The sequence below is a fragment of the Melanotaenia boesemani genome, chromosome 11, assembly GCF_017639745.1.
Source record: "Melanotaenia boesemani isolate fMelBoe1 chromosome 11, fMelBoe1.pri, whole genome shotgun sequence".
NCBI lineage: Eukaryota > Metazoa > Chordata > Actinopteri > Atheriniformes > Melanotaeniidae > Melanotaenia > Melanotaenia boesemani.
Genome location: NC_055692.1, coordinates 5,547,350 through 5,670,118, shown reverse-complemented (window position 1 = coordinate 5,670,118; position 122,769 = coordinate 5,547,350). Strand labels below are relative to the sequence as shown.

General features: G+C 38.3%; 1 protein-coding gene across 2 annotated transcripts; it reads right to left on the bottom strand.

The window, feature by feature from the left end:
- Positions 1-34,620: 34,620 nt before the first annotated feature.
- slc4a4a (solute carrier family 4 member 4a) lies at positions 34,621-104,596 on the bottom strand. Of its 2 annotated transcripts, XM_041999869.1 has the most exons (27): positions 104,491-104,596; positions 103,798-103,889; positions 100,229-100,302; positions 91,696-91,869; positions 73,613-73,748; positions 72,059-72,219; positions 69,612-69,764; positions 66,286-66,362; positions 59,919-60,076; positions 59,183-59,270; positions 57,183-57,337; positions 56,406-56,516; positions 55,223-55,397; positions 55,004-55,137; positions 53,794-54,068; positions 53,439-53,509; positions 52,526-52,711; positions 50,598-50,711; positions 50,297-50,458; positions 49,555-49,733; positions 48,164-48,236; positions 45,303-45,371; positions 44,896-45,069; positions 44,178-44,339; positions 41,970-42,063; positions 41,314-41,393; positions 34,621-36,521 (listed from the first exon to the last, which is right to left on the bottom strand). In XM_041999869.1, the coding sequence occupies exons 2-26, from the start codon at positions 103,812-103,814 to the stop codon at positions 41,350-41,352; spliced, it is 3,216 nt and encodes a 1,071-aa protein (XP_041855803.1). In that variant the 5' UTR covers positions 103,815-103,889; positions 104,491-104,596; the 3' UTR covers positions 34,621-36,521; positions 41,314-41,349. The 2 variants fall into 2 exon arrangements, with proteins under 2 accessions (XP_041855803.1, XP_041855804.1); XM_041999870.1 differs by lacking the exon at positions 41,970-42,063.
- Between the last annotated feature and the right edge of the window lie 18,173 nt (positions 104,597-122,769).

The window sequence follows — 122,769 nt, the reverse complement described above, 5'->3', positions numbered from 1 at the left end:
CCTCAGGTGCAGCGATGACAATCACACAAAGCAAAGCAAGTTTATTTATATGGCACAATTCAACGACAGGGTGATTCAAAGTGCTTTACAGAAACATTAAAAACATTAAAAACAGAAAAAAGAATCATAATTTAACATAAAAAACAAAGGAGAAAGGAAAAAGAAAGAACATTTGGAAGCTTTAGATTTCAAAATAAAAACTAGTGAAATGCAGCAGAGAACAGGTTTAAACTGGATCTAAATAAACTGAGTGTTTCAGCTGATCTGAGGCTTTCTGGGAGTTTGTTCCAGACATATGGAGCATAAAAGCTGAATGCAACTTCTCCATGTCTGGTTCTGACTCTGGGAACTGATAAGAAATTGGAACCAGATGACCTGAGGGTTCTGGTAGGTTCATACTGGGTCAAGAGGTCTCTGTTGTATTTTGGTCCTGAACCATTCAGAGCTTTATAGACCAGCAGCAGAACTTTAAAGTCTATTCTCTGGCAAACAGGCAGCCAGTGTAAAGACCTCAGAGCTGGACTGATGTGATCCACTTTCTTGGTCTTAGTGAGGACTCGAGCAGCAGAGTTCTGAATCAGCTGCAGGTGTTTAATTGATTTTTTTAGGTAGACCTGTAAAAATACTGTTACAATAATCAACCCGACTAAAGATGAAAGCATTGACTAGTTTTTCCAGGTCCTGCTGAGACATCAGATCTTTTACCCTTGATATATTATTAAGGTGATAGTAGGCTGATTTTGAGCTTCCCTTAATGTGTTTCTCAAAGTTAAGGTCTGAGTCCATCAATACACCCAGATTTCTGGCCTGGTTGGTGGTTTTTAGCTATATAGACTGAAGCTCTGTGGCGACCTTTAATCGTTTCTCTTTGGCTCCAAAGACAATCACCTCAGTTTTGTTTTTGTTTAACTGAAGAAAGTTCAGACACATCCAGTCATTTTTCTCAATGCATTTACCAAGAGCCTGTAAAAGGGAACTACTTCAACATGTGTACTGTCTTCCTCTATGTGCTTTTTAGGGTGTTACTTATTCCAAACTTGGTGGTGAACTGGTGACCTGTCCAGGGTGCACTCCACCTCTCAAACAGCAGCTGTTGGGACAGGCTCCAGCACCCATTTAACCCTGAATTAGAATAGGGGGTATTGAAAATTAATGGTTAGATGCATTTTTTCCAAATGTTGCTCTAGCACCTTTCAAACAAAGCTGGTATTGTAGTTTTAAAGTTCAGAGGGTTCTCACTTCACAAACAGAGTTGTTCGTCCATTCAGAGACGCCATAGTAAAAATGGCAGCACAAATACGGCAGCTGTCATGTATGTAGACCTACAACAAATAGATATAAACTGCTCATTCTGAGAGAATAAAAACACAACAGCTACTTTAGTGAAGTGATGGGATACTAATAGGAAGATCAATGTTTCTGTCATTCACCTTTGATTTTGTTACACTGCACCTTTAAGATTTTTAAAAGAGAATCAAGTGTGCAAATCTTTATTTTCATAAATCTGACTAATTTAATTTATGTAGATTTTGTTATAAAATTGTGGCCCATAATCTGCTTAGCTAAAAGAAATACCATGGCCACCATCAATTCTCAACTGTCCTTGGCATTTGGAGTAATTGCTATGCACAACCTCATCGTATATTGAATTGAAATAAAATTGTATGCATGTGCATCAGTCTGATTTCCACTCTCATCTTTAGCTGTGAATGGGTGCAGACATTCATCTAATTAATCGTTTGTTTAAAATAGTGTTGCTAGGATATTGTCATAATCCAACTAGATGTCAGTCATTCTTCCACACACACCTTTAATAAATCAACCTTATTCAGTTACTTCTTGGAAATGAGAAAAGATCATTAATTTGGTTCTACAATGCTTTTTATTTCAAATAATTGAATCAACAGAAGTAAGTTTAGTTTAAATACAGCCCAAATTATCTTTTTAGAGTAAACTGAATGAGTAATGAGTCTGTTTGAGTCAGTAATGAGTATATCATGGGGTGAATTTATAGCTAAACCTTTATTGTTCTGTTCCTATAGAGTAAGGTCCATTTTAATAACACACTTGTTTTCCTACCCAGACTTGCAATTCATTTATTTTTTATAGAATATTTCTCTCTTCTGGGCCCAAAGTTTGTATAACTAAATGTTAGGTGAAGTTACTGTTGGGGGTGGACGTGTAACAAAAGGCTGCAAAAGAGTAAGAAACTTATACCAAAAAGTAAACAGAAGGTTTGAGTAAACAGAAAAGAAAAAAGTCCAGTCGGCACAGTCATCAGGGTCGAGTTTAGCAGATATAAAGTGACACAGCTTCCTCTAAACACCTGAGAGGCTTTTCACTCGGAGAGACATGGTCATTAGCATCACAGATTTTGGATCTATCTATAACCTGCTTGTGGAACATGCACGCAGCCCTTCCCAAACTTCAGGTTAACAGTGGTCAATAGTTTTGTTTTTGTTTCTGTTTTTGTTTTGTTTTTTGTTTTGTTTTTTGTTTCTTTAATTAAACAGGACTATCATTGAGATTTTGATAAACTCCCCTTTGATTATCTACTCTGTTTATAAATCTATCTATGCTTTAAAAACACATCTAGCTTCTTCTTGACACAACTTTGGAATCTTATTGGGATTTCTTTTTACAAAGCTTTTATGTGCAGTCAAGTGTGAAAAGAAAACATATACAGTCACCAGAGAGTCAATTTTTGGAGTCATGTTGCCATCTGCCAGAACAATTTTGTCCTGAGAGATCAGACTGTTCTAATTAAATGCAAACTCCCACAACAAAAGAGAATGCACTGTTTTCATGCTAGATTTATCAAATAAGCACATTTTATAAAGCCAAATAAAAAACTTTTACCTCAGTGCATTGAGGTATTTTGATGATGATGTGGTAATGAAAAATCGAAATTTTAACTCAGATTGCTGATATATTTAGGATATGTCCACATGGGACCGAAGCCGGTTCAGGTGTGAAAACGGTGGCGAAAACTAGGAGAAAGGCTTCAACATCCCCACGAAACTGCTGTAGTACATACTACAAGGCTGTGGGGGCGCTAAAGTGTAACAGAGGACCCAAACCTATCCACCTTGGTACCTGGTTTCAGACATGATCAGTTTCATTGGGGTTAATCCCTGGTTTCTCTGGGATGAAAGGGTGGATTGCTAAGATTCTTTTGCGGTTTTGCTGCAACTCAGCATTGTGGGGACGGCCCCTTATACTTAAAACTGAGGTAAGGTGCTAAGATGTTTCCAGTTGTTGATCACACACAGAATCATAATACATTTAGAGCCAAATAATAAACTAAATAAAAATAAACACAAATTCTTGGGACTTAACAATTTTTTTCATGTTTCTCAGTCTGAATTTTGACAACACCAAAACACTGAAACTGCCCTCATGGAAGTCTTGAAGAGCTTTCATGTAAATGCCAATAACAGCAAAAGTTCAATTTTGGTCTTGTTGGATCTCAGTGGTGCTTTTTGACACAGTTGACTAAAACATCCTATTAGACCGACTGGAAAATTGGGTGGGAATCGCTGGTCCAGTTCTGAACTGGTTTGTACTTTACTTGAAAGACATGGACCACTTTGTATCAACTGGTAACTGTAAAAATGACTTGCAGAGTTCCCCAATGGTCCATTTTGGGTCCACTATTGTTAAGCATCTACATGCTCCAGCTAGCTTAAATTATGGAATAAACAAAATATCTGATCACAGTTATGCTGACGACACTCAGCTCTATATTACTGCCCCACCAGAGGAACTCTGTTTCCAAACAAAGCTTTAATGCCTTGCTCAAATCAATACGCGGATATGTCAGAATTTTCTTTAGATAAATAAAAATAAAACTGATATTTTTGTGTTTAGAAACAAAGATGAACATCTGAAGATTTGGTTAAGACATAAATCTTGGTGTCATTTTGGACTCTGAGCTCAATTTAATGACCATATCAAAGCAGTAACCAAATAAGCCTTTTACCACTTAAATGATATATCTATAGGGAATTGATGGCTCAGCATGGTTCAGAAAAATGTCTTCATTCAGTTGTTTTCAGTTGTCTTCACTACTGTAATAAAGTCTTTCCCTGTCTCCCAAAAAACACCTGCAGCAAATCCAGAATGCTGCTGCTGGTATCACTCCAGTTCTCACAGAATTTATTCTAAAATGAGCCTGCTGGTGTGTTAGGCTCTGAATGGTTCTGGTCCAAAATATATATCTGATCTGCAGATGCCATATGAGCCACCGAGGCCTCTGAGAACATCTGGGTCAAGTTTGCTTTCCATCCTGAGAGTTAAAACTAAACAAGGAGAATCAGCATTTAGTTTTTCTGCTCATTATATCTGGAACAAACTAGCAGAAAACTTGATGTCTGCTCTCAACATTAGTTCTTTTCGTCTCTGTGGACCGGTCGGGATCTGTAGCCTACGGGGGGGCTGGTGGCCTGGGTCTCGGGACCGCTGGCCTGACTCTGGCCTCTGTTCAAGTGAGGTGGCATCTGCATGATCACTCTGCATGGTCACTCCTTCCTGAACGTCTCCACACAGTCTTTGCGTCGCCGTGTGGCCGAGTTCTCCAGCATATCCACACAGGTTTCTCTGCGCGTGTTCTTGAATACAGCAGTTTCACTTATATCTATTATCATATTTTTTTTCTTTTTTTTTATTATTTCTGTTCTTATTATTATTATTATTACTCCTACTCTTATTATTATTACTACTACTATTATTATTATTACTATTATTGTGATTATTATTATTGTTACTATTATCAACTAGTTGTGTAATGACCTACTGGCCAGGATGATCTTAGCTATATATGTTGCAAGTAGTATGGATTACATGGTTTTCTGTATAATGTTTTAAGTCCCCACCTGCACTCCCCACACCCTTTCTGTCCCTCTCTCTCCCCTCCCTCTTCTCTCTACTTTCTTTTCTATCTCTCTCTCTCTCTGTCCCCTCCGGTCGAGTCCAGCATTAAGAGTCTGATTTAATAAAGTTTTTCATGTCATCAAGAGGGACTTTATACATGTAGTATAAATCCCTGCTTGATAGAGTAAAATTGCCCAGCACCAGACAGCAGCCAGACAATCATTCTGTTTGCAACGATGCTGGACAAGACAGGTTAAAAAAAGAAAAAAAAAAAAAAAAAAAAAAAACATTAGTTCTTTTAAACCAAATCTTAAACTTAAAGGGAGTTTTTCCTTTATACTGTTGCCTCATGCAGGCTCAGGATGGGGTATTGAATTGAACTCAAGATTTGACGCAATCCGCAGTCTTTTGGTTTTCTTTAACTAGGCTATTATTATTACAAATTGGCTCATATTGATTTGTCTGTTGCATGCCCTGACATGACGTTGTGAATTGGCGCTAAACAAATAAATCTGAATTTAATTGGATTTTATTCTCTAACGGTAGTGGGATTTTTTCTTTTGAATATTTTCAAAAATCTGTACGATTTATTTAATGATAATAATGATGATTATGGCAATGATAATTATGGTGATGATGAAATTTATGATGGCATATATCTCATTGATGTCTGTTTGTATCATATACCTCACTGTATGTATTCCGTTGTCTGTTTCTCACTATTGCAGCTTGTTTTGTTTCTATTTAATTTTTTAATTCTTTTTATTTTGTTTGAATTCTCCTATTTGATGTATCTTGTGCACCTTGCTGTAATTATTTTGTTTTATGTAAAGTGCTTTGAGATGTCTTGGACATAATACATGCTATACAAATAAAATTGCCTTTCCTAGTTAACCTAGTTAACCAAGTTCAAAATTAGTAATTAAAAAGCTGTAAACTGTAAATGTCCAAGTTAATTTTCTGTTATTCAGACTGAAAATTTGATAAAAAGGATTGAAGTTGTCCAGTGATCTGAATTTGTTTTAAAAACCTTTTCTAAAATAAATGTAGTCATGAAAATGAATATATAGACATCATTTGGTCCAGTTTTGTGAGTTTGATATGCTGCACATTCATAGCTAGAAAAACATGGCAGGAAATAAAAGTATGCATGAAAAACTTTAGAGGAATGAATCTCTGCTTTAGGATACAGAAGCCTTCCCTACTGATGGCACATCTCTCAGATTATCAGCGAAAGTCAAACAGCAACAGCACAGATGACCTTTGACTTTAATGCAGAACTACTAAACTTTTGCAAATTTTTATACTTTGGCACCCCTAACTAAAGATAATTCAGCATCCGTTTCGTATCATGTCTCTTCTCTGAGCGCTGTCCAGACAGTAGAAGTCAGTTCAGTGTTTACTCTTGTCTTATCTCTTGCTGTTACTTTTTCTTTCTTTTCCTCACTTCCTTGTTGTAGCAGACATGGTGTACATTTAAAAGAGCCAGTGTGCTGATATCCACTTTCTGGCATATGAAGTTGTGATGCAAAGCAAAAATCAGCTGTAAGCAGATGCTCCAGGCTGAAAAGTTGAGAAGTGTGGTTTCTCAGCCTCTCTACAACATCAACATCAGCTCCATCAAAACGACTCAGAAGCACAGCGTTTAAAGGCTGGAAATTTATGTAGAGCTGCGTCAAGAGAACAAGAGAATCATGCACCCATGTCTATACATTTCATGTAATTTCTTATCATTCAGTTTTAGGACCTCCTATGAGACATTGCAGTCAACAAATATGCGTTTCTGTGAAGAAAAAGTAAGCTTTGAGAAAGTCCCCAAGCTTTAGAAGGAGTCAAATGTAGTTCTCCCAAACAACTGAATACTGTCCGACCAGTAGCCCAGACCTTTCGAGTGTTGAAGTCATTCACACATTATAATAAAACCTCTCGTACACTACAGCAGTGTGAGTCATATCCTGAAAAACCCTCCAAATGAAGGTAAAGCGTATGTTGTCCAGTGCTGTCCAGTTTGACAGCACTGCATTTCCTAATGGCTGAGTGATGCTAGCTGGCTAGTTAGCATGTCCTTATTCAGACTTACTACTGTCAGTTATCCAGTTGCTCTCACGCTAGACCTAATCCTTCTAACAGTTTCTGCTGAGGCCAGTATTGAGGAAGCAAGATGCTTCACTTAGTGATCATAAACTCATGACTACATCAGCAGGACTAAAACAATCCAACTACCATTGAACAGGTGCAACACCTGATAGAAGTTGAAAATGTCCGTGTCCTAGCCACAAATTTAATATTTCTTTAACTTTTTTAATATGGCAACACAATTGCTATCCCAGTTTCATAAGAACTTTTTTCTCTCTTACCTTTCCTAAATAAAAAAGAAGTTGGATGATTCAACACTGACTTAAATACTGGCAAATGAAAACAGTAACACAGGGCTGAGAACTTCCTTTATTAAACACTGATTCATGGATGAGACAGGAGCTGTATGACATAAAGGAGTGATGAAGCCTTACACTCCCCTTAAAACGCATCACACAGAGACAACCAGCAGATGAAGCTCTTTCTGAATGCATTAATGTTTCGATGAGGTGAATCCATCTCACTGCCATCGTATTTCTAGCTTCAATGAGATAATTTCCAGGCAACTGAGCAGATATTAATACAGCACAAGTCTTTGTGAAACATTTGTCACGGTGTTCTCCAACTTCAGTTTGGTTTGAAAATGTGCTCCTTTTTTTCTACTACGTGACCTCCGTTTCAACTGAAATGACTTTCTTTTCAAGTGAAACTCCTTCTCACACACACTAGTAGAATTCCTTTCTACTATAATGTGTGAATGATTTCAGCATGATATATGAGAAGTCTTAGTATAATGTTTGAATGACATAAAATTCATGTGTTTGTGAGAGGGTAATTTTGAATAATGTCTCAAATGGCCCCCCATAATTTGTGCCATCATTTCACTACGGTGTCTAAATGGACAAACAACTCTGTGTATGAAGTGAAAACCCACTGCGCTTATTTTGATAGAAGCTAGAGCACTATTTGGGATAAGTTACATCTTAAAAGGCACATAGAAGAAGAAAGTACACATGTACACAATGTTGTAGTAGTTACCTGTAGAGCAGCCATCGCTGCAGCTGAGGCCACTGAATCCACTCAGAGAAGAAAACAATTTTGTCTGGAAGAATTTTGGCCACTGACGGCCACCATCCATTAACAGCCGTGCTTGGCATTTAAAGTTATTTCTATGCCCATCTTTACCACTAGATGTCAGTAATTTTTACACACTGTACCTTTAATGGCACAAAAAAGTGATGATGGAACAATATCAGTATGGCCTTAAACAATTAAATGAAATACAATTGATGTATCTTGGGTCAGGTGATGTGAGAAAAATGGCTTTCAGGAAAAAAATGTCTTCGGACACCAGCTTCATGTATATAAATAAATATTTCAATGATTTATTACAGAAAGTCAAACATCAAAATCAGATCTGCAGAATCTGTGAGGTCTGTAGCCAATTTTGAGAATCCCGCTGAAAATATGTGTGAGGCACTTAATAAAGCTTCCCAGACAAAGACATTCCTCAAGTCCCAGAATGAAACAATCATGTGTAGACACATATGTTTACATATGATGTTCGTGTGCTGAAGTCCAGTCTCTAAGACACCTAAGACACAAAAACTTTATATGGTAAAAACCTGAGTGTGCCTTATAGAATGCTTATGCTCACATGCACAATGCCAATGTGGAGGCAGTTCAAATTCCTCATGTAGAATCATGTTTTGTGTATATGATTGGAGATTTTACTGCTTGCTACTGTAATGTTTTCTTCTGAGGATCTATCAGTGAACCAAGTTGCCCATTAGGAACAATAGATATATAACTTGATTTGACTTGTTTGTATATTTTTGCTGCACCGATAAGGGAAACAATTTATTGTATTTTGTTTTTATTAGATATTGTGTTCTCACTGATACCAATATTAAGACCTGCATCTACAGAGTCTATTGATGCAAGATTAATGCCGATCAAACATTTTCTCATGCACTAAATAGTTTAGGTTTTAACGATGATTCAGCCTTGGTTGAGGTTTAAATTCTCTGACTGCTTGGTGGTCACAGATTGGCCAGATAATTCCAGAGTAGGCTTTTAAGCATGTATGACAAGCTACACACAGTCAATGAACTGTAACCTGTTATTTAATAAAAATAATGTACTCCGGTCATCTCACGGATTAAAGGGTCAGTTGCTTTTACATGAAATAATGATCTCATCCGCATGATGGAGGGACTTGTTTGCTATCGTCAACAACCGGCCAGCTGCTACAAACAGCTGTTTTGCAGGAACAGATGTCCTCACACACTGTCACACCAACTCTATCCGTCCAGGAAATCTTCCAACATGTGACACCAAATGTGTTTTTTACCTTGTGGGTCCACTTCATTACTTCAGTTCAGCAATAAAGTGAATCAGGCTTCTGATGGGTGTCTTTTCTCACCAAACTCTGTTATTTACAACAATTAATCAATTAATTATTAGCATCCGAACTGATTTATCAGTGCCTAGCCTCTCCAGACAGAAGGCAGAGGTCGCCTTCAAAATGGAAATACCAAATAATAAATACATAGATGATAATAATAAAAGTGGTCTATTATCATATGAAGTACCTCAGTCCAGCATGATGGCCCTCTCCCCCACCTCCTCCCACTGATTTATGCTCTCACTCCTGAACCCCACAGAGGGTTATTCATCATGGCCTCTTTACAGTGTTGCTCTGATTAGACGCGCTGGAGCACTCAAAAATAATGATTAAGGAAGGGTTTTTTAGTGTCAGTGTTCAACCCACTGCTGCACACAGTGTAGCTGCCGATCAGGATTAAATCCGTTCCACAAGAACAAGGGAAGTCAATTTCAGAAAATAAATATAATGCATGAAATTCATTTTCAGTCATACAGTTAAAAGATGCCAAAACTCACAAATTGCAACAAACTGAGAGGCGGGAGAATAAAATGCCATTTTGATTTTCAGTCTAGGCTTGTCGGACAACAGTCTTTGCTTGAGAACATAAGTGCCAAGAGACAGTGCAGTCTTTCTGGATGTGTAAACATGTTCTCAGGGAGTGTTTAAATTTAGCTGAGAGAAGGCGGGCTGTAATGTGCAGTGCAAAAGGCAAAGGTCTGGAAGAGGATGGAAAAGCAGAAGATGTAGGTCAAAATCTGCACATGCTGTTTTTTATTTTCTTTTTTTTATATATATTGTTGTAGCACATTTACACCTTTAGATTTTACCTTCTGAAAATGCGAGCTGACAACATAATGTGTACAACATTACAGGCTATGTTCCTGATCCTACTGTGTGCAGACCCTTTTAGACCTACTGTGATGTATTTTTCTCTGCCAATTTGACATGATGCTGATACATAATATTACTCACACAGTGAAATTTTATTTGTGACTTCTGCAACAAACATTATATAAGGGGTAAGATTAAAGGGGAGGGGTTTGGCATTCTGCACTAATCAGACTTTCAAGATAAGATCAACTCTTCCACTTCTGATCTGCATGTTTTCCACAGTCCTTTTCTACTAAGTTAAGGATTATGTTTTTAGAATGTTTTTTAGAACACACCAAATCTGGCAACACCAGCCACCACAGAATCGCACCTCAAACTGCAAAGCATGGAGGCAAAATCCAAAGAAGGCAGCGCTAACTCTTCTTATGATCACTTAAAAGAATATTTTGAAAAGGTCAGTGAGGATCCAGGTAGTTTTGTAAACTATGCCTGCCGGGTCTCAAGACGCAACTCCATACATCAACATCTTCAACAACAAACTTAAAACCGCATATTAAAATAAAGCACCTGGCTAGTCTTTCAAGGTATGTGCAAGTCATTAAAAAGTCAAAAGACATGGCAACAGCATGTTTTTCTGCTATCCAAAACCAAATAACGGCGTACAGCAGCAGCAGCAGCTCTGTCATCTCCCAGTTGCAGCTGGATAAACTGGTTCTGCAGTACATTATCGGAGACCTGCAGCCATGGAGGAAAGTGGAAACCCCTGCTTTCATAAACTTAATTAAAGGGTTGCAGCCATCTAAAAAGGTGCCATCAAGAAAAAAGTGCAAACACTGCTAAACAAGAAATTTGAAGAAAACATGTGACCTTAAGGCTGAACTCTCTGAGGTTGATGCTGCAGATTCCTGGTCAGCAGTGAACAACATTTATGGACATCACTGTCCACTGGCTGAACAAAACTGATGTTTGTAAGAGACACTGCAGTATTGGCATGCAGGCGTATTAAAGGAGCACATACACATGATGTGTTGGTAAAATTATTGTCAGACTTTAAGAATTCAAAATCCACAACAAGGTTGTGTGTGCAGTAACAGACAGTGCTGCAAACTTTGTGCAAGGTGTTTAACTGTTTTGGGATGGACGTTGCTGAAGAGCCAGAGACCGTGGACCACTTTGATTGATCTAAAAGTGAAGATGATAATGAACCAGAGTCAGCCTTTGCAGTTGCCAGTGAGAGCTCAGATGAAGATGACCAGATGGACCCTCAGTCTCTCTCAGGTCTGGATCATCCCTCTCTCCCCCCTCATAGAAGGTGCATGGCCCACACTTTGAATCTAGTGGCCAAAGATACAGAAAAGGCAACTGAACAAAGCCACAAAACAATGTTGAGGGCTGTTTCTGCAAAAGCTTTTGCTCTGTGGAACCAGGTTAAGAGAAGTCCAAAGGCTTCTGATACTGTAGAGGAAAAGTTTGGGATTGGCTTTGTTGTGCCAAATGACACAAGATGGAACTCTGTATTTCATTCCATGGGGCCACGCTCTCGCATAGCAACACAAACTAACAAGGCAGAAATAAATGTGGTTGAGGTTACCCCTGCAAATGATGCCCCTCCCCTACATGACAAGCTAATTCTACACACTGTGAGTGATTCGTTTGCGTTTGGCTTTCGACCATTCTCTCAACATGAAATCTACTTCATACACAAGTTTGTGGATGTGATGAGGCCTTTAGCACTTGCACTAAACATCCTCCAAGCAGAACATTTTTCTTGGTTATCTTTGTTTCAGTTATGCAACTGTAATGTAATGAATGACCTGGTGAATGGGAGTGTGAAGCCCACTGCCGCAGAGGGTCTCATACATGCTGTCACCTCATAGAGAGCATCTTGCAGTCACCGAGCACAAGACTGGCAGGTCTTCTGGAGAAGAGGGAGCACAAATTCTCCGCTCTATGCTCTATGCTGATGCCAAGATTCAAGCTAGACTGGGTCCAAGGTGAGGAGAAACGTGTGCAGTACAGGTTGATGCTGAAAAGAGAATTTCAAACCCTCAGCTCTGATGACCCAGCTGCCAGAGACTCAGGTCGAGCCCAGTCCAGTGGTGAAATGGACAAGAAAGATCCTGTAGCTTCATTTTTCAGATTTAACAGAAAACCTCAGGTTTCGCAAAAAACTGAAGTAGACACCTGTTTGGATGCCCCAACCACAGATGGGTTTGATGAATACATGGAGTTTTCACAGCTCTAAAAGCTGCGCTGCCCTCGAGCGCTCCAGTAGAGAGGCTCTTCAGCATCGGTGGTTTAATATTTATAATTAATATATAATTAATTGTTAATATAATAATAATTAATAATTCCATAATTAATATGAACTGGTAAAAAGTAAAGTAAATACTCAACCTCAATCGTAGTTCTGTCTTGGTGATATTATATTATTATTTATTATTATATTATTCTAATGCTTATGCAGCTAAAAGTAATTCTGGTGTTCAATATAAAAATTTGGTGAAATTATTTAAATGATTGCCTCAGTTCACAATTCCTTTAATACAGATTGCTGTTACCATTTTTGCCACAATAATCATGATGTTAAAATTTCTTGTTTTGCCTCATCTTGGCCCAGGAGAAACCGGTTGGGAGATACCAGCTTAGAGAAGCAGCTGATCTTGAATGCCAACACAAAGATTTGAAGGTATATTAATTATTGTTGTTTATTGGCTATAGAAGTACAGTGTGTTGCCAGTGGAGATGAGTGTGTTGGTGTGTAAAAGTGAGCTGCATAAAAATAGCAGAGCGCATCTTGGTTTTACAGGAAGCAAGAAACAGCAGATCCAGCAGGCAGAGATCACTGTGACCAGAGGATCTTCATCTTTTTAAGCGGTTTTCAGGCTGAATGAATCAGTGTGGACTGAATGGATGGCATCAACAGGAAAATGCCAGTTTTCTGAGGGTAACAGCTTGCGGCAACATATTGGTCTTTTAACAGGACTTCCTAAAAAGAGCATTAAACATCTGCAGCTCATCCAGAACGCTGCTGCTAGAGTTTTAACCAGGACTAAGAGATCTGAACACATCACACCAGTTTTGAAATCTTTACACTGGCTTCCAGTCAGTCACAGAATAGATTTTAAAACCCTTCTGCTTGTTTACAAATCCCAGAATGGTTTAGGCCCAGAATACATCTGTGATATGTTCAGAGAATATAAACCTAGCAGAGCTCTTAGGTCCAAAGACTCTGGTCAACTAGTCCAGACCAGAGTCCAGACTAAACATGGAGAAGCAGCATTTAGCTGTTATGCTGCAAACAAATGGAACAAACTGCCAGTGGAGATTAAACTTTCCCCAAATGTAGACATTTTTAAATCCAGGTTAAAAACATTTCTTTTCTCATGTGCCTATGCATGAAATCTGCACGGTAACTTTTTTTTTTTTTTTTTTTTAACTTATCTTGCTTTTAATCATTTTAATGTAATTTATTATTTTATTGTGATTATGTGTTGATTATGTGTTGATGCCTTTTACTATTCTAAATATCTGTAATGTCTTTGTTTTATGTAAAGCACTTTGAATTGTCCTGTACATAAAATGTGCTATACAAATAAACTGCCTTGCCTTGCCTTGCCTTACTAGTTCATTTTTAGAACTGTGAACGTAGTTAGAAAATTTGATTTATGAACTATGAACTGAACTAGTTCATTTAAAAATGTGTGAACTGAATTTTGAACAAGTTCATGTAGAAACTGAACTTTCCCAACACTGGCTCAATCATCTACTGGACATGCAGAACTTCACAGATGAGCTTTCTCCTCCGCTCAGTCTCACCAAGTAGATAAACATTTTTTTCCTCAAATGAAGTTTCACTCCACACCCAGTGAGTTCATTTTTATGCAGACCAGTGTAGGTATTTTACATTTTACCATAACATTGACATCTGCCCTATTCAAAGCGCCAGTCTGTAAATATGCTAACATTTTACAATTTTTCCCCTTGAATTGTGACAGGACCAAATTTCCCACATGTGAACGTGTTACATGTTTTCCTCTGGGACTTCATTAAAGAAATATGACATGGTATCACACACAAAGACACACAAGAGAAGCTTGTTTTCTCCCCAGGTGAATTCACCGTATAGAGTTGCAGATACAACTGAACATGTAGCAGAAAAGAGGTCACTGGTAGAACTACGCACAAGTGAGAATTAATATGCTGCCTGTGCTCCACCTGTAAGCCGTTGTAGTTTTCTGAGTCCAGCTGTGTCTCACGTTAACACTTGATCATCTTCTTCTATTACTGACTGAAAAGCAAATTCAACATATATTAATGATAAAGCTTCACACACCTTTTTAACATTGACAAATGTTTGATTGTTAGACTTGAAAAAAATGTGTCTTTTCATGGCAGAAAAAGTTTTCACATTTAATTTGTTTGTATATTTTGTGTGTTTGCATGTTTTTATTTTTGAAGGTTCGATCCTAACATGTAGCAGAAGATTTTTCATCAAATCAGAACAAAAAGTTTGGGTTTTTTTTGTTTGTGAAAGACATCAAGTCTTTTTTCTTTACATCTTATTTATCCGAGATGTGGCTGGTTATGGATTCACGTTGTAGGGAGGCTTACATGAAATCTTAAATATAGTCCTTAATGATCATTCTCAAACAAGAGAGGAGCAAGGTGTCCTGAAACAGATGGTATAGCCTTCACAGAATCTGATCTGATCTGATCCTCATGAAGCTGGTCTGGGATTACCTAAAGAGCTAAAAACACTGAGACTCATTATGTTCACATGAGCAGCTATTAAGCTTCTTGTAAATAAGATTTTGTCATTGTTGTGTTTACATGAGCTGCAGATAAGTCTTTCACTGATGTTTCCATGTAAGTATTGCACACCTATCAATAACTCATACCCATATTGCATACCCCTGTGAACCCCTTTCATGCAAATACTAAAAAGCCGTAGACCCCCTGCCTCAGCCCATGCTGAAGCCAAGCTTGGTTTTATGATTTTATGAGCCAGATTCTCACTATAAATACTGAATTCTAGCTGAGTCCTTACCTTCGATGAAGTCAATTCACAAAATATAGCCTTACTTTTTATTAAAGACGGGCAAACCATCGTTCTCAGACATGTTTTATTAATTAAATGTTGCAGGAAAAATCAAGGTTACCAGAAGTGCTCCACTACTGTAGTTCCACCTGCTCACTCACCTCACTAAACCTCATTACATGGATTAAAATGGATTTATGCACAAGTTGCAGCCTTATAGGTAAAGTGTTGTTTGTTAGTAACATAAATCAAAAAGTTGTGGATGGATTTTGAAATCTCAGATATAGAATAAGAAACAAGTGATTAGATTTTGGGGGTGATCTGGATCACTGCCTGGATCCAGGAATAATTTTAAAGATTCTTTACTATAGGGAGATAGGGATAAGTTTGCCATTAGACCTTCTAACTCAAAGGTAACTCCCACAATCATTAGCAAAGCTTGGCAGCAGGCTGTGCTCTCCCAGTCCTTCTAGTTTCTTTATTTCAGACTAAGGATACATGTGCTATTTAACACATATACAATATATAAATTTTTAAAATACTGTAGCCATATCAGATTTTGATGACCCAAACTTATTCTCTTTGGGATCTGGTTTAAATAGTTCAGTTTTTCAGGCTCCCAAAACAAAATGTCCAGTCGATTAAAACTTGAGGACACATCTCAGCTTGTCTCTGTGTGAATATTAACCTGAATGGTTCTGAACTGTCAAAGCCTCTGGGAACCCATGTGCTCTTTGGGGGACCCCAGAATGGGAAACACTGCCCTAAGTCATTTAATCCAAGACCTTAAATATGCCCGTTTCAGTAAAAACATAGAGCCTATCTGGTCTTTCCTTATCTCCAGAAATCTTGCCCTTTTTCACCTGCAGATTTTAATCTCTGCACTGATGATGCTGGAGCATAGAGGATGTGTTATACAGCACAAGTGTGTGTTGCAAGACACCATGAAAACTCCAGTAAAGGCTCAGTTATATTCTCTGTGTCAGGTCGGTGGAGGCTCAACGTGTCCTTCTTCCAACCAGACATGCAGTCTGGCTACGCGAACGCTGTGACGTGGAAATAATTCATTGTGATTGGTCAGTTTGTGATTATATGTTTCCGGATTTTGTATCTTCTCGCTGAACAACTATGGAACGACGTCTCCTTCTTCTTCTCATTTGTTTGCGTTGTATAATTTTCAACAGTTGGATCATTTCTTTGTCTGCTTTTTATGATCTCTTACAGACACTGCACCATGTCGGCCACCATTGTTGTTCTAAAACAGGAAATACTTGCCAGAACTGAAGCAAACCATTGAAGAAACTCCACCCTGTGAATTTCCTACACAATACCACACCTACTGCCACCTGTAGATCTAGAAACGAGTATAACTCCAGCTTTAGACTTAAGGCCCGTTTATGCTCCCTTACATACATCAGTAGCGATGTCCATTTCAGAGGTTTCATACGTTGCTGTCCTCATACTTCCATGCATCTTTTACGTTGCCATGGTTGTTAAGTCAATTTTTAATCGGGAAATTCAGCTCTGCATCTAACCCATATCTAGATGTAGGTTACCACTCCCCCTGGAAAAGGAACTCAAGACATGCTGAATATGTGCAGGGAAAGCAGAAAAAAGAAAAAGGAAAAAAAGAAAGTATAAAGAGTGCAGAAAAGCTGAAGACACATAAAGATGCATACTGTACATGTAGCTGAGTGACAGTGACTGACATGGAGTCGGATTTCAAAGCTGAAAGAAATGCACAATGCTTTGGACAGATGAAACTTAAATAGACAATTTGGTAAATAACAGCGATATAATATGTTTCTGTGCATGTAGGAGAAAAGTAGAAGCTCTTTGAAAGAAAGGATCACCTTCCTTTCAATGAAACACAGATAAGACTGCAGGGAACATACTACAGTACAACCTGTCACATAGGTTACTATAGGTTGCAACAAGATGTGTCCCCAAACATACATCAAAAGGCACCTACACTTATCAACCACTTCATTAGGGTTATTTTGCTAGTACTGGGCTGGACCCCTTTTTCCTTCAGAACCACTTTTTGGTGGCACAGATACAACAAGACATTGCAAGATTCTTAGCCTTGCAGTGTTGTTATACTGGGGTCCGTGTTGTATCGTTCACGATAATACTGGTAGATTTTTTATTTTACGCTGGTAGGAAATGTAATATCATGATATCATGCATTTCATTGTGATAACATCATTTATCTGCGCCTCAGCCCATGTTAGAGGTGAGCTCAGCTGAGTGATTGAACAAAGAAACATGGCGGAGCAAAGCAATGAGAGGTGTACTGTAGAGAATTTTAATTTTAGTTTAAAAAAATAACAAGTGATATTAACTAAAAACAGTTAATAAAATAATTTTGCCTTATAACACTCTGCTATTTTGTCACATGTTCTGAATGATTTCTGCTGCTTTCGAAGGTGAATCCGGGCGAATACCGGAATAAACCTTCCACCATTGCTGCTCACTGCTACCAGCTTACTGTCACTATATTTAGCAAGTATTCAGACCACTCTAGTGACAGTTCCAAAAAAGCAACTGCCAACAAATCTGACAACTTTTTTGTGTGTTATTGGAAACTTATGGAGACTGATGTGAAAGCATGTACTATTTTTATTCTTTTTAATGAGCAGCAGTGCTGCAAAAGGCCCCACCCCCATCCCAAAGCACTTAACAGAGGCCCGATGTTGTGACGAAACAAGCACTCCATATTTGAAAAGTACTGTGCTTCTCATAGCAGGGGTGCTTAACACCTATCCCTGCACTGCAGTCCCTTCCAGCTACATTTAGAGCAGGACGTGTTCACCTTTGCTCCACAACCAAACTGAAAATGAATTGCACGAAGCTGCTGTTGAAGCTGTTGCATTTAACTTTTATAAATGCAAGTTTCTTCAGAAGAACTATGAGCAAAACTAAAACAGCAAGGAATTGCACAGACTTTATTTTGCTGTACACCTACGAATATATTATTCTGTGGCCAAAGACATCAGTATTGCCTGTTATGTCGAGATATTTTAGAAAAACGCTGTGATGTCATTTTTTGGTGATATTGCCCACTCCTTCTGTGTATATGTTCAGAATTAGGCTTGCACTTAGTTAAAAGCTTCAGTAACAACATTACACAGCGTCAAAGTAAAAGTACAGTCATTCAGGTAAAGTGATGATTTAATAACATTTTTAAAGAATAATGGAAAGAGAAATTAAATAAATATTCTTGAAATTGTGACTGATTTTAGAGTGCTTGTTTTTCTTCCAGTCCTTCAGATAAATTTCTGTCAGGTCTGGTTGTTTTTATGAGTAATACTCTTTACTTGTTTTTATAGCAATTCACATCAAAGCTACAAGTTCTGCTTTTTCTTTTTGTTAAAAGCAACATGTACTGAAAAACCCCAGATTTTTTTTTTTCATAAGTCATTTGTACTGTGCTTTTATATGAATCACCAATAAAAGTAGCATTTGTGAAGCTTTCACGGAAGACCTACAAGTCCAACCGTGTCATATCAGCTGAAAGGAGAGCCCAGGCAGAGGACAGATACAGTAAGTGTACATTTGTTTCTTCTTGTCACATTCTGTTTTGTTCCTGTCCATCTGCTCTAATGTTGCAGAGGTACTTTCAAACTGTCAAAACATCTAGAAACGGAGAAAAAAGGAAATGCATGCCGTTTTCCTGCCCCTTGAAAACACTTACCGCAGTGTACAAGTCCAGCTGCAAAGCAGTCGAGCCATCCCCAGCTTTTAAAATAAAATATGAAAAAAAAATTACATATTTTAAATCTGAAGTCTTTATTTGGCCCTTTAAAAATGTATTTAAAAAATTACATAAAACTTTTTTGTATCTTTTTCATGTATTACTGTGTGAAGTAAAAGAAATATTGTAGTACAAAAGGTGTCCACCAGAGGGCAGAAGTCAAGCATCAGGTTGTGAACGACAAGGTTTTGAGCAGTTTTTTTGCCATAAAGTGATGCAAAACAGAAAAAGAGAAACTTTATGTATCAAATATAATACATATGGCATTAAAGCATTAAAATGTTGTTTCAGGTCATTAAAGCACAACTTTGGTTCGTTTTTTTACCACTTTCAACCAGTTCCCATCATTGAGTTTTCAGATTAAAGCTTTCTCTTAATAGTGTTTCCATTTGATGTGACAGATTCTAGTGATGTCTTACGTTAACGTGTCCGTTGAACTTTTAGGTTTTTTTTTGTCAAAATGTGCATGCTTAAATAAAATGACAGGAGCGTCAACTTATAGTTCATTTCTTGCTTTATAACAGTTATATAAAGTGTAATCAATTCTATTTTCAATTCAAGACATTTTATTTATTCGAGGGCATTTAGGGGAAAAAAAGTGTTGAAGCAATTATGCAACTTCAATGCAGCTCAGCACAAACTGGCACAGAAATGTTATCTTTGATTGTTTCTGTGACATTATCACTTCTTTTACTTAACCTGATTCTCTTTCTGGTTTCATCTTTTGTCATAAAAGAGCACCTTTCTTCCCCATTCTTCATGCAAAACTCCTCCAGATCTGTCCACGTAGGATCCAGAGGCTGGTTGGGGTACAGAGGGGCACTATGCAAGTTTCTCCCCATTAGCTGCTAAGCTGGTGAGAGCTGGTGCTTCTCCAACTTCTTGAGCTACGATCCCCAAGTTAACATACGTTGGTGTTCATGAACCCCCAACCAATGACTTAGTAATTAAATATGTGATGTATCAAATGGTCATCTTGCAGCCATCCTGTAAATGTAAGGCTGGAAAACTGTTAGAATCTTATAAATAGGGAGGATAAAGTGTTTTTTGGTGGTTCACCGCTGTGACAAGGCACCTAAATGCCCAAAATCAGCTTCTCTGACAGAGTTATTGTCAAATTTCAGATTTTTTTTTAAATGGCATGTGTACTAACTTTGTTATTTATGCATTGATGTGTTAAAAAATTAAGGTACTAATTTCAAAGATTTATCTTTTCATTAATGGTTTGACAGCCCTGGTAAAAATCCCTAATTTATTGGACAAATATAAGCTATCTGTGTTTTACAATTATCTGGTGACCCTCTGAAATTATGTCACAACCCCTAATAGGGTCCCGACCCCCAGTTTGAGCCAGCATTGCTCTGCTGTGGTTATTGTCCTTTTTCTACAAGTCTTTGATGATTTGAGCCGTGCATGTTGGCTTGTGGGTAGCATGGGCTGCCTGTGACATGTGTGAACTGGTACAACTTTGCAAACTGTTGGGCCAGCTGAAATCTGCCGGCCGTTATCTGATACAACACTCTGCAGATCCACATCTGGCAGAGCTCCAACATCCTCAGCCGAAGTGTGCTTGAGCTCTGCTACCTTAATATAGCTTGAGAATGATCTATACTCAAAAGGTACTGTTTTCTTGACCACTCAAACAGATTCATACTGACCTTCAGCCACGGACGGTCTAGGAATGGAGTTAGCAACAGTGGTTCATAATTCTGTAGCCTGTATTTTTGCCATAGTTAACATCTGTCCACCCATCTGTTATACCAGGCCACCATATTGACTCTTTAGCCCTGACCCTGCATTTTTAAATCCCCTGACGACCTTCATGCATACGCTTTAAGATATCTGATCTTAGGGGTGGTGTTATCAGTCTTTCTTCTTTCATGAGAAGGGGGTGAGCAAGGTGAAAGTCTGCTCTGTACTGCCAGTATGGGGTAATATCTGGATCTATTATTTCTCTGGCCAGCCTGTGAGTGTTCTGTCACTTTTTTGTCCACTTCATCATGTTTTTGTCCTGTCTTCATCCCCCCCAGCCTGTTGTCAGCTAGGAGGCAGGTAACAACACAGTCTATGAAAACCCCTCTCTCTATAACTGAAGATCACTGGTAGGGGCCCTTTACTGGGGCTCTGGAGAAATCATCAGCTGTTTGAGGCTATTTCCTGGAAAATGGAGCAGCCTCAGGTGAAATCTCAGTTTCACAGTGGAAGATTATCCAAGCCTCTCGTGCTTAGCAGAGGAACAAGGGGCTTATGGTCTCTCATCAGCGTTCCCCAGTGTTGACTTGAGCATCTTGCAGTCACTGAGTGGACCATCAACTTGTCTCTATAGAAAAGTGTTTCAGAGCCAAATGTGAGGCCATCTGTCTGACAGCTACAGCTTTGCTGAAACTGGGTCATGAAACAGAACAATGATCCTAAACACAGGAGCAAATCTACAACAGAACGGCATGCTGTAATCTTTCATTTTTATTCTAAGACTTGGTAAGAACCAGATTGTTTAATGGCCTGATACATACAACTTTCTTTTTTTAATGACTGAAGGAGTCATAAAGGATTGAACACTGATTGTGAATTGATGCAAAACTCAGAGAGAAAACTTTATCCCACTGACATTTGAGGCCAGAATCATTTGCCTTCTTCAGAACAGTGAGGCGTGTCTGAGCAGATAGAATTTTAGTTTATCCACATGAAATAGATTTGGAGCACAGTGTGGATTGATGCTTGGCTTTACCGATGGCCAAACTCTAAATTTGAGAAGATTGGTGGTAATAGTAGTCATACACGTTAGAATGTATCAGAGAAAAAGGCATTTTGAGGTAAACTTAAGACGAAATAGATTTTTTTTCTTGGAAATGGCACATAAACGAGGCTTAATTCCAGTGATATTGAAAAAGCAAGCAGTTTGCAGCAGGTTTCATTTCTTATATGAAAGCCTGGAGATTGCCTATAGCTAGTATGTCTTTATTCTCTGAGCTTTGTCTAATGCCACATCTTGATTTTAAGACTTTGTTCCAAAGTTCTTTTCCTTTTGTTGTCTTTTTGCTTTTTTGGACAGCATACATCTTTACACACAAACAGACTATGCCATGCACTGAAATGAAATAAAAAGCTGCTAACTTCTCATGTGTAAACAAGGTTTCCCAGGAGATGACTGAGGTTCAGATCTCCTCTGTTGCATGTGAAGGGTCATCACGCTAGACTGAAGCACATCTGCAGCACTCACTGAGCTGCCGTTGGATGCCGGAGCTTCCTTTGATGTAGATTAAACAGGTTACTGAGGTTTGGTTTAAGACACTTATGATTAATGCAGCTTATTCTTCCAATACGTTCCCAGTCAGATAAACTTGTGTTGCTTTAGTGAGATAAAAGAGGCCAACTGTGGCTGTGAAGAAAAGCCACTGATAGTGTTACTGCTACAGCAGTGATGACAGATGAGTTGCAGTAATGCCGCTGTCTCTTTATTTGTATCTCTTAGATTCTGCAAATCATAGACTAAACCTTTTAAATGTTAAATCTTTTACCCACTGGGGAACTGAAGACAGTAATTGATGCAGTCCTCTTTTTTTTTGGAAGAATCTGTGTCTATTCTCACTATAAATTTAAGCTGTAAAAAAGTCAGTGGTTGTTCTCCTCTTCATGATGCTCATTTCAATAAATCTCCTTCAGTAGGCGACAGATGTGGACCGTAGGCAGGCCAGTCAAACATACACACTAATAAATGTGATGGACAAAGACACAAGGGGCTGCGCTAGAAATGTAACATTATTTACTCTTATCAGCATAACTTCCCGGATTGACTACTGCAACTCTCTTCTCTTTGGTCTCCCCAATAAATCCCTCCAGAAACTGCAGCTCCTCCAAAACTCTGCAGCACGCATCATCACACGGACCCCTTCTACTCACCACATCACCCCCATCTTACAACAACTTCACTGGCTCCCCGTAAAACAAAGGATTAACTTTAAAATTCTCCTCATTACATTCAAAGCACTCCACAATCTGGCTCCTCCATATATATCTGATCTCCTGCACATTTCCACTCCGATCCGTTCACTTCGCTCCTCCTCTTCTCTCCAGCTTCTTGTCCCCCCTGCCCGTCTCGCCACCATGGGGAGCCGAGCATTCAGCCGCTCTGCTCCCCATCTCTGGAACTCTCTTCCCCCTGACATCCATACCATAGACTCTCTTCCTCTCTTCAAATCACAACTCAAAACACATTTGTTCAGACAGTCCTATGCCATCTAGTCACTCTCCATCTTTCTGTTGTCCTCCATTCTGCTTAGTTTTGCACTTATTGTTTTAACTGTTTTAATGTTTGTTCTGTACATAGAGGTTTTTAAACTATTTTAATGTTCCTTTGTGCACGTTTTTATAAATCTGAAAGTTTTTGTGCACCACATTTCCTTTCCTGCGGATGCCACCTGTAGTCTGCTTTATGCATGAGGCCACAGTTCATTAACAATTCTTGGAAATTTAGTGGACAACCCCCTTTTATTAGGAAGAATTATGTAAATATAAGAGACATAGAAATACTGGGCCTGCCTAAACTTTGCTGGACAAACAACTAATATTTTATTAATTAATTAATAATAATAAAATGTATGGCAGAGAGACTTGTCTGGTTCAGTCCTGCTAACATCTGTGATATTCTGACTTTTGTTCTTCCAGCACCAGCTCTATGACAATGAAGTGTCTCCATAGTAGGATAGATGGCCATGACATTCACAACCCCTCTCAGAGTATAATATAATTTAGTCCAAAGTAAGAGAGGCAAGCATGACTCTCACAGCCCTCCCACACAGATGGTGACTCAGCTGCAGTTTTCAAGCTTCTGTCGCACAGGTGTCCGAACAGATATCAACTTTCTGCTGTCCAGAAAGGCGGCGTAATTGCTCACATTTCACTCATGCTTTCCTGCTTCTATCTCCAATATAAGTCTGCAATTGGTGTACAGTTCATTGAAGCTGGTGTTATTTCTACCAAGGTGCTGCCTACTCTAAACTTTCTAGATTTGCCAGTAAAAGATGCTCATGCGTCGCAACCTTTTTACACTTCAGTTGTGCAGTGCAGCAAAGGCAAAATACCAGATCCATCAAGTTCTCAGTGGACATGGAAAAAAAGATGAATAAAGCTGCAGAACTGAAGTGGTAAATTCTAGGAACTGATGAAAGAAGAAATTGTTGCTTTTCATCAGCTGGCGACAGCCTGAAACTATCTCTTTTAAAATATATACTCATGTTGAAAAAACCTCTTTTGTATCGAACCATTAACCTTTTAGGTAATTTTATTTTGCTCTTTGCTTTTCAGCCCATTAAAAAAAACCTTCAGCTTGTTGGGTTTTGTTTCAGCTGTAACCTGAATGTGCTGCATCAGCCAGAAAGAGAATGAACATTGCACTTAAGGAGCTGAAAGATGACAATGAGTGTTTAGAAGCTGAAAAAGGAGTGGGATTAAGTTTAGTTTAGTCTTTTTCACAATGCCAACCAGCTGTGAAGTGTAACAGAGGACCAGGGTTGTACAGAAACCATTGAATTGCTCCTCATTTCCCCATTACAGGATCCCATGTGTGTTCAGGCAGTAAGCTGAACATCTGTGCACCCATCCAGGCTTGAACTCTGTCACAGTGTGCCCCCACACCATCACAGGAACAGCTTGGAAGACAAAACTGAACAAAGGTTTGAGTCTTACTGAAGAGATGAAATGCAGACACAGTGGGTAGTTTGACAAAGAGAACAGAAACAGTGATTTCTTCACAGGTGAGCTGGCAAACTACAATGTCATCTCAGTCCCACAGCATGCATTTTATCAAGTTAAATATGTCACAATTCCGAGCTGTTTTGATCACGTTAGTAAGGTTTAAAGACTTTTTAGCTGAACCCAAGCATTTTGGATGTCCCTGATCCAAACCAAACCTGGTTAAAATTTTCTTTGTTAGTCTTTATAAGCACTGAACACCATCCTGAACTTTGTATAGATTTCCGCACAGCTACTGAAGTACTTTCCCAAAGTCTTCCAGCAGTCCTGAATGAAAGTCAAAGAGATCCAAGAAAACCTTGGATTTTCTTTCATTGTCAGGAGTACTGAAACTGTCAGGTTGCACATTAGGCAGTTCAACGTGGAGGGACTTCTTCTCCTTTCAGCTAGACTCTCTGACCAGAGACATTCTTAGAAACCAATCCACCACATAACCAAGAGAATGAATTGCCTGACTGTTTGAATTAGGAGCCTCTGGTCGGATTTCCATTGCTTTTTTTTTTATTTGCATTTAGAATTGAACAAGAAAAATTGGTTGGCAGCAGAACTGAATAAACAAATACTAATGTGCATAAAAATGCACATGATCAATTGAGAAGATGTTTTCATGTTTTAGGGAAGACTCAGTGCACATTCAGGGAAATGAAAAGAACTGAAAAGCTTAAATGGGCATGACTTACCAGCTGTTTCTGGTTGGAGCCAGCATCTTCCTAGTTATTAAATTTATTCCTGAAGAAGAGCTCCCTTTACTTCCATATAGTGGATTTCCACCACAGTTGTTGTGTTGCTCCTCCCTGAAGTTTGTGTAAAGTTCTTTTATTTGTCTCTTATTGAACAGCCACTAGCAATGCAGCCTACACTGCCGTCCTCTGGAGACGCAGTGCAATGCCTAGTTTATTAACTTTTTTACAATACACCTGAATCAAATAAATGGCTCGTTACCAGGCCTTTGCAGAGCTGAATGACGTGCTGATGAGGGAATTCAGCCATTTGACTCTGCAAAGAGACAGACGGGAGAAGGTTCTTCGAGCAAAATGGTTTTTATTCTTCCAAACTTGCAACAGGATTTGATGTTCAAACTAGAAAACACAGAAGCTTAAACAAAATGATCATTGAATCATAAATTCAATCAATAAGTGATTCATCACAATAACTGTTTGCTGATTTCACACCGTAAACAGGCCTTTTTACAAAGAATTAATGAATAAAATCATAATCCAACAACAACTCATTTATTCATTTATGAGACCTGTAATTGGGGCTTTAATGGTTAGGAAGCATATTTCATCTGTGGAGTTACAGGAGAGGAGTTATCTGCAGAAAATGAGCCACTAAACACATTTTATGTAAAAGGAGAATACTAAACAGTGGAAGGAGGAAGTCCTACGCATGAAATAAATATAAACTCCATAAATATGGACCGTATCATTAAGCTGTTGTCTCTGCTCATGGAGAAATGGAAATGTGATTAATTGCAGTGGAGCAGTGAAGGGTACCTTTTTAAACATATGTTCCTTCACTGACTTCAGAACACAGTCTAACACTCAGGAAGTAGAAGTTTTATTTGATGGATTCAACAAGAAGGTCACATACTTTATATTCTTCCAAGGCCATTTGGGAAGTTTTAAAAGATGTATTATTGTTATAAAACTGAAGAGATTGCACCAAACGCTAACTCGAAGTTTGAGGCTCCAGAGCAGTTTGTTCAGTCATTATTGAGTATATGCTCACTCTGAGTTAAGTGTGGGCAAAAGAAAAAGGACACAATCACAAGAGCATTAAAGCTCATGGCAATTGTTCAATAAAGAGTCTTTTCATGTAGACCATGACATTTAACAAATTGTTCACATGATTTTATTTAACTGAGTATGGTTCATTCATTTCAGCTTTTACTTGACATGAATTTTAAATGGTTAATAAAGTTAAATCCCTGCTGGAATTTTACAATATATCCAATTTAATATTTAAATCTATTTATTTGGCTATAAGTTGAAAGGATATAAGTTAATTCAGGTGACAACAACTCTATATGAAAACAAAAATTATATAAAAAATCATTAGGTTTTGTTATGTTCAAGCTTTCTCAGCTTAACCATAGTCAAGATAAAAGTTAAAGCTGAGATTAAATGGGCCTCCAACAAGGTTAGGACATTTATCTTTCTCTTTCACTTTTTGCCAGCAGTATAGATTTTAGCACAGGTTTATTAGCATGTTAAGCTATTATTTTCAGGTTTTCTGCTTGTAAACACAAGGCCCCAGCGCAGCCTCTCCTTCCCAAATTTGTCAGCAGCTGTTGGATATTAAGTCTTCAGGAATCTGTGAAGCTGTGCATCCGAAGTCAGAGAACAGAGAACAGAGGAGAATAAGATGTTTTCTGACTGATTAACATTCATTACACACGGAAACACAAACAAGCACATTAAATTATTTTAGTAAGTAATTAAGTAAGTAACACATGGTTTTCTGTAGCGCTTAAATTACAAACTCTTTTACAATAAAATCCACAAGGATAAGTTTTTTAGCTGCTTATTAAAAGATATCACTGAGTCCACAGATCTCAGGTCTAGAGAAAGCGAGTTCCAGAGCTACTGCTGTCACCTTTGGTTTTAACCAGTATGCTGCACAGCTAGCAGAACATGATCACATGACCTCAGGGATCTGCTTGGGACAAATGGCTGTAAAAGTTCACTGATATAATGTGTGCTTGACTATGCAGAGTTCATCGTGTTGAAACCAGAATTTTGTAGTGTACTCAGTAGTGGATTAGCAGCAGAGGTAGCTGAGCTAACAACTGGGTGATGTGAGTATTTTGAAGAGTTAGTGAGGAGTCTTGCGGCAGCTTTCTGCTCAACTTGAAGACGTTCTAGGGATTTCTTACTGAGCCAAGTTAAAACAGAGTTACAATAGTCCAGACATGAAGTTATAAAAGCATGTATGATCATTTTCAGCTCGGAAAATGACATAATAGGGCTTAGCTTAGCAATATTTGAAAAAATGATAAAAACAAGAACTAACCGAGGATTTAACATGGATGTCAAAAGCGTTACCCCCAGGTTCCTGACTGAGGGTTTTATATGGGAGGCGAGTGGACCAAAGGACTATTATGTTTGGTAGAAAACCATCAGGGGCAAAGACACAGATTTAATTTTTTTTATCATTAAATTGTAGGAAAATTTCAGCCATCCAACACTTGACAGACTCTAAGCACTTGAGGAAGATCTTTAATTTAAAAACATCCTGGGGTTTAAAAGATAGATAAGGCTGAATATCATGTGCACAGCAGTGATAAGAGACATCCAAACCAATTTATTTTAGAGCACATTAAACACAACACTGTTGATCAAAGTGCTAAAGAATAAAACAACAACAAATCATTTACAAAACAGGTATATCTCTAAATTCAGAGAGTATTTTAAAAACAGGCAGCAAGGAGGCCTGTTTTATGTTTGAAGGCAGCTGTTCCACAGCTTTGGTGCTTCCACAGCAAAAGCCTTCAGTACCTCGATAAAAGAATCAGGAAGCAAATATTAAAAGGATAAAAAAGGCCCTAAAACAGACCCCTGTGGCACACCACACGCAAAGGACGAGGCCAAAGATCCGAAATTAGCAGCAGCCACAGAAAATTATCGTCTAGATAAATAAGAGGAAAATTATTTTAATGCCAGTCCTGATTTACCAATTTAGTGTTTCAACCTTTCCTGCATGATGTGATGATTGTCAGTACACAGCACTCTCCAGCAACGCTCTGCATCTGGATGTCATTACACACTCTAAGAAGGATTCAGCTGAATGAGCCCTGCAGAAACCAGACTGGAACTTATCAAAGATGTTGTGTTCTTCAAGGACTGCTGGAAGCAGTTTGCCCACAAACTTTTCTAAAATCTTAACAGTAAAAAGGTCGTTTTGAAATAGGTCTGTAGCTGCTAAAAAAAAAAAAGAGGGATCAAGCTTGTTTTTCTTTTATTTTTGTTTGTTTGTTTTGGAGTGAATCACAACATTCCTAAAATAAAGAGGAACATGACCAGACACCCGGGATGAGTTATTTATAGTAAGGACACAGGAACCAAGGACATCTTTGAACAGGGTAGTTGGTAACACATCAAGACTAGGAAGATGATTTCACTGAACCAACTTGAACAGCTCAGATGAATAAACAGGTAAAAAAAAACTTTTAAAAAATTTATAAAATTACACACCTGGCTGGACTGAGAACAAACATCTTCCACATCAATGTAGGCGCTCAAACAAAATGATCATTGAATCATAAATTCAAAAACTGATTCATCACAATAGCTGTTTGCTGATTTCACACCGTAAACAGGCCTTTTTACAAAGAATTAATTAATAAAATCATAATCCAACAACAACTCATTTATTCATTTATGAGACCTGTCGTATTTCATCTGTGGAGTTACAGAAGAGGAGTTATCTGCAGAAAATGAGCCACTAAACACATTTTATGTAAAAGGAGAATACTAAACAGTGGAAGGAGGAAGTCCTACGCATGGATAAATATAAACTCTATAAATATGGACCGTATCATTAAGCTGTTGTCTCTGCTCATGGAGAAACGGAAATGTGATTAATTGCAGTGGAGCCGTGAAGGATACCTTCTTAAACATATGTTCTTTTACTGATCATGAGTGGTTTTTACCTAGAGGCCAGAGACATAAAAACAGCACCAATACACGGCAACATCATTTTCTGGAAAAAGGAAAAGGTACGGGGACGGCATGTTGAAGAAAATTGATAGATTAAAGGGAGAAAAGGATGGAACTCTACACTCACCAAACATCTGAACCGAACGGAGCACACAGGAAACATCAAATTTACACATGAAGAAGAAATAAACAAATCTGGACATGATGATGGTGAAGTATTAAAATATTCAGAAAACCCACACACACGGATCAGTATCTGTTAAGGTCTTCAGAACATCCAACCACACACAAATCACTACCATAATCACAAACCCAATGGACAGAGAGGAGGAAGAGCAGCACTTAAAAACTGAGCTGTTAAACTGCCAATACACACGATGGGCCATAGAGAAGGTAAGGGAAGCAGTCAGACTCAGCAGCAGGGAGGAAGAAGGAATAAGAAGAACACAGAAAACAAAAAACATGTGCCTGGGCGTACTTCCAGGCATAAGAGGCACTACAGAACACAGACAAAGAATAATGAGAAAATACCACATACTTCAGTAAAACCATACACCACTCTGAGATGGCTTCTAGTCCATCCAAAAAAATCATGTACCCAAAGAAAACTAAAACAGCAGCAACGGCAAAAGAAAACACAGAAAAAACAGGACCAAAACTCAGCCATTACGGATGTCTGCAAGATGGAAAATCACATCATGAACTGAACAGAGGCCAAGGTCATCCTCTCAGAAAGCAGCAAGCCCCATCGCTGGATCAGGGAAGCCATCGGGATCAGGAAGCAGGTCCCGAGGAGCATCAACAGGGATGAGGGATTGTACACCTTATCCCACACCTGGGAAGCAGTTCTACGCAGGGTGCCAGACGGCAAGGGGCGTGGTCATTCCCTGATCTTCCAAAAGACTTCAAAAACAGCTGATTTCACAGCTGATAAGACACGTCCTAGTAACATCCCGTGACCCTTCTGAGGAAGACTACGGATGTATAACAAAAAAACTTTTTCTCATCTGTCTGACAACAAAAGTTTATAAACTTCTTATTCTACCTTTTGGTTTTTTGTTTTTTTCCTTAGGAGTCTTCATGAGATGATGTAACTGCAGAAGCCCTTTTTTGGATTTATGAGCTTTTAGCTTTTTATAAATGTCCAGTCACTCATGTCATAGTTTCTCAGCTTCTCTTTAAAACAGCGATGAAGATTTGACTAAACGTGCAAGTTGACATCTTGATATCCATGTAAAGTGTATGTAAATAAAAAGTTTAAGTGAAGTCTCCAACTTTAGAGTTCAAGTTTGAACTCTAATCTTAAAGATGGAGGGTATGTAATTACTGACCTTATGCTGGGAGCCAGCTCCATAGTGAGGGGCCTGATAACTGAAGGCTTTACCTCCCATTCTACTTTTAGAAACTCTGGGAGCCGCACTCAGGGAGCAAAGTGCTCTTATGGGGAAAGACTTAACTCTTAGGTCTTTAAGATATGATGGAGCTTGGTCATTACCAGCTTTATATCTGAGGAGAAGAACGTTTCATCTGGAGCCAGTAAAGAGAAATTGAATTTGAAGAACTGTGGTCATCAAAACTCATTCAGTGCAGCATTTTGAATTTGGTTAAAAGTTTTTAACAAGTTCTGGAACAACCTGATGATAACTGCAACATATTTTTGGGAGAGAATTTGACTAATATGAACAATATAACATATTTTAAGTTAAAGAAGGCAGTTCTTTAAAGCAACTCAAGGATATAATCTTAACAAAAACCACTCTGAGGGTAAAGATCTATTACATAACAGTCTCATGGTAATAAGCCAAAATGAAAGTCCTTGCAGGAAAGCAGCGTAACAGTCTCATCACTGATATCTAACTGGACTTTTGATGTCACTTCATTTCGCTTTGATGTCAGCTCTATACGTGATGAAATGAAAAACAGCTTTCCAGAATCCGCACAGATCTTCAGACAAAGGCTCACAAAGGATGTCAAATTTATCAAGGAGGCTACCAAACAAAATAAATCCCTGCAATACTCTATTCATCCTCTCATTTCTCACCGTTTAATCCAATTTTGGTTTGTGGACAGCTGGGGCCTGTCCCAGCTGCTACAGGGGGAGAGGTGGAGTCCATCATTACTTTTTCAAATCACATCTGGCTGAACATCTTGCAAATATTCCTTTATAGAACAAATATCTAATATTTGTTTAAGATTAGAACAATAGTATGAGTATAAGCAGCCTTTTTCAATGTGAGAACAGAATATTTCCCTTTCTCTCCCTTTTCTAAAGCTTTAACTTGCCTTCCATGGCTTACTGGAAAACAACCTAGTCTGTACTCCATCTTTGAAAAGCCAGTTTTTCTAAATAACTGACAGAAACACCCTAACTGGAGCTGGACTTGGTTTTCTTAATATTTCTACTTTCGAAGCAATTTGTTTGTTTTGTCTTAATTGATGTCCATCATGCCACCTTCTCAGAAAAGACCGGAGTCAAGTTTGTCTTCCACAAATCAGTGTTTTTGTATTTTATTGGGATGATTTCAGTCTGACTGCACAGGTACAGCTAAAGACAACCAGGGCTGCTTTTCCTTCATGTTTTCCATCGCCATGGTTACAAGTTCTACCCATCCCGTCAGTTGTGTTAGACAGAAGTGACAAGATGAAATATCTCACTTTGCAGATAGATGTTTCAAGCATCAAGGCTGAGAACTCTAAACTTCCTCCACTTCCACTCTCTCTTACCTGAACAACAGCTGTCCTTCAGGCATCTGTTGTACTAGGTCTCAAAGGGTTAAACCACAACAAAGCAGGGTAATTTAACTGTGTTACTCATGACAGACTGTGTATGGGGAGGTGGAAAGGGGAGAAAATAATAATGCCAGCCTCTCATTTGTATTCTTGAGCCCATTCAGGTAATTTCATGACACTCTAAACTGTTTTTGCCGGTCTAACTCAGCTAATTAAGTCGGTATAGATGAAGTGGCCTCATGTCAAATTAGAATCACTAATGCTTTCCCACCTGAATGCACCCTGTTGGTCCTCAGAAAGACACAAGCATACACACATAGACACGTCATCTCACCCACAGCTCAAGATAGCCCTCTAATGGAAACAAAAAGCCATTTCACGTCTCCAGCTCTTTGTTCAGCTTGGCTGAGCTGCCACAAAAGCAAGTTTTTATCTGATCTCTATTTATCAGCTAATGAGCTAAATCACTCCTGATTATAGAGAAAGGTGAAATAAATGGCTTTAATCTGGATGCTTCCTGTTTTTTGTTTTTTCTTTTTTCTTTTCTGGTTGGAAGGACATTGAAATAACTGCTGCAGATTTTCTCTCATTGTTGAAGAAGCCTGCAACCTGATTGGTTGAAGTACTGAAAGGAGCATCAGTGAGCATCATACTGAGGTTAATACTGGTCATTTAGTGTGGTCATTTCTATTCTGGAGAAACTTTGTTAACTTTTAAAAAGCAAACTTAAGAGCTCCCCTTTTGATCTGCTTTTAACTCAACGTTAATAATTTGTCTGTTGATCCCAAAGATTAGCTGGTTATACTTCTTTCTTCATTCACTAATTATTGTTGTACTAATTATTCTGGTACTGTTGTTTTCAATATTTGGGGAGGGTGATAATAAATGACGAATAATGCTCAATTCTAATCAATTATATTTTTTTTATTAAATTTATATTATTTAGCTTATTATTATCATCTGGTTTAGCTTTTAGATAGACAGACAGACAGGCAAAATAAAGAATTAATTACTATACACACACACACACACACACACACACACACACACACATATACATACATATATATATATATATATATATATATACAGACAGACAGACAGACAGACAGATAGACAGATAGATAGATAGATAGATAGATAGATAGATAGATAGATAGATAGATAGATAGATAGATAGATAGATAGATAGATAGATAGATAGATAGATAGATAGATAGATAGATAGATAGATAGATAGAAGTCTGTCATACATCTTAACTCTCACTAGAGGGAGCCATTATATCAACAGTTATGAGAGGTGTCTGTTGAAGAAGCTTCATTCTCTGGTCATTCATAAATACTGAGAAGTTCCTCCTCATTCTGCCCAAGGAGCTCTGACTAGCCAGGATGTGGATAAAGAATTTCCCCAGTAACCCAAAGAACATTAACAACATGTTAACAACATGTTAACAACATGAAAACATGGCTCCATCCTGTCTAGCATCAACCATTCAGGCTTGTGCTGGTGGTGTAATGGTGTGGGGGACATTTTCTTGGCCCGCTTTGGGCCCCTTAGTACCAACGTGGCCTGGTTTAACCAGCAGCCTACCTGAGTATTGTTGCTGACCATGTCCATCCCTTTTTGACCACAGTGTAGCTTCTTCTGATGGCTACTGCTGTCAATATGGAGCAAAACCTCTGAGGAATGTTTCCAACACCTTGTTGAATCTGTGACACAAACAATTAAGGCAGTTCTGAAGGCAGATCAAACTCCGTACAAACAAGGTGCTTCCTCAACGTGTGTACCAGTACTTATTCAAAACTTACTTTAAACTTTGGTTTTGAGCAATTTATGACAATTTTTTGTCTTTTTGTTGGGTCTGCAATGTACTTATTTAAGTATTTACATCATTAATTAAACTGCCAAAAACCCAAACATCATTTATAATGATCAGTTGTGTGTAGGAAATATAAGTTGATGAACTTGTGTGCATGTAAACCTTACAATCAGTTAATTCCCTTTTTTGCTTCCACATGCAGAAAGAGCAACACAGCATCAGTGTTTGATAATTGTTTATTTTCAATATACATTTCATTTGAAAAATATAAATTCTAAAATAAACCATTTTATCTGTCCTAAAAAAATCACATAAGTTAATCAAAACAAAAACAAAAAAAAAATCAGTTTTCCAATGTCTAAAATGAACAAGTTTTCATTTCACGTTGCAGATTTCGTTGCTTACATATTGCGACACTTGAAATTCCCAGGCATCAAGTCTGGCTGGTTTCAACTCGCTCCTGCTGACGGCTGAAGAGGATGATGTCGTCCAACCAGCCGACAGGAATCGAACCAAACACAAAAGACTGCGATGGTATGATGCATTTTGGTTTGAGCCAGCATACCGTCATGTACACAATTAACAAAGGAGAAGGGCGGCTCAGTTATCACACTTCAATGTAGACAGACAGGACTTCCAGTTTCAAATAAAACACGCAAAGTGAGAAAAGTGCTTCAGTGGAGTTTGGACTATTTGTTCATCTGTATTTTAAGGATAATTTCAGTTTATTTCAGCTTGTTGAATTTCCTGCTTGTGCTGTTTCTGTGCATAACTTTCCGCTTTCCACTTCTGCTGCAGAGAAATCACATGAAACATGGGCAGTGGATGGTTTTCTGTTCGGAGCCCCAGCACTTTTTTGCTTAATCCCTTGTTTGCTTAATTCCTTTAACATTAATTAATGTTTGCGTTAACAGAAAGATGCCTACATTAAAGGAAAAATAATCAGTTGCATTTAAACAAGAATTATCTCTAAATACTGGCCAAAGGTAGTCAGATTTAAGAGGCTTTGTTCGTTGACTGTGGACTCGCTGGCTGCTCTGTGTAGACAAAACGCTAAGCAAATATTTTAGAAGACTGAGATTTAGCAATTAGAGCTCTAAATCTTGCTAATTCTTATTTTTTTCTAAATAGGTACATTTTGCACTCATATGCCATATGTACACTGAGCTCGAAAGTCATGTCTTCTCTGAATGCTGGCTGTAAAGTGACATCTGTTTAATGCAGCAACAAAAGTGCGAGAAAATCTATTTAGAAAGCTATTACAGTAGTTTGCACTGGTTAGAAATAGAGGAATTGTGTTTCCATTTTGAGCTGCATGGATGACTTAAGAACCAAAGTAACCAAATTTGGGTTTAATGTGCAATCTGTTTCTAACCAATTCCACTGTACAAGTGGCATCTGAGTATCAAATGAATATCCAAATACATCATTTAATGTATATTTGAGAAAATCCAACAGGAACCAAACCTAAACCTGCTGCAAACTGAAGCTGTCCCACTGATCCCCGCCTAGTAATCCTTTTATTTTAACATGTTACCGTAACAATTTCAGTCTGGATCAACCTCTGATAAGCCACTTAGGTTAAGTAGTTTGTGCAGCACAAGCAATTACATGATATGCATTCCTAGTTAGAGTTAAAGTTTGGCTGAGGAAAATCAGATGAGATCAGTTTTCTACCCACAAATATAATAGACACAGAAAACGTTACCAACATATACATATAATTATTTTAAAAAAAAGGAGAGAAAAAAACAATTTAATTTAAAAAGTAACAAAAGCTTTGAAGTGAATGTGTGAAAGATTCAGTTAGAAAGAGGTGAAGCAATCAAAACTGCATCAATAAGTGATGATAAAAGTATTTACCACATCCGCACACAAAAATGTGCTGTTAATTGTTAATTAACTCATATTTCTATTTAATTTCCTTCACAAGCTATAATACACCATGTCTCTTTATTTCAACCCTATGCAAGGACAGAGAAAAGATATCAAAACCCTGTCGAGAATCAACATGTTGCATTTGTTCATGATGAGCACTGAATCTAAAAGAAGAGGTAGAACTATAAAAACAGAGTTTCCTGCTACAGGAAAATGTTATTGGAGTAATTCGGTTTATATAAAAATCAGACAGATTATATATATATTTATATGTGTGGGAGTTTGTATAAAAAGGGCAGAGAGTGCACTCCATGCATGGTCAGAGCGTTGCAGCGTTTACCTTTGACCAGCAAGAGGAGGGAGCAGTTGCATAGACGAGTAGTGAGGAGGAATAGAAACTGTTCACTGTGGAGCGGTGAGAAAATGACTCAAATAAGAGGGTGAAGGCCGAAATACTGAGAAACAATGTTATTATCTTTAAAAAAATTGTTGTCTTCCCTTTTTTTTAGGCCCCTCTTATTAAAAACAAAGTCATGGAAGGTGTTAAGAGTTATTATATAGTAAAAAATCAGAGAGATGCAGGTTTCCTGACGGGGGTTCGGTCCTCTACAGAGACGTCTCAGATCCTCTGCTCCTCCAGTAGAAGGTGTTATCGTCGTCTGGGTCCATGTCTATTCTAATCTGAGGCACAGACTTCAACGGGCTCATCTCGGGGCTGTAAATTAAGAAACATGAGTTGTTAGGACATGTGGACAGACAGCATTACAGAGCTTCATAGTGTTTATGTTTGTAGTTCTTAATGGTAGTCCTTTTCCCAGCTGCAGTACAGAGCAGTCGGAGTTTGGACAATCAGAAAAAGATTTAAATTAGTTTACAAGCAAGAAAAATTCCCTCCTCTCAAATCCCACTTTTGGAAAAACTTTAGCTTGTCCTGACACTTCCAGCATTTTATTTTTTTCAAGTATTATAACAAACAAAATCCCTCTACATCTTCTACATAGAAATCCCTCATCTGCACAAAAGCTGAAGTGTAATAAATAATGTTTATATGTATATTAATTATTCAGGCCTGCGATGGACTGGCGACTGGTCCAGGGTGTACCCTACTTCTCGCCTGCTAATTGCTGGGATAGGCTCCAACTTCCCCGCTAGCTTGATCTGGACTAAGTGGTTTATAAATAATGAACGAACGAACTAATTATTTAGGCACAGAATTCTTGACAGGTTTTTTTTTTATTATTTATTCTACCAAAATAAAAGAAAATTTGTTCAGTTTTATTTAATAGCTTTCTACTTTAGATTCTCCTCATTGCTCAAACTAAATGAACAGAGGATAGTAGTAGGCTACTATTAGCCAGGAGGTTTAATGTTGTGGTATTAAGTATTAAGACAATTAGTTTTTGATATGTTGGTGTTGAAAAGTATTCCTATTTTTCTCTACTTTCTTACGTTAATAAGAATTATGTCTCAGTAAAAATAAATAAAAACCTAGGGCCTTTGAAAAGAGTAGATAATAGCAGGTTTTGTTTTTCATAATAACAGATTAATCCTGTAAAATCCACACAGAGAAAGGCCAAGCATTTTTAAGACCAATTATTTACAAGGACAGACTTAGATTAAAAGTGTGAAAAAATGACATAAAATTGTACATATTTGTTTCATTAAGCCTATATAGCTAAACAAGTAAAAGTAAAAATGGCTATGCAGGTTTACTTCCACAAGATTAGATATGGGCTAGTTGTTAAAATTGACTAAACCAAGCATTTGAACAGAACAATAAAGGGTTAAATTAAAAGTCTATGTTTGTAACGCCGTACAATGATATGTTTGCATCTTTGTAGAATGAATATAGGTTTTGGTCATTCTTTGGACAGAGTCAGAGCTTTTTCAACTTTCTAAAACCGCTATGCTAAACTAAGCTAGGCTTTGCGGCTAAGCTAACTAGCCATAGCAACCCAAATTCTCAAGTGTTGCTAAACTTCTCTGCTAACAGAGAGAGGAAGAAAAGACTTTTAATTTCCTAAGACATTAATAGAGACCTCCTGTGGCTAACTGAGTATGATTACATTTCTGAGACCATAGTATTTGTTTTAAGTCATTGCTGTGAGACTGAAAAATCAGACATCAATACATTTACTTTTTTTTATTATTATTATTCAGTGAGTTACTGTAGTAATAAGGATGGCAAAATAAAGTAAATAATATTGAAAAATTAAAAGTAAATAATATTTCTCTTAGATAAGCAGGTTTATTTAGAAGCTAAACGTCAAAATAGAAAAAAAATAAAATCCAATTTTTAAAATAATCTAACTGAATATCACAAAATAACCAAGAATGACGGTGAGTTCAGTGCTTTCTGAAATTAATCAGACTAAATGATTTCCTGTGTCTGTTCTGTGAAATCCCTGTCTGAGCTCTGAAAACAGCTTCCCACAGAAACCGCCTTCAGCGTCCAGGAGGGGACAGATGACTCCATAAAGCAGTAGCCAATATAGACACTAAGCTGGTGTATGAGAGCTTGGTAATGATAACATTTAATGGCAGAGATTGTTCAAAATTCCATTTAGATGAAACCGTTTTGCATCACATTTTTTAACCATGGATTCAGTTTAAAATTCCTGCCACTGTTTTCATTATCAATCATTTGTTAAAATGTCTGTCAGATAAAACAAACCCAAAACTATCAGAAAGTAGAAATATTCAGTTTAGAAGCCAGAATGAGAAATTCACTGGCATTTTCTCCTTAAAAACTTAAATGATGATTTAATAATTAGCATTATTTTTTTTATTCCAAATAACTTTAAGGCTCTGTTTGCACAACGTTACCATGCAAACCTCCAAATTTTCCCTCTTGCATATTTAAAATTAATTGCATTTTCACAACAGCGGAATGGAAAATTACCTCCATATAGATGGAAAATGTAAATAGGAAGATGTAGTGTACATGTCAGTCCTGTAGTGGGCAGTAAAACTTTACAACATCACACCCCACATGTGCACCACATCCTCAATAGACCCAAACGCATAAATACTACTTGTATAAGGGTGTATTGGTTATCCAGAGCATGTAATCTATGACTCTTTGCGCAGCATAAATGTTTTTGTGCAGCATAAATGTTGCACAAAAAAGCAGGTTTACCTTTAAGAGACAAAATCATTTTAAAAGATTCATCTGGACAAATAGATCAAGGAGGTCCGCCATTGTTGTTGTCGTGCTCTTTACAGGTGTAAACAGGGCCTAAGTGTGCAAATGCAAGATGACGTGACAGATGTCATCGTCGCCAAAAGATTCCAGTTCACGTTTCATCCACCCAAAACTCAGTTACCATGGAAATGAGAGGCCAAAACTCAACTAACCGTTTGCATTTTATTTTTTTATTTGGGTAGGGGGGTAAACGGGGCCTTAGTGACCGATTTCATGTCTGCCTAACTTAGTATGGTATTTCAGTGCAGCTAAGAAATAGGACTGATGATCTCTGATGGTATCTAAGGTCAGTTAAGTTTAAAGTAATTTGGCTTTAGTCTTAGTGGAACAAGATTAATTTTAAACTGTCTACAATTTATACCCAATCCCAGTGGGCACTTGTTCCAATAACTTTTAAAGAAAGATTATTAAAAAAAATATTTTTTTTCTTTTGTGGTTTTGTTTTGTTTGCTTTGTTCCCCCAAGCCGCTGGACACAGACAATTAAAAATTCCAAAAAATTGCATTGATCAAAGGAAAAACATAAATGACATTTCAGAAAAAAAGTGGGGAAAACAGGTTCATTAACTATTTACAAATGTCCTGTGATCAAATGCTGCCACAGACTGACCCAAACTCTGACGTACAACAGGGATGGAACAGATGTGGCAGCATGTAGGAACAAAATGACCCGTGGCTTCGGGTCACTGTGAGAGGCCGGTGGCATGATGGACAAATATAATCTCTTCCTGAGCATCATAACCTTTAATTCCAATATTTGCCCCCAAAACACTGACTGTCTTTCTAATAGCTCCCATCCATGAAGCACTGATTCCCAAAATGTATATACATAAACTCTGTGGCCACTCACTTGTTCAATTGCCTATTAACAGTTAATCAGCCAATCACATTGCAGCAACTTGCATTTAGGCATGTAGACATGATCAAGATATCTGAGCTCCAGAAGGAGGAAGAAAGGGGATTCAAGTGACTTTGAACATGGCGTGGTTGTTGGTCTGAGTATTTCACAAACTGCTAATCTACTAAGGATTTTCACACGCGCCATTTACAAGGCAAAGGGGTTCACTTGTTATGTCTTTTATACATTTATTACTTAATAGATCAGTTTGTTTTATGAGGTGAGTCATTTCAGGAGGTTAGCATTATTACACAGATGTGGAAATTTAGATCTAGATCTTGACAAGTTTCTCTAATTATAATGTAATATATATATTTATATTTAGTTTCAGATAAATGTGATTAAATGTTTTCTAATTTTGTTGATCCATTGTGATTTGTAGGTTGTAATAAATATAGAAAAATAAATAATAAATATAAATCAAATTTAATATGCATAATAAAACATAATATTTTTCAATGGGAAGTTTAATTTTTATATTTCTATACGAATATATAAAAAATGTACACACACTTTGTCAAATCTCTCATCTAAAAACATCTCAAATAAAATAAATAAAAATAGATTTAAAAATATCTAACTAAAAAAACTCGCTACACTAAAAAAAGAAAAAAGAAAATAAATTCAGGTTGTTTATAATACGTTTTGTAAAAGGAAAGTTCACTAAATGTAAACATTTTGATAATGTACGTCTTTGCCCTAAAATAAAGGGAAAATGGAAAGTTTTCATCAGTTATAGGTTGATATGTTGTTTTCTTACTGGTCCGGCCCACCTGGGATTAAACTGTGCTGTATGTGGACTAAAGTGAGTTTGACACCCTCGGATAGGTGCATCTGTCCTAATAGATGTCCATGCAAATCTGCTGAGTCACAGTTTGTTTGCACATGCAGATGAGGAATCCATGAAGTCAGCTTTACTTTAACACAAATCTATATGGTGTTTGTTTGTCGTGTAATGTCAGCGGCTCCTGCTGTGGTTAGGAATTCAGAGTTCAGTCCTTAAGAATTATTTTTCTCAAATTTATCATTTTGTAACGTACAAGCACCGGGAAGGTCTTCTAGAAGAGATGTGCATCTCATTCTTTACAGTAAACCTCGACCGATGGAGTCAAAGCTGTAAGGACAGACAGAACCCCACGAGGGAGGAGACAGCAGAGCTGGCATGGCGCCTGTCCCTACCTCTTCTTCAAAACAATACAGTTAGCCATAGGTCAGCAATTAGCCTAAGTGACCTTTAAAGATCAGACTAGCATTACATGTTTGCTCGCCATGTGACCTTTAACAGACGCTGATGCCACTGTCAGAGGGGGGGAGAAAGGTGAAAAGGAATCAGTGGCAGAAAAAGTTGGTTTTGCTGCAATGCGAGTCCCCAGCCATCAGGGTTGCAGTCAGCTTTAGTTCTCACCTGGACAGGTAGCTGTCCTGATAGTAGCGAAGCTGCTCAGCACGATGTGTGTCGTTCAAGGAATGAATGGGGCTTGTCTCCTGTGGAAAAGAGGAAAAAGAAGCCATTAGCGAGTGTCACATCCACACAGCCCTGCAGCTTACAGGATTTAAACTAGTTTCTACCAGAGTTTAGGTGGACTGACAATCTGCAGACTTGTGTACAATATTGATTTGACTGTTAGTATAAAGTCTGCATGTTTAGCACTTATACTTAATGCAAAGGTTAATGATTAATAAATATTACAGCAGAGGAAAGAGATTTATTTATTATATCTTCAGACAAACACTAAAGCAATTGTTTAAAAAAAAAAGCCAAGCAAGCAGGAACTGAAAAGAAAAATATATATATAACAATTAGGACACAATGTAACTCCAGACAGTGAGTAAATTTCATGCATAATTTGGAGAAAAGAACGAGAGAGTAAAGAGATAAACTGTTAATACCATGCATTGGCAGAGAAAGCAGTGAGTAAACAACAAGAAGGCAAAGCCTCTTTAAGACTGAGGACGTCATCAGACAGCGACTGAGGAAGCAGAGCAGGAGTCAGATGAAAGTTTAAAAGGAGCGAGACGTCATTTTCCCTCCACTGCTCCAGGTGGTTTGGTTCTACTCACTGTCAGAGGCCTTATCACCTAAGAAGGGCTCCTGCTCCATCATGTCCATGGGGATTTTAATACTGGGAGATTTCTCATTGTAAGGACATTCAGACTGTTGGGGGAAAAGGAAACACATTCTGAGATGGGACCTCTAACGGTATCGGTGAGTAACCATCATCACACACGTGTTCAAATTCTCCTACTAAAACTATAGATTCCTTCACCTTCGATCTCTGGTCTTAATACTTTTTGAGACAATATGAGATAACAAGATATATTTAAGTGCAGCTGAGAGATGATGCTGACAGCAGCAGCAGCTTAACATCTCCATCATTTTCTCACTGTTTAGCAGAATATATATTCTCCACCAAGTTCACTACAAAACTCATAAGGGGAGCATTAGATACACAAACTTATGGTCATTCAAGTTAAGCTAATGCAACAGGGACTGCTTAACTGTGCATAATGGGACTTTTAACACCCCAGACTGTGATTATAAACCCTGCATCATCCATAAAATCATCCTCCATGAGCATTAACCACCATCATCTGATGCTCTTGCAACTTAAGTTAAGAAAAGAGCTGCATGAAGGAGTGTTATATGTAAACCAGGGCTACATAGTTGTATTTTGTTTTAATTGTTAAGTTATCAGAAAACCTTTACTGAAATATGAATATAAAGACCATCAAAACTGCGTTAGAGGAGAAATTCGTGACATCGTTGACAGCAGGACAGTGGAAAGGGGTACATTCACCTTCTACCTGTGTTCCTAACAGCTTAATACAGTTAAAGTCCTGCACGCCTTCGTCTAAGGTTTGATTTTCCTCGATGAATTCTGTGTGAGGTGCACATCTACACCTGCTTCTCTGACTTCGAGATTGATTCAGGCTCCAACCTAAACTGTTTTCATACTGGGAGCCAGTTTTTAAAACACTGTCAGATGTTTTCATCACACATTAGAGATTTTGTTGACATTTGTTTCTACTCCTTAAATCTGTTTATAATTTATTGGTAGTTTCATAGAAATACAACAAAACCTGCTTGCATAAATGTCACACATGCAGCTCACAATGATGTCTTCCATACAACTTAAATCCATGTAACGAAGCTTAAAATACCCCGTGCATGTTTGTGCAAGTTTTAAATTGAAGTGGTGAACTTTATGTCTGACTGCACATGCGCCTGTGCACTTATGGAAAAACCCTGTAACTTGCACTGTTGCCAGCTTAGCAACTCTGTCGCTATACTTATAATAATATAAATCTAGCAGGGCTCTGCAAGGACAAAGGCCACCGAGTCCAGACCAGAGTCCAGACTAAACATGGAGAAGCAGCATTTAGCTGTCATGCAGCAAACAAGTGGAACAAACTACCAGTGCAGATTAAACTTTGACCAAACGTAGACACATTTAAATCCAGGTTAAAAACATTTATTTTCTCATGCATGAAATCTGCATGCTAACTTTTGACTGATGTACTTTTCATTGCTTCCCACTTTAATGCTTTTAGTGCTGTTACATCCCCATCAGTCTAGGGGTTTATGGGCTTTATGTAAAGCACTTGGAATTGTCTTGTACATGAAACGAGGTATACAAATAAACTTGCCTTGCCTATTACTGAGCATTTAGACTCCTCAGGCGACTCTTCTTTTGATAAAAGTGAATCTAACCACTGTTTTCGGTTTTATGGAGACTGATGTGAAAGCACAAATCGTTCACTCCTCTCGGTTAGCAGCAGCGCTGCCGTTCCAAACATATTGTGATTGTTTCATGGAATAAATATGAAAAGTTTAAAGTCAAGAAGTATTTATTTACCGCATTTCTTTTTATTTTAAGATTATAAGTTTTAAAAAGTAACTTTTGTGCAGGTTAAACTTGCCATCGCCTTGTTAATGATCCGATATCACTTTATCTCCTACTGCTTATATGTCATAACAGGAATTTTAAGAGAAAATGATTGTAGATTAAATTGATATTTACACAACTTTAAGACCATCTTTAAAATAAATAAAAATTAAACTTCCTCCCTCACAATCTAGAAGTGCTGAGATCCTGATCCTGCTTTTTGTCTGCTGCAAAGGAGGAGAACTGGGAATTTCAGGGCAGGGCTGGAAGTTTAGACAAGCTTAACGAACCAGGGAATGGGCTGTAATGGTGGGGGTGGTGGTGGGGGTGGGGGTAGACATACAGCAAACGGCTGCTAATTTAAGTGTATTCTCCAACTTACATCTTCAGCATCGCTGTCTATGCTGCCCCGCTTTTTCTTCTTCTTCTTCTCGTCCTCTTTCTTCTTCTTGTCCTTCTCTGGAATAACATCGTCCAGGAAGCTGAGGTCATGCTGGGAGAACATGTAATCCATCGCTTTCCTCACAGCAACCAGAGCGAGGATCTGAAAACATCACAATCAGTGTTCACGGTGCTTTTCCTTTATTCCTTTATGTCAAAGCATCATAATAAAATAAACAAATAAAAGAAATGTAAAACTGAACTGTTTTATACTATAACCAGTAACTGAAAATTGTCTGAAGTTTTCTGATAGCAAAGATGATGGAGAGGAGTTTCATGTTCAGATAAATAATCCTCTGGAATATTTTAACGTCTCCACATTACGGAGTCAAGTCAAAGTTATTTTTAAGCCAATTTAATTGAGCTGTTTTTATCCATGCTCAGTCATGTGAAAATCAGTTTGATCATCAAAGCATCAATCTGTCTAACTGGTAAATTAGCTGTAATGAGCTTGAGTGTGTGATGCTTTGTTTATGCTTTTCTAATTTGTCTAATTTTTTTTCATGTTTGGGAAAATTTGAAGGATCTAATGAATTGATAATGAATGAATGAATGAATTGATTCTGCAAATGCACATATTTGATCAAAACAAAACACTAAGCACTTAAACAACAAATACTGGTAACTTTTTACCTTAAAAAAAACTTTAAGTCTCTTACCATGACAGGGAATATGATGGCAGCCACGGTGGACTTGAGGATCCATAACAGAGCCAAGCAGAGGATCTGCAAGAAGGTGAAAAGGTGGACCTTCCTGAGAGGAACGTGTCGCAGGTAAACCAGGTCTGGCTGGTGCTTAGCTGGCATCAGGAGCAGCTTGAGACGATCCATGAACTGGACACCCAAAGAACAACAAACACATGATGGGGGGACTTGGCTGATATGAATCATCACAGTAGCAGTAACTCTGCCTTAGTTTGCACTGTTTCTCAGTCTCTTTACCGATAAGCATTGTCCATTAACATAACTGCATCTAAACACACCATGCAGGAATGTGCTTTCAGAACCAATTTGACATAAAAATATCTGCACTCCCCATTACAAATATTTCAAGAATATAAAATTACCTGCACTCCATTGAGAGAGGCCACTCCCATATAAAGGAAGACTCCATACAGCACAGGCATAGGGATAAACTAGGTTCAATAGAGGAAATATACATTACAATAATACAGTAAACATGTGTGTCACAGTCCACAATGTCATACATCCACCAGCCACTTTATTAGGTACATCTAATAAAAGTCAATTGCTTGTTAACACAAATATCTAGTTAGCCAATCACATGCCAGCAAAAGAGTCAAGATGACTTTCTGAAGTTAAAACTGAGCATCAGAACGAGGAAGAAAGGGGATGTAAGGGAGTTTGAACACAATCATCTCTAGGGTTTACAGAGAATGATCTGAAGAAGAGAAAATATCCAGTGAGCAACAGTTGTCTGGACCAGAATGTCTTGTTGATGTCAGAGGTCAGAGGAGAATGGGCAGACTGGTTCCAACCAAGGTCTGCAGAACAGCATCTCTGAACACGTCCAACCTTGAAACAGTATGGATCCATCCTGCTGTGCATCAATGGTTCAGGTTACTGGTGGTGTAATAGTGCGTGGGACATTTCTTAGCACACTGGGCTCTTTAGTACTAACTGAGCATGGTTTAAACACCACAACCTACCTGACTTCTAGGTATATATTGTGTAGCATCTTCTGATGCTGCTTGCAGCAGGATAATGCACCATGTCACAAAGCTCAGATCATCTCCAGCTGCTTTCTAGAACATGACAATGAGTTCACTGGACTCCAACGGCCTCCACAGTCACCAGATCTCAGTCCAACAGAGCAGCTTTGGGATGTGGTGGAACAGAAATTGTGGTCATGGATGCAGCCGACACATCTGCAGCAACTGTGTGATGCTGTCATGTCAATATGGAGCAAAACCTCTGAGAAATGTTTCCAACACTTTGTAAAATCCCAGACACCAAGAATTTAAGCAGTTCTTAAAAAGGATCAACCCCAGTAGACGGTAGACCTAATAAAGTAGCTGGTGAGTGTACGTTTTGCGATATGGTTCTGTATTTTCAATCATTATTGTTGTCAAATGAGGCAGGATATTTAGGTTTATACAAAAAAAGTACAACTTTGTCAGGTTTTTGTTTTTTTATAAATATAAAAAGTAGGTTTGACTCAGTAATCAAGCTTCTATTGACAGAACAGAACAGATTACAAAAGTTTTATCCCTAACTTTAAACAAAGCCCATCTTAATCTCACTTTAATTCACTTTAATACAATAATCTTTTTGAGAATTAAATATAACAAGAACTCATGTAAAATTAAACTCCTTTAAACAATTCAAATAGATCAATAAGCATTTTCCTTTCTCAGCAGCTGTGCAGTTTCTCAAACACAGCAGTTTTAAATGAGACAAATCTCTTAGCAGCTGGAGGTTAATGGTTAATGAGGCCTTGTTAATTTATTTACAGGCTTACGTTCTTCACACTTTTGTGCACCACTGATCTGAATTAAATTACCAAGCTTAAGCGGTCCTCTTCACAATAACAGTATTAACCAACCATTTTACAACACAACCAGGATGCCAGAACAAATAGCTTTAGCACCAGATGTCAAGTTAAGCAGGTTTACAAGCAGCTTTAAGTCTCAGAGGTAAGAGATTGTATATTTCAAACCCACCTTAAAACAATTCAGACATTTGCAGCTAGTGTGCGTCATCTCTGAAACTTTCCAAGAAACATCTTTAAGAGTTAATCAAGTGACTTTATGGTTGTTCCTGCTGTATTTGATGTGATTTGTCAGGGTCAGACAAACAAAAGAAAAGACAGACTCAAAGCCTAAGAACAGTTGGCCTGTTTCACCAATATCTTCTTCAATATGAATCTTCTTATGAAGAATATGAATACATTTTATATGGAAACATTCAGTCAGATCACAAATGTGTTCGTAGACCACAATATTTTGTATTTTTCCTTTTGAATTGGTGAATGCCAGTCTCCCATGAACTGAAAGGAGTCCTACTTTGTAGGTAAACACCCAAAAAATGCCCTTAAAACAATAAGATTATGCCTTGAAAGATGATTGTCCTAATTTTAGTGATAACTTGGTTATAAACGAACACATTGAGATTCAAATCATAGAAAAAGCTGCTTTCTGTACAAAAAGGTAATTAATTACTTGGGCAGTAGCCTGCTGTCAGGACTCATAAGCGCATGAGGACGCACATCCTTGCGGTGCGGTGGCTACAGTGGCTTTCTTTACATAACCTGCTGTACCTTCCATAGTTTGTAAAGCAAACTGCTTCTTGTAGGATGCAAAGCACCGATGGAGCGGGGGGTGCATCTGATAATAGTAATACAAGCTCCAGGTGAGTCTGAATGTCTGTCAGTGATGTTATTAATTATTAAATTACACATTTTTCAATTGGATCTGAGAGTCACAGGTGACTTGGACATTTATGAATTGATATTCGTGCAGATGAGGGAACAGATCTGGTGAGGGTGCTTTAATGCACACGTGTGGAGTCGGTTGAATCTATTGCTTTTAGGAAGATCAGCAATGGAATAAAATCTATCTTGACTGCGACTTATTCTTAAATTAAATTAACAAAAGAAAATATTAACTTTCCACTGAGGGAAATAGTAACATTACATCATGAGTTGCAATATCCTATTTATTTTGAAATAACAAAATGTAAATTTACAAAGATTATTTTAAAAATCTGACAAACACAGGAAAACAGAAGATGCTGATTTTGTTCAAACAAGTCTGCACTCAAATGTCCATAAGAGCTAAGAATTAATCCAACATATAATTTATTTGTTTTGTGAATGGCACAATCCTTATTAAAATGTCATAAGAGCGGTTGATGATGAGGCCCGATAAGTTTAACTGTTAAAGCTGGCAAATGTTTTATTAATTACCTTTAAAATTGGAGCCATAAATACAGACAGTCCTGTCAGGACGAACACAAACACACCAGTGACCCTCTGCTCTCTGCAAAACAAGACAAAAACAAGGACTGTCAGAGGAAACAGCTCAATGATTTGGATTTCTATAAACTGTACTGATGGTGTCAAACTCTTCCATCCACCTAAAGCAAAACAACAGCACTGTTTGCAGGACGTTTGGAGTTGCTGGAGTGACTTTGCTGTCTTTTCCGGACAAGAGTTTATTAGCTCAGCTTACAGCTGACACATCAGGAGGTGGCGGAGGACACAAAACAGAACAAGAACCCTCCAACAACAAGAACAGAAAAAACTCACACTATGCCATGTAAAGAAACTAAATGAGGACTTAATGTTTTGATAATATGAATAATGCAACTTAATTAGAGTCACTAGGACTCCAGGACTCCTTGATCTGAATTGGAATTTCCTGGTTAAAGATTGGCTAAATAAAAACTAATGGAGTGCAGGCAGAATTATTCATTAACAATTACAGAGGATGACAAGAAAACGGCTTTCCTAAAACACAGTTAATAAAGAAAGATTCACGCGGTTTCTGGCTGGAAAGCCCTTTACTTGCATCTGAAGTCAAGCTGCCAATTAAAGCTTGAGAGAAAGTAATGAGCAGACAAGCCAGGATTAATAATCCAACAGTAATCTGCTGTGAAAACACTTTACAAGTTTAAATCAACTCACAAAACCAAATCAGCTTATTTACTAAAAAATAAATAAACATATCGGCTTTATGGCATTACTTCCAGAATTTTCTTTTTGTCTTTTTTTAATGCTGTTTGTCTGTTTTTACGCCAAGAATTATTCCAAACTACTAATGTGGTTTTAGTGAAAATTAATGTGAAGTATGATGTAAATAAGTGTTATTTATTTTATTTAATTCCTTCTGGTATTTTATTTAAACTCTAAATCTGTAAAATAATTTCAGCGTACCCACTCCAAGTGTATGCATACATATAGCAAATAAATCTTAAATCTTGGATGTATAGTCAGAATAAAGTGACCGATTCTTGCAGTAGCCTATTTGTAGACACAATTAAAAAAAAACATATTTGGCTTTAAACTTTTATTTCCATCTTGTGCAGCTTTCAAACCAGAAACATCTATATAAATTCTTGTTACTAATACGCTGCTGCAGGCCAGATTTTCAGGTGATTCTGTCCTCTCCTTGTTTCCATCTCACCCATAGGTGGCACTACAGCACAGGGGCGAAAGCAACTCTCTCACGTCAGTCATTCTGTATAGTTTCTGCAACGTTTCCAGGAAGAATTTGTTTGGTATTTCCCATTTCTTGATTCCACATGCAGACTTAATCCAACCCCCACTTGTGATGAGTGTGACATGGGCTAACTCACCTCACACCCAGGAACTTGGGCTGCTCTCCTGGAGCCGATGTTTCAGTTTCCATCTTCAAACTGTCGATGTGAGCGATGGAGATGACTGTGGCGGCCACGTACCACGGCAGTCCCATGAAGGAGCAAACCACCAGCAGAACAGCCACCCAGAACAGATCCAGATGGTAACCTGCCCCTTTCTGGAAGGACAATACACAGGGTCAGAGATCACATGTACGCTCAGCCTTGGGCCATATGCAGGCAGATACAGCCAGACTTTAAATCCTCTTCAACAGCTCTGATGTATCAGGTACAACGCAGATGAATTCAGCAGAAGAAAGAGCTCCTCTGATGCTGAGTTTCCTGTGATGATTCACCACTGACATCTTACAGTACCCACCCCCACACTCTAAAAATCAAAAAATCAAAGGAAACTATAACCCAGCTTTAGCAGTGTCTCCCTGAAAATTACAAGTAGTTGCTTTTAGAATTGAACCATGTACAGTCACTCTTATGACACATCTCTCACTCCCATGAGAAGAATGATATTTAACTACAGTGTGAAGGTAGAGACTGTACAGACTGGAGTTTATGGGAAATGTACAAAAACCATGTCTCATAAATCCAGAGATACCACATGGACAAAACATCACTCTTGTACTCACTCTTTAATTTCTACTAATTTCATTTAGTTTTTCCCATAAGTCACACATTACCAGTTGATTTATAGCAGATATTTTTGCCAGCAGGGTATTTAATTTACCTTTAGCTTGTGCTCCTTCCTGTTAACAATCACAGCAGTAATCTGCTGGTCCATAAAGACCAGGATGGTGACCAGAAGAGCAGGAAGAGCAGACGCCAGGTAAACCCACCAGGGGTTTCCTCCAAAGGGGGGAACAAACCAGCCTCGTTTCGGGCTTGTTGGCTGTGAGGGAAGAAGAAAGAAGCTTCACCACAAAGAAACTGTGTTTTTTTCTTTTTTAGACTTTAGAATAAAGCATTTTGTCTTCTTTTTGTGGATTTTTAAACCACAAATTAACTGTTGGAAGAAAGAAGGAGCTCACCTTGAATTCGCTTGGCACAATGAGTTTAGGAGTGTCAACTCCCACAAGGGCATCAATGCAACAGAAGATGAGGATGGTAAGGATGATGGCAAAGTCGCTGATGAGTTTTCTTACCTGAGTGGAAAGAAAAGCAAAAATCTGCTAAACTGGCAGAAACATTTTGTCTCAAAGTGACTTGACTATCGACGTTACAAAACATCTGACACCCTCAGCATACTGTGTTGATATCTTGCAAACACAATCTTTCAAGAATGTTTTCAGTCGCTTTAAAACTGCTGCACATCTTCCATCATGTGCCTTTACACGGGATGTAAGAACAGTGATCAAGATCATTTTATTGCATCATATTGCTCCAGAGGCTGGAATACTGGGTAGGACTTGCTGCCACGGTGCTACACCTGTTGAATCCTATCTAAGAGACTAATTACTTTGAGTCTATCTGTAATTACACGTGTCAGCAGGTGAAAAAACATCTGGAGTTCCCCAGGGTTCAATTCTGGGCCTCTTTTATTTAATATCTACATGTTCCAACCTGTTAAGACTGTGCAAAGCAACAAAAATTACTATCGTTTTTGGATCTACATAAATATAAAGTCAGGAAATTATAATCCCTTAAAAACACTGCCTTAAACAAGGCCACCAATTAAAGAGAAAACAGATCACTGTCTTTGGAGAGAATGATGAACTGTCAATGTGTGCTCAATTATAGCTTGTTATGTAAAAAAAAGCAAGAATAATCAGAAATCTGGGTTTTAATGTGGACTCAGAACTAAATAGCAACAGCCATATGAAGTCAGTAATGAAATCACCTGAAGAATATTTCAAAGCTTAAAGAATTTGTATCAGATGGATAAAAAAGATGGTTCATGCATTTATCTCTAGTAAACAGTGTTGTTGGTTTAAAGGTACAGTGGGTAAGAATTACTAACATCTAGTACTAAAGATGGGAATAGACACAACTTTAAAAGCCAAGTTTAATTGTAAATGGATGGTGCCCGTTAGCGGCCAATATTCTTCCAGGCAAACATGTTTTCAGCTGCGAGTGAATCCAGTGGCCTCAGGTGCTGCAACGACTGCATTACATGTAACTACTGGCAGCTGTAGCTCAGGAGGAAGAGCAGTCGTCTTTCGATCAGAAGGTAGGCGGATCGATTCCAGGCTTCCACTGACTACATGCTGAAGTGTCCTTGGGCAAGACACTTAACCCCACGTTGCTGCCTATCGGGGTGTGAATGTGTGTGTGAATGGGTGAATGTGATAAGTAGTGTAAAGCGCTTTGAGTGGTCAAACTGACTGGAAAAGCGCTATATAAGTACAAGTCCATTTAGCATTTACTGGTACATGTGTACTATCGTCTTTTAAGTTATGTTACTAAACCCAAATGGTGCTCTAGCACCTATCAAACAAGCTCAGAGGATTTACACTTCACACTAGGAGTAGTTTGTCCAGTAATAAAGACACCATAGTAAAAAAGGTAACACAAATATGGCCGCTGTCATGTATGTGGCCCCTTGGCAAGTAGATATAAACGGCACATTTGAAGAGAATAAAAACATAACAGTTATTTTAGTAAAGTGATACAATGCAAGTAGAGACACAGTTTTGAATAATATATCGATTTTTCTCTGTCATTGACCTTTGATTTTGTTACATGCTGCACCTTTAAGGTCAAACTACATTTCAGATTATCAGGTACATTATGAACCTTTATAGCCATCCAGAGCAGGTCTGTCCAAAGAGAATACATGGAAAAGTTGCTTTTTTGTTTGTTTTGTTGCACCATAAAACTGATCCTTTCCTTCTTCTGTCAAATGCACGTTATGTTCTTAGTTGGGCACTTTGAATCAGCATGCTGTTCAGCTGTACTTCATGAATGAATTTGCCTCCCTGGTTTGGTGTTACTATTCCAACATGCTGCTGTTACTCACAGTGGTAGGGAAGAAGGGGCTTGTTTTGAACTTCCTCAGAGACATGGAGCAGGTGTAGGTACCAAAGAAGAGGATGAAGGACATGAGGCTGATGTCTGGGACAAAGTCGCAGGCCTTCCCCACCAATTCTCCTTTGTACTTTAAGCACTCCGTCCTTGTGAGGGACGACCATGTGGCATTCAACGGCTGCACAGAACAGAGAAACGATTAGAAAGAAAACAAGGTTGTAACAGAGAGAGTGACAGCTGGTTGTCTCAGACTGTCTGTGTTGGAAAGAAGAAATGTCAAACTGGTAACAGCTGGCTTACTGCTCACATTACCCAGCAACAAAACATAACCATCTTTTGCAATGTGTCTTTTGCACCATATGGCTAGTTTAAGATTCCAAGAAGGGATCTCAAGGCTGTCAATGATTTCCAGGAAATCTTTGACAGATTTCCTGGAAATCTGACTGAAACCTTCGGTTTTAACAATGCTTTGAGTAAGCAGGTGAATTACATACTGCAGGACAATGTATCTGTTGGCTGTGTTCCAGCTGAAAGTCGGAAAACTGAAAGGATTTACTCATTGGTTTTCCTCTCCAACTAACTAATAACGTAACATTATGTTCCATTTTGCACACACAAAACACCATAAAGGGGCAAAGCAGAACTATTAATGTTCTGCCCTGCCTCTAACAATAACTGAGTACAAATGACATTAGCAGTGCATTACTGAAACTATCATGATCTTCATGTGGAAGGCAGCCATTTTGGATTTCAAATTTGAGGTTTATGATGTTACTTTAAATTTCTGAGTTTGAAATCCAACTTCATGGAAGAAAAAAACTTGAGAGGTCAAATGAAACATCACAACCATTTAAAGGCTTGTAATGACAAAAAAGTTGTAGGAAAAAAAAGGGGGAACCTCTTACCAGACCAGTGTTGTTCCAGTGCCAGACTGAAGTACCTTCTAAAGGATCACCCATAATCCCAGTTTCATTTTCTGCAGAAACAAAACAAAAACATGTTCTTATTACACAATTTTTTGATCAGCGTGGCGCAATAGTGCAAGCTTCAGTTTTTGAAACTAAGACTAAAACGTTGGGGGGGGGACAAGCAAGCCTCAGCTACATGCTAAAAGATATCACAGTATATAGAGTATATTATTGCTTGAAGCAAGAAGGGCAGTGTAGCAGTGTTTTTTAGTAGCAGTGTGTCATACTGAAATCCACATTCAAAACAGATGATTCATTAGAGGAAGCCAAACAAAATAGAACAGCATCTCACCTAAGATTGTAGGAGCCATGCAGAGACAGTCATATTGTGTGATATATTCCAGCTTGAAGTCAGAGTTGATGGGATAGTGGTGAGCTAATTTAATCATCTTCTTGAAGGCATCGTAGATAAAGATGAAGCTGATGAGGCAGGAGAAGCCCTCCTCTGTGAACCGGGTGAAGTATTTCACCAGAAAGCTGGCGTCAGTGGCCACAAGCACAAAGCAGAAGAACGCCGACCACAAGCCGATCCACAGGCGGAACTCCAGGTAGTCAAAATCGTTATCTCTGAATGTAAAGCAACAAAAATTTAAAAGTTAACTAATTAAATAACCTGATCGGGTAACACCTTGTCAATCACTGCAAAGGCCCACCTTAAAACATACCCCTGATAATTTATCTTAAATGGGACCTTAACCCACCAAAGACTTAACCTACTCCATAACCAGTAATTAAGACCGTAATTAAGACCGTAACTAAGACAATAAGCCATTTTTTGACAGACTTTGCCCCCTGCTGCCCCCTGCTGGCTGTTTGGACACCTGTATGTGTTGGCTTAATTTTTCAGACTAAGGGTTTTAAGGCTGTAAAGGATGCATCTGGTTTTGTTTTTATTAGGAAAGACAAGTCAGGCTGTAAAGAATTCCATGAGACAATAGACCGCCTTTTCACATGAACTTTACTGGAAACCAAATAATTTGATTTTTAGAATAAGTTCATGGTTTCAATATCCAGTTCTAAATCTTCCTTTCAACATGATGCTCATTTAATAAATTCTGGTCAAATTCCAAGTGAAATAAAACATTTTTTTTTTATATGAGTGAAGTGTTGTTTTGATATGAAACCAAAACCTAACTGAGAACTAGTACTTTGTGTCTCCATCCCTTAAAAACTAGTGCCACAGCAGCAGCAAAAGAACAACATTTACTGTGGTGACAGAGTGTTTAATACAAGAAAACAACAACAAAAAAACAACACTGTTGTTTAAAAACAGCATTTATAAATAAAATTGGTGATGTTGTTTTGATAGGAATGAAAAAAATAAAACTGTAATCTGTTAATCTACAGAATACTGGAATACATGAAAGGCAGGTACGTGTGTTTTACAGTGTCATAATGACATGGCTGTGTGGTGGTTCTCTGACTGTGGAAAAATAAAACCAGTTCTTCTTTTTCAGGAAAGGATAAGCATAATTATGAAAATGAGAAAACAATGAGCATACTTGCTAAAATTGAAGAGCAGCCGTTCAAACACCAGAACAGGACCGGTGCTGCTGAGGATGGTGAGAGGCTGGCCAGCCAGCAGACAGAACACCCCACCAGCTATGGCAGTGCCTAGAAAACTCTCCAACACACCCTGCACACACAGGGAAGGTAAATGTAACACTACGGTTGATAGTTAACAGTCTTTAATTAGTTCTGGGTTCAAATCCCAGCCTGACCTGCATGTTTTCTGTTGCATCTCCCAGCAGACCACCAAAGGTGATGGCATTTGTCACAGTTCCAAGGTAAATAAACAAAATGGCCGACAGAGCCTGGATGTGAATTGCATCGGTGAAGTCACTGAGAAAGAAAGGCGCTTTTCTCTTTATGTCAAGTACGAGACCCCCACAAAACCTGAGAGCACACAAACAAAGAAGGGCGCATTTTCAACAACATGAAGCACGACAAACTGAAATCTACTCACAGCCCACTTTATCACGTCCACATTTTTAGTACCGGGTGGGACCCACTTTTTCTCTTCAGAACTGCTTTAAGTCTTGGTGTCATAGATTCAACACGGTGCTCTCTGCTAGTGAGCCATTAATTTGAGTCAGGTGTGTTGAAGCATCAAAAGTGTGCATGACATTGGGTCTTGAAGAACAAAGTTGGAAATCCCTGCTCTATTGGACTGAGATCTGGTGACTCTGGTGGCCATTGGAGTCCAATGAACTCATTGTCATGTTTTAGAAAGCAGTTGGAGATAATTTGAGCTTTGTGACATGGTACATTACCCTGTTGGAAGTAGCCATCAAAAAATGCTACACTGTGGTCACAAAGGGATGGACATGGTCAACAACAATACTCGGGTAGGCTGTGCTGGTTAAACCAGGTCACGTTGGTACTAAGGGGCTTAAAGTGGGACAAGAATACATCCCCCACACCATTACACCAGCAGCAGCAGTTTAAATTGTTGGTATAGGCTGGATTGGAAGCATATTTTCATGATGTTTCCACCCAATTCTGAGCCTAGCATCTGAATGTCGAGCTAAAATTGAGAATCATTAGACCAGCAATGTTTCTCCATCTTCTGGTGTTGGTGAGTGTGTGTGAATTGTAGCTTTTTTCCTTGTTCTGATGCAGAGTTTAAACCTCAGCAAATCATCTTGACCATGTCTATGTGACAAAATGCTGCCGTGTGATTGGCTAATTAAATATTTGTGTTAACAAGCAATTGAAAAGGTGGATCTAATGAGGCGGCCAATGAGGGTACTATACACACAAAACCCAAAATACACAGCAAGAAGAATGACAACATCCCAAAGCAGTCATTTCTGGGTTATGTTTTTTTTTCCTAACTTTTCATTTGCTGTTGATTGGTTGTTTTCCAGTTTTTAATGACGTAACTAAGACATATTTTTATACCTTCCAGTCTTTTCCAGCTCTTCCCCAGTTTCGTGTCCCCCTCCTCCGTGACCTCCATCGTGAGGCATGTCTCCATTCATTTGAGAATCACCTCCTGCGTACATGTTTTTCCTATAAAAGACACATGAAAGTTTTATCCACTCTTAGCTGAAGTCATTTTTCTTCTGATTAACATCTAATCATTTGGAAAATATTCATCGTACGCAGGTCAAATATCTGACTGCTGACTCATCCTGGACTTATTTAACATTTAAGCCATAAAGCTTTAAACGTTGTCGTGTTGTCATGACCCAGTTTTTCATGTTGCCGATCAGACGATTTAGATATCCATTAGATGATTAAATAGCCTGATTGATAAGTACTAAAAAAAACACAGCTGTGCATTCTGCTGTTTTACTGTAGCTTCATATAACACTAACTGCTGCTGTTTAATAATTGAATGCTGTGACGTACACCTGGATGCACCTCAGTGATTTTGCAACTACTGCTCTTCTTCAGCAAAATATTGTGCACACACAGCATTTTGGACTGGCCCAGATGTCTCGCTTTTAAAATATTAAATGAACACAGACTTCCGTTGACTTTCTTAGACAACTTTTACTTTTCTCAATTCTTAAGTGTCTCTTTTGATTGTTACCAGTGCAGATAAAACTGGAATATTACCAATTATCACTTCTTCATTAGCCTCTAAAATGCTTTAAAAAAGACAGTCGTATGCTACACACAAAAGGCAGTTTTGTGAAATTGGAAATTTTATAATTAGGTATGATTTTAAACCTTTTATCGGAGGAGGGGAGAGATTTGGGAGGTTCTATCCTGATGGTGGGGTCCCATTCTCCAGGAGGAAGAACGATCACTTCGTCCAGGAACTCATCAATACCAGCCAGCAGGTCTTGTCTGTCCTTCGCTTTGTAGGCTATGTCATGAAAGACCTGCACACAGACAGAAAGGAATGATGCATTAGAGCAGAAATGTCACCTGTAAAAGCATGCGGAGCTCCCACTCAGTGAACTGGAATATCAGATCTGAGGATTACTAAATGGGGAAAGAGAGTGACATCATACATAAACTAGATATTAACAACTAAGCCCATCTAATCAACCCAAAAACTCTGGAGAGGAACTCGTTTTATTCATTTAATCAACTCCAACACTGCTCCGGTTGTCAGAGTTTTAGAGTAAACCGAACATACCTGAGTAAATTATTTTTTCTTTCCAATTTATTCTATTTATTTAATTTATTTGTGGCTGAGTAACGTTGTTCAACAGTTTTCTTAAACCACAACTGAAAAGAATATGTGTATGTGTACTAAGGACCATAATGTCATTGAAATTTCTGAGAATATAATAAAAACTGTCATTTAAAGTAATTAAATACACCAAGACTTAAAATTGCATTATTTAGAAACTGCTCCACCAGTTAAATCTACCCTTTTTAACTCACCAAACATGGTCTTTCTTTTCTCAGCCTTACTCACAAAATGGAAAACTTACTGTTGCTGCAAGATATTACAGACTGTCCTACAGAGGGAACAAGTCTTTCATAACTATCTAGATTCATTTGCAGAGTGATAAGTTTATGTGTGGAAGCTTAAGGCTACCAAGAGGTGTTCTAATGAGCCTTTACAATCATTTGGAGCCATAAGCAAGTCCAACCCTCTTCCACCATGTGCAGATTCTGGAACTTGAGTTGTTTTATAACTTGAACATTACAGCAGGAGTTGGGAGACAGGGTGGGCATGTTATAGGCATAATCAGCCATGTTCTACCACTAAGTCAAGAATGGAATACATCATCTGATCACACACGTTTCTACTTACAGTAAAGAGGGGGTTTAATTCTATGGCTGGTCTTCCTAACACCAGACAGACTGTACACACATGTGCATTAAAAGCATCCTCACCAGATCCATTCCTATACCTCAACCATGAGCAATATCACCCCATGATGCCAAACTCCTTTGTGATTTCCAAAACCACCAACTGAATCAGGTCTCCCACCTCCCAGGAGGAGCACACAACTCCTCCATCCTGCAGAACACCTCAGTGGGCATCAACAAGGAGCAGCTTTGAATACATATCTTTGAATAATCAAAATGTTCTACAACAGCAGCTTTTTTATTAGAATGATCTGTTTTATTAGGAGATTGAGGATATGTCCACACCCCAGGTAACAACACCACTGAGCTTTTTCTCATCTGTCTGTGCCTGCACATAGGCCTTCACTCTTCGGTCTCATGGCATTCTATTGGCATTTTTCTGGGTGTTTAGCTTCAAATTAGGGACAGTTGCAATGATGCAAACTATTTCACAGTTTGAGAACATGTTCATGAATCTGACTTCATGTTTTCCTGGTAATTTTCTTAACAGATGTCAGAACATTTTTAAGATTTTAGTGAATGAGGCCCAATATTTGCCTTTCAGTTCATTAGTGTGTTGTGTTTTTGCCTCTGCCTTGCCATCAGTTTAGTCTTCGCCAATTTCTAAGTTTCTCTGTCAGCCCGTCTTCCACCTCATGGCCCTTCCTTCACATCTCTGCCTGACCATGGATCATGTGACCCTTTTGCTTATTTCAGCAAAGCCACATTCTGTATAACAGGATAGTTCAGCACATAAAAGAATTTGAGCGCTACAAAATTTGCTGCAAATTTCAAATTAATTCTAGGTTAAAATAAATTTATAAATAATTGTTTTCACATTTTTGGGAAACTGGGTTTTAGATTTGTAGTTTAGGAGGCTTTTATGCAGAACAGTGTAGGCAATCTTTGTGAAGTCTCACCTCATCTGACATCAGGGTGGCGATCGCTCTGCCAATTTCATGGTATGACTTGGCTTTGCCTTTGGGTCCTAGCAAGATGAATAAAAACCTGCAAGGTGAAACAAAACGCATAATGAATCCAACATCAGGATATTTTAGAGTTAAATTAATAACAAGCTCAAGTGGGAGGTTAAAAACCAGTTCATTTAATCCAAAAAACAGCCAACTCCTAACACAAAGACTTGTTGCTTAACTACAAGGAGGCAGCTGCACAGGCTTGATCTCCATGCAGTTACCTCACGTGCACTAGATACAGCACATTCTGAGGATGCTGAGATCCAACAATCAACAGTTCATTAAACTTTCTGCTTGGAGAACTACTGGTTGCAAAAACTCAACAGAAACCAAGTTCTGTGCTTTTCTTATAGATAGAAAATACAAGAAACATCTTTTCTGATTTATATTAGCTTTGTAATAAATTTTGCATTTTTGTTTAATGTTTAATTATTGGAGTGTTTGAGCTACAATTTAAGTGCAGAATTCTATTACATCTGGATGGAAATACAACTGTAATCTGCTTCGCTTCAAATGTATTTTATCATCTATAAATCATGTTAGAAAAGCTTAACAAATATGTGGAAAGCAGCACTAAACAGCTGCAACTTTTGCCTTGAAGATATTCCTCTCATGCATCTTTTTTGTTAAACGTTAGCTCCCTCTTATAAGCTCCTGGAGTTCAGAATTGAACGTCAGCCACCTTGTGGGAACAGGAACTTCTGTCAGGGCTCCCAGCATCACAGCTTTCTGCAGACGGACAAACGCCACAAAGGGTGCGTCCAGGAAGTCCACCTCCCCCACCAGCACGTTGGAGGCCTCCGCGTCTCTCGGCAACTTCTTCATGAACTTGTTCCTAAGCTACATGTTAAAGAAAAAACAGAGAGAGCGAGAAAAAGAGGAGTCTTTAAATGTTACATTCACAGCAGCGTGCAGTCTAGAAAAGTTCACACTGTATTAAAGAAGCTACATCAAACAGGACAAACCCATTCAGGTTAAAGAGAAAAGCTCCTTTGTGTCTGGGGAGGAGGCAAGCAGTAATATGAAGTCTGTATTTCTCTCTGACAGGGTGATGGTGAGAATGGTGAGAGGTATGAAGATGGAGGACAGATACCAGTTCATCTCCAAATGTTCAGCATTTTATTTATAAAGGACATTCAGGCCTTTTTGACCAATCATATTTCTCGCTTTATATTTGACATTCTGAGAAGTGAATGCTTTTGTTTAAAGTTAGATAAATTTTATTAATTTTCATGCGCATATGATGAATACTGCTGATCTGGTATTCTAATTTAAGTCAGTGAAATTATGCTTTGTTAAACTTTACTTTCTGTTTTTTTTGTTTTGTTTTGTTTTTTGTGTGTGTGTGTGTGTGTGTTTTTTTTTTTTTTTTTAAACCAGCACTCATCACTCTTGCAGACGAGGACATGAAGACTATTTTTTTCCCAGATGGCTAATCAGTCACACAAGAAATCATCCTTCCTTGGTGTGAAAAATGAAGTGAACTGGGCACAAAACTGGAGCTGAATATGCCAATATTGTAAAAGCTGATCACCATGATCAACAGCACTGCATACACAAAACATAAGAAATCACACAATGTTATGTTCAGTCAGAGGCTACTTCAGCTTCATAGCAACAAAGAAAAGTCCAGAATGTCATTCCTGCTGTCAGCTACAACTTCATCTTCATTTTTTTATTTTTTATAATGACTGATCACTACTGCTATTTCTTTATACCACAAAAATAATTTAGTTCAACACTGGAAGGTGGCACCACTTTGATGCAGCATCAGCCATTTTTATGTGGTGGTCTGTAGGGTGGCAACATTTCAATTGTAGAGAGTAAGGGACTTAAACTAATAAAGGACGCTGGATGGGTCCTGGTACAGGAGGATGCTAGTGAAGCTACCCATGCTCTTAATTACTGCCTGCATACCATTATATCACTCCAAAGCTCCTTCAGTGATAGGCCGCTGCAACCTAAATATGTAAATATGTATGTCGTGCTGCTTCCAACAGACCACAGAGACACAAAATGATTTCCACTGCTTCCTCTGTGCCATATCTCTTTAATAGTGACTGTTGTGACGTGCAGTCATTCAATGTATATGTGACTTTTTATGCAACTGTTAGCTTCTCTTCCTGCTGTGGGACTATAATAGAAGATTATCACATTTTATCTTCATCCTGTGATTCACTGAAGCATCCTGAGCATAACATTTCACTATGTGCAAAAAGGTGTGCAGGCTGCATGTTTGAAATAACTTTAACCTAAAATTAAATTAAACTAAGATCTATTTAACTTTAAGTGCATTTTCTTGACACTTCTGTTGTACTATAGCATCCGTTCAATTCGTTCACAAGTGTTTTCCTGACAGTAATTAATAATTAATGGAAATGCAACTGCTGACTGTGCATGACCCAGAGAAAAGTGAAGCAGCATAGGATTTCAATCCTGTGTGCTTCATAAGAAGTTCCCTTTGATTTCAAAGAAAAAAAGGGGGCAAGTTCGTGAATAGATAACAACGTAACAAATCATTATGCAGAATGGATTCTCGCGGAAAACTACTGTGTTATATATTAACATCAGAACAGAAAAGAAAAGACAGGAAAGATTTACTCAGACATACCAGGTGACAGTCAGTCCCTGCACAACTTCCGCCACAACACACTCACTGCACAAGCTATCTGGTCTGTTAGGTTTCAAGTTATGGGAGTGATCATCTAGCTTAGATGTTTAAATTGGGTTAGAACAAAAATTTCTTCCATTCATACTGATGCTAATAGTGGACATAATAATCTTTAATATCAACTTTTGAAGTCTTTCATACCAACCCACAGTGGGAAGAGAATAAAAAAAGAGCAAAGTGCAGCTGAGGAAAACGATTAATATGAAACCTGGCTTCCCGTCTGCCACCATCCATCCTCATGAAATGGCCATCTTCAACCTCTGAGGACTAAAATCCGATTAACCTGTGACCCTTCAGTGCTATGATCTAATCAGAGGCTGTTGGGCCATGTAGGCAAAGAGTTTTTCTGTAAATGATTGAGTTTAGAGGTTAAACCTGTCTAACTGCACACTCTGACCCGTGTCCAATCACCGCTAATCCACACCGTGTTGCCTCTGTAAACGAACCTAGATCTGTTCTCTGCTGCTGACACAAGAAATACACTCCAAGTAAACCTTCCAGTAGACCGCAAAGCATCTCAAACCCCTACATAAACACAGCCAAGAGTATCTGCATGACTGTGCATTTGGGAGTAGTAAAACCAGGAAGTTTATTAATCAAATTAACCCTTAAAACGGCAAGTCATTTTATGCTATTTTTGGTACCTTTTTAAAAAAAAATATATATATATAAAAATTCAAGTAGAGGTTCAACCCTTTTAAGAACAGTGAACATAGACATTTTTCTTTCAGGACAGCTTCAGCTGACAGATTATGAGGCTAAAATGATGTAAAATTAATGTATCAACAGATATGGCACCATAAATCCAATAAAACCAACAAAACAGAATTTATTACTAACAGTACTTTAAAGAAATAACAGAATAGAAACTATTTACATTTCTTCACTATTTACACTATTTACTATCCTCAGAAAATCCATTCAAACGCAGCTCATTTTTGGTGCCACCGTGCATCTAAAACATCTTTATTCCAGTCATATGACCAGTAATTTTGTTAATTTCACACACGCTCAGACATTTTTGCTCACTTGATGATCTTTGGCTGCTCCTGATCGGGTGGTATCGTCAATTAAAGCTTCCTAATTGGTGGAAACTTTATCAGGCAGTGGCTTCATCATAGTTTCTGGGTCACAATTGAGGTATATTAGCAACATAGTAGTGATAGCAAGCTTTTTTATTACAAACATATGATAGATTATTATATAATTATGGTGTTATCATGAATCATTGTGGATTTACCATACAGAGCCTCTGAATAAAGGTATTCACTACCTTTCCCGAGACACTGTGGACAATATAAGCGATATCAATAAAGGGTGCTGGAGATCTAGAAGAGTTTTTAGAGGTAATCTAAGACCGTTGCCCTGCAGGAGAGAAATTTTCTTCCCCACGTCATATACATGTGAAAGTGTCTCCTCATCTTATCCAGCGTTTTCACTCTGGTATGGAAATTATCCGTGACTGTGGAAACTTCGGAAGGGAGCCGAGTGGGTGTGGAAGCGCTTCAGCTTCAGTTTAGGAGATGCGTTTCCTGTCCAGTTATCTCTTTCATACTCTGTCCCACAGGAGCACTTACTGGGTTGCTTTGACCTCATTCTGATCTCCCAGAGGGCTGGTATGGGAAGAGAGCATATGCGCAAATGGCCACTGTGAGCTGTGGTAATCTGAGCAATCTCAGTGCAGATACAATGGCAGAATAACAGCACAGCTTTATTTCTAAGGAAGAAATCCATAATTTTCTTATTTCAGCTTCTACAGTTTTCTAAATGTAGAAATCCAGTTAAAGGTTAAGGATATTCTGGTTGAAACATTTAATAAGACACCTTGGGGGGTATAGAATAAGAAGCTTGTTGTAGATGTTTTAAATTCACAAACACAGTGAAGAAAAGACAGATCAGGCGAGAAGGTTTTAGTGGTTATCTCATTGCAGAAGTTTCCACAGTTATCCTTCCAGCTTCTTCTGGCTGAAAAACGTCACATTTTAAAGTTAAATCTTCACTTTTTAAACAGCTTATTACACAAAAAACATGATGATAAAGCTGGTTTAAATGCCAACACCCTGCAGCGTGAACGTGCTTTGCTCAGTTTAAGTAGGCTATTTTAGAAATGATTTACACTTCTTACTTGTAATGTCTCAACTAAACCAGCTTGTCAGATTATTTACAAAAACCTTCAAGATTTCATCTCGTGTTAAACAACCCAGTTTCTTGAATGACGTCAGATTATGTTTACTATGATGTCAATAAGTCACATATCTGAGTGTTACATGCCCCTCTTGTGACTGATTAATTTGGCTTTTGTCTCTCGTGGATCTGTCTGACGCCAGAGGCAGCAAACTACTTGAACCTGTATTGTTTCGTTAACCTTTGGTAATCGTTACTAATTAGGCTGGGAGTCAGCAGCCGTTCAGTTCTGGTTTCATTACTTGAGTTTTCCAGAATTAACTTTTACATTTACTCAAATTTACACTGTGGCTGTTTTTAGAGCTGCTCCATTATCGTTTTTCTTTGGCAAGGAATCCCATTTCTTTTTATTTTCGGGTTTAGTAAATAATTTTCTATTAAAACCACTTTTCTGTACGTTTAAATCTTTTGAGATATTGTTTAATTTAGCAACCATAAATAGTGGTTGGTAGGTACATGAATAAATAATTAAATCTCTTGGAGGTTGTTAATTTGCTTTTGATTTTTTAAATACAAAAACTGAATAATTTACCAGCTAAACTGTTGCATTTTATTGCTGTTTTCCAATATTCTATTATATGTTATAGTGTTTTTTTCATTATTTTCCTTGTATTGTTTTATGTTGTCTTTTGTACGGTGACCTTGAGTGTCCTGAAAGGCACCTATAAATAAAATGTATTTTTATTATCTTTTTATTAAACATTCTGGTCTTGAAAATTTTTTAAAAATAAATAAAACCAATTTTTTTTTTATTAAGCTTAAAATAATGAGAAGCTAAATTCTTATGATTACTGGTTTTATGGCAGCTTAAACTCTGAGATATGGACTTCACTAATAAAAAACAACATTCCTCATCGATCAGGTCTCCGTTTTCTCTAACAGCAGCTGACAGGAAAGCTTTAGAGGATGGAGCATCGTCACTCTTTTCTTCTCAACCTCCACCATAAACATTAAATCAGACGGAGATCTGGACAGTTTGTAGGTCATATCATTAGGATAATTTAGATTTCCTTCCTGAATTAAAGTCTGCAACATGATGCATTAACATCCTGAAAAGTGACTCCATCATCGCCAAACTTCCTTACAACTGATGAAATGAGAAAAGTGTGCAAATTTTAACGTCCACCAGTGTGTTTAAAGGACATTTTCTCCAGTCCTTTTCCTGACATCAGTGGTGGTTGAGATTTCTTTAACTAATATCTTACAGTATGTTCAGAAACACACAGTCCTGCTTCTGCCCATTTTCACCTACACTGCTTTGATTTTTCTCTTGTTTTGTTGACCTGTAGGTTTCCCTTTTAAGAACCTCCTATTTTGTTTGTATTTTCTCCAAGTATTAAATAAAACCAACATTTTTTTAGTCCCCAACCCAGGAATAAACAAGAGACCAGCCCCTGACAACGTGAGGGCTTGTAAACTAAAAGCAAGTTGGATAAATACTAAAACCTTTAAGAGCTTTAACAATATATAAGTATATATATATATATATATATATATATATATATATATATATAGGTATTTTAAAATTAATTCAGAAGCACACAGGAAGTCAATGCAGAGATGTAAGGATTGGTGTAATATGAGCTCTCTTTCTGGTCTTTGTCAGCAGACTAGCAGCTGAGTTTTGTAAAAGCTGTAAAGTCTTATTTAGTCTTCTGTCTTAAGGCTTATAGTCTTATTATGAAGACTAGAAAGAAGAGTATTAAAATATTCTATTCTACATGTGATAAAAAGATGGAGCAGAGTCTCTGCATTGGCCTGATGTGAGCTTAATTATGGTTTTGAAGGAGTTTTATCATCCTTAATATCATTTCCTCTCTTGTTTGGACCATGTTTCCTGTGAAGCAGCTCTTTTAGGTTCACTAAGCTAATTTATTTATATATTTTGACTTGTGCAGGCATTTACATTTTAAAATTAAAGAGTGATTACACTTTTTTTCTATTTTATCTGAAAAAACTACTAACCATTTTATCTAAATATTTTTAAATCTTTTCCAAAGCCATGATGTGAGCTGTTAAATGGAGTAAATCTAAATTTTTTTTCTCTCTCTTAAAAAGAAAAAAAAAGGCAAATGAATGAACCTCTTTCAAGAGAGGTGAATAACATTTTTGCCCAGATCAAATCACAACAACATAGTTTTGTTAAAACAGCAGAATTATGATGCAAATTTTTTTTTTTTTTAAATTGACGAACCTGGTCCTTTTCTGGTTTGTCAGAGATGTCGTTCAGGCTGCTGGACGCCAGGTTGCGGTGAGTTGTGGTGGGACTATCTGTTGGTACACAGCAACAATCAGCAGTTGGACAACCTGACCCTCATCGTAATGCAAAAAAATAAGTGGAAAAGAGGATGAAGGAGGAGACCCAGGAAAAAATAGTGGCCCAGCACCCAGCTTACACAGTTAGACAAACTGAAACATCTCCAGCAAAACCTCACAGCATTGAATGAAACTGTTACAAATAGCTGAATGCGTTCAGGGTATGCACTGTTTACATGATGTCAAACTTTATCTGAATTTAGATCAACCATCCTAAATCATTCTAATTAACGGTAATAGAAAAATAATCCTCCTCCTTTTATTTTTCTCCATCTTTATTAACTGTGAAGCAACCACAATCAGAGTATCTGCCATCTGTCTGCCCTGTCTTTCTCATCAAACTCTCCCACAAAGTGCCCCCTTCCTCTTTAGCAGGTGAACTTCAGACTCTGACTGATCCTCTGCTGACTTTTAGTTTCAGCTCGTCATCTCCTGAGCGATCTGACAGCTACCGCAGCCGCCAGAGATCAGAGAGGGTGTCTGGGGACAGAAAAACCTCAGCGGGTGCAAAAATCTGGTGCCACTGTAGCTTTCATACATCTACCCCCTCAGCATCATGGGTAATAACATGTATGTCAGTATGATGCAGCCAAATAATGAAAACCAGAATAATAAAAAAAACTAAATTTTATTTTATTTAAAACCTATACATTAAATTAAAAAAAAATCCTTTCTACGCACAGCATTACTAGTAAATGGTCTGCAATGTGAACTGGGTTTGGCAAACTTACTAAGCCAGTCCATACTGGTACTCCTTTGGTTCTGCAAGTCCTCCATTGAGATGTGACCTGACAGGCAAGTCACAGAGTTCTCAAGAGGACTACGGGCTTTTAGTAGCAGCAGAAGGTTATCACAACCAATCCAGGCAAGCAGAACGAAGAAAAGAGAGATGGAAAGGACAGATGAGGGGAGAATGACAGCAGAGCACACTGAGACAAAGCAATAGATGATTAAGATAAAAAAAGACTGTTAAAAGATTTGAGTAGTAGGATTTATCTGTGTTACAAGTTGTGTAAAGCAACAGTGAGGAAAGAGAAGAAGTGCAGTTAAACACAGAAACCATGAGTCGTCGGACAGCATCAGTTTAAATTGTTTTATAACAAAGATGTAATCAGTTATCAGTAATAGTCTTTATCTTTACTATGAACCTGATAACAGATGCAGGAAATTTCCATTTGAACCTTCTTATCATTCAAATGTTTCTTGAATGGGATTGAAGGTAATAAATAACTTCACTTTCCAAAGACCCATGGCGCCTTACAGGTTGTTTACATAACAGTGACATCCAGTTACTCAGCATGTAGCTGGGCTACCATTTCCTTAATTTGTTTTCATCTCTATTTCATTTATTAATGATTTTGTAGCTGATTGACATGCAAATGTATTCATATGAATTTATTAATGTGAAAAATCCATTCAAATATCAACCCGTGTGTATATTTTTGTGTATCTTTAAACATTTATTTTGTAGTAGTTTTCTATTAAACAAATTAGCCCGTTGGTGTGATGACAAGAGCTGTTAAAGTATAAATAAAAATGTATATTTAACAAATCTGAATTAAAATTTCCTATGTGTTCTGTAAACATAACTAAATACAACTTAGGAAAATTAAGAAGTAATCCTGGTTAAAAAAAAGACTGGGTCAGTCTTGTGATTCCCATGCCCTTGGACTTTACGACAGGAAAATAAAACCCTCAGTTCTCTGGTGTGGAAGATTACAGCAGAAGTTTTACAGGTGCTGATACCGGGTCATTCTCCTGTGAATGAAGTAAGTACTGTTGCCTACAGTCAATACATTTAAAGGAAACCCAACTAATCTGACTTTATAAGATTGACAGTTTATAAGATTACCTCTGGCATCCCTTCAATTATCTCCTATTTTTGTTTACACCACGATGCATCACATGTGCTTGTGATGTCAGATGGCTGGAACAGCCTGCTATAATAACAATTATTTCTGTTTTGCCCAGTTTGAACATGTGGTAAAGACAACAGCAAATACATCTGAACTACCTTTTGTCAACAGCTTTCCAAAGGAAATATCATGAAGTGAGCTAAAGGTACAACTGGTGCTATCACTGAGGGTGGTCTCACAATAGTTAGCACAAAAATAAACTAATGGGGCTGTTAATTACAAGTCTTAATTCTTTATTTGTGATGAATAAATGGCTTAGCTTTGTTGCCTTTATATGGTTTTCAAGTTTGAATGACTGATAACGGTTGTAAATCCAACCAACGATAAGCAACTGCAACTGCAACTGAGGGCTCTGCTGCAAGAAGTTAGCATGTTAGCGTGACAATGAACTTATTCAAAAATAAGACTTTTGTGACTGGTGTAAAATATTCTTTAACATTGGACATTCACTCCCAGATAATGCAGACAGGAGTCAGTTACATTCCTGAGAGTATCTGTTTGTGTTCCATTAAAACAGGCTACACGAGGATTTACCTGTTAGCTTAAGCTAACAAAGGTATCAAATATATTGGGCAAATATAGCAAGGACACATCTGTAGGTCTTTGGAAGCCGTCTTTCTTCCTTTTTTAATCTAGGGAAGCTGTGAAGACTTCATAGCTTCACCTCCCTTGCTTTCTGATTAGAAAACACAACCAAAACAGCACCACGTGGCACTGAATCGATATCTTTTAAAGCTAGCTGGTAAAAGTTGTAGCACTTTTCAAAGGCTAGCATTCGAATGTGGTAATGATGTCTTAATTAACCCAGAATTTCATGTGCATTTACATTAACAGCAGCCTCTGTAGTTAAAAATATGTGATAAACTTAAAAATAAAAAAAGCAACTAGAGCATATTAAGGCTTATAACTCTTATTAGTCAGACTTCGTTTTTAAGTGGCATTATAAAGTTGATAATGATTGTGATTATATTTAAAATCAACAAACATTAGTTTCATTAATTAATTGACTTGGTATGAAGCAAAGTTATTGTGTTAACACATTAAAAAATCACACATAGACACAGACATCGCCTAGGATTGTTAATTAAAAATGTTTTCTTGCATCTTTTGGTTCCATCTGATTCTTATTTGGGCTTTTCAGTGCCACATTAGCTGGTTCATGCCCTCAAAACTTACTGTGGACCCTCTACTTATAAGAAAAAGATTTTACTTTTCTTGGAAAAAAATGAAAAAGACTGCACCAAACTGGCACCAGTATTACCGTTTTCCTGGTTGGAAAACAGCCTACTTGCACTGGAGACCGTTTTTCCAATGTCAGCCAGGGAGCGCAGGTTGGACTTCTTGGTCTGGTGGCGATGTTTCCGTAGCAACGTGTACATCACCTTGTCCTTCAGGTCTGCTTTCAGCTGGCCAATCTCTATCTGGTTGTCAGTGATCATCTCTGAAGATGCAGAGAGGAGACAATAGGGAGATAATGTGGAAAGAGAATTTTTTGTATTTTTCACGGGAGACGGAATCACACAGCATTTAAAGTCATGAAGAAATATCACCCAATAAAAATTCATATTTCAAAAACTGCAAATATCATCAAAAAACAGCTTTTGTAGAGTCAAATCTTGTCTTACATTTCTTGGAAAAATCATTTTAGAAATTAAAGTAATGTAATGAACCCCAATGTTACATTAAACTATCAGGAATTTTGAAACCAAAACTATATTTTTAGGAGGTAACACTTGGGAAAAATCAATGTTTTATAAAATGTGCACATCTTTAAGAGCATTATTTCATCTTGCATCCCTCTTTTTAACCCGCCTCACTCATACTCTTGATTCCACTACACAAATCACTCAAAGCAGATAGTCACAGTAGAAAGCTACTTCATACTTGCTTGGACTTAATTAGTGCTTCCAAGACTGTAATACTCCTGTATAAAAGTATTCATGGCATCATGAAATCACTCAATTTAAGGTCTAGCCTGTTTTAAAAAAAGAAGGTCAGAAGCCTGAATGCTGGCAGGAAGCAGCCTCGGGGAGATTTCTCTGCCTGCAGAGTGCTGTTAATGGCCCATAAGTCAAGTCGGCAGTCCTCAAAGCAAGAGGCCCAGCTCCTCTCGGCCTGTGCAGTCCATGCAGCACAGTCAATTACTTCACATTAATCAGTCCAAGAGATAACTCTTCCTCCTGCTCCTTCATGCAGACAAAAAAGGATGGGGAGGTGGCATAACATAGGAGGGCAGAGACACAATCACCTCAGAGCAAATGGAGAGGGTTGACTGTCCCCAGATTATGAAGCTTTTGTGTGGCCATTTATAAACTGCTTGAGTCCATTGTTGTAAGATAAACTCAGCATATCCAGGACTGCATCTGGGGCCTTTAGCTACTTTTTGAACAAAAGTAGCAGGTGTAAAAAGTCAGCGTCCTGTGACATACATCAGTCCACAAATCTGTGCATCACACTGCTGTCTGTCTGCACACTGCACATCAGAGACAAGATCGAATCATACAGACAAATGAGGTCTTGGTTCACAATCAGGAACACGTTGACCTTTACTAGTTAGCAAAGAAAACAGAGGGATGAAGAGATGTGAAGGGAAGAAAAACAAAATCACCCTTAATTTAAGAAAGGCCTCATTTTTCTTATATTCTAATTATTTCTAATAATTGTCGGTAGTTTTAAAGTGAAATATGATGATATTATTATATAATGTAATGTAAATGTGGAAGTTGTGTAACGTAAACAGCCAGTTCTGAGCTTCTCTCTTTAACTTTCATTATTCAACGTGCACAATGCAGCGATCAGGGCAACTATTATATTCAGTATTTTTATAATTATATTATTGACTAAAGAAAGTTTACTGATGACCCCATGAAATCAAAATGTATGTTCCTATTTAATATCTTGCACTATACGTCACTATTCATTTCTACAATTATATCGATGAAATAAAGAGATTGTGTGTGTATTTTAAGTTATTAGAAAACTTTCCATTTTTTAAAAAACATTTAATGTTATCATGAAACAGAAGAGCTCTAATTGCCACTGGTAAAATCAAGCTAACTAGTAAAGACAGCCATTAGAGATGGCTTTAACTTCAATCCATTCTGATTGGCCAACTCCAATAGCCTGATAAGACTCCACCTACCATTTCAAATTAGCCCTTCTTACTTCAAAAACTAAGCAAATCACCAGCATTTTTTAAATAATTTTTCTGGAAAAATCCCAGCTATAAAAACACCTACAAAATTACAAATACAACATACCCTTTCTTTGTTAGGATTGATGCTTTCTGTAGGTGTTTTTATGTAAAACAGAGCATATGAAAACATTTAATCTGTTCTTTTCCTTGAGGCCCTTCATTAACCTGTGAATCAAGCTAGACTCAGGATGTGTGCTTGTCTTGCAACAAATGACACAATTTCTGGAATATTGAACATTAGCAGAGCTGATTAGGAGTCGTGGGCGGAGCTTGATCAGGCTGCCAATCAGAGCAGACTGGGCTTTTTGGGGTGGACGTAATTTTACTAGCTTTTACGTTTACATTAAATTACATTAAATCACTAAAGATGTAGAAACATGCAATACTTTGTTAACTTTAATGTTAAATAGTAACTTTCAGACTTTTTTTCATCACCTTTGTAATGTTGGAATTGATCAAGTGTCAGACCTGCATATTTTCACACAATCTCTAATATATTTTCATCGCAGATGAAAACTTAACGGATTAATCAACCTTACCAACAACCTGAGGCAGAGTTGAAGCTTCCATGTCGAGCATGATGGTGCCTTTCTCTATGCATGTCCGCAATTCAAACAGGCTATGTAAAGACAGCGTTGCCACATGGGGTTTACTCCATCGTTCACCCCCCTTTTCTACCTTCTCCTCAAACTTTATCCACCTGTAGGGATGAAAAAAGAGAGAGAGATTTATTATAAATAGCCATATTGGACCAGCAACTCATTTTATCTAATCTTTATTAACCAGGAAGTCCAACTGAGATTAGAAATCTCTGTTTTACAATGGAGGCCTTGCAGAGGTAACAGCCATACAAAATTTACACATGTAATGATCCTTTCTTTTATAGTTAAAATGAGATAAAGCATTAGGGTTTAATTTTGCATTGATGATAGTCTATTGAGTCCCTCTGACCCCCCTCCCGCAGAGTCAGGGGTACGACAGCCAGAACTGTTTCAGTACCAGGGTTTTTATTTGCCCACTTTGGCTGCCAAACTTGCACTTGGCAGACTGACAGCGGTACCCAGCACTGGTGAGACCATCATGTTCATTTTGAGCTCACTTGCTAAAACTTGCACAAAAACCAGATCTCTTAAATTGTTCACAGAATAGTTTATATGGTTTATAAACTTAAGAAAATATATCTGAATTAGGTTTTTGTGTAAAATATAGAAACATCTGGCAGCACAGATAACAAAATTTCCCAAAACTACAGTAGTGTCAAAAAGAAAAATGTGAAAACTACTAATGTAGTGCTCTAAAGTCAGTTTAATTTGTCCTGGACTGTTCCAATAACAAGATAGTGCAATACAGCATTTTTAGATGCTGTGTGTTCAAAGGTAATAAAACCACAATGATCATATTTATATTCAAGGCTTCACTAACAGCAACAAAGGACACATCTACCTGTAGAAAATAGTTTATAATGGAATTATTAAGCCCCCTTCACCCTCCCATGTCTTTTTAAAAACAGAAAGAAAAGAAATCACTGCATTGTGGTGAATGTTTTACAATCTCCATATCGATTTTCTGTCTGGTACGTTAATAGGAACGTTTTAGAAAAAATCATTTATCATTTGACAAAAATTGTCAATAGAAAACTATATATATTTATATACAATATAAAATAGTTACTTTAGCCTTAAAAAACTTCTAAATCAATAATAAAGTAATGTGCATTTAAAAGAGTTTCTCTGCAAATCAATCAGGCCACATTTAAACAAAACTACTGTCTGCAGTACAATTGGTCAGAGGTTAGAATGATAAATAAACCATTTGGTGCCTCAAACAGCAGCCCAGAGATCCAGTTTTCCCTGAGAGAGCTTCACTCGTCCAGGGCTAATGATGTATAAACAATCATCCCATCTCTGTCCAATCACTGCTGCACAAAATCTGTGAAACCTTCAGATGGATGAAATATGTTCTCGTAGATTGAAAATTTTGGAGGTAAACTTGATGACTTATATTCTCAAATGAACTTTATTGTAATGTGGGGAAGAGAGTGGGTTTGGGGGAAGGGGGGTGTAGCACTGTTATTAGGAACAAAATGTTCTTACCTGGCCGTCTCTTTCCATTCCATCTCCTGTCCATCCACGGACAGCAGTTCATCCAGCTCTGTAAAGAGTTGTGGGGGTGCCGGGCCATCATCTTCCTCCCCCAAGATGAAGCGGATCCTCTCGGCTGCTGGTGAGACTGTGGAAAAAGTAAAGATACTGCAATTCATAGGCTGGCATTGATGCCCATTGGGCACAGCTTTGGGCACTGGCTTTTCGTCCTCAGGTAGACCCTTCCCATTGACCTCAGGAGGAGGTGGAGGTGGTGGGATTTTAACCATCACCTCCTCTTTCTCCTCCATATCCTCTTCCTTTTCTTCCTTCTCTTCTTGATTATTGTTGTTGGACATCTTTAAAATCAGAGTGACCCCCCCGAGATGCTCTTCAAGTCAGCTGACACTGGGTTTGATAATCACACAGCAGTCTGCTAAGAAGCACAAGTCTGCAGAGTCCCACAGCAGCAGCTAGACCCTCATTAAAGTCTTGGGTGGAAGTGACAGCCGCTCTCAGCTGCCTCCTCCAGCACTTGCCGAAACAGGTAGGAGGGGGCTGATGGGGTTTGGGGGTCCCCTCAGTGATAGTGTCCCCACAGCTTGCCCCTTTCCCTCTCTTCTGCCTCCCCTTCACTTTTCAAACAGTGCTTCACAATTTGTCCTTCTGCCTTGGCACGCAGCCCTGGAACTCCTCATTAACAATTAGGAAATGGTTCACAAACCGGCCTATTATTTAACTGTGGATTGCCTTTCCTTCCTTTTGTTTTCTCATTTGAATATTAAGAGTCTAACACAATTCCAATAGTACCGATGAACAATAATACTTTTAAGTCCTATTCAGACATGGTATAAATGGACGACATCACCATCGACTGTTTCAACAAGTGTACACTATGTTCCAACTCTGAATGAAAGCAGGTCCGCGGGTCATTGGAACTGGACATAAGTTTCTCAACAGCAAACAATTACATAAAATCAGTGTGTGGTCCAGCAAGGCCAATATTAACCCAGAAAAATACAAATAAATTATGTATTTATTTTACAATTGCTGGTACATTTCAAAATTAGACAGAAAAAAAAATATATACAACAGAGTTTTTCCATTAAACCTCCTTCATTCTTTTAGAGAATAGTCTTTATTTAGCTTTTGCTGACCTTAAACCTGTCATATTTAAAATATTTATTATTATTATTATTGTTATTATTATTATTATTTATTTATTTATTTTTTAAGTTTTTGGGGGGAAATACTTTATTTCTCCTCAGAGATGCGAAATGTACCCACAATTATAAAATAGCCTATATGTTTTTTATAGCTTTCCGAGTACTTTCAAAAAACATAATACAGTTAAATAAAACTGCTGTAAATAGTTGTTTAAAGGCCTTACATACCCAAAAATAGAAAAATAAATTCCAATTAATACTTATTTTAGCCTTTTTTGGATTTTATGGCAGCGTTTTGAAGCTTTATGGGGGGGAGTATAATCATGGACAATTTTTCCAACCATCAAAACAAATGTTCAAATTGACTGCAGTTCTTGTTTTATAGCAATGCAGTATCACCTGAAAAAATCAATTTATCATCAACAAAGCTACTGTATGCATGACTGATAAACTTTTAAAGCCCACCTGTTTATTCCCTGCAATGGCTGCCATCTCTTTTGGTTCCTTGAATTGAATGGAATTAAATAAAATTATACTTTATTCCCCCAAAATGAAAGTTGTTTTGAAGAGAAAAGGATCAATAAACAGCTGTGACTATATTTAAACTGCAGCTGTGCACAGTGCAGCTGAACAAGCCTCTGCCTGAACACACTGTTGTTTAGTCACTACAGTATGTAATGTACCAACTGTGCAGTGTTGTCCAATATGCTGAGCAGCTTGTGGAGGACGCTTCCTTGCATAATCTCCTTCAAGGGCTTCACCACAGAGCTGGCTTTCTTCATCAGTTTGTTCAGTTTCTTTTAGTCTCTGGCTCTGATGCCCCAAACCATGTTTGCAAAGCAAATTTATAGTTATAGCCATACAATTCCTTCCATTGTTACAAATATGAACCACTTTCTCCACTGAAACTTCCATTAATTACAACAGATTTATTAAATTTTTCAGGCTTATCTACACTATATTGTGATTCAAGATTAATTTAGTTTCATAACACAAGTATGTACTATGGAGGAATAAGACTGCAACTTTTCAAGAGGTGCCTAAATCTAATTTACTATACCTTCACAACCAACAATCACCATGTAAACAGAGCACAGCTATTATTAGTTATATTAAAAATGCCTGTGCATTACCAAAATATATGCCTGCACATGGTCTATTTAAGTTAATGTCCTGTAATTCAGACTGCTGATGTGTCATTTTACTCTGTAGGACGCTGCACAAAGCATCAGACAGTTAGTGTTACTGGCAAAGTAAATGGTAGGAAAAAAATATCCCAGTATTCGGTTTAGGCCATACTACCGATCCATAATTGGAACACGCTATGATACCATATCCTTGGGAGCATTATTTACACAGTAGTGCAGAAAGTAGTGTAGGGACAAGAAAAAGCAATTAACAGTGGAAGAGAGACAGACCATCATAACACACAGAAGTGTAGGTCAGAGAAATTACGATTTCTCCTACGTTCACACTGCAGCTCAATTCCGATTTTTTGCCCATATGTCACTCATTTTGGATCTTTTTTAATGACAGTCTGAATAGCACAAATCAGATTTTTATTTAAATCCGATCCAGGACACTTTCATATATGGTTCTAAATTGGATACATATCAGATCTGTGTCAAAGCAACCTCAGTCTGAATGATAATGTCGCATTTCATCCGACTTTAATGTCACACAAGTGAGACAAACGTCACAATTCTGTACCAGTAAACAGGGAAAAATAACAAATCATGAGAACTTTAAACAGCTTGAATTTCAATAAAAACACTGAAAAAATGGGGGTTTTATAAACTTTTGTCTGGTAGTGTATTTCAAAGAAGCTGGTTTGGACCCAAAATACCCCAACGGATACTGATTAGAGAACTATGGAGCAATTTATTGTTCTATGTGGAAGTAATAGTGAAGTGTTTTAATTAAATGTCCACCCAAGTGAAGATCATTTTCTTTTTCCTTTAAAAAAAAATTTGCCTACTGGCGTCTTTATGTCCTTTAAAGGGCAATAGTGCTGGTCCTGATGGACCAAACTTGCTGCTCATGTGATTATGTATCCCTTTGCTGATTTATTTAATTTATCTCCAAATACTCATTAGCTGCTTTCCCACTGTAGGAACTTTTTTGTTTGTTTTTTGTGTTTGGTTTCCACTTATTCATTTCTGCTTGTTGTGGCCCAGTTATTTTTAAAAACCACTGTTACAGCTGCAGATGACCACAATATTAGCTTCTTGGTGGTGTTGTTCTCTTCTTTCATTATTTTTTGCAGGTTTTGTTTTGTTGTTGTGTGGCGCTACAGTAACGGCTCTTTGTCGCAGACGGTCGCGTCACATCGGTCCCTGAGTCATGTGCGAATGGTAAATGGTCTGTATTTATACAGCACTTTTACCCAAAGCATTTTACATATAGGCCTACATCACACACTGATGGCAGAAGCTGCCATGCAAGGCGCTCAACCACGACCCATCAGGAGCAATTTGGGGTTTTGTTTCTTGCCCAGGGACACCTCGACATGAGCTTGACAGGCCGAGGATCGAACAGGCAACCTTCAGGCTACAAAATGACCACTCTGCCCACTGAGCCACGCCACCCCAAATGCAAAATGAGACACCGTTGATATGTTTACAGGAGAATGCAAAATGAAACAGCTCCCCTGTGGAAGAGCAGTTCATAGAGCGAAATTCGAGGCGGACACTCCTTAGAACTGCATGCTTAGAACTTCTCTGTCCGAATGTGGCTATTCAGTCCCATCACTTTGGAAATGTGTTAGTTACCCCTCTCTTTAAAAATAGTGATGCATCTGATGTCAATAATTATCAACCAATCTCAATTATTTGCAATATCAACTATCACAATATATTGCTTTGCATAATATTCTATCTTCCTCCCCAGTCTGGGAGACTGGGAGGTTTAACCAGTTTGATTCCATGGTTTGTAAAACATCCTGAAACTGAACGTTGACATCTTTACAGGAGACATTTTGAAAAGCTTTTTTTAAACAAAGCTTTACATCAAAAAGCGTTAAAGGGTAGTGTTAAGGGTTCTGAATGGTTTGGATTAGGCTTCAGGAATGCATTATGTTAGCAGAAGTCCTTACAATCCAATTCCAAGGTATAAACATGAATAAAAGAAAAAAAAGTTGGGTGATCAGATTTTATTTTGACTTGCCAACATTGTTTCATTTCTATTTGTCATGATTTCTTTGGGATTCTTCGTCTTGTTACATGAAAATGTAAACTTAAATAAATAAAAACTTCAAATTGAGTGAAAATAAACAGATGGATGACAAAAATCATATTTATCATCTTAGTTTTAAATAAGGAAATCCTACAAAAAAAAACAACATTTCTAAACCAATTAAAGGAGTTGAGCAATTAGCTCGGCTTGCAGGTGAAATGTAGATGATTACATCTACACTGCGCTTATCAGGACATCTACACAGTCATTCATCTGTCCATTCATTAAATCAGCAATCTGGCTGAACCATAAACAGGCCAAAGGCTTGCAGATTCCCCTTGTTGGGTTTTCTGCAGCACAAGAACAACAACTACAGCTACAGGTATAAGCCAGACGAGCAGCTGCAAGATTACTAGGTGGAGGATAAACTGTCTGCTGGCACACAATCAGACATTCCCACACTCACTCACTCACTCACACACATATACACACTCGTCCACAAGCTGCAACTAGCCTGACTCACTGCTACCTGTTTAATAACATCTTAGAAGGAATAATTAACATGGGTTACACACATTCAGCTGACACTTATATAGAGAGCGATTTATGTTGATTACAGTAAACAGTTAAAACAAGCTTTAAATACCTATATGGCCAAAATTGCATGGAAACAATAGCCAGCAGTGCAAGATGAGGGAAAAGGCTTGAGTAATGTAGGTTCATAAATAGAAACTACTATTGTATTTCTTTAAAAAACGCACAATAGGAGGGCAATACAGGCATGTTCCTTACAAACAGTGGTAGGAAATATAATGTAAGTGTAATAAAGTCATTCATACAAAAAAATAGTCTTTCTCTTCCCTGAGAAGGCAATGGTTTATCTTAGCAGAGACAAGATTTGACACAAGCCCAGGCAAATGCCTACTCCACGTTTACTGTTCCAATCCACTACTTCACACACAGTGAGTCCAAACAGGGACTAAATCTAGATAAGCATATTAAAATTAAATTAAAAAAAAAAAATTTTAAAAAGTATGTAGATAGGGAAAATGTCACTAAAAATATTTGTATCTTCCTTTTTGTAAAGCCTTAGTTTGACGCTCTGACCCTTGCTTTCATCCATGTGTCACTTGTAAAAAACAAAAACTCCACAAGATCTTTCGTATTCAGTCGAACAGTTTACTTTAAAACTTCACAAAAAAAATGGTCCATTCTCTATAGTATGGAAAATAAAAGTAAATAAAACATAATGCCATGAAATGAGAGAAAGAGAGGTCAAAAAACTGTGTGGCTCTACTCCAGGCTTGCCTGAATGTGTTGTTTGATCAGGTCCCAGCCCCACCCCTTGTTAGCCTGCCCAACCAATCAAATATGCAAATCATCTTAGAGCCACAATATCCTCTTCGAAGTTACAAAGTTATCCATGCACGTAATTAAATAAAGCATTTTTCTTGTTTTTAGCTTGAATTACAAAACACCTATATATGAAATAATCTGAAAACATGAATGAAATCTTTAACATAATAACTTTAACCATAACTTAACTAAAACTTGCATTTAGGCTCCTACAATATTTATAAATAGCAAAAGTATGTGGACCATCAGGATTTTTTTTAAAGTTAAATTAGCGTCAGGCATTTTCAGCCTGTCAGATCTTTGCAACACCTTTGTTGAAATGTATTATTCCTGTATATCACTGTTCCTAGACAAGTAGAAAGCCTTGTTTAGTTGAAAGATCATAAATGTGCTTATATTTTTCAGTATTTAAAACTGGTGCTATTGTTGTTAGCAATCCATGATGCTATGTGGCAAAGCTGGCTACCAATCACATAATTCATTCAAAACTTCAGAACCAATCATACTAAGACATAAGACTGTTGGTCTTATGCTGTGGGATTTATTGAGCGAAGAAGTGCAAACAATAATAAATCAACCTAACCACGTTAGTTTGAAAACAGGCAAACAACAGAACTATGAAGTAAAATAGGAAATTCTGAGAATTCTGAGATAGGATACAGAGAACATTGTAGCACAGAAACAGAAACAGTGAGGTGAAACTTACCAACAAACCCCTCATGACCTCAGATAATGGACTTGTGTCTTTAACTTGTCTTATTGAATCTCAGAGATCTGAATATTAGGCTGATATAGGTCATATTTATCTGATATCTGATGTCTTCCTCACACACCAGCATAAGACATGGATTTCCCCAGTGTTTTATGCTTGGATTGATACTATTCACATTGTATATGTTTCCATTAGATCAGTGTTTCTTAATCCTGGTCCTCAGGACCCACTGCCATGCATGTTTTAGAGGTAACCCTACTTTAACACACCAGAATGAAATGAATGGCATGTTAACAGGCTTGCAAAGAACTTGATGATGAAGTTATTAATCAGAATTAGATGTGTTGGAGTAGGAACTAATGAAAAACATGCAGGGCAGTGGGTCCTGAGGACCTGGATTGAGAAACACTACAATAAATAATATCATTAGACAGCATGACATAAATGTTCATAGCTATGCAGATGATATTCAGCTCTTCTTATCCATGAAGCCTAATAAAACCAATCAGCTGGTCAGATATCAGTTAAGATATTTCAAAGATAAAAGCTTGGATGACTGAATTTTCTCTCTCTTACTTCAGACAAGACTGAGGGTGCTGTTGATCTTAAACATCTCTATAGGTCTATATTCCCCTAACAGAACACTTCACTCTCAGATTGTGAGTTTACTTTTGGTTTCTAGAGTTTCTAAAAGTAGAATGGGAGGCAGAGCCTTCAGTAATCAGACCCCTCTCTATGGAACCAAATCCCATTCTGGGTTCAGGAAGCAGACACCTTTTCTACCCTTTAAGTTTAGTCTTCAAACTTTTCTTTTTTTTAAAAAGCTTCTAGTTGGGGCTGGCTTGGGTGACCTTTAGCCATCACTTTAGTTATGTGCCATATACTTAAGCTCCAAGGGGATGTCCTATGAATTCATTTTCTTGTCATGTCCACCACCAACTGGTTGAGGTCAGATGGCCACCCTTCCTCCTGGTTCTGCTGGAGCTTTACCTTCCTGGTTAATGGGTGTTAGTCCTCTTCACTGTCACCTGCCACTGATTGCATGCTCAGGATGATGGATGGAATCAAAGAGATTTGAAGCAATCCATTGGATTCTTTAGTCAGGCAATTATTATTTTTTAATTGGCTTATATGAACACAGTTATAAATTGGACTATTGTGGATCATATAATGGATTTGTTTTAAATTGATTATTACTGGACTACAATAAATTTGATTTAATTAAATCCCTCTTTAAAAGTGTATGGAAATGATTTTATAATACATTAGTGCTATAACAAATAACGTTGAATTAAACTGAATACCACACCACAACATAATGGTTTAACTGTTCAAATTAACTACCATGATCCCAATCTAGACACAAAGACTAAATTACTTTTTATTTTAGTTTGTGTCCAGTGGAGAAACAGATGCTGATAATAATCAGGCTGGAAAAGGTTCCTAAAACTATCTCTAAGGAACTTGGACACAAGCCAATAGTCAGATTGGGTACAAATAAAGGACATTCAGGACTACCATTACCCTCACAAGGTGCAGTTGATCAACAAAGATCTGCGGTAGAGTGAGTTACGTAACAGTGTGAAGTCTCAAAGAACTTTTGGTTACTTCTAAGAATCTAAATGCCCCTTAAATTGGCTAACGTCCATGAATCCATTATGACATCGCTAAAAAGCAATGTTTTGCATGGCCGGGCTGCAAAGAGAAAGCCACTGATCTCCAACATGCAGTAAGGGAAAGCTCAGTTTACGCTTTGTTAAAGATCATTTGGATATAACAAAAGGGTTTTGAAAGAATGTTTTGTGGACATGCAAAGCCAAATTTAAAGGAATATATTTGCAGACAGGATAAAGCTGCATTCCAGCATAAGGACCTTGATCTGTCTCTTAACAAAGTAGTGGCAGTATTATGGTTTGGGCCGGTTTTGGTACACATAGAACAGAATGACTTGATGGGACAATAAATGCTAAAGTATAAAAGTGTGGTTTTAAAGAAAACGTTTAAAGAAATGGTCAAAAATTCCTCAAGGTGGAGGTGCAGAGCTTATAAAGCAGTCACATTAAATGTTCATGGCAAATATAACTGCACATATCTGTGGGGGTGGGGTGAGGGGTTCCTTTACTAAATTAACAAAAATATTTTATCTGTCAATTTGGCTCATATGTGTCTTATTAATCTTAAAACTCACATTATGAGACAAATGTATTCATAAGCTGGACAACAATTGCTTATTAATATTATTTTCAACAAAACTCCTAATCTTCTGATTCACAGTAAGCATGTAAAGTTGCTAACCTTTATTCAAGATTTTCCAGATGCTGCATGTCATGCAACCTGGCAAAAAGCCAAGCTGGTAACAAGTACATTGTTGGTGTCAATGTAATACTGTCCCACTTGACCAGTTGCTAAGAGAAAGGTGGGAGGATGGGTGAGGAGGGTTAGTGGGGTGAGGCTCAGTGCACAGTGAAAGCAAAAAGGGGTGAGAGCTAGCACAGAAAGGAGGGATAGAAATGAAAATCCTATCGTTCCCATTTCAAAGCACTGTGTGCTCTAGCCAAGAGCCATGGGCATACAAAGAGGACTTTGTCCCACCAGCAAAGGCTCATGGGATAGGGGACGGAGGAAGAATGCCTGCTGCCCAGCAGAAAGCTTAGTGTGACTGCCACCAAAGGCCTGTTCAGTCCCGCTCTTGACATGCATCCTACACAAATACCGTTCATCTCCCCTGCCCTTTTTGAAAATTTCAGCACAGCAAAAATTATACATGAGATCCACTGGCATATTCATTGTCTGTAACCACACATGTAATGATAATGTAGCTGTATGTCATCTTATTCAACAGAAGAAATGTTCTGTCACAAAATCTGCGATTCAGTATGCAAGCCAGCTAACAGACAGGGAGGGAACAGGGACTGGGTTGAATGCAGAGTAACACCCCGAGGGTGGTTCACTGAGAGCACAGTTTGTATCCCCAGACCATCTCGCTCTGGTATGTTATTGTGATAGCTGAGGTGGGCAGCTTCAGATGAGAATATAACAAATACCAGCTGAGAGGGAATAACCTGAAATGAAATGCACACTGTCCTGTCTGCAGGTACACAGACTTTTAAATTCCATTTTCTCTGTGCTTCTTATAGTTTTTGCTGAAAACAGCAAAACCCACTTCATCCCTGAAAAACAAACTACACAAACTATTCTGAACAATCCAAGCAGATGACCCACAACAGCACTATGAAAGAAAGAGTTTTGTCACACTAAAGAATTGGAGAAAAAAAAACAGATCACAATTCTGATGACAACCATGTAATAAGAGGAGAGCAGGGGGCCCAACAAAGAGACCTGTGGGACACCACATTTTGATTATTTGATATTTTAATCAATACAATCAATCAACACAGTGTTTAATACAAAATCAAATGATTCACTAATGAATGAAAAACAGAGGGGATCAACATTAACTATATCTTAGAAAAAAAAACTTTTTATAAAGAGGAAAATAACATGAGACATACTCAAAGACTGTTAAGGGAGCCAAAAAAAATGATCAAATTTCTGGAAAATCTGGTTAAAATATCTCACTGTATCTATAACATCATCTGGTGTCAGTCCCACAGAATGAAATAGTTTTTTTTTTCCAACACTCATGTTCTCACCTGACAACTTATTGTTCCAAAAATTACAACCTTAATTTTAATACACTTTTTAATCTTTTGGGACCTGTTTCCAGGCCACCGTAATAGTCGAATTATGTTTTCAATGACAGAGAGATCTGGACTGCAGGCAGGCCAGTCGAGCATAAACACTCTGAGTCTATGAACCCACACTGTCGGTAGTCATGCAGAATGATGTCTGGCATTGTCATTCTGAAACAAACAGTGACCTCCAGGAACAGACATCACTACCACAAGCCTTTTGAAGATTCCAATATGCACCTCTGTATTAATAGCATTTTACGTACACGTCATCATGGTGACATGATGTTCTGCCATGCAGTGCTACCTGAGGGCTCAAAGGTCAACAGTGGTTTCTGGGCTTAACCCTTCATGCAATCCTTCTTTAGTCTTTCAATCTTTTGACAACATTATGTGCTGTAATTATTGAAAACTGTTAAACATAGATATAAAATAAACTAACAAAATACAGATTTTGCTTAATTAAACTCCCTAAATTTCTAAAAAAAACTGTGGTTTGATTCTTAAATCTTACATTGGTTTTAAACCATTATTATCATCATGACAAACTGAATCTAAAAATAAAACAGTATTTGTGTTTGAAGCCTGTGTATCCATTAAACATCATGCAGTTAATGCTTAAAATGAGGCCCACAAGCTGAAAGTGATGATAATGATAAGCTAGCTGCTACTTTACTCTGTTAGGGTTTAAAAATACTGCAGCTTGTTGAACTTTAGCTGATATTTTGATCAAAATGTCCTGCCACTGGTTGTTTGTAGCCAAAAAATAATCAATACAAGTTGTATAAAGGCAAAAAGAACAAACACGGTTTTTATCTAGCTACTATTGCTATTATTAGCATTGCCATGTGAACGCTGCATTGCTTTACAATGACTTTTCAGAAACGCCAATCATGTACCTATGTTGACCTTTAAATTCATCTAATCAAATTAAAAGAGTGCTCATAAATTTAAAGACTTCCTCCAGTGAAATAACAGTGAAATATGAACATAAAAGTGGAAATCTGTCCACAAAAAGTCAAAGCCCTTGACTTTAGCAAATTAAACCCATTTCAGTCCAAGCAAAGTTTCTGAGTAATCTCTGTAATCCACTTTGAGAGAACATTTGATCCCGGTAGAATAAGATGGGGAAAGGGATTGAAAAAAACATGCTCATCAAAATAAGGAGGGGTCAAATAGCTGTACAGTGGATTCACATGTATCCAAGAGGATGTACTTCATCTCCCCACAGCGTCCATCTGACCAAACAAGAGGATTTGAGTCCAGACAGACAAGGGCCTTCCCCTGGGGGAAGACATGTTTCCCAGAAAGAATAACGTTGTACAGCGGAGTGAATAACAGCAGGACATTAGGTACTGCGTGCCTATCAGTTTTTGCATGCCTGACAGATGGCTGCAGATTGGAGTTTTAGCTGTATAAACATTTAAAGGAATAGCAGCTCTGGAAATGGATACACATAATACAAACTAAACTTTTATAAAGTCAGCAAAATGAAAAAGAAAAATCATCAAAAATAAAACTTCAATTAGCTTAATGAGTTTTAACTACCTTTATTTTAACGATTTTGACTTTCATGATGTTTAGATTGGTTAAAATGAATTTTCTGAACCTAAAGTGTGAGAAAGGTAATAAAGAGTCATGTAAAAAAGAAAGCACACCTCTTCTAGATTTTTCGATTTTACATATCAGTACATAAGAATGATAAGACAAAGACTATTCCCCTTCCACTTACCCACGCACTTCCTCTGCTCTCCTGAACTATGTCTCATTGACACCTCAGCCCATCTGCCCCCAACTAGGGCTCTCTTCTCCCTCTCTTATCACTTTCCTGCTGAAGATGTGAGGAAAGAGTTCTGTCACCTTCGTCCTATGAAAACTGCAGGCCCTGATGGCCTCAACTCCAGAGTGCTGAAAGGATGTGCCTCTTAGTTGTGTGGTATCTTCAAACACATCTTCAACCTTAGCCTGATCCAGATGATTGTCCCTGACAGGAGGAAAACCTCATGTCTGGAAGAAGAAGAAGCATCCCAGCACACACAGTGACTATAGACCAGTGGCCCTGATGTCACATGGCATGAAGTCGCTATAGAGGCTCATGCTTAAGCATCTTCTCACAGTTGTCGGACCATTATTGGACCCCCTGCAGTTCCTGTAACCAGCCCCAGATAGGAATGGAAGACACCGTTATTTTCCAGCTGCACCAAGCCTACACCCACCTGGAGGAGACAGGCAGCACTGTGAGAGTTATGTTCTTCGAATTCTCCAATGCTTTTAATACCATTCGACCTGCCCCGCTCAACAGCAAACTACTGGACAAGCAGGTGGATGCTTGGTTCGCAGCCGGGATCCACAACTACCTCACAGGCAGGCCTCAGTATGTGAGGTTGGGGAATATCATATCAGACACCATTGTAAGCAGCATGAAGGTGCCACAGAAGATGGTCCTGTCCCCATTCCTGTTTATCCTTTACACTTCAGACTTCAGGTTCTCTTCACAGTCCTGCCACCTGCAGAGTAGGGCTGGGCGATATGGCCTAAAAATGAAATCTCCCGATTTTTTATAACCAAATCCGATTTCCGATTTTAATCGATTTTTTTTCCTTTCTTTTACAAACATAAACTTATTAAAAACATTTACTTGTTTATATAGATGAATGCCAGCAAAAATAATGCGTATAATGTCAAAGCTTTTCCATCATATAAACGACTTCATATCTTACATAGAAATATGCAACACAATGCATCTGTGATCTCTTTCCATCTGGACCCTTATCATACAGGATCCACTGCAGAAATAATTCCCCTGATGAAGGTCGTCTCTTAACTAGAGTTTGTGGGCTAAAGATGACTTCTGCATCTCGTAGAGAGCAGCATTTCTCACTGCAGTTATACGCACAGCTAAATCCCAGGCGTGAGTGAAGGGTCACTTTACTGAAAATCTGTCAGACAAACACCGTTCTGGTGTGGAGGGGGGGCTATGTCTGCTGCTAACTAACTATGGAAAAAATCCCGATTTTCATAAAAATAAATCTCCAGAAATGCAAAATTCGATTTATCGATTTAATCGATTAATCGCCCAGCCCTACTGCAGAGGTTCACAGATGACTCTGCCATCGTGAGCTGTATCAGTAGGGGCTAGGAGGAGGAGTACAGGGGTATGGTGGACAGGTTTGTGGAGTGGTATGGACTGAACCACCTGTAGCTTAATGTCACAAAGACAAAGCAGCTGCAATTTGTGGAAAAACAAAGTAAAGCCTGATATCAATCATCAATCAGATGTATTAGTTGGTCATCATCGGTGGGAGAACTTCTATAAAAGCAGATTTTCCGCAGTTTTGCTGTTCTGCAGCATTCAGATGTGTGTTGACATAATACAAAGGAGAAAAAGACATCAGACATGATCTCAGAAAAACAACTGATGCTACACATTAATCTGGGAAGGGTTATAAAGACATTTCCAAACAATTTCAAACCCATTACTCTAGTGGGTAAACATTCATGACTAGAGAGGACGTCCCAGCAAGTTCAGCACAAGGTCTGACCATGCAATGCTCAGAGAAACTGCAAAAAACCCCAAGAGATGCATCTCACACTCTATATGCCTCAGTTAGCACATTAAATATTCAGGTTTGTGACAGTACAATAAAACATGGAACAAGTACGGTTGCTTGGAAGGGTTGCAGTGGAAAGCTTCTTTCTAAAAAGAACATGACAGGATTAGATGAAGTTATTGCTGCACAATAAACTGGAAACTTGAATAAGGAGCTGCTGTAGAGGCTACAAGTACAGATGCATATGCTATGTAAAGCCTCTGAGTCTAATTTATGATGTGGGTTATATAAACAAAAAATAGTATACATTATAATTTTATCTTTGTGTTTTTTTAACTATTAGAAACACTCACAATTTATATATATAATATGAATACCATGAAATGTTCACATTTCATATAATTGATCCATTTAAATTAAATATAAACATAAATTTATATAAAAGATCAAATATTATTTGAAAGGGCAACAGTGTAAAATGAAACATGTATCTCCCAAAACCTGTTTACACACAATATGACAAATGTCCACATGAATGTTCAACAATACCAAATGTACACAATCTGTTTGTGGTGTTTTTTCAATGTGCATTTCATTTACACCTTTTGTTTCATGACAGATTTTCCACAACACCAGTAGCATTTCCATTTGCTTCCCAGAAACCAGCAGACTGTCAAATTGTTGACTGTTAACAAAATGGTAGTCGTCACATTTTCATCCAACACAGTCATAGTTTCCATAAATGGAGAAATACTTCTACTGTAAACGAACTGAGGCAGGGCTTGCAAAATCATGGCATTGTGCAAGTTTGTCAACATAAAATTAGAGATGTGCACCTAATTTCTGACTGCATGTGCACCTCTGCAAGTGTAAAAAAAGCCAGTAACTTGCTATGTTGTCAAATTATTGACTCTGTCACTAATTTAGCGAGTATTCGGGCCTTCTAGCCATTTTTTAAGCGACTAGTGACTGTTTTCCTTCCAGCTGCAGTGAGAGCAGGAGATGTTTACCTCTGCACCACATCCAAACAAAAAATTAAATGTGCATACACAAAACTGACACTTTCTTATCCTACCCTTGCTCATAGTCAGATTAATGTCCATTAATGAAGACTGTTGACAAAAAACTTATAAAAAGACAAAAATGCTTGACTGTAACATGCTGTAGACCCTATTGAAAGTAAGGTTGTGCATATTGACACTTTAACGCATGAATTAATTAATGCCCACATGTATTTTAAAAAGAAGTGTTTAAATTTCTGGTTTGTAAAGGAATACAGCTGTTTTTACAAATAAGTGTTTTTAAATCAAAAGTACAGAACATTTGTTAATCTAGAGGTACTTTTACTATAAGTTTTCAATAAACCACTTTAAACTAAAAGGCACTTTTATATGTATGTTTTAGCTTTTCTAAGATTTTTATAAGATTTCATAAGATTAAATGTAAGGTTAATAGTTCACAAATTTGGGATGTGCACCTAAATTATTTTTGGTGCATGTAATGTTGTTTGCCACGTGCACCACTGCACATTTACTCAAAAATGTATTTGGAGCCCTGGGAAATGTTTGGGGATTAAGTTTGTCCCTCATCACTTTCAGAGTTCACTGGGTTTATTTTAAATATGGTGCCCCTCAGTTTGAGACTAAAACATTTCAATAACAGCATCTTTGAACACACACAAAACATCCAGCCTTGAAGCAGATGGGCTACAGCAGCAGAAGACCACACCGGGTGCCTCCTCCTGTCAGCTAAAAACAGGAAACTGAGGCTACAATTCACACTGGACAACAGAAGATGGAGAAACGTTGATGGTCTGATGAGTCTCCATTTCAGCTCCACATTCAGATGATAGGCTAAAAACTTGAAGGTGAACCACTGTGGGTCCAAGGCCTTAACTCCCTGAAGTGCTCCCCAGGCACTAAAATATGACAGCCCACTGCTCTCTGGTGAATTGACTAGAGATGGGTAAAATGCAGGCCCAATTTCCCAGTGGGAATTAATAAAGTAAAAATTAATATAATAAAATTGAAAATTATTATTTATTTCTCTTGGCTGATGATAGCAGAAACTGCCTTTATCAAAAACATAAATAAAACCATTACTCTTGAAAGCTGATTTTATATATATATATATAATTTTAAAAGTAACAAAGAAATATAATTCAACCTCCTTTCAACAAAGCATTTGGCTCTTAAAAAACCAAAAAGGTCAGGGTACGCGGCACTATTTACCAACAACTGGGAATACCAAGGTTCCCCACTGTGTCATAGTCCAGTACCACAACTCATAATCAAGGAACATCTCTCACAACTCTCAGCATCTATAAAACAAACCATTTCTGCTCATCATGCTTCATGACAATCAGCAGCAACAACCAGCTGGCCTGACTGTAATCTACTGTCCGATTGGATTTCTGTCCTCCAGAAAATCCCCCTCATCAAGTGACGTGTTCCCAGTGTAAAATCCAGTTCTGGCATAATTTGGGCCTCTTGTCATGTTCTATGCCAAATTCTATCATTTTCTGGAAATGATGGTGGTCTGTCTCTTTACTGGATTTAACAGAACGTGGACATTTGTAGCCTTGTTCACAGTGGAATTATCACTGTGTTGTTTAACAAAAACATTTGATGTTTCTTTAGGGGTGTAAAAATACATGAATCTGCAATGACATATGGACTCAATGATCAGCATCAATACAGCAATCATTTGTAAGATACACCTGAGAAAGAACATGTGGAATTGTTTCCATTTGCTTTGTTCCAATAACAAAAATGTGTTATTACAATTAAATGAGGAATATGTGTAGATTTAAAGATGTGGCAGGAATTATATCCTGCTTTATGTCTGCAAATGAGTAATATAATCTTTCAGTTTTATATGATGTGAGCATGTTAAAGCTCAACATACAGAAGTCTATTCAGTCTATTTTTGTTCAAAGAACAAATAGTTTTCATTCAAACTGTATCATACTGGCCGCTTGCTGCTGAATCAAATCATGCTTATTATATTGTGGCAGAATATTTGATATCAGCAAACACAGAATTTATATGATTTTTTAATCAAAGTTAAGATTTGTACCTCTAGTTTTCTTGTGTCATCTGGAGCTTTATTCTTGAACTTGTGCAGGTGTAATTCATCCACTTTGACTGATGCTAAAGTTCATAGCCACAGTCAGAAATATATTCAACCTAGTCCTGGGCAGTATATCGGTTCATACCAAAAGCCGCTTGTCTTCTATTTTTGTTACATGAATTGAACTACGTTGGAACATTGAATAGTGAAAAACTGTTTCAAGGGGGACCTTTTTTTACAGCTGCACCACAAAACATGCAGCAGAGCAGCTGTGTTGTTGGAGATGCTGAATGATAAAAATGAATAGAAAAATTCAAGACGCTGCAGCAGACGAAGTTGAACATGATAGCGCAGAAGAAAAGGCCTGTATCTGCTGTCAGGAGATACTTTGGTTTTAAAGTCAGACGTGGACCAAACAACTTTTTAATGCAAATGCTGCCAGCAAATGTGGCAACACGAGTAATCTGCTGTACCACCTTAGCCATAAACATGCTTTGGAGTACAAAGAATGTATGAAACCAAGATTAGCACCCTCCACAACCTCAGGTAAAACTGGAAAAACCAGAGAAAACTTGAGTCAGACGTAGCTTTTAGACACATTGGCTAGAGGTGCTGACTACTACAAAAAAGCAAAACGACGATCAAGATAACCAACGCCATCTCAATCCATATCCATATATGTATAGTACAACTGCTGCAGGTGAAGGCAGACAGGGTGATAACCAACAGGCTTCAATAGAGTTAATCTGTGTCACCTGCAGCAGCTCCCTGACCCAAACCTCCACCCAGAAACCCCACACCACCATCATTTAAACATGACCATAACTCTGCAAATAAAATCACTGGACATCTAAATTATGTATAATGAAGAGAAGATAAAACTAAACTGTTGTAGTAGTTGGTGTTTGCACTCTCATCGTCACCCGTTTTAAGCTTCACTTCTGCCGCTTCTTCTAGTTTTCATCAAAACTGTAGCTCTGTCTGTGCATCTGCAAATCCACCATACAGCACAGAAGACTGTCCAGACCACCCCCAACAAACAACTATCTACTGTATAACAGGTATACAGTAGATGCCTAAACTCAGGACCAAAACCCAGAGCAACAAAAGCTAACAATGCTCCCAACAGACTCCTATCAGCTCCAGTATTGCTGCATCCGATCGGCCTCTACCTCCGATGAAAATTCCCTCTGCTCTGTCGAAACAAACTCATCACTCAGAAACTATTTCTGGCCACAGAGTGGACTCAGCAACTTTGCAGAGAGGGTCACAGAGAGTTACAGGGGCATTTTTCTGAAAAAAGAGAGCAGCCCCTCAGCAAAGACAGACATGAATCCTAATCGGCCTTGACACTGAGCCCATCAGAACTTACTGAGAGGTTTGAGGATGCTGTTGCTGGCCTCATCGTTGTTTTCTGTGTCCGACTTGTCAGAGGCGTTCTCCGTCAACCTCTCCTTTCTGTCCTTGTGGCTGGTTCTCCGGCGGTGGCGCCTCCGACGCCGTGAGCTCTTGGGCACACGCACGCCAATGTAGATGGTGTGGTGACCTGCGAAAGGCAAAGAAAAAGGGGGAGATGAACTCTGACACATGACGTAGTGACACATTCAGACTGAAATGATGACGCAACGGCTAAGCTTCACAGCTGACTTCCTGAAAATGACAATTAATTTCTGGAAATGCATCAGTAGGAATGTCAACGGGAGCAGTATGGACTGCATTACCCTGACCTACTCGTGACCACTTCTCAGTTCATTTCAAGAATCAACGTGGCCCACAACAGACTGGAAACAGCGTAGCAGGGCCGGGTTACAGAGGTTGCAGTACACTGTCAAAGCAAATACATGGACAGAAAAAGAAGTATCACGTAACAGTGAAGACGCCATGACTGGCTACATGACTACATGCCTCCCGTACATGTTTACATAATACCAACAGAACATGGTTTAGTGCATTAGCGTAATAGAAGACCAGACTGTTAATACCACCAAGACGGATGATGGATATCATGTCAAAATGGGTAAATCTCAAATTTGAGACATCATAGTTAAGGACAGGGATCTCAAACTACAGTTGTTAAGGGTTGATGTGCTGCGGATTTTAGATGCTTTAAACTTAAAGATGTTTTAGCCTTGTCCCCCCCCAAAAAAAACCCCAAAAAAACAGGAGAGTTCATAGCTATTTTAGCACAATTTGGCAAATATGGGGGCCTCAGGTTTTAAAAGGTTAGATCAGCTCTGAATGATCAGAACCTACAAGCCCCTGAATCAATTAACACATACGTTAGAACACTGGTTCCCAACCTGGGGTCCGCGACCCAAACAGCATAGTGGGTCTCTGAGTCTTTGAACATTCAGAGCCAATGTGATCAATGTCCACATTGTCCTTTTTTTAAGAAAAAATTAAGGCTATATGCTGTTAATTTAACTTTGGCTTTATTGAAGCACAGGACTAAACCAGAATTAATTATTTATAGTGAGAATGTCACTTTTAAAAGCATGTAACCATGCATGGTTTCAGTACGGGGTGGGACAGGGTATTTTTAGTATTTGCATGAAAGGGGTCCCCAAGGAAAATAGGTTGAGAACCACTTCATTAGAGATTAAATACTGTGGTATCAGTTTTAGATGCTAAGGCTTGTACTGAGATCCAAATAAGATTTTAAGGGTCACAAATTCTTCACTTCTGGTACATGTATGGTCTGTTGGATGATTCTGGATCGAAGCATGCAGCAAAATGATCACAGTGGTCCATCCATCTGCAAGTTTGCTAAGTATTTTTAGTATGTTACATAACGATGAAAAGGATCATTTAATCTTTGCGTGCTGATGAAACAAAAGACTCTGAGTGTCAAATGTCTCCTTTCAGATGAGGTCGGGTAAAGCTGAGCCAAGCACTGTGACCCACAGGAAGTGTCTGAACCCCTCAACACAACAAACAATGATCTCTCTCCAAGCACAACAGCATTCATTATTCAGCCGTACCACAATGCCTTGTTCTTTTGTTGTTTCCTTTTAAGGGGTTCATCTAAATTCAATGACACCAGTTTTTCCCCATAACAAGTAAACACTGACCATCAAAGATAAGAAGGATCCAGAAAGGTTTAAAATGTCTTGTCTAACGTGAGGAGATGCTGTAAACCAGAGGGAATATCTTACTGTAAAACATGCCATCAGGGCCAGGTACATGTGGTATAACAGGACAGGAGGAGACAGGAGGAAATGGAGGGAGAAACAAACAGCTGGAGACAAAGCCAGCATTACTCACACCACAGCTACAGTTCAACAAAGAGGCACCTGTCTCATGCTAATGTGACAACATAAAAAAAAAGACAGTTATGCACCGCTAAAGCCTGACTAGCTTCACCTGCATAAGCTTAAGCTACAACCTGGATTCATTTCCTCTAAACTAAAGTAAACTTGACGTTCCTGCAAGTTAAGTCAGAGGGCTGCTGAACATCTACACCCAACAGTACAAGATGGTGACGCTCCGATCTGAAAGAGGGTTAGGTCACTTTTCTAAGTCTATCCAGACTGGGTTGGTTTTCCTGAAGGCCAGTTCTAATCCAGTTGTTCCCAAACTATTTTCCTTTAGAACCCCCTTCATAAAAATACTAAAAAGCTGTGGAGCCACTGCCCTATCCTGTGCTGAAACCATGCTTGGTTTTATGTTTTCATTAGCGAGATTCTCACCATAGGTACTGTATTCTGGCTGAGTTCTGTCCTTTGATAAAGCCAAAGTTAAATTAACAACATATAGCCTCATCTTTTCTTTTCTTTTTTTTTTTTTTTAAATAGCGACAAATCGTCTGATTTGTGGACAAAAATTGGATATATAAGCTGTAGCCTGTTTAGCTGTTGTTTTGTTTTTCACGAAGGATGCATAAAAATATTGCATAGCAGATTTTGATGATCCCCATTTATTCACTTTGGGATCTGGTTTAAAAAGTTTGTGTTTTCAGGGTCCTAAAACACCAGTTCCATGCGAACAAATGTCCAGATGATTAAAAAAAAAACATGAGTGGACACACTTCAACTCATCTCTGTGAACATGGTCTTAATTTTCAATCACAATGGTTCTGAATGGTCAATGCCTCGGGGACCCCCTGTGCGCTATGGGGGATGCCTTTTGGGGGTCCCGGACCCCAGGTTGGATAACCACAGTTCTAATCCATTACTAAATTCACTTATTCTCAGAAGTCTGTTTCCTTTATTAAGTACTTAACTGTCATAGTTGTAGTAAAGCTCTACAATATCTGAGCAGAGTACGTTGAAGCTGCCGATGGACAGTGAAGCTGATGTAAGAAGCTGTTTGCACCTTTACTGTATTTACAAAATGCAGTTTTATAAACATGCAGAGTTGCATGTAAGCTATAGAAATAATGGTCCTGAAATAATTAGTTTTGGTGGGTTAAAGCTTTTTCAAAAGAGGAGCTTTGAATAAGTTTTATACTGTATGATGTGAATGATTAGATGTTACTATTTAGCAATTTTCATACTTTTAACTTCACATCAATTAATCTCCAAGAAGTCTTTAATTACAACATTAAATTGTATATATTAGTCTGTAAATGCTGCATTTCTTCTTTGTTTTAATGGCAAGTTTAGTTGACTGAGATTTCTTATCCCTCACGACACACCAATAAACGTAACATTCATGTGACTGGCACATCACAGGTTCCTAAATAGTTAACTGGGTTATTTCCACTCAGTTTTAATTTGCAATTAAAAAAAATGCTGAAGCATTAACAATGCAAACTTTGAATACTGTAGTACTTTTTTTGGATTGCTATTTAGGTCCAGTTTTCTTTGTTAAGCCACTTCACACTGACCTATGAATCACTCAAGCATAAATAGGCTCCAAGCTCTAAGGGATGAACCAGAGTGGTGTCAACACATAACAGACAATATAGCATAGAACCTATTTTAAACAGGAATTTTAGTCCCTTTGTTAACAGCAGCAGCATATCTTTGTTCCCATTTTTAGTTATATCTAATGTATAAAAAGGACAAAGATAACACTATTTGACAGACATTACATATCACTGAACCAACTATCTGATTCCCAATGAGCCATTACCTGAAAACCAAGGGGGGGAAAACTATCTACAGCAGATCCAAACATCTGAAAAGGAAAATCCACTAAAAACCTGACATGAGACCTGAGAAATGCATTTCAACCATCAGTTGATCCATTTACTGTTCACTGAAGCCTCATGAAAGATGTTCTCCATGGGAGGGTGGATTCCCTTCTTAAAGAAGGGAAACAAGTGAATAAAAGCCTGGGGTATGCCAAATGCCACAAGACCTAGACTGATGAGTCCTTCCCAGAACCCAGTCCTCCACATTATTGAAGCAGTGTTGGCTCATCTTGACAGACAATGGAACAAAAGGCACCTAACATCCAAAAAAAAGAGCTTTGCAGAGTCCTCAAAAAGCCTGGAGAACTATATCTGTAGACTACTTAAGAAGTTTTTGGCAGTATTGAAGAGTTAAGATGCCCGGACCAAATACTGACTGTCAAGCTCTTTAAAAATGTACAAATTCTGTTTTTGCTCTAAATCTTTCCATTAACATTTTGCACATCTTTCAATAAATCCCTGCATTCATTTCCTATTTTCCAGGCATCTATAAAGACATTAGTTTCTAAAGAGTTCTGCACAGTATTGTACGTGTTGAATTGAATTACTTAGACAATCACTCTTGCTGATTGTGTACCACACTTATGGCAACCAATAACCCACAGAGCACCCCCCCTCAAGATAACTGTGAGCAAAGTCAAAGAGAATATCTAAATTTATGACAGAACATGTGGGTTTAACAGAAAGACCTAGAAAAAGATGGCCTGACAGTGACAATAAAAGAAAGAACAGGGACAGCAGCAGGAAGAGCTAATAAACATAAAATAAAGACATGAACATGAAACAAGAGGGTGAGAGAATAAGAGGAGAGTGATGAAAGAGAAGGAATGAAAAATAGTTGAGTCAAGGGACTGGAAAGGAAGATTTGCACCCTGCCAGAGCAGCTTTGTGAAACTACTTCCTGGTCTTTTTTGGGGGGGGTGGAAGAAGAAGTTCTTTTGGAGCTGCCTGTAAGGCACACTGAATGAAATGAAATCCTTCTGTTTTCTGGGAGGTTTGTTTAGTTCAGTAGATTTCTGAGGAGAGGCAACACTACCGCCAGTACCCTTAGTAACAATGCTAACCCAAAACCAGAGGGGAGGATGGCAACACGCCACGCTGCACCAGCTGCATACTAATGGCTGAAAGGCCTTAAAAAGATACAGTTAAATTAGAAGGGACAGATGTCGACTGTATGGCCAAAATACAAAAAATACAGATTATTTAGACTGTTACAAAAACAGTGTTAAAAGGCATTATGGCAAGTTTCATCATAGCATGTCCACATGAAATGGTCTGGCTTCTTCTCACATTATTAGTTTAGAATTAAATATTCTAACTAAAAAGGATAAAAAAAATTAGTAGAAATTGCAAGCTTGAGCATTTGAACTGTCACAGACTCAGATGCCAAAATATTTGGCTTTAACAGTTTCATAGAAGCATTAACTCATTTTAATTCATTCTCCCATTAAGAGTCTTTTCTTCTGTTCACTATTTGGTCCAATCTGGGCACTAAGTTATTTATTTCATTTATTATTTAAAAACCTCTACATTGGCAATATTTTTACATCTTTTGGACAGTTATCTGAAAAAAAACCTCCCTACACAAACATTTCTTTAGTTTTAGTAACATGTTTCCCCAATTTTCCCAGCATTTCGTCTTTTAACACATTCTTTAATCCTTAACCTGCCCTGAAGGGAATCACATCATACATTTACTCTCAGATTTACTCCTTATGTCCATCATCCCGAAATCACATTAAAATAAGTTGAAAAGGTGAATTAGTGAAAAATAACTGATGAGTTTCTGTAAAAACCCTTGATGGAGGTTTTTCCTGTCCATTGTCGCCTCGTGCAGCTCAGGATGGAGGACTGACAAGAAGATGAGATTCGATCGATTCGTTAGTTTCCTCAGCTTAGGCTTTAAAATATTTTTAAGGGTGTGAGTTCAACTTGTGCTTTGGTTTCATCAGGCTGGATGAAAATCATACCATCACTGTCAAAGATGGATTGAATCCAGCAGCACAATCACCAATACCTGGTTTCACTCTGTTAACCAGTCGCTTGATTTTAGCTCCTCTTTTCAACACTCTGGATTAAGAAACCATTAACTCTGTAAAACTGGAGTTAAATAGATATACAGCAAGAGGCTCCCTGTGGAAATTTCCCTCACTGAGGAATCCCTTTTCTTGATTACATGCAGGAGCACTACCAACTGATTAATCACATTCTGGTAGAACAGAAACCAAACTCCAAAAAGTCTAATTAATTAAAACTATAAATGTTTCCCCATTTATGTATACTTTATCTTTTCATTCATTTATTTGCTTCTTTGTTTAGTTTTCATTTAGCTCTCACACTCGGGCTTTACACTTCTACAGTTTTATGTCTTATGATTGTTTTATTTGTAAAAAGGTTAATAAAAACATTATTGAAAAAAAAACATTTTTATTTTGTACTGAAGCTGCTGTACCAGAACTTTCTTGCTCTTTGTGAGGGATGACAAGCTGCCTGACCTCTTTTGGTGCTCTCATTAGTGAGTCTGGCCTCATACTTTGATATTAATTAGCAGTAGAACTCATATTTCTCCAGTTTTAGCTTCTCTTCATCTGCTCCCTGTTAAATCCAGAATAGGACTTAAAATTCTCATATCATCCTCTTAGTGACCAAGCTCCATTGGATCTAAAGACCTCATAGTTTCAGATTTTCCCAGTCAAAAAGTTTCTAAAAGTAAAATGGGAGGCAAACGTTTCAGTTATCAGACTCTTCTCTGTGGAAGCAGATCCCAGTTTGAGCTCAGGAAGCTGAAAGTTTAAGTTTGAATAAGTTTAGATTTACAGTTACAGCTGACTTGGTGACCCTTGATCATTGCTTTAGTTACGCTCCTATGGGCAGACTGCTGGGGAGCACCTCCCTCCACCTTTCTCTCCTTCCTCTTTATTCTCCATGTATAAATATATGACTTTATTATTGTCACACACATGACTTGTGTGTCTATTTTCCTTCTCAGCAGGTATCTCTGCCTTGGGGTTATGGTGCCTGTTGACCCCTCTGTCCTGTCCTCTCCATTCTCAACCAGTCGAGGCAGATGGCCGCCCTCACTGGTTCTACTGGAGGGTTTTTCTTCCTTTTAAAGGGCAGTTTTTCCTCTGCACTGTCGCCTTGTGCAGCTCAGGATGGAAGACGTGAAGACTGAATTCCTTAGATTTTTTGTTTGTTTTTTAAATTTGGTTTTATGAGCTATTATAAACTGGACTATTGGTTATCATGTAAAGGATTTGTTTTAACTGGACTACAATGTATGGACTGTGTTAAACTGCTATGTTATTGCTTTGTCGTGAATTGGTGCTATACAAATAATCCTGAAATGAACTGATTGAAGTTAATTCAACAATCTCTATCAACTCTAAAATAAGACGAGGGTTTTTGGTCATGCTGATGTTAGCATCTGACGAGATGGACCCAAACTCCAGCTGTCACCATAGCTACGCAACTTAATTTCAGAGATTTTGAGTGTTTTTAATCAAAGAAAAAACTGAGCTCAGTCACCGTTTTAAATTGGTTTCTGAGTAGAAATCGGCTGGCAGACTTGAGGCTTGTTTTCGATAATTGGGAACATCACTTTCATTCTGCTGCTGAAAAGGTCTCTCATAAAATAATAAATAATAATTAAGTAATATAAGGATAATACATAATAATAAATTAATAAAATATCTTAGATTTAAAAAATGTATAAAAATAATAAGCTGCTTGTAGCAAATTTGCAACAATAGGCATCAAGGGGTTAAGAGAGCATTAATCAGGGCTCATCCAACACAAAATGTTTGTACTGCAACTATTTTCACCACTGTCGACAAACCAACACAAAACACAACGTTCTTGGATGGTAAAAGTGGCTCGGTGCCAGCCAGAGCGTTTCACCTGCTGGACCATGACCAAGAAACCTGCTGCTGCCGTTCACTGTGAAAACTCAACCTCATTCCCACGCTACTCAAACTTTTATCCACACCAAGTGGAGACGCAAGTAAAAATAAATAAGTTAATGCAACACTGCATCATTTTGCAATTGAGACAGGACACAGTTGAAAGAGGAGGGTTCTCCACAGAGGGAGAGGAAAATAAAACCACAAAACAGTATTTTAATTCAATATCTGCAGTTAGATGTAATTCCTGTTCCAACATATAGAAGGAACACAGTTACAGCACATTCACCTCCGTTTTACTTTCAATGGGTTATTAACTAGTGCAAGCTTTTTCCTTTTATCGTTGTTGTCCTGCAGGTCTCTCAGAGGATTAGTGAGGTAAACACAGGATCACATGATCTGTGTTCTACATCTTTATCATGCCAGCTCCCTACGTAGGTGAGCATTGTGCACGAAGGAAGTGATCTAATTCGGAAGTCTTTAATTCGGAAGTCTGCATCTTTAAATGAGGGACTTTCCTTAGAAAACACATCTTATAATTAAGATTAGGATACAAAAAAAATGGCAAATAAAATCAGAAAAATGTTACTGTTTAAGAAAAACATCTTAAAATGAAGATTTAGTGACTTTTATTTTTAGTTAAATTGTTCATCTTTAGAGAAAAAATTCACTCTCACAATACCTCCTGCCATCTGTGTCTATATTGCCTTCCAGTCTTCATCCCAAAATAAATAAGTTTGTGAATAACATAAAATATATATTTTAGAAATAATAGAATAATAAAAAAAATAAATAAAATAAAATAAAATAAAATAAAATAAAATAAAACAAAATAATTGAAGTATACTAAAACAGGCCAAACTTACCTGCTACCTCTTCTTCATCACAGATGTGTTTGAGTAAGGACGCCCCTCGGTCCACCACCGCCTCATCCTCCATCCTGTAGTAGTAGAAGAGGAAAAAAGACTGTTCACACTTTTCCTCCAACGACAGCGTGGAGCCATAGCGCTTTGGCTCGTTCACCTGCAGTAAGTTGGGACTGGGGCTCAGTCTGGTGCTGCTGGTGGCACTCATTTCCACCCATTAAAGACTCATTGACAAACAACCTACACGATCACCTCAGAGCCCAGAGATCGAACCTTAAGGCCTAATATTCAGAGTAAACAACCCCCAACTGTGAGAATGTGTGTCGTCCTTGAGGAAGTCTAAGTACGCAGGCGATAGGTATGTGTAATGGCTTTAATCTGGCAGTGGGGGTGAGGGAGAGGACAGGAAGTCTCCTAATTGAGTGTGATGGACAATGATTGGTGCTTGTCATCAGCAAAACAAAAAAAATAAGAAAAGAAAAATTTCCTACTGACACTTGAACTCATCAAAATTTGGATCTGGTCTCTAACTTGTCTTCATTTAACAATGAATGACAACAGAAGGCACCAGAAAAAGTATGAGTTAAGTACAAGTCTAATCAGTCACACACACACTACAAAGCCTCTCCATCTGGCTGGTAATGCCTGCCAGCCCCCTTCTCCACCACCCTGCACCTAAGAAACAAGTGGGGCATCACATGTCTGTCTACTCATCCGCCCTTACAGGATTACGCCGGCTTTACTTAAGTGACAACCCACTCACAGAAGCTCGTAACAGGCCGACGTGCCGGAGCCTCTGCTGCTCTCCAAGAGCATCTCGGCTCACATTCATCCTCACGTCAAACAGACCGAGCTGCTTCCTGACAAACACCCACGACTGAAAATGTGTCATTGCGGCCGGACGTTGTTGGGGGTGTTTCAGCACGTAGAGTGAGGGGGACCCAGAAATGTGCATTCCAGTCTTTATCCTGGAAACCTAACATGTAGCTTCCCCCCGATGAGATCACAGAGAAATTAGGACAGAAAGGAAAAAACTTTTTAAATGCTTGATTGCGTCTTTATAATTAAATTAAATTTATAAAATACCATTTTCATTTCTTATCTTATCTTAGATCTTAGATTTAAAGTGGCTGTTTTGTTTATTTAACAGCAGAAAATGATTACATCATCAGTGCACACTGACTAGACTGATCATTTTTCAAGCAAATGAAAAGCATTGACTAATTATTCTTCTATACTGAATATTTCTATGTTCTGGGAAAATATACATTTGTTATTAAATATCCAAATACTTTGGCAGCAGTGCAATCTATTCTGGGTCAGACAGGACCGGACAGGACGGACCAAGAGGCTCAGGGGTCGAAGGTCAGGGACAGAACTGCCCCCAACCAGCTGCTCTGGGTTTCAGCATGAGGAGGTTCACTTCAAGCTAGCTTCATCATTGTCTTGGGAATGTCACAAAAACAGCAAGAACAACCATACCGACACTAAATAATCTCTTATTTTCTCTTTTTGAGAAGCAGACACAGTTGTTTTAACTTGCTGATTCACTGAACCATCTCTGCAATTCCTCTTTTTTTTCTCCTTAAACTACTTTTCATAGACTGCCTCTCATATTTTTACAGTATATAGATAAATGCTAAGGAAAATAGAAAAATTAAAGAGAAAGTTTTGGATCTAATTAAAATGCTGATTTCTCATTGGCTGGATTCACCAAGTTTCAGATACCACGTGATAAGAAAAAAACTCCATCCAAACTACAGCAACACACTGAGGCCTTTTGTCTCTGAACTTCACCAAATCTTCAGTTCCCACTTCCTCCATTGCCACCTATGGAACAACTGTGGACATAACAGGCCAAGCAAACTCCACTCAGCTTGAGCCGGCAAGATAGATAGATAGATAGATAGATAGATAGATAGATAGATAGATAGATAGATAGATAGATAGATAGATAGATAGATAGATAGATAGATAGATAGATAGATCTTTGTGCTTGAGTAAGAACAAAACAACAGGCCCGGGATTAACTTGAAATCCAGAAAGATGAATCTTTCCAGAAAAGAATAAACTCTTTACTAGATTTAACCTGGATAATTAAAATAAACTGACTAATCTGACTAAGGCAACAAGTTTAGGAAGAAGCTGGAGAATAAAAGTTGTGTGCTCTGCGTGCCTGCTAATATTTATTTCAATACCATTGCTTGCAGCAATAAAAATAATAAAAACCAGCACCGAGCTGCTATTTAGTTTTCCAAAGACTGGGATGAAGTCAAAAGATGAAGAGAAAAAAGCCATTAAAAGAAGAAAGAAAGTCATCTGGAGTTGCTTCAAAACTGCTAAGATCATAATTCATCTGTTCATGTCTCACATCCTCCTGGGAACAAACACCCACATATCTACAACCCTGCAGAACGGCACAGTTCTGTTATGATCATCCCTGGACTCGATCTGGTCTGGTTTTTCCTGTCCCCCTTCTGCATTTCCTGTTTAGTTGTTTGTGTGAATACTTCTGCAGCGAGATTATGACATTAAACCCCAAATACTAGAAGCAGAAGCAAACATATACATTCATTGGCAAGCCAAATAAGCAACATTTATGCATTTTAGAGCACAAAAAGAAAGTTTGAATTTTTGCCCTTAAAATATTCCAAGTGAATTGTACATTGCTGTTTAAAGCTAACAAGCATATTACAATGAGAACTTGACACCCTGTTCCTTTGCACTCATTATTGTATATTAGCTCCTTTTTGTCTGTCGCAGTGTAGATAACATCGGTCTGTTGCATGTAGCCTGCATTCCCTGTCTGAGGAAGAAAACAACATTCAACCACTATGGTATACTATATGAATAAAACATATAGAATCCTGTTGTGTAATTAAGTTTGTAAAGACAATTTCCTCCATACAATGCAGGTAAAATGCCAAAGGGTATCATAGTTCTCTGCAGCTCAAAGGTTTCCTTACACAAAAGATTCTGTGAACTGATAGTCACGCTGGGATTTATGGTGAAGCCTCTATTGTTGAGACTAAATAATCAGAGGTCAAGCCATCAAACTGAGATACAGAAGCTGTATCACTCATTCTGATTGTGTTTTCAATTGACTTCAATTGCTGCCTCTCTCTTCATATGTTTTGGACATCTGTGGTGCTCTTCTTTTGCCCACCGGTTTGGCTTTCGAACCGCAACCAGAAATGTTATAATGATGCAGCAAGACCTGAAGCTACTGACTGCAATAAGATGGTTTATTAGCAGGTGCCTTTTAAAGCAGCTCAAGTAAATGAAGTGTAACCCAAGGCAGTGCTCCTAAATGGCAGCTGTGACTGCTCCACATGGTGTTTAGGGTCACTCTGGTTTACGGACAATTTTATCAGAGGTATGCGTTATACTATATTATACTATATATATATATATACTGTATTATATATACTATATTTCTATACCTTTTTGTTTTAAGAAGTTTTAAGAAGAATAAGCTCTTTCACCAGCAGCTGTTTGAACACACTTGTTCAGTTTATCTCTACATAAGGGGTTAAAAGGCGTTGGTAAAAGTAGATGAGGTCACTTACTTCTTGTTGCCACTCATCTTCTCAAGTTGCAAGTGAGAATTTCCTCAGTGGATATGCTGAGTAGAACTGGTCACTGGAGCTGCTGTTTCAACCTGAACACATGGAGAGGAAGAAGCATATCTGAGTCCACTTTCACCAAATCAAAATGTTTATCAAGCCACAAAATGATTGCACAGGTTTATCTTTTAAAGATCGTACAACAGTCAGTCAAATGTGATGCTGCGCTTCATTCAAAGAACTAGAAATCCACTGATTAAATTTGCTTCCTTTATGATAACACGGGTCTGCTTTGGCTTCATTTATGTATTTGGTGATGCAGAAGTTAAAATAATATTATTAAGCATTTAAAAAAATGGATAATGACTATCAAAATAACCTGCTTGAACAGAACAAAACAGTCAAGCAGCGCAATTACGCGCAAGTAGCCTCAAGTTTGAGAGGTATGTGAGGCAAAACAGAAAAAATAAAAGCTTTCATGAAAGAAAGAAAGAAAGAAAGAAAGAAAGAAAGAAAGAAAGAAAGAAAGAAAGAAAGAAAGAAAGAAAGACACCTGTGATGGTCTGCGCGTAAATAATCAGAAATATTCCAGTGATTTACGATCAAGGCGCCTCTTCACCACATGCACGCAAGGGCCTGAGCAACTTTGTTCGGAGTGTCTACAACTCCAAGGTGCAGCCAGTGTAAATGACTTACCGCTGTGTTACTGCTCTTTGGATCTTGTTGTCTCCCCTGCGGCTGCATGAAAGTAAAAGACGCCTACCTCCACTGCTCGGGGAAGTTTGTACGCCGCATTGCGCATTTGTGTGTGCGCTCAGCACGCCGCCGCCTCTATCTGCCGGACCATCCTTCTGTCAACGCCACTCCTCCGATGGGAGGTCAAACTGCTCTCCCCCACCACCACCACCACCACCTCCACCACCTCCTGCTGCTGCTGCTGCTGCTCCATCATCTCTTTCCTCAGCTTTATTTTTCTAACATTACCAAGTAAGAGCTCGGCTGTGCCATGGTTAATCATCCATCACTCACAGTGGAGTCACAAATGAGAAGACGTTGAAAATCATGTTTAAAAAGAGCAACAAAGTGCATGTGTATAAGATCGGTTCACTGTTTGTTTACGGGGAAAGTCGAGTTAAAAAAAGGTGTGTTTCAGCATCAATGAATGTCCTGAATATGAAACTCTTAAGAATCTCTAATTGTACTGGGAAATTAGCTTCAGTATATCTCTGCTTTGAGGTACCTGGATCAGGCTACAGGAGCTTGTAGTTTGGATATTTAGCGCCATCTGTCGGAAGAAATATGTCAACTATGGATGGCATCAAATTATGATTATTGTTTTCTTATATCGCCTAAAAAATCAACAAATGCAACCAATCATTCCAAATTATTTGAATAAATTCTCGGTAAGTCAGTCATTTTTGCCTACATGTTGTCAAATTAGTCTTTCTTTGTCACTACAGATGATAAATAGTTTAAGGAACAATCATGGACGTAGTTTACTTTCATGCAGACGCAGGGGAGACAAGAAGATCCACAGAGAAGTGACACAGCGGTAAGTCCTTTACATGGGCTGCATCTTAGAAAAGTTCATGAGCAAAATTATTGTCCTTTAATTTGTTTCAGCTTGAGTTGTGATCAGTTTAAAGGCTAATTATTGAACTTACCAGTCATTTTCTATATGACTCTCAGATTAAAATAAATAAATAAAAAAATAAAGATGACTGGCTTGCTAGGAGCGTGCTCGGGTTGACACGCGAGGTAACGTGTCGTGTACACGAGTTGCAATATTTACTTGAACGCTAGAGGCGGTAGTTATGATGAATGAACTGAACCATAATACACATGAAAGAAACGACAATGTGAATATTTAGTTTCATGATGAACTCCTGCCTCTCACTGTATTTAAAACAGAAGATCGACTAAAACATTATTAATTCACAAATGTTTTCTATCTTGTTTTAATGATCCTTTTTTCAGAAATAGTGACTTTTTTCTCCCTAACCTATCTTCCATCTGCCTCTGAACAACCTCTGCCACAGCCTCAGTCCATGCCATGCTTCCAGAGCCTGAAGTGTTACCTGTATTAGACCAGACATATTTCAATTTAGAGTCCTTATTCTACACTGGATAAAATATTTTTATATGGAGATGTTTTTGTCCCTACTTTATCCTCATTAGCCTATTTGAAAGTTTCTTTCTGTCATCTGACTTACACTATATTACCAAAAGTATCCACTCACTCATCCAAATAATTGAAATAAGGTGTTCCGATTACTTCCGTGGCCACAGGTCGATGAAATCAAGCACCGAGGCATGCAGACTGTTTCTACGAACATTTGTGAAGAAATGTGTCGCTCTCAGGAGCTCAGTGAATTCTAGCATGGTACTTTGATAGGATGCCACCTGTGCAACAAGTCCAGTAATGAAATTTCCTTACTCCTAAATATTCCACAGTCAACTGTCAGTGGGATCATAACAAAGTGGAAGTGATTGGGAATGACAGGTCCCGTTAAATGACTGAGCGCAGTCGCGGATGCTGAGGCACATAGTGCGCAAAGGTTGGCAACTTTCTGCAGAGTTTATTGCTACAGACCTTCTAACTTCATGTGGCCTTCAGATCAGCTCAAGAACAGTTTGAAGAGAGCTTCATGGATTGGGTTTCCACGGCCGAGCAGCTGCATCTAAGCCATACATCACCAAAAGCAATGGACAGTATTGGATGCAGTGGTTTAGAGAACGCTGCCACTGGTCTCTGGATCAGTGGGGATGCTGGAGTGATGAATCGTGCTTCACCATCTGGTAATCTGATGGAAGAGTCTGGTTTGGGACAGGTTTTCAGGAGCTGGGCTTGGCCCGTTAGTTCCAGTGAAAGGAACTCTGAACGCTTCAGCATACCAAGAGCACCCTGCATCCTCACAGTGATGAGACATCTGACACAGAAGCCCCGAAGCCTGCATCGAGAGTTAGCACCTCTGTGCTGTGCCTCAGTCCAGCCCTCTCCAGCCATCAGACTTGTTCATATCTGCCATTTGGCTTGTCCTCCCATGATGGTTCCTCTCTTTCATTCGCCTCCAGGTTCCATTTCCTGAGACACTCAATGAGTGCAACATCGCTTGGGGCCATGTTCTTGATGTATTCATGGAGCTTAGATGTTACATCTTGGATAGTGGTCTCCCTCTTTGGCTTAGCGTATAGCCTCGAGACACTGGATTTGGGGTGGAACCCTCCATACATGGTGAACAGCTTCCGTGTTTTAACAGCTGTGGTCTGAACTTCCCCCTTTGGCCAGCTTATTATCCTTGCAGGTTATCTGATCACTGGCAGGACATAGCTGTTAACTACCCGGATCTTGTTCTTGCCGTTGAGCTGACTTCTCATGACTTTCCTTACTCATTGCAGATATTTTGGCTGTGGCAGCTTTCCTTGTGGAAATATTCCTTCAGGGTTACTGTTTGCTTGTGGTATGCCAAGGTACTGCCAGGTCCTCCCACTGACCTGTATAGTTTCTGAATATAAAGCATGAATTGTAAAATGGTAACATCATGTCACAAATGTGTCATATGTCACATATATTCAACTTCAGTCCAATTTATTAGCACCTAACACCCGGAGTGCAGGAGGTGACAAAAGGATCCTGACAAAACTGCCATCCATGCTGGAGCATGAGTCTCACCCCCTGCAGGACGCTCTGTCTGCTCTGAAGAGCAGCTTCAGTGACAGACTGATCCATCCTAACTGTGTGAAGGAGAGATACCGCAGGTCTTTCCTCCCTGCTGCTGTCAGACTTTACAATGTACACATGTAAACAGTGTTTACATATCGATATTAGAGCTGTCAAAAATAACGCGTTAACGTTGTAGCTAATTTATGTAATAAATTATTTTTAATGCAATTAACACATGCACGGCATGACAAGCCCCATACATCCATTGTTTCTTTGTTATGACAGCTGGATGTGGAGAGGCGAGATGGAAAAGATGAGCCGGGTTGCTCTATCAATGGATTTGAGAATAAACACAACATTAATAGAGCAATTCATGGATGTCACCCTCATGAAGAATGAGGCTGTTTTCACACCCACTCTTGTCCTGGTGAGAGGGTTCCACACCCACACTTTCCCCATTTTTTTTAACTGTTTTGCACCAACGTGTCTGCCCCAGTGGCTCTCTGGTAGTCTCAGTGTTTGTGCAGCAGCTGCTTCCTCCCTCTCCTCTCATGTTGTTCCATGAGTCATGACAGCTGATCGTCTTTTCTCTCTTGTTGTGTTTGTTTGTGGTGCCAGTGGTTCAGCTCAGAAGGAAGAAACTAGCGGTTCATGGTTCACACCGTCACATATTTACCCCCAAGTATTGTTTTTGGCAGGACCTTCTCTAACACAGTAGTTGGCTGGTGGCAGACAGGGTTTATATTTCAGATATGCAGGGGCGAGTCTAGAAAGTTCTGATGGGGGACCTATTTTTAGGTCTAGATGTAATGGAACATTGAACTGATTATTACAACTAAAGTAAACGTAATGTAAAAAGGTGAAGAAAAAAAATCATACCACAAACAGCCAATGATCTTTTTTATCAACAGCTGTTGTTGTGATGCTGCTGTAAGACTTTTATCACTGCTGCACAAACACTCACACTTCAATGATAAAAGGACAAAGCTGTTTTTATCCAGATCATCAGTTTTATCAGAGTTTCTTCATCAATGTTGGCTGTTTAACTTCAGTCATCACATCTGCTTGTTTTATGACAGAAATTATCACCATGGAGACGGTTGGTGAGATGATATTATATGAATTCAGAGTTATGATCTAGAACATGGTAGAGATGATTTAGAATAACATATAGAAGTGCATTACATGCTGCATTTACTGACCCTTGGACATCTGAGGTTAACCAAAGAGAAGGTCAATTAACAGTAAATATTTGTAGCATCGGCTCGTTCTGGTGATACAATACAGTCAAAACGGGCAGATTTCAGGCATAGTTGCGAATGGTGATTAATCACGATTAATTCATTTGTAAGCTGTGAATAATCTGATTAAAAATTGTAAAAATTTGACAACCATAATTTCTATACATGTTTATGTAAATATTTATATACTGTACATATTCCCCCTGTTGGACCATATTCTGTAGATATTATTATTTATTTTTTGTGTGTGTTCTTTTTTATATAACCTGGGTGCTTCTGCTTACTGTACCTGCACTGTTGGAACAAAGCAAATTTCCCACTGAGGGACTAATAAAGTCTTTCTTTTTTAGTCCTTATTCTTATTTATTCTTATTATATTTTATACTTCTTTCATCCTTCTTATTCTGTTGTTATGCTTAATTTATTCATTATAAATCTAATTTACATGACATGGAAACAATGTTTTATAATACAATAAGCATAAATTACTAGTTATTTTGGATGATGATGACTGGTATATGTAAAAAATGACCATGTCCAGGTCAAAATTGTCTAATGCAATTGCATAAATAGTTTTTCCCCAAAACTATTTATACTTCTTTAGAAAAGTACAATCAACTGAGAAGCTGTGTGTGCATGTTCCACCATGTAGGCAGATCCAAAGATGAGATGAAATCAAGTTACAAACCTGTAAATTTTAAGTTGTATGTATGATTGTCCATTAGAGGTTCCTTGTATGTGTGTATGTGTGTGTCTGTGTGTGCTAATGTGTGTGTCTGTATATACATTCATTGTGCTGTGTTGTCATGAAATAAAATTACACAATTATAGCTTTGACGTTGTGTGTGTTTGTATGTGTGTTAGAGGTCATTTTGTGTGTCTGTATATGTGTGTCTATGTTAATTGGGCTGAAAATACCTGAGAGTGTAACCCATTCCACTTTTAAATGACCCGGGAGGGCTACAGATGCCATAAATTTTATAAAACATACATAACTCAACCAAAATAGTCCTAATTAATTTAATAAGCAAAGAGTGTTTGGATTCTGATATAATACGTGTATCATTATTTTTACAGATTCACTGACATGTAGCCCACATGTAATATATCACAGAACAGCTGACAGAACAGCTTTTGGTAAAGCAATTGGCCAGAAGACTCGACACATTCTCGGGGCTTCATCGCACCATCACTACTTCTTCATTCTGATGCTGTTTGAACTTTAAATGTGACAAAACCAGCCATAAACTGAGACAGAAATCAGACGTAAAGTACAACTGCCCTGCGCATGTTTTTCTACTCCAATACACCTTATTCAGATTAATGAACAACCTCATCAAGTTCTCTGCAAGCCTGTTAGTGAGCTATTTATTACAGCCAGATGAGTTGAAGTGCAGAAACATGTAAAACGTGCAGGACAGCGGTACTTGAGGACCAGAATAAAGAAACACTTGTGTAAATCAAAATTAGACCAAAATTTGATAACTAAATGGGACCATTTTTCCAACCATTATAAGAATTAAAAGCTGTGACAACATGATCCAGCAAAAAGATGCAGGATCACCTTGACTGGAAAAAAAAAAAAAATACAAAATTTACACCTAAAAGGTTTAAAAGAAAGAGAGAGGGAAAACAAACTTGATGTGAGACAAGAATTACAAAAATGACACAAAAAGCATTACATTCATTAAGCTTTTGATCCAAAGTGAATTAGAATGGTCAGACAGCAGCGGTAAGGGTCTAAGCTTAAACCCAGTGTGATACAAAATAACCCACACGAGACAATGAGAAACCATAAAGACATGTAAAACTACCACAAAGAGACAAAATAGCTAATAAAAAAAAGACCCAGATAAAACAAAATCCATTTGCAACATAGTGACCAAAAAAACAAAAAAATCAGGTGCAAAATTAACAATATGAAACACAAAACTACCAAAATGAGGAAGACAGCCGTTGCATGAAAAATAAGGAACATAGAAATATTAAATGGTTATAAACATATAAGCAGAAATACAAAATAACCAAAACTGGGTCAAAAAATAACCACAAACTGATAATAAATTATCACACTGACACATAAAAATCACACCAGTGTCCAAAACTAACCATGTAACGTAAAATGGACACATAATGGTACAAAGCATCTACAAGCAAACATAAACAAACATTTTTAAATACAAGGTTTGTGGATGTTTTGTGCCTCTTTCAGTCTTCAGATGCTGTAGTCCTCTAGAGCAGTGGTTCCCAACCTGGGGTCCGGGACCCCCTAAGGGGATCTCCCAAAGCACACAGGAGGTCCCCGAGGCTTTGATCATTCTGAGCCATTGTGATTAAAATTAAGACCAAGTCCACACAGATGAGTTGCAATGTTTCCGCTCAAGTTTTTTTGTTTTTTTTTTAATCAAGTGGACGTTTCATTCACATGGAACTGGCCCTTTGGGCGCCCGAAAACCCAAATTTTTAAATCAGATCTCAAAGTGAATACATGGAGGTCATCAGAATTTGCTATCCAATATTTTAACACTCATTACCTTCGTTAAAAAAAAGAAAAGAAAAGAAAGCTACTTATAAGACTACAACTTCTTGTCCATGTACTGGGGTTTAGTGAGGTCAGTGAGTAGGTGGACCTACAGTGGAGCCCTTCATGTCTCTTCTGGTAACTTGATTTTTTTCCTGCAACATTTAATTAAAACGTGTCTGAGCAACACTACAGAGCAGATGAATTGTCCTTGTTTAAAGGAAGCATTATTTCAGCAATGCAGGGGAGGGGCAGGGGGTCCACAGCTTTTTAGTATTTGCATGAAGGGGGTCCTCAAGGAAAATAGGCTGGGAACCACTACTGTGAAGGACAAGAATGGTGCACATTGTTTCATAATTCAGCCAGCTCACACCATGGTTTACTCTCCATCAGATTCTCATTCATTGCGGGAGTTCAATGAGTTCATCTGTGTTTATTTGGTGGAAACTACTGCTGAAGAATCGGGCTAGTTGTGTATGACCAACATGTTAAATGAACCATAAAAAGGATCTCAAAGTAGCCAAGATGATGCAAAGGCTTAGGCAGCGGCAAAAACACACATATTAAGCAACCTTTTTTAGTTAATGAATTCACTTCATCTTAAGGTTAGACTACTACAAAACTCCCATATAAACAATTTTGAGCTCACAGACTTTGCTTTGTACAGCTGCAGAAAGCCTTCTATTTAGGTGTCCTTTCCTTTTACAAATTCTGCATGGACACACTTTTAACACAAGATATGAATTCCTCAGAGGTTTTGCTCCATATTGACATGACAGCATCACACGATTGCTGCAACCATGATGAGAATCTCCTGTTCCACCACATTCCAAAAGTGCTCTATTTGATAGAGATCTGGTGACTGTGGAGGCCGTTGGAGTCCAGTGAACTCATCGTCATGTTCTAGAAAGCAGGTGGAGATGATCTGAGCTTTGTGACATGGTGCATTATCCTGCAGGAAGTAGCATCAGAAGATGCTACACAATATAGACCCAGGACTCAGGTAGGTTGTGGTGTTTAAACCATGCTCAGTTAGTACTAAAGAGCCCAGTGTGCTAAGAAATGTCCCACGCACCACAGCAGCCTGAACTGTTGATCCAAGGCAGGATGGATCAATGTTTTCATCATGTTTCCACCAAAGCCTAGCATCTGAATGTGGAGCTGAAATGGAGACTCATCAGACCAGCAACGTTTCTCCATCTTCTATTGTCCAGTGTTGGTGAGTGTGTGTGAATTGTAGCCTCAGTTTCCTGTTCTTAGCTGACAGGAGGCACCTGGTGTGGTCTTCTGCTGCTGTAGCCCATCTGCTTCAAGGTTGGACATGTTGTTTGGTCAGAGATACTATTCTGCACACCTTGGTTGGAACCAGTGATTATTTGACTTCCTGTTGCCTTTCTTCGCATTGTGGTCCAGACAACTGCTGCTCACTGGATATTTTCCCCTCTTCAGACCATTCTCTGGCTGTGTGTGAAAATCCAAGTAGATCAGCAGTTTCTGAAATACTCAGACCAACAACCATGCTGCATTCAAAGTCACTTAAATCCTTTTTCTATTCAGCTCTGATTCATTAAATACTAGGTTTAAAGATCTGATTAGCTGATTAGTTATTTATGTTAGCAAGCAATTGAACAAGTGGACCTAATAAAGTGGCAGTGTAGTTTCATAATTAATCAGATTTCTCCTATCTTCATGTTTCAATCAGTTATTCCTGGCAGCTTTTTAAGCTTCTACATGTCCACCCTTGCTCACTGTGTTACTTTTGACCATGCGCGCAGCTCCCTCGTGTCAAATTTAGTTCTCTGGATTTTACACTGCATCAGAAGAGAAATTTCTGGGGGTGCTCTAGGCATTGTTTATAACACGTCCTAATCCATGATGCTTCCTAGAGAGTTTCCAAAATAAAGCGTGGAAGGGGGAGGATTCTGATGTCTGATCACTTTTGTCCGACCTCCAGAGACAAACGTGGTATTTGCTTTACTATTACATATTATATGTCGTAGTGGTCAAAGGAATTTAAGAAAATACTAAAAGAAGGTAAAATAATCAAGACAACTCCACCTGGGGATTTAGAGCCCCAGGCTTCTAAAACCCCAAGGACCTTTTTAACAACAGAGCAAGTAGAGTTAAAACCACACAAAAGTTAGCTATAAAACAGTTTATTTAAAATAAAAACAGAATAAGAAAACCTTAATTAGAAAGTCCTTAAAAGGCATAAAAATGTCCATTAAAAGTCCACTGTTGGTGGTCGGAGCATGTTCCTGGAAAAGCACAGGGTTCCTCCTCGATCCACACACCTCCTTTCCTCCCTGCCAACATGTTTCCCAATGGCCTGCAAAGGTAAAACAAAAATAAAAGCAAAAAAAAAAAACTCTGGAGCAGTTTACTGGTCCACGGGAAAATTTCCCAATCCCTCCTACCTGGCCACACAGCCAGCCACTTGCTCTGAATCCATCATTTCACCTAAGAGATCTACTTAAGCTGTCTCAAGAGATCGGATTCAAAATTTGGTCACAGATCTGAATGAAACCAGGTAGGGCAGCCAAAAGTTTGTATGATCTATGTCCAGACTGCATGCTCTGTGGTTTTAGTGATCTGATCACAGGTAGGTACAGCCCAAGCATAACGGGTGAACATGTCTGTCATAACCAAAATGTTCTGGTAACTGTCACTTGGCCTGCTAAGGGAGAGAAAATACAGAGTTACTATATTTCAAGGGTAGTTAACAGTAACTAGGTTTAAAGGGGTCTTTAAAGGGGTCCTTGGCTTTGCCCTACCTTTTTGCAGGATGCACACAACACATCCCATCTGAAAACCCCACACCTCACTTTCTTATCTTTGCTAAGGTCCTGTCCGTTCATGTGCAGCTTCATGACATTTCTTCCACATTTCTTCATGCTTAGAACTGGGACATACAATCTGAAAGAACTGCTCATCAGTGTTATTGTCAGCAACTTTGCAACAAAGGATCCCACTATGTACATAAAGCCTCTTTATTGTTTTAGGAGTTTTACAGTGCCGGGGGAGAGCAGTCTCATACCTTGCTCCACATACCTTCTCAGAGCTTGACTGTCCATGTCAGCTTGCTGTTTGGCCACCCAGTCTGTACTGTCCACTTGAGGGCCCAGTTCTTGTCCTACAGCTGCTGAAGTAGCTACCTCTATGGGCTCCTTACCTCTTGGGACAACTCTCCCACAGGAAACCTGGAGAGAGCATCAGCATTTACGTTTTCCTTCCCGGCCCCAGTACTTTACCTCATAATCAAAAGATCCCAGCTGCTCCACCTAACGCTGCTCCACTGCTCCCAACTTGGCAGTCTAGTGAGCAACAGGGTTATTATCTGTGTACACTATGAATTTGGCCCCCCTGAGGGTAGTTTTTAAATGTTTCCGTAGTTGTCCATTTCAGCTCTAGCAACTCCAACTTAAGAACTATGGTTAGCATCGTTATGTTCATCAAATGCAAATTTTGGCTAGCATCAGAGTGCGAACCATACCGTGGGCTTAGGGGGAGCCGCTTTTTTGCATTTCCTATCTTTTTTCGGCAAGTAAGAACATGATGCCAGCTGATATTACAGCTTGCCCCACAGAACATAGGCGTACCAATACATAATGGTTAACAACTCTTATGCAACAATAATACATAACAGGTGCATATGTCCCTTGCAAAAAAAATTTTTACCACTTTTTTTGCGAAGATCAACTTACATAGTTAATATTCCCCACATATCACACACGTACATAGCGATGCTTGCCATACACAATATAATGAGCAATGATAGTTTCCCATATTGTAAATAGTTAAAGCAGGTCTTACCTTTTACGCATTTACTTCCTTTATTTTGCATTTAACGTAGATCTACAGGAAGTTTAACTTGGAGCGCCGCCACTCTTCAGTGGTCACAATAATTACAGCATCCATAGTCATACTTTAGGCTACAGTGAATTTGTGAGCAATCAGCATACATTTTATTGTCAGTATTATATAGCTCCCCCAACATTTCATAAATCCTGTTTCTAGGGGAGCTCATGTTTCATTAAGGGGAGCTATAGCTCTCCCAGCTCCGCTGTGGTTCGGACCCTGGCTAGCATAACCAATCACCAGCGCCTCACCTTCTTGGATCTGAGCCAGCACAGCTCCTAGTTAGACCTAGACTGACATCTGTATAGAGGACAAAAGGCTCAGAAAAGTCAGCATTGGCAAAAACTGGGGCCTCAGTGAGCTTACGTTTTAGTTCATGAAATGCCACTTGTGTTTCTGTGAACCAACTTAGGGGGCATGAATTCAAATGTCTATCACTGGGTGTACAAATAAACAGATAGTTAAGTGGCTGGGAAATCTTATCAAATCTGGGACAAACTGTTGATAGTACCCAGCCAGGCCTAGGAATGGTTTCAGTTCTCTTGCAGTTTTAGGGGCAAGCCAGTCAACAACAGCAGATACCTTATCAGGGTTTGGTCAAATTTCTCTCTGGTCAACAAAATGTCCAAAACGCTTACCTGCTGATAGAAAAGATTGCATTTGTCTGGTCGTAGCTTGAAGCCGTGCTGCCACAGACGTTCAAGCACCTCCTCCAGAGACCCTGATATTTGCCCACTAATGCTGGGCTTACACCGAATGATTTTCACAGTCACAGACAAAAAACTGAAAGTCTTTAGTAAATCTTAGGAGTTTTACTCGAGTCACAGTGCGCTCCCGTCATCTCGATCATTAAGTTTAAGGTGGTAATCTGCACTGTTTCATATCAGTCTTTTCCTAGTCTTGGACTTGCAACAATATCAAATGTGTTTGATATTATCGCAAGTCGCAGTGACGTGACACAATCAACAACCAATAGATGAGCTCTAACAAAAACGGAAACAGGGAACCTGACAGTTAGAACAATGACAAAAACGGACAGAAAAAAAAGAAAGAGAACAAGAACTGGTGATGAAACGTCGCTGGTTGACCGTGCAGAAAGAGGAGTGGACGGTGGAGCTTGTGGCAGATCAGCTCTGCTTGTTCGATATCAACTGTTCAGTATATCACAAAGAAAAATAACAATGCTAAAAGAATCCAGCTGTAGTTTTGTAAACAGGGACCCTGCAAGATTTGCAGTCTTTGTACAATCTCAGTCTGAGACTATGGCTGTGACTAAAAACTCTAAACACTTGTCTTTAGATGTGAGCAAGTGTGAGCTAATAGTTTTCCAAGAGTCTTTTCCAAATCTTTTCAAAGTCTGCTCATGTATGGCTAGCATTCATCATCATGCATCAGGCGCTGTAACGTTGCTGGGGCATTGCACAACCCAAATGGCATCCATTGGAACTCAAACAATCCTGAGGGTGTGGTGAATGCCATGTTCTCTTGGTTCTGTGGGGCCACCTCCACTTGCCAGTAGCCACTGGCAAGGTCCATGGTGGAAAACCATTTGGCCTGAGTCTTGGAGGAGAGGATTTCCTCTATCCAGTGAAGCTGGAAATCATCCTAATGGGTCACAGAGGTGAGTTTAATGTAATCAACACAAAAACAACAACTTCCATCTTTCTTCTTAACCATAACAATAGGTGCTGCCATGGGGCTACGGCTTTCTGAGATAATCCCATTTGGTAGCATACTAACTAACAGTGGCTTAGTGACTTTATATATTGTAAGAAGGGTGTCCTTCTCTCATTTCTGTAGCAGAGCTGTTAGCTGCCCCCTTTCCTCTTGGCTAAGATCTGGTCTGTCAGCCAGATTCAAAACATCAAAACACTGGTCCCACTCCACATCTCTTGCTATGTCCACTAAACCCACCTCCATGACACCATCAGCTCCAGGTCTCAGGTCAGTATCGCATAGATATGTCTGTCATCCACCTGAAAGAGCTGTCCAAGCTTCTGGTAATGTCCTTCGAAGAAAGGAAACTCATTTAGATTGCTGATGCGGACAGGAACTTGACCTTGTCTCACCACAGAGATGGTGTGGGCCGCCATAACAACAATAGGTTCTAGGAGTGCCTCAACCAGTCCACAACAGTCACGTCCTCTTCTATCTTTAGAACTTCCCCACACCACTACTTCACTTCTAGCTGGGATGGCTACACCTTTTTCGGCTGGCAGGCCAGACATAGCCATAGGAGCCATCTTCTGCAGTAACTACAGCACTGCAACACATTGCAAAAGCTTCTCTCCATCCACCCTGGGAGTTGAAATTCTGGCAGGAGAAAAACGCTGGCCCATCTGGGTTCTGAAAGACTTCATTTTAGCAAGCTTCAGTGACATTCATGCCAATGATCAGGGATTTAGAAGACAACTCATCTTTCATAACAAAAAACACCACACTGGTTAGTTTTGTGACCTTCAATGTCAAAGTCCATGGTGGCATAGCCCAGGCAGTGGATACTGAGACCATTAGCAGCTTTCAGCTTAATCATTGAGGGGAGCCCTTCAACTGCGTAATCTGGGAAATGTTTTGTATCAAGGTGGTTTATGAGCCTGTGTCCAAGAGTACATGCATTAGCACACCATCCATGTAAACTTCAACATGTGGACAGTTACCAATTAAAGCCGACAGTGACCCAGTGAGCTTGTGCTGGTTTATCCCTGCTGCCTGGGCATCAGCAGCAGTCTCGTGTTTTTACTGTGGCCATACTTGTATTTTCTACCAGTTAGAAGTTGTTCTCAAAACAGTGTTTTGTGTTTTTATTCATAACACAAAATATTGTGAAGGCTAACATCAATGCATTGTGTAGCCTGCCCCAGACAATGTGTTGTAAAAGCAGATTGTCCCACATTTATGAGTGTATAATGCAAAACAGCTGCTGGGCTGTTTTACACATTTACAACCCCAAGCATGTCAGCAATTTTATATTTTCCGTCATGCATAACAAGCTTTACGTGGAAAAAGAAGGCATCACTGTTGAGTTTGGTGGAACGTCAAATAAGAGCAGAGATCCCACAAATCACAATCCCAGCTTTATTTCAAATTACATTTCAGAGACATAAATCCTATTAAGTTTTGACTTGATTTGTCCCTTTAAAGGAGGCTTTGGGGAGATTTTTGCATCAGTTTATTGATGCTTTGTAGTTTAAGTGGTGGTCAGTCAGTAGCTGATGCTGCAGTTTTTGATTCGTGTTGTCATGCCGCGGGACTTGTACTTTGTACCAGCTGCTGCTTTTGAAGTGAAATTCTTTCTAGGAAATGTAGATCCACCATCTATTTTCAGAGTATTATGTGATGATGGAAAATGTTTGAAGAAAGGAAAAACATCAGATATAAAGATGAAATGTTAAGGCTTATTTTAATGTGTCTTATTAGATGATTAGAATGTTAATAAAATCCCAAAAATTTAAACATGTTGTTTTCCTGCTGATATTTTTGTAAATGAGTGATTCAAGGTTTTAATCATTTTTTGTTTGTTTGGTTTTTTGTAATGAAAAAGAAAACTTTATTAGATCTACAAACAGCTAGTCATTCAATCACATCACTAACTCGATGAATCTAGTCACATAGACATGTTGAAGATGACTTGCTGAAGTTCAAACTGAGCATCAGAATGAAGAAGAAACAGGATTTAAGTGACTTTGAACGTGGTATGGTTGTTGATCTGAGTATTTCAGAAACTGCTGATCTACTGGGATTTTCACACACAACCATCTCCAGGGTTTACAGAGAATGGTTTGAAGAAGAGAAAATATCCAGTAAGCAGCAGTTGTTTGGACCAAAATGCCTTGTTGATGTCAGAGGTCAGAGGAGAATGGTTAGACCCACTGCTACCTCCCTCCCTATTCTACCCAAACAAGTACTCTAAGCCCAATTTTCTGTCTCTTAACCAAATGCAGATATAAAAATACTAATAAAAATAAACACCTGGCTTGACGTTGCTGTGAGGAAACTATATTTTGGGGAAATTTGGCTGGGGTCCCCACCACAACCATAGGGCTGCAGTGCAGGGTTCCAACCATCCAGACAGGCCGATCGCTGCAACAGCAACCCTGCAGATCGAGCAGGCAGAGCCCCCAGTGTGGTGGGTCCCCATGAGGAAAACATGTGAAAAACACTGGAGTTAAAAAGTAAAAAAAAGTAAAGAAATGTCAAATAAGCCAAAAAACAATAACAGATAAAAGCTGAAGTTAAATAATAAATAAATAATGTACTAAAATGACCAAATAAAATAAGAGACTAAATCACAAATAAATAGATGAAATAACTACATAAATGAAAAATAAATAAAATACTAAATAACTACAATAAATGTTCAGTTAAAAGCTAAGTGTAAAAGAAACATGAACAGTCTCTGAGGTTCTCTGGCAGGATGTTCCACAGACGAGACGAGTGGTGATGAAGCCTCGCTGAAGGCTTTGGTCCTGACTTTAGGAGCAACCAAAAGACCGGTACCAGAGGACCTCAGGGTCCACAAGGGCTCATAAATATAAAGCAGGTCAGATAGATAAGAAGGCCCAAGACCATTAAGATGTTTATAAATGACTAAAAGAACCTTAAAATCAGCCCTGAAACACACGAGGAGCTGATGCAGTGATTTTAATGCAGCGAGACAGCGAGGAGCCAGTGCAGCGACGTGTCCTTGATGATATTTTCTGACTTAATGAAGAGGCTAGTACACCTCCAAGTAATGGTTAACTTTTAATCCACGTTATCAAACCTGCACTGGCTAGTTTTAAGTGAGTTAACAGGCTGTGTGGTGTTACTGGCTAATCGTATATTGTGGGAGTTTTGCATGATTGTCCAAAATTTTTTAACACATGCTTGCTGAAATGGTTCTTCCTGCAAAATTCCTTCAGGATTAATCATTTTCTTGCACATAAATCAACTCACATGTTTAACGTGACCTGACCATTTCATCACCTTCAATTATCCTTTATATATTAAGGATCATTATCCTGTTTAGCTTCATCTTTCAGACAGACGGCTTCTAATTATCTGAGTTTCCATTTACATTCCTGGTTCTTATTTATAATATGTTGAATTTTAAAAAAGGGAAATGTGAAGAAAATAAAAATCAGCTAACAATATACTCATACGTGTTATGTTGTGGAATGAGCTCCCCACATCACACAGGCCCCCACTCTAGAAACTTTAAAATCACACATTAAAACACATTTTTACTCCTTGGCTTTTCACACAGCATGAAAATTGTGTTGTCTCTATTTGTCTTTTAATGTATTATACTTCTAATTTCCTTTTGTGCATCTTAATCTTTTTAAGTGTTTTTAGTCTTTAAATTTCCTTTTATGTATCTTAATCTTTTCATTTCTTTTAGCATCTTAATTTATTTTAGAGTATTTTAGTTTATAAAATTTAATTTTAGTATATTTTCATTTTCAAGTCTTTTCATGTCTTTTGGAGTGCAGAATTTCTGGCTGCGTTTAGAATGTCTTTGCTACTTTATACATATAACAATTATGCTTTACATGTACGGCACATTGATAAGTACGTGTTTGTATAATGTGCTACATGAATAAAGTGGATTGGATTGGAAGACTGACTGGTATGTAATATTTTAATAATAGTTCAGATATTTCCATAGATAGAGATACTTCCTGAACAAGCTGTTTCCATTTTCCTTTGGTGGATGTCCACCACAGCTGTTATTTTAACCCTCAAAGATCATTTTTTTCTGGATAAGGATATTACTGAGTTGTATTAGGAGACATCTTTGTGCACACAGGAAAGGCCAGAAAATCAATATTGGATCTTCAGGCCGCTTTTTGGTGCTGTATTTTAAAAAAGGGACATGGGTTTCGACTGGAACCCACTGCATGGGCTCAGGAACACTTCCAGAAATCACTGTTTCCAAACACAGTTCACCATGCAAACCACAAATGAAGGTTAAAGTTCCATCATGCAAAGAAGAGGCCATATGTGAACATGATTCAGAAACGCTGCCATCTTTCTCCTGACAAAAGCTCCCTTATAACTGAGGCAAAGTGAGAAAATGTCATGTGAACAGAGACATTTAAATTTGAATTAAATATTTTTTTAAATTGTGCCTTAAGTGTTTTTTTAAATAAAAAGGAGATGGACTTCAGCTTGCAAAGTTTGCATCAGTGATGCTGTAGAGGTAAATTAGTTTATGTAGAAATATCTGGAGACACACAAAACAGGCTCCTGATCAACACTACCCAGATAAGGAGAGGCTTTGCATATTTCAGCAAGACAATGCCATCTCATGCTCATGCTCATGCTGTAGATGAAGACAAAGTCCAAAATACAGGTAACCAGAGCGAGCTCAACACCACAGGGAGAGTTGTCAACAGACTGCCACCCTGAAGTGACTGGGTTTTATGATGGTGAGTTTGATGAGGTGATGAGGGACAGGTGTGCTTTAATCCTGTTCCAAGCAGAGAGGGAGCAGAAACTGAGCAAGAACAGGAAGCAGGGGAAGCCAGCGGCACAGGGCATGACATGAAAAGCACAAACAGCATCTGCTACACTCAAAAAATTATCTGGCAAGATGTCATTGTAACAACATTAAATCTACAATATTTAACAACAGAAACTGTTTGTATCTGCACAAGACTATATCTGGTTTTAAGTCAGTGTGCTTTGTTTAAATCATGATATTCCGCATAATTTTACATAAAGTTATCCCAGCTAACCTTTTTATGTGCAGCTGCACAGGTTTCATGTACTCCTGTACTTCCTCTACTGTTCTGATTTTGCCCTGTGGGAAGAGCCTCTATTTGAATTGCTGAACTTGTGAGAAGAGGGCTGCCATTTTCTAAGAGGAGATCAACTTGATGATAAGAATTGAGTAAGCAAAGCAGTTGCTTTGATGCTACCAATTCTCCGGTTTTCATGTTGTGAAAACAAAAACTAAAACAAATTTTGTGTCATTTTAATTTTAGGGAACAAGTCTTGTCACCCTGCAGGCATAGGTAACTTGAAGCTATCAGTACATAAAGTACATACCAGTTGTAATTCAAAGATAAAAATTGTATATAGCTTTAAAATAAATATTCTTAGGTTACTCTGAAGCAAACCAGGTAATGAATTAAGAATTTTGTGACTATGAGGTGGCTGCTATCTGTAAACTTTGAAGTTAATGTTGGCACCGGCTGGACGTTTGGTAGTTAAGTGTTAATCTGCGAAGACCTTTTTTTTAAATTATTTGGTCATTCTCGGTCAAACTCTGCAACCAGCTGTACTTACTGTAACCATGCACTGAGCAAAAGTACACTGATGATTTACACTAAACACAAGGACTAGGAGGAGCTTGTGGTTGTGGTAAGTTATTCAAAAGATTTCATGTCAGCCTGGTGAATATTTTATAAGACATTTTGAAGAAAAAAAACACATAAATGACCATTATTAAATCGCAAGAATCCATTCAGTCAAATAATCTTTTTATCCTTGCAGTTTAATCTCAAAAATAAAACCAGATTAGATTTAGAGATTTATACTTTATTCGTCCCCAGGGGGAAATTCACAGTGTTGTTATGATGACTGTATGAAAGTTACACTCCTAAAAACTGGTAAAAACTTCTAAAAACAAAATATCAGCAAACTAACATTTAATGATATTTCATATTAAAAAAATAAATTTTTAAAAATTAAGGAGAAAGAAATCA

Excerpts from the sequence above, each read along its gene's own strand:
- slc4a4a (XM_041999870.1), bottom strand. Across the intron at positions 57,338-59,182 it reads CCACCCTGATGTCAGATGAG|GTCTTTCATGACATAGCCTA; the intron begins GTGAGACTTCAC and ends GTCTGTGTGCAG. Across the intron at positions 49,734-50,296 it reads GGAAGGAGCACAAGCTAAAG|AAAGGGGCAGGTTACCATCT; the intron begins GTAAATTAAATA and ends TTGTCCTTCCAG.